Genomic DNA, 144,179 nt, shown 5'->3' with positions numbered 1-144,179 from the left:
CTTGGTGGCTGCATACATAGAGGATATTCAGGGAAATTGATTGATAATTAATATAAGCAGGAGAGAAAGTGCAATTAACAATGAAACAGAACAATCTATAAATAAATGTTTCACACTGGGCTACATTATTCTAAATGCTTTTAGGCAGTTAAATCAGTATAACCTGAATGGATAATTGAGCTACACATTCTGGTTTTAGCTGTTAAATTATATATGGATATACCTTTCAGGAACAGAAGTAGAACAACATGTTGCTAGTTAACATATCTTTGCATACAAGTGTCACATGCTATTCTTGAATTATATGTTTCCTTTCTTTTTCCTTTTAATGGTCCAATTATTCCTTTTAATAACCCATCATAAACAGACAGCAAAACAAATGATGAAGAATGCATTCGAATTGTGAAGAAAAGAAAGGAAACATTGTGAGATAAGGATTGGATAATGAAAAGCAGGACTAGTTTGCATGAATGGTGCATGTTGCTAAGCACGCCTGATCTTTACCTGTCCCACATGAATTACAACGTACATTGTTGTAGCTCACTTGAGGCCTCTGATTTCTGCCAGTTTAAACAGAATGATTGGAAAGTGAATCATTTCCTGAAATTTAATTCATAGCTGACTCCAACATACAGAAAGATAAGGTCATACAGACAACGATCTGTCTCCAGAACGCTATCAAAATCGTAATGCTGCTTTAGGGGAAAGCTTAATTGAAAGAAATAGGTTCTGTTATTGGGATGAGACGAGACTGCAGAGTCATTGAAGGCCAGCAAGCATTGTCCACTAAATGTAGTTGCTGACATTCTAATAATATAATGCGCATTCACATCATACAAGTAGCTGTATATATTGTGTTATGATAGATCAGTGGAACAGCTGCAGAACGGAAGCTCCTGTGCTAAGAAATTTCCATTATACGGTAACCTGAAGCACAAATTCAAACTCTCCTCTAAATGAGGACATTTGATATGCACTGATGTATAAAACATCTGCCCTACTACCTAGAACATTTATTTGCATGTCATTCATCTATTCATGTTTGATCTCTATTTGAGAAGGCAGAACTTTTCCATGCATTCAAAAATTCAAAATCACACATTATTTTCTTATTCAATTATAGTATATTATGGTGTCTTGGTCTTTACCTGTGTAGCATGAAATATCTATATATTTAGAACATTAAAAGAACATCATCAACTATTAGGAAATATAAACTTGTGATATATAAATCTTTGGTAGGAAAAAGTTGTGTAAATATAATATATATCTGCACTTAATAAACCATAATATTTTATAAACAATATTTATATATATGTATAGATAGATGGATGGATGGATGGATGGATAGATAGATAGATAGATAGATAGATAGATAGATAGATAGATAGATAGATAGATAGATAAATATTTAGACAGATATATATATATATATATATATATATATATATAATGGAAAATCGCAAACACTAGCATGGATCGGGGAAATCAAGCATACTGAAAACATGGCCTTTTATAGAGATGTGGCTCATGCATTACTTAAATATTAAACTACCAGTATAGAAATGATGAGCCACCCAAGCTACATATAGTTATGGCCGTCATGGCGGCAGGTGGAACCTTCAGTGACTTTGAGAGAAAGGTGACTGCTGGACCAGGACCAGAAAGGTGACTGCTGTTTGGCAGGAGTCAGTGAGAAAGATAGATGAGGTTGCTGATATTTCTTGAGCAATGGCGTCAAGATAACATCAGTATGGAACTCTAAAAGCAAAGCATCTTCTGCTAAGTGCAACAGTGGGCAGAAGCCCATACAAAGGATAATGGATGCATTCCTTAGTGCAAGGTTAAACAGGAAAACAATTGCAGATACATTGCAGGCAATTTAATAAAAAATGTTGAGAGAGCAATATTGAGCCAAAACTAGGATATCATTCTCAGATTACACTGCTCATCACAATGTATGCATGATATGTGCAAGAGCACAGGTAATAGACTACTGCGCCATTGATAAATGTGATACAATCAGATAATTCAACCTTCTTCAATCTTAATAAACTAAAGAATACAAATGTGGTGACAACACAAAGAACCAGGGCCATAGTAACAATGGGGCGGATAGAGCTGTAACTCCAGGCCTCTACATAAAAATGGGCCCACCATCATGACAGGCCCTACATACATTATAGCCCTAGATTCAAGATTTTTGGTGGTTCCATAATATTCAAGATGGGCAAAAAACTGGTGTCCTCCTCCGATACTCTTTCCTCTATTCTATATGCAGATCTCAAAATAAAAGAATAGCAAACAGGTATTTGATTAACCACCAACTCTCAGGTGTCAGTAGTTTTGGGGTATACATTCTTAACACTGACCTTTAGGGAAACCCTATGTTCAGGGTTTTTAGTCTCCCTTCTACCGCTTGACACTCTCAGTGAGAAAACTCTGTAGCCGAAATATCTCTTCTTTTGGACAGACACTCACCTTATTTAGAGGTCATATGTGCATATAAAGGTTTATTTCTAAGTAGTTTGCCCCTCACGTCACTTGACCTTTTCCAAATGGTAACCCGAGTCTTGACTCTATTAGACATACACCTCACTATAAGGCCCTATATGCATCAAACGGTTTCTTTTTCTCCTTCATGTGAGAGTATCAGAGGAGAAAACCAGTTCTTCACCCAACATAAAGACAGCGCTATAGAGTTGACTCATTGGGGTATTGGTATATTTGGTGTGGGGGTGGTAGCCCAGAATTGACACAGAGCTGCAAATTGATTAGCGCTGTTGGACTTTTAAATAATATTGTTTTTACATGGTTACATAATATTTTTCCTTGTATGCTGTGGATTCAGTTATTCCGTAGAAGGCAAAGTCATAGATAATTGCTACTTGGTGGTGCTGACCATTTATCTCCTGACAAATGGGGTCTCTTCTAGGATGACAATGCCTATATTCACAGAACATATATTGCTGTCCAATGATTTCATGAGCATAACACTGATGTTATCCATATATCATGCTGTTCTCAGTATCTATCAGATACTCTAGAATGATGCCTAAAGCAGAGTTTCCCATTACAATTTAATTAGGCAACAGGCAACTTTTGCATTGGGTGTTCACTTCTTACACAATCCCACATAATATAGTAGTAGACACTATTTGATTTCTTCTACAGGCTGTGCTCATACTATGTTGTATCCCAACTCCTTAGTAAGTGACTTAAGTGGTGTTTTCATTTGTTTGTCCCTTACCTGTGCATGTGTACTCTATAATGTCTAACAAACAATGGCCTTTGTAACACGAAACAAGCAAATTAATATACATTTTGAAGTGGTTAGATATATTATCAAAATACGTATTCCTATTAATGCCTATTAATGGCTATTATGCTGAAGAATTTGTATTTTGTGATGATATAACTTGTTTACTTATAAGTCTTAAGAAACCAATTGGAGGGCATTCTGCATCAACTAGATACAAGACTGTCTAAAATGGTGAAACATTCAAAGTTTCTAAAACTGTTAGGCTGATAGCAAAGAGAACTAGCTATTAAAGTCATATGTCATACACATTTGCTGTAAATTGTGGAATTTATACAATGCCAATCATATGTATCAGATGGCATTAGGCTGGCAGTATCTAACAAAGGTATAACTGTTGTCTTAAATAATTACCCAGCATCACGTCATCAACAAAATATAATATCATCTGAAATCAGCATGTTTTGTTATGATGAAATACATTACAGAGAACTTTAATCATTGGAATATCCCATAGTTCTTGCAGCTGTATATGTGTTGTTCTGATCCAGTAAATTAGGTCAGTGGAACAGGTGCACAATGAAAGCTCCTCTTCTGTTAAAAGATAACCTAACGCACAAATTCAAACTCACCTCTAAATAAGGACATTTAATATGGACCAATGTGTTAAACATCTGCCCTACTATCTAGCACTCCTTGTATATTGTATATCCATTAGCATGTTATACATATACTAGTAAGCCCACAGATGCCAGTGTTTCAGAGACACACATACACTAGACATATACTGTATATAGATAATATTCACATTCACGTATTAGAGAAGATATTAGAGAAGATATAACAATTATCATTCATTCAAAAATCAAATATTACAAAATGTCCTTTTAAAGTATACTATATTAAAATAGCTAATTCAATTATTTCATTTAAAATACATTGTGTTCAGATAAAGTTTATTTAGGACACCAAAAGACTGAACTTGTATCAATAAATAATTAACAAATAATTCCTTTTTTTTTTTCATTTCTTCACAAATGATATTTCTGATATGTTTCTGATGTGTAAATTAGCACTCCCCCACTGGGTTATTGACTCCTGCCTTACTACCATGTTTAAAATTCCACCCTATACAGCCAGTATGTCACCCTGATGTCACCATCAGTATGTGTGCCTGTGTCCTTTACCTTAATCTGGGATCATCTGTCATCGATGCACACATGAAGGAGGATTCTCCCTAAGCGCCATGTAAAGCACCTTCTAAGATTACTCAGCTATGATTAGTGCCCCAGTGAGATTTCATCCACAAAGGAATAAATCTGATTTAGAAAATGAACTTGTGAGCCATATGAAGACACCTGGCATTCTGAATATGGATTAACAGCTTTCCATGAATATAAAACCAATACATTACAGATAGTACAGTATAATGGAATTGCTATTGAACATATTTATATTCTCCAAGTTAATTCAGTACAATGAAGATGAGTAGCAGGCTATGGTAAGCAATGTGATTCCTGGGTAACTAAGGTCAGTGGCAGAGCATAGTAATCAATGCAGTTCCTAGGTAACTAACAATAGTGACAGACCATGCTAAGTAATGCAGTTCCTGGCAAAGGCCAGAGGCAAAACATGGTATGCAATGCAGTTCTTGGGTAACTAAAGGCCCATACACACTGGGCGACTTTGAGATGAAAGTCGCTCAAAACAGCAGGTTTGAGCAGCTTGCAGCTCAAAGCCACCCAGTGTGTATGGCCCAGCGATGAGAGGTGAGCGCTGCTGCGCACTCCCGCATCATCGCCGGGAAAGCCGCTTTTGAGCGGCTTTCAGGATGGCTTTGCAAAGCGCTCCGCTATGCGATGCCGTCCTTCCCCCCCCCTCCGTCGGCTTTCCCCGCAGCGATGACAGCGGTCATCGCTGTCCATACACGCTGGGCATAGTCGCCCAGTGGGTATGGACCTTTAGGTCAGTGGCAACACATGGTATGCAATGCAGTTTCTGAATATCTAAAGTCAGCTGCAGACCATAGTAAGCAGTGCAGTTCCTGAGTAACTAAGGTTAGTGGTAGAACATAGTAAGCAATGCAGTTACTGAATAACTTAGGTCAGTATGGTAAGCAATGCAGGTCCTGGGAAACTTAGGTCAGTATGGTAAGCAATACAGTTCCTGGGGAACTTAGGTCAGTGGCAACACATGGTTAGCAATGCAGTTTCTGAATATCTAAGGTCTAAGTTCAGCTGCAGACCATAGTAAGCAATGCAGTTCCTGAGTATCTAAGGTTAGTGGTAGAACATGGTAAGCAATGCAGTTCCTGGGTAACTTAAGTCAGTGGCTGACCATGGTAAGCAATGCAGTTCATCGGTTACTTAGGCCAGTGGCAGAACATGGTAAGCAATGCAGTTTCTGGGTAACTTAAGTCAGTGGTAGACCATGGTAAGCAATGCAGTTCATCGGTTACTTAGGTCAGTGGCAGAACATGGTAAGCAATGCAGTTTCTGGGTAACTTAGCTCATTGGCAGAACATGGTCTGTAATGTATTTCCTGGGTAACTAAGGTGCGTGGCAGACCATTGTAAGCAATGCAGTTCCTGGGTAACTAAAGTCAGTGACAGAACATGGTAATCAATGGAGTTCCTTGGTAACTTAGGCAAATGGCAGAACATGGTAAGTAAGGTATTTCTTGTTTTCGTAAAGTCAGTGGCTAAAAATGGTAAGCAATGCAGTTCCTGGGTAATTTTGGTCAGTGTCAAACCATAGTAAGCAATGTACAGTATTTCCTGAGTAGCTAATACCAGCAGCAGACCATGCTAAGCAATGCAGTTCCTGGATAAGGTCAGTAGCAGACCATCGTAAGCAGTACAGTTCCTGGGTATGGTCAGTGTCAGACCACAGTAACTAAGGCGAGTGGCAGACCATGGTAAGCAATGCAGTTTCTGGGTTACTATGGTCAGTAGTAGAACATAGTAAGCAATGCAGTTCCTCCGTTACTTAGGTCAGTGGTAGAACATAGTAAGCAATGCAGTTTCTGAGTACCTTAAGTCAGTGGCAGACCATGGTAAGCAATGCATTTCATCAGTTACTTAGGTCAGTGTCAGAACATGGTAAGCAATGCAGTTTCTGGGTAACTTAACTCAGTGGCAGAACATGGTTTGTAATGTATTTCCTGGGTAACTAAGGTGAGTGGCAGAACATGGTAATCAATGCAGTTCCTTGGTAACTTAGGCAAATGGCAGAACATGGTAAGTAATGTATTTCCTGTTTAACTAAGATCATCAGCAGACCATTCTAAGCAATGCAGTTCCTGGGTAAGGTCAGTAGCAGACCATGGTAGCCAGTGCAGTTACAGGGTATGGTCAGTATCAGACCTTGGTAACTAAGGTGAGTGACAGATCATGGTAAGCAATGCAGTTCCTGGGTAAGGTCAGTAGCAGACCATGGTAACCAGTGCAGTTACAGGGTATGGTCAGTATCAGACCTTGGTAACTAAGGTGAGTGACAGATCATGGTAAGCAATGCAGTTCTTGAGTAACTTAAGTCCAGTGGTAGACCATGGTAAGCAATGCAGTTCCTTGGTTACTTAGGTCAGTGGCAGAACATGGTAAGCAATGCAGTTTCTGGGTAACTTTGCTCAGTGGCAGAACATGTAAGTAATGTTTTTCCTGAGTAACTAAGATGAGTGTCAGACCATGGTAAGCAATGCAGTTCCTGGGATACTAAGGTCAGTGTCAAACCATGGTAAGTAATGTACAGAATTTCCGAGTAGCTAAGATCAGTAGAAGACATGCTAAGCAATGCAGTTCCTGGGTAAGGTCAGTTTCAGACCATGGTAACTAAGGTGAGTAGCAGACCATGGTAAGCAATACAGTTCCTGAGTAACCATGGTCAGTGGTAGAACTTGGTAAGCAATGCAGCTCCTGAGTAACTTAGATCAATAGTAGACCATGGTAAGAAGTTCAGTTCCTGGGTAACTAAGGTCAGTAGCAGAACATGTAAAGCAATGTCTTTCCTGTGTTACTAGGGTTAGTGGTAGACCACGGTAAGCAATGCAGTACCTGAGTAACTACAGTCAATAGCAGACCATGGTAAGCAATGCAGTTCCCGAGTAGCTAAGATCAGTAGCAGACCATGGTAAGAAAAACAATTTCTGGGTAGCTAAGGTTAGTGGCTGACCATGGTAAGCAATGCAGTTCCGGAGTAACTACAGTCAGTAGCAGACCACAGTAAGCAATGCATTTGAGGGGTAATATCAGAAACCGCATAAATGTACTAATACAGTGTATGTACTGTACTACAGAATAACACCTTACAATACATTCATTTTGCATCTCTTAAGTAGCCTAATGAGAATGAGTGTTGCTTTACTATTCTAGATGTCTAACTCTGCTCATGCTGTACAAAAGTTTAAAGGAACATTTTGTACTATGTATATGTATTAAGTAATATTTAGTACAAGTCCTTGAGAAGTGAATCTTCCATTTTCTTTAGATAAGAAACAGGACCTGAATAAATATATCCACATTACTTTTCCTTTTGTGTTACAGTGATATTATCCAGGTGTATACAGGGGGATTTGTATAGGGGGTCTGAGAATTAAGGAAACATGAGAATTGTTTTTCTTTACAATCCAGTCTTTAAAATCTAGTCTCTCGTGGGAAAACAGTGACACAATGGATTTCTACTAACAGGGAACAATTAACAGTGAATGTACATAACTAACAATTTGATTATTACAGAAGACTTAATGACCTGGCCATGTTTAAATTCCCAGTAGAGCTGCTCCTTATGGCAGTAGAATTGGTGGTTCTTATTGTACTATATTAGAGAAAGATTATTTGCATTACATCATGCTAACCATGCATTAAACATTTAGATTTTTTGTTTTAGTTTAAAAAAAATCTAGAGTAAAATTTCTTATGTTGTGTTTCAGTGACAATTTGCTAATTTGCTAATAAGTAAATTAATAGATAGGTAATTCTTCTATGGCTGTTAAATACCACAATCCCCACCTGTTTTTCTATGTCCTCCATTTTATAGACTTTGTATTCAATCTTCACTATGGTTCCTGTTATGCAGTATTCAACTCAAAAGCATTGGCAGCCTATGTACCACTTCTTAACATGCCATTTTTTCTTTGTTATTCTTTGAAGAGAAAGCTCCGTATGACGATCTATTGAGTTTACATCTCCAGTCAATACTATGTGTCTTTAACATGTTCTAGTTCTACAAAGCTTTATTGCAGGGCTAAGCCAGAGGTATGTACACAGTACAATCTTTGTCTCATTTAAGGGAGAATACAGGATCAAAGATACTGTGCCAGTAATCTTACTAGGATTAATGGTTTCTCTTTTATCTTCTGTATTTCTGCTTGGACGTTTCTGCTTTCAATGAGTCAGTGGAATGCAAATGATGACTACTACAGTCACTCTGGAAATATTTAAATGTCTCTGCGCTGCATTGCAGATTTCCTGAAAAAAAATCTATAAATATACATGCTCAATAAAAACAGGAAACACCGAAATGTGTCTTTGTAAATAATGAAGAAACAAAAATACTGATTTACTGTTTCGTTTGGACAACATTTTTTTTAAAATTCCAAACCAGTATTGCTCTGTTTGTTATATAAAGAGCTGTCTTTTTTTTGTAGTTTTTCTGAGGCTTATGATCTCAAAAAGAAAACATCAAACATCAAAGATGAGAAAGGATGTTTTTAAGCTGCTTGATATCATCATATTACCATAAATAAGACATCACATTTTGCCTTCCTTTGTGTTTTGGTTTTGGTTTTGATTAGGTTCCTGTTGTTACTTATTTATGGGTTGCCACTATAGAATATGGGAAATACCAAAATTATTGTAAATAGAAAAGATCAATGTTTACCATCAAAAACATATTAACACAGATTAAGGAACAGGAATAGGTAACGTTATAGTGACGATCGGGAAAAAAAGGTATTATATTGGTTCCTTGAATGCTGCTGAATTATATATAAATCACTACTTTCATACTTAATGTTTAAAAATGGAGGGCCGGCAAGAAAAACAGTGAAAGGAAGGATGATTTTTGTGCTCTGAGACCCCAGGGCTATAACCTTTCTCCAGCCATACTTTATTTATCCACACTTTTAAAAAAAGATTAAATCTTGAGGTAAACCTCGCACAGCACTGAAGACATGCTGCTTCTTGTCTCTAATCAAGACTCGATCTTGCTATCAAGAGGCTTTATAAGATGTTACAGCTATAAACTGCTCGAAAGTTACTGCCATGGCAACAAGCTACTATGACGTTCAGCAACCAGCAGATTGTCTCAAAATTAAAGGAGTGTTGACTGCTCTCCTAAGTACTCTATTGCATTTACAATGTCTTTGAGAAGAACATGTTTAATGTTTTCACTTGGGGAAAACAGAAGCCATAATGTGTTACGCAAATCATTTATTATATCCTACATCCTTCATCATATAAATGATAGCTCTAAAATTATCGAAAACAACATTACTTGGAGATTATTAAATTATTTATGCAATGGCTTTATGTGAACAGTAAGCTGTTTTCCATCATTTGAATAGAGCCTATCCAATCATAATGCAAAATACACCTTTCTGAAGGAAAAAGTCTTTTTCTTTAGACAGCAGCTGTGTTAGATAATCATCTGGCTGGATGTGGCCCTCTGAAGCTTCCGTTGTGGTCCCCAGTTTGATGACAAATTGCCTTATTTTATAGTCTATTACATGACATCATGTTTATGTGTAGAAGTTTCCAGAAATGTTTATGATATGAAGCCTATATATGGTCCTCCTCTAAAACAATATCCAAGCCATAACCAACCTATTGCACTTATAGGACCTATGCCCCATATAGGAGTTTGTATGCAATACATAAGCTACATCATCTTTATTAAAATATTTATGGTTATTCTATTTTGCATGGTCAAGGCTGGTAACAAACATTTTCTAATTTAACACAACAGTGTATGGAGACTAAAATCTAAAGGATTGGATAGATGCATTCATATATTAAATGTGAATATTGATTTGAAACAATAAGCAATAGCATTGTACATACAATGCATGCATTTGGTTATGACTGCAGACGTTCCAGTTCTATCCTGCTTCTGGTGTACAATCCTATTCAGTCACATTGCAGATGAAGCAACTGACTTAGTGCAGAGGTAGAACTGCATTGAAATTAACTGATCTTGCTATCTTAGAAAAAGAGACACACTGACAATTGCACCTCAATGTTAACTGACAGGCACAGGGACATGCTGCCAATTATCTGAGGTGTTTTCAAAAATCATTTTAGAGCCGTGTAGAAACTCTACATACTGTAGACACATTGTCTTATTGTCTAGCCAGCTTTCCAGACCTGCAACATTTTCTCTGGTCACAGACACACCTACATATTTCATAGTGAAGGAGTAATGCCCTCTGGTGATCAGTTTGTGTGTGACTCTGAAAACACTGATGTTACATACTTGCTCTTATAAAGTGTGTTTAATATTATGTCAGTTCCGAGCTTCTTCACCCTTCTACAATGTGGATTTATTTTTCAGTTTGAATATTGCTTTTAATAACAAGAAGAGTTATAATCTAACCTTGAGCTGTTTGCAAAATCATTTTTAAAACAGAGAATAGAAATGCATTATCATTTTTACATTTTAACATTTTGCTTTTACGTTATATGTGTGGAAATATATACAAAATGCTATTAGAATTTACAAAATAGGGCAGTGACCACATAGGCTACAAGACATCTGTTTGTTTGTTGTTTTTTTTTACAGGTTGCAGATACTAGGAGACTTGTTTTAAGTGCATTATATTTAAAGAATGCATTGCTTCATAGATTTAATAATAGTTATATTAAAGTTGTGTTTTTTATACTATGTGATCTACTGTATGATGATTTTTTTTTAACTAAGAAAAGGTATTTCTCTAAAACAGCTGTATTTTGTGACAGGATATATATATAATTTGTCACAGGCTCTTTAATGGAAAGGAGTCTGAGGTGAATTAGTGTGCAGTGATTGTAATGAATTGTTTAAACTACCCTTCAGTGAATTGTGGGCAATAAAACCTTTGGCAGAGCCAACTACGATGTACAAAGAAGAGAACAAATAAGGGAAACAAGGTATTATTTTAGTACAGTGTATATGTTCTGGAAAGACCAAAAGATAAGTGGAAAGACCTTTAGATCCACTTTACCTCTAGCTGGCCGGTCATGTCCTCGCTGCCCTGGGCCAGCACTGAAACTGTTGATTGGAGTTTCAGGGCTCGTGCATGCTCACTCCGGTACACATGCTTGTGCAGAACTGTGGAAATCAAAGAATAGCGACGTCTGAACTTCTGCTCATGGGCCTGAATCAGGCCCTCTGTCCAGTTTTAATACCGGTCAAAGTTTCAGTGAAAAACCCTATGTCAACCTTTTGACTGTCAACCTTACCCATGTTGATCTAATGCTTGTGTCAACCTAATAACCTGTTGACCTATCCCCATGTTGACCTTTCAGCCTGTCAACCTAATAGTGTCGACCCAATGCTTGTCGACCTAATGACCGTATCCCATCTGAGGAGTGGCTGGGGATTTGGAATAAATGCTGCCTCCAGCTAAGTTTGTGTCAAAATCAAGGACAATGTATACAAACTTTATCCATATCTGGTGGTCTTGTCCAAAGATAGCTGTAGCCTGGCGAGAAGCCATAGGGGAAAATTCACTAAGATGGGAGTTCTGTTTCAGATGGGATGTTTCTATGGCCAAGAAATCAGATACAATTTATTATCTTCTAGAAGGTCTAGGAAGTAGATTCTGATTGGTTGCCCATAGCAACATATAAGTGTGAAATAGAACTCTCATCTTAGTAAATTTCTAACAATACCTTTTATTTGCTAGTTCTTGATGTATGTTTCCCTAATGACCCAAATATTTTCTTCTCCACCTAGGGTTCCCTGAGCTGTCCAGATATAAAAATAAGTTAGCATGCCATATTATCTCTGCTACAACATGCCACATCAGAAGCTGCCCGCCCCTCCATTTTTTAAATCTGTTCCAAATTTGTTACATCTACAAGATGGAATATATGACTAGCATAATTAGTCATTCTAACAAGTTATATTATAAGGTATGGAGTCCCTGGTTAGCTTCCCAAAATGCATCATTCCTGTTTCTTGGGTAACTGATCATTTCAATCACCTTCTTTATTAGTTTTCAGCCCAAGTATTGTCATCTCCGCCAACCATAACAGCCCCCCCCCCCCCCATGTTTTTTTTCTGACTTTCTACCCTTTCTACTTTTTTCTGTCTCAATTTCTAATTGGATTGACACACTGGCATTTGAGGAAACTTTCCTCACCTTCCACTGTTCCCGTTGGATCACTTATCAGCTTGTATTCTGGAAGACCTACCACCTGCCATATGTTTTAATTTTTATATGTATAAGCTTTGGATGTTGTTGTTATTATATTATATTGTGATCTACCTAATAAAAAGTATTCTATAAAAAGAAATGATAACTGCACTGGAAGTCTTTATGCTGGAGTAACCACAAGATAACTCATGCTAGCATACAGCTGGGATGAATGCAACATTGCACTGGCTTCTTCTGAATGCTGGAATACTGGGACATGGCAAGCTGCTGGAATGGAGGCACAGGCAGGACCTTGGGACATGAAATACTGCATAGTACCCCCCTGATAGCAGCCCTGCCTTGACATATCTCTCTTACTGCCTCACCATATCACTTTACCTGGCCCTTCATATGTCTTTCACTGCCTCACCATATCTGTCACTGTGCCTTCATATCTTTATCACTAAGAAAAAATGTATGGACCAACTCTCAATGGTGAGGTTGGACCAGGGGCGCTCGGTGTGTTCAGTCTGCAGATGTTACCAGGAGTGGCCCAGGATAGCACAAATAACCAACTCCAAGTGCAGTAGTAGATGGTAAAGTCAAGTAATCCTCATACCTCCAATGGGGTACCCGTTTGATGACAAATGTCTTGTTTGAGAAATGGAAATGGATCCAATAGAGCTATATAGAGCTAGAGGACTTTTGATTAAGCTACCTGGCATAGTGAAACGCATAAGGAGGATATTGCCGCCACACATTCGACTATTTGTTCCTGGATTCCAGACCATTACATCTCTATTGGATCCATTGCCATTTCTCAAACAGGAAATTTGTCATAAAATGGGTACCCCATTGGAGCGATAAGGATTACTTGACTTCACCTTCTACTACTGCACTTGGAGTTGGTTATTCGTGCCATCCTGGGCCACTCCTGGCAACATCTGCAGACTGAACAATCCTTTCTCCAGTTGACCATTCAGGAATTGACCCCAATACTTATGGCTCCATAGAAATGGACTCTCCAGGACCGCTCTAACATTCTACGGTTGGTGAGGACAATGACATTGTGATTTTATCATATACATGCTACAGTCTCTTTAGATGGCTTTTTAATCCTCATTCAATTTTTCGTATTAATAAATGTGTTTGTAATAGACCAACCAGTCTGTAAATTGCTTTTCCATATCTGTATCACTGCCTTGCTATATCTCTCACTACCCCATCATATCTCTCTTACTGCTTCAACATACTGTATTTCTCTCACTTTGCCCTCCATATCTCTCACTGTTTTTTCCATATCTCTCTCACTGCCTTGTCCTGTATCTCTCACTGCCTCACCATATATGTTAATGTGCCTTCATATCTCTCTCACTGCCCCTTCATATCGACAGTACTATGTCACTGCTTTGCCATATCTTTTTCACTGACACCATATCTCTCACTGTCCCTTCATCTCTCTTTCACTGCCTCACCAAATCTCTCACTGTCCCTTCATATCTCTCTCACTGCCTCACCATATCTCTCACTGTCCCTTCATATCTCTCAAACTGCCTTGCCATATATCTCACTTGATATCATTCTTACTGCACCTTTATATCTCTCTCTCACTGCCTTGCCATATCTTTCTCAATGCCCCACCATATGTCTCTCACTTCACCCCTATATCTCTCACTACCCCAACCATACCTCTCTCACAGCCTGCCATATCTCTCACTGCACAAATGGGGCCCTATTCAGACCTGATCTAGTGAACAAGTCAATGCTGTCCTGGTATAGTGCTATCCCGCCTTGTGCTCACTGTGTGAATAGATGTGTGTTGCTAGCAAAGACTTAACAGCCAAGCGAATATGTCAAATTCCGGATGATTTTTCCACTGGTAACTCATCGCAAGTTCGGAGTAGCCATGGACTCAGCGGCTGCGGTGTATACAAGCTTATCAGACATCAAACACCTTCTCCTAAAATGCATTTTTCTTAGCACTCTAATTAAAGTGCTAGTTACCACCCCCAGACTCCAGCTTCCTGTCAATCACCTTGCAAACGTCTAGCAAAGAGTAGCAGGATTTCTTCGCTAGCTGGTGTCGCGCGCATGCATTAAAGCCCATAGACGTGTGCAGTATATCATTAATCAGCCACTGTGCAAATTCCCACAGCAGAAATCAGGACTGAATCAGCCCATTGTTTCTTGTTTTGCATGACGTATATGTGAGAACGCTGGGGAAGGCAACTGAAAACAAATTTCATTTGAAACAAAAGGTCTTTCTTGCCTATTATACTGTACATTAAGGATTGGTAATAAGTATTAGGAAAAGTAGTTATTGTATACTGATTCCTACTTTGCCTAACATACATTGGGTATTGTTGCTAGGCAAAGTAGGTAATGCAGATCATTTTGTACTTTGTGTAATACATTTCATTGTGTACAATGCCCAGCCATTCTCTCCAATGCCTCATTGCCCATGTTGCCTCTAACATAAATACTGAGTACAATCATTATGCCAGTGTTGATGCTGCACTAGACAAGAACATAAACAACACAGACCAAACTAGGAAAGTTAATCGGGCGCAATTAATTAATTAACTAAAACTTAAAATTAAACGTGACCATAGGCTGCTCCCAATTAGTAAACTGGAAATTTTACTAAATTAGACACAAAAAGAATAGATCTATATGTAGAGGAAACCTCTGCATATAGTACAGGAAGCGCCACACTATTGGAAATTAAATAATTATAAAAATTAATTTATTAAAATTACAATCACATATCACATCTTATCTTTAGATAAACTTTAAAAAAATTAAACATTTAAAAATAATGTGCAAAGATTCCCTCAATATTCGTATGCAATAGTCCAATTGACAAAAAGGTCAGCCAATAGTATTTAAGTTCCTGATGAGAGTCTTATAATGTTAATTATCAGCTGTATAATAGCTTTGAATATAAGCAGTTTAACTCCAAATGACTCACTTTAGGTCTTTTCCAAAAATGGATAGTATAAATGCAGATCCTCCTAATCGGAGTGAGTAACTGGTGCAGATGGAAAATAGTAGTTGCTTTTTACCGGGGACAGCTGTAGCCACCCCGCACGGCAGCCGTCGCCTGTTGATGCGCCGCCGCAGCTTGTAGTGAGCAGGGGGTGAGCCATCCGTGCAGATGCAGCACACTGAAATAACCCGAGGAAAGCTTTGTTGATAATCAGTGTTTGGACACTCACCCAGCCACACCGCTTGGGGTGAGAGCAGCAGATGGAAGAAAACACTCCAAAGGCACCGGATAGATTGAAGCAATATTGCCGGCAAATAAAGATCACAGCTGGGCACAGAAGCAATTAGGCAAAGCTCAGGTTTTCAAAAGGGAATAAAAGCAGGAACCTGGAACCTCAACGCGTTTCTCCGCTATAAATATCCAGCGGTTTAATCAGGAGGAGATCTTATTGGATCTAATTTCCAATGAATAAGAAATAAGCTGAACACAAACACCGCTTACAGTCTCTCTCCCCATCCTAGAACAGGCTGATGTTGCTGAGAAGCAGTTGCCTCCACTGCCTGTAGAAGGAATGGGGGGGGGGCATGTTCACTGATTTCCCTGATGTCACTGGCTGTGAACATTATGGGATGTGAACATTGCTCTGTGATTAGGCCATTATCCAGGTGTGTCACCGTTCTTTTTCATGGCCCTGGCCAAACTGGAAAGTCTGATTTTTCCCTCCTAGCCAGTAGCTAGAGAACAAAGTTACCTCATGTAATCTGCTTATTCTGTAAGAGAAAGGGGGGGTGGGGCGGGGGGTTGGTAAATAGTTTATGAAACATTGTATTATTACGTAAGCTTGTATTTTGGGGTCAATAATCTCCAATATAGTAAGTGATGTCCTCAGTGCTCCTTTATAGCCTGTTTAAAAAACCTTATAAAGTGTGGATGATGGAAAGACTGGCTAGCTCAGTGGTTCCCAAACTGTGTGCCGTGGCTCCCTGGGGTGCCTCGGGTCACATGTAGGGGTGCCGCGGGTTGGTGGTCCAGGACCAACTCAAATTATTAATGGTTAATTATTTATGAGCAAGACCAGTGCTGGTGGCTGGCAATCATAGAATGTGTACAAACAGAAGCAAATCCTGCCCTTTACCACATAACTGCCGCTAAGAATCGCATATAAACCCAATCTAATTCATTTTTTTTGGACCTAGGGGTGCCGTGAAAAAAATTCTGATTCTCTAGGGTGCCCTGAATCAAAAAAGATTGGGAACCTCTGGGCTAGCTAATTGCTGCAGAGTCGCACCATTGAGGTATCTGCACACAATGCCCACAACGGTGTATTATAATCTGAGAAGTTCACCAATTATTAATTCATTGGTAATTAATCCAATAACTGGAGTGGTCTGGCTACCCCAGCAGCAATTAAAAAGTTTCCTTGCCTAAATAAAGTCCAATTTAAACTTAAATGGTCATATTTTAAAATGAAAAAAATTATGACTATAAAACACCACTACTTTAGTCCTTTGATTTTGACACAGCAAACTATACATAAAAAACTATAATCTACATAAATACAGTATAGAAAAATGTAATATTCCAAAAAAGGTAGAAAAAGTTACAAACCCAAACAATGCAAGGTGAAATCAGACAATATATTTATCACTGAGTACAGCAAATTAATTCTAAGATCAATTTTCAAAGTACATGGATGCCCTCTAAAGGAGAATAACGATTTAAGAAGAATTGTATTAAGCACAATAAAATATATCTATTTAAAAAGGCATAACATTGAGTACATTATTAATAATTAATAATATTAATAATTAATCATATTTTTTTCAAAATAATATATTATATAACTGTAATAGTGACCCAGAAAATTATATATTTTTGAAATGTAATTGAAATCTTTAACTTATTTAGAATTTACAACACATATTATTAATTAAAATACCATCTGTGCCCCTTATCAGCTGATTGTCATTCAATGGTATCACTATATATTACCCTGTGATCATAATGTAATGTTACATTTCTTGTCAAATATTGGTGATTCGTTTATTCTGGATTGTTCTTTTTGGATGGATTTCCATAAAAAAAAATTCATAGATTTTGTGAAGACCTACCCCCTTCACCTACCAGGAGACACCAAACCACTACTCCAGTCTTATTTAAATTCAATTGGGATTCCCTTAAATACAGTATCTAGGTGTACAGATAACAAAATCTTACCACACTCCATTAGGTCTATCAACAAGAACCTCCAGCAATTTTGTGGATCGGTCATATTAACGCCATCAAAATGAATACTCTCCACAAATTATTATACCTATTTCAAACTCTCCCTATACCAGTTACTCCCAGTACCAACACTACTTTACAATCCACAACAGGCAAATTTATATGGAACCATAAAAATGAAATTTCAACAGAATTGCAAAGAGGTTGACAACTTTACTTACAGTGTGGTATAGGGGTCCCACAGTTGGGATCCTGACATTCATTAGCCCGACTTCGGGATCCCGACTGGCCAGACTCAGACAGCATGGTGAGTGCAAATAAGCCCCTTGCGGGCTCACTCCACTCACCACGCTGCGGGCACGGTGGCTCACTGTGCTAGCCACCTATTCTATTCTCCCTCTATGGGGGTCGTGAACCCCCACGAGGGAAGTTAGCAGATGGCCATCAGGAACCCAGCTGTTTGTGTTTTGACAGTCGGGATCCCGACGTCGGGTAAATGCCTGTCAGATTTGACTGTCGGGACCCCGTCCGGCACCCTTACTTACATGCCACAAGACTTAATCAGTTGTTTGCTTAGTATCCCCTGAGAAACACCTGTAGTAAATGTTGTGTACTGGTATTTGCCACTCTTTAAAGTTTTTATCATTGATAATATGAGTAGAAATTGTATACAAACAGATGTGTAATTTTTTATTATTTTTTATATAGAAATAAAATTGAACTGTTTTGGAACTACATAAGTACCAAGCATATGATTTATCATATAGACACAAATGTACATAAAATATACATTTAAATGATAAATGACAAAATACAATTATAAATACATTGTGGACACATAAAAATGTGCTAGGAAGGTCACCTTTTTATCCATACTCATTAGATTTCGTTCCCTTAAAAGGAAAAAAAATTCACGGTCAGGGAACTCTCTTCCTGGTGAGGTGGTGTCGGCAGACAAAATAAATACGTTTAAAATAAGGTTGGAAAACATTTATTGATTAAAAACATCCAGGGGTACAATTAAGAAAAACAATCTGTCTTTAAAAATAAAATATCCATATTCACTACATAAAAACAAGGGTTAAGCTAATAAACCAAGGTTGAACTAGGTGGACGCAAGTCATTCTTTAGCCTTAACTACTATGTAACTATGTAGCCGCAAATATTAAGTACCTCCAAAATGTAAGATGGAAGGACAACAGCACGAATCTCCGTTATCTGCTGTGAGCCCTCCTGCCCAGCACGCAGCCGCATACCCCATAGATTTCTATGGGGAATGCGATGCTGCCTAATGTATCAATTGGTATATCGGGCAGCATCCGAGTTGGTGGTAGCCCATTGTAGCCTATGGGCTAATTACCATGCATGTGCAGATCCCTCAGCACCAGGCTGAGCATTTCACAGGGATACGCTACTTTTGGAGGCTGTTTCCCTGCTGGTTACTGTATACCACCTATACGATCATAAGTTGCAATGTGATCCTGGGCAGTAAGATCAAAGATCGCATGTATATGCAATCCTTAGTAAATGGGCCCGTTAGAAGTGTAATAGCTGCAGTTCAACACATTTGTATACTAGATAAAATGGGTATTGTGACTTTTTAATGACAGGTAAACTGATAAGAGAGGGTTCACAGTGTTATTAGTACAACACACATCAGTTGAGATGTGTTGCCTAGGTAATTGAACAATAGAAATGGCGGTAATGGCAAAAACTTTTTTTTGGCGCCTTGAAAATACGGCCATGCTCAGAAGGAATCCGAGACCACTGGCAACTCCGACCCTATTACATTTACCCCTTACTGTTACTTAGTTTGAGATATCTGCTTTCTCTGTAGCATGCTGACCTCATCAGCTCTGTTACTTCTTCCCTACACCACAGAAGAGAGGTAAGGGTTCTCTCCTCTAGCCATAGACAATGCCAGACAAAATGGATATTTTTCTAGTAACCACAAATGAAAATTATAAAGGTTTACTTTATAAAAATTGAATATCATATATATATATATATATATATATATATATATATATATATATATATATATCGTGGGTAGGGTTGGCACTCACTTTATATCCAGCATCCGCCTGGGGTGGCACATCAGTGGGTCCTTGCAGAGAAGGGCCACAAATACAGTCCAATCTAAAAAGAAACAGCACTCACCTCATTTGGACCTGACCATTTGTTTGTGATGGATATGAGATAGCATGGAATAAAATCCTGCTGAAATTGCAAAACTATTTGAAGCCCTGGTGAGTGCTGTTTCTTTTTGGATTGGACTATATATATATATATATATATATATATATTTATATAGAGGGAAATAGTATACCCAGCACAATATAGTCCAAAAGTCCTTTGATTAGAACAATGTCCACAAAGTCCCACAATGTGTGCAGCTCCACTCTAGGATAAACCACGAGTCCTCAATAGTATGCTTGCAAAGAGAAAATGAGATGAAGCGCACCAATCAGTGATAAAATAAATTTCTGATATATAAATGTACTGACATACATGTATATATGTATGTATTATAATATACTTGACAAAGAATCATTGTCATGATGCAGGGGGCTACGCTAATAATGCGAGCGCTTCGCTGTATACTGAAGCTTTCATATTTCTCTGATGCACCCTGTGCTGGGCAGCCCCGTGCATTCTAGTAGAAGGCGTTGTAGTTTTGTGATTTCACAAAACCTACCACTCGTGCTGAATTAGGCCCATAGAGTGCTTTTTGGGGCTTGAATGAACTCGTAAAAACAATGAATAGGTAATTTTGCAAATGACGACACTCAGGGATTAGAGGACAGTTCCCAAATGTAACAATTTACAGGCTGGGCAGTAATGAATCAACTAATATTATTTAAAAAATATATTCAAACAATGACACTCGGGAATTGTGTAAAAGTTCCAAAAAGTAACTGTAAGCAGTCTCAGATATTAAAATAGATCCTCTGTAATTAGGTAAGTATGCAGTCTACTAGTGGCATCCTGATAGTTGCCCATACCGGTATGGAGACAATTAAGGGGTCTTTTTATGAAGCATTGAAGAGGCTGAGAAGTGAGCCAGTGGATAAGTTACCCATAGCAACCAATTGGCTGCTCCATATCATTTTATAGAATACACTTGATAAATATGTATTCAAAGCTGATTGGTTGCCATCGGCAACTTCTCCAATGGCACATGTCTCCATCATTTCCACTGCTTCATGAGTAAACACAAAATCATATAAGATCAATGTTAAGCAAACATCTCATGCTTACCTTGAATCAGGTCCCCCCAAACAATATTTCCCAGTCCTTAAATGAGTTGCCTTTTGGAATATTAATATTAAGGGAGCGGTCTGTTTTTTTCATACTACTAAACGTTGATTTTTTACATGTTTTAGAATAATGTATGAAATATACATTATTCTAAAACATGTAAAAAAGTCAATAGCAGAGTAAACTCATAAATGTTAAAGTATATGTGTTTATAAATGTTAAATACTGTTGAGTATAATACAAACAATGTTGAGTACATGTATGGGGTAAGTACTTTAAATAGGGTGAGTTGGTGGTAAGATGCCAGTGACTGTCATGTTCATGGTATATAGGCATGACAGAGGTAGTTAACATATCGGAAATCTTGGGTATTAGGGGTAATTCAGACTGCAAATTTGCACAGCCAGCTTTTAGTTAAGCAGCTGTCCCGCTGTGTGAATTAATGTGTATGGCTACATATTCATTCGCAGCTGTGCGAATATATCCAAAACCCTTTTAGCCAGAGACTTACACAGCACTGCGATGGAAAAAGGCACATTTGGCCTGGAGCTGATGTCGCACACCATCCCCTAAAACAGTCAGGCATGTCTAACATTTTCCCGGACACTCCCAGCATTTTCCTAGGTACGCCTGCTTTTTTCTTAGCACTCCCACTAAACAGACGATTTCCACCCGCCGATGCCTACTTCCTGCCAATCAACTTGCAAACGGCACGCACTTAGAAAAAGTAGCAGGTAGCAGATGATTCATATGATTATGCATCATTGTTTTATCTTATAGAAAAGCTTCACTTGTAAATGTATAACTTAGGGCCTTATTCTGGTTCACTTTCTGACAAAATCCTTCTTAGATGGACAAAACCATGTGCACTGCAGAGGGGGCAGATGTAAAATGTGCAGAGAGAATTAGATTTGGGTGAGTTATTTTGTTTCTGTGCAGAGAAAATACTGACTGCTTTATTTTTACACTGCAATATAGATCTCAATTTGAAGTGAAACCCCACCCAAATCTAATTCTCTCTGCACAAATAACATCTGCCCCACCTGCAGTGCACATGGTTTTGTCCATCTAAGAAGGATTTTGTCAGAAAGAGTGAAATAGAATAAGGCCCTTAGTGAAGTGTTTTTAGAGTTCGGCTTCTCTCCTGTTTTAGTTTTTAGTTTGCTGATTATTTTTATAATGTCCTTGAATCCTTCTCAGTTAAAGTACAAAACTTGGTTTAAACAGCAACAGCAAAGGTATCTGTGGTTATGTATTTATGCTATTATTATTTTCTCCATCCAAATTTTAATACAGAACATTAAGAAACAAACATCATAGACCTTTTGTGTTTGTGCTGTATACTGTTCACAGTGTGTATCTTTTGGGATTGTCAGTCTGTTGAATTTTTCGGAAGTTAATGACTCATAAACCTATTTCCACATGAGTTAAAAAAAAAAGTCAAGGTCATCTGAAAGTACTGTCTGTACTTGCATGAAAGCGCAAGTTATATGAGCTCAGCAGTAGAAGCTTAACTGCATACTTGCCTACTTTTTAAAACTAGTTTCAGGGAGATTATAGTTTGTAATAGAATTTTGGGTACTTGTTTCCTAGCACGGCGCCCATCTCATTGATTGTATGCCTTAAGTATAAGGCACTTAAGGCATACAATCAACGCGATGGACCCAATTTTGTGTCAATCACCAGCTAATTTGGCGGTGAAAGACAAAATCGGGTTGATCGCGTCGGTCGCATCGCGGCCCCTTATTAGGGGCCGCGATGCGACCGACGCGATCAACCCGATTTTCCCATAGGGAACAATGTTAAAATATTTTTAAAGTGAAAATCGGGTTGATAGCGTCGGTCGCGGGCCATTATAATGGCCCGCGATGTGATCAACGCGATCAACCGGATTTTACATAGGTGTCAATGTGAAATGGGCCAATATGGCCCACTTCACATTGAATATGGTTAAAAAGTATGTTTAATGCCCCCCCCCCCCCCCATTGTTATCGCCACCTTACTATTGACGCCAACCCGAAGCGTGGCGAGCGCAGCGAGCCCGCGAGGGGCGGCGGTACGCGTCCTCCGACCTTTTCCTACCCCTACTATCCACGTCGGCGTGGAGTTGATTTTATATAGTGTGCCACCGAGCCCGAAGCGTGGCGAGCGCAGCGAGCCCTGCGAGGGGACGTGGATACCTGTGAAGCCCGCGAGGGGACGCGGATACCTGTGAAGGTATCCGCGTCCCCTCGCGGGGCTCGCTGCGCTCGCTAATTTAAAATGTGTTGGATATGTAAAAGACCATCATAAATTTTTATTTAATCATCACCTATTACAATATATTTGTCCCTGATCCCTCTCAAAGTGTTATGTAGGACTTCAGTGAGATGTACTACTGAATTAGGATCCTGGACAGAAGACCGACAGAGAAATTGCATTGCATTGTTAACAATCCCTACACCTTTAAGGTAAGTATACTATTTGAAGCCTAACCCTTACCTACTCTTCTTAGTGCTTAATCCTAAACATCCGCCACAGCCTAATCCCCCCCCCCCCATTCACACCCCCCCCCCCCCCCCCTCCTGCAGCCTAACCAGCAAGACTCAAGACCCAATTATGTTGAGATCATGGTTTTGTGGAGGCCAGATCGTTACTTCAAAGACACCTTGTTCTTCCTTATGCTAAATATAGTTCTTAACCCTGGTGTGGTACCATGGGGTCTATCTGACCCCACTCATCTTTGAACCATTGTTTATTTAAAATTACAGTATCATGAACAGTGACCTTGCCTTTCATGTATATTCTCGCAAGGACTTCCTAAGTATGTGGCTCAGGTTTGCTAGTTTTGTGTCTTTCTGTTTATTTTCTATTTACTGTCAAATGGATCCCATATTGACTTCCATGTTTTATATGTATTTTTTCCTTATTTGAAGGTTCTGTGACATGCACAGCGGAACACAAAGTTGAAACGACAGAGATTGTCACCCAAAGCCGTTGTCATGTCTTTAGGGGACCTCAGTGATGTTGATACTGAAGATGAGGACAATATTGAAGATGATTTGAGCTGGGAGCAGTAAAAGTTAGGCCTACACTGATAATGATAATCAGATGATGTAAAATAATCAGAAACTCACATCAAGTGTGCAATATCATTTGGACAAAAACAAATCATTGTAATAAACAGTGTTTAAGCTTGTGATATATTTAGTAATTTTTTTACTATTGGGTCACATGGATCCCATGGTACTAACAATGTAACTATTTTCATGGTACCACACCAGGGTTAATGACATTGGATGTTTGGGGTCATAGTCCTGCTACAAAATAACTTTGAAGCCAATCAGGTGCCTCCATGATGGTACTGAATGATGGATTCGTACCTGCCTGTAATTCTCAGCATTGAGGACACTTTTAGTCCTGACAAAATCTCTAACTCTTATTCCCAAAATGCCACCCCAAACTAGCACAGAACCTCCACCATGCTTCACTGTTGCATGCAGACACACATTATTGTACCGTTCTCCAGTCATTCGGTGAACGAACTGCCTTTTGTTACAGCTAAATATTTCAAATTTTTACTGATCAGTCCAAAGCATCTTCTGCCAATTTTTTGCATCCCAGTTCGTATATGTATTCATGCATAGTTGAGTATCTTGGCCTTGTTTCCATGTCGCAGATATGGCTTTTTTTCCATGGAGCTCAGTTCTGAGCTAATGGCACTGCTGAACATCTTCCAATTTCTAAGGGAGGTAAGCATACAGTATGTTTCCTTGGCCAACCACTGCTTCCTCAACATTATATGTCATTTTGTTCTTCAAAAACTTGAAATCACAGTCTGCTTTGAAATCTTTGTCTGAGGAGAAAAGAGATGGAGAAGTGACCATAGGCCACACAAAAGCGCTGGTTTGATTGCACAATTAATTCAGGTGGGTGGGTATTGGGTAGGCTTTTCCTTTGGGTAAAGCTGCAGCCCCCTATCAAAGGTATTGTGAACCTTTGTAAAAATGAACAACCTGGGAAGTGATAGAAGACTACCACAAGGTGGCGCTGCTTTACCACAAAGCACAATTAAAACATAATTTTTGTGTTATGTATATTGTGTTTTTTATTAAATTTCATCAACACTCAAATGGACATACAAGACAAACAACATATAACATATAATGCATGCGTTAATTATGCAGAGCGATAGATTCTCAAATATTCTGAGGCATTTAGATGTGGCAATAGTTATGTGGCAATAGGATCCAGCTGAAGAAGCCGCCGAGTACGTGTAAGGCGGAGAAACAAGTCTTGGAAGCCCGCTACAGCCCGGTGCCAGTACCCCACCACGCTGCACTTATCAGCGCTCTCACCGCTGACACTGGTGAGTCCATTCTGTAAAACGCCCATAAAGGAGTTTCATTATTTGGACACTTGTACCTGGAGCTGGTCCCAAAACGACCAATACAAAGACTGCTCGGATATAGGGAAAAGTGGACTAATATCTCCATGATCCGCCAAAAAGGATCTTACAGGATAACCATCAAAAAGGGACTGGTAACTATTGCCACATCTAAATGCCTCAGAATATGCCTGAATATAATATAAGCCTCATTTGAGAATCTACCGCTCTGCATAATTAACGCATGCATTATATGTTATATGTTGTTTGTCTTGTATGTCCATTTGAGTGTTGATGAAATGTATATTGTGTTTTTTTATTAAATAAGTGATGATCACAAAAATTATGTTTTAGTTGTGCTTTGTGGTAAAGCAGCGCCACCTTGTGGTAGTCTTCTATCACTCCCCACTTTGTCTGAGGAAGTTATACTGCTGATGCAGTAGAATTACCTAGTGCTCACTCTTACCATGGTGTATGACCTGTGACATGAAATGGTCTTCCATAGCCTCTCATTAGTAGCAGAGTTTGGCTGTTCCTCACCCATTTTTAAGCCTCCTACACACAGGGCCGGACTAACAATGGGCCAGATAGAGCTACAAACTCCAGGCCCACTCACCAAATAGGCCCCTTTTATACCAGCAGGGACTAGGCTGGTATAAAAGGGGCAAGGCTGGGAATGTCCCTACATGATCCTGGGACTATATTCTGGTGTAAAAGGGGTATTATTTCAAATAGCCGGGACCTGCAGTGCTCTGACTACAGCCGGGAAGCCGCCTGCTCTCTGCCCGGTTGTCAATGGCTGTCAGTTCTGCCTGGCGGCGGCTGTTCCCCAGTTTTTCGCAAGCATGTATTCCCCCTTGGCAATGAGCATGTAATCCCACATGGCAACGAGTATGGAACTCCTGGCAATGAGCATGATGTAGTTAAGCAGCACTTATGTAGAATCATTTTTAATAGGCATCATGGTGTTTGGCATAATACGTAATGGACATAATGGTGTGTGGCTTGACATGTAATGGGCATTATGGTGTTAATTTTTATGCACGCCTTTGGCGCGTAATGCCCGTTTGTGAAGCATATTGTGAATTTTTGCTCAATCCGTTTGGTATAGTGTGTATTTTGGCACAATCCGTGTGCATTAGTGTGAATTTTGGCTGTCGGTGTGCATTTTGGCTCATTCCATGTGGCATAATGTGTAAGAATCAAGTACAGTATAAGGGGGTTACACCCTGAGGAAGGCTTGTGATCAAGCAGAAACGTGTTGGTGGAGGTTTTTAAAAGGACATGGAGGCCGTTGGACTGGACTTATTGCTATACCATCTGAGGCTATTGTGGGAGGACTATCTTCAGTGGAGGCCTGGGATCCCACTGAGAACCATTCCTCTGACTGTCCATTAAGCGACACAAATAGCCTTGATGATAAGGCCAGACTCGGTACTATGCCAATTGATTGTGTGTATTATTGTTTTTTTAATCAATTGTTACAGTTTTACGCTATGTGCAATATTGAATTTTAAAACAAGGTATACAAGTGAAGGAGAAAGGAATCTTAATTTGAACATCAGACAACACTATACGAGATATCTTGTGGCCTAAGGAAAGGCTCATTTGCGGTACGGAGAATTTTCTTTGACCAGAGAGATTTTTATCATATGTTTATTTTAATATCTACACTATGAAGGTGGCGTTTTGTCTGTTCTTTTTTTTTTGAGGTATCGCATTTCTACAAGACTTACCGTCATCGAAATCCTTCATATCTCAAGTGGGAGCGCCCTATCAGACCCTTCTGTTTTTGTATCTACTATTGTGTTGCAAAATTTGTATAAGGGGTACATGGTGTGGTAAACGTAGGTGACCACATAAAAGGTGCTGAAAAATTCTCTACCAAGTATTGGCTTTCGGCATTTTTTTTATGACTGGAGGGCTGCCTCACCCTGCAAGTATCTTAGGACATCGGTGTCCTGCGGATGAACCTTTTGGAGGGCACCCAGCAATATATCTCCCTGCATCCTGTGAGTGTTGGAATTTGTAATATATATATATATATATATATTTGCACTAAAATGCACCAGCACTTTTCTTAATAAGTTTGGAGTCTTATGTGTGCCGCCTACTTTTCTGCAATCGTATAGAATGGACTCGTCCCTAAGGAGGTAACCAGATTTGTGTGTATGTATGTATGTATGTCTATGTGTGTGTGTGTGTGTGTGTGTGTGTGTGTGTGTATACAGTAAGTGAGTTGAAAACAGTTATTGAAACGTCATCAGGTGGAGTAGTCATCTCCTTTATTCGACTTGTTTTGTAAGTCCGAGTGCCGTACCTCTACCATGGCTATATATATATATATATATATATATATATATATATATATATATATATATATAGACTGGGGTACAGCACTGCACTCACTCGGGTTTCCACAAATGAAGACGCCACACAAATTAGCGTCAGGTCGACGTTTCGGATGTGACTCCTTTATCTACACCAATATCCAACAATGAAAAACAATACAACACATACCTAAATACCGTGACTGCGTCCCAACCACACGATCCGGGACTCGGTGGTAGGCTCCCGCTGTGCAGCATGTTACTTCCGGGTTTCACCTGACCTCTCACCCAACAATGTGGCGTCATGACGTCAGTGTCTCCCCGGAGCCGGCCTGTGTTGCCTAGCGACCCAGACGCCGAGTGACCGGAGTGTGGGACAAACTGCAGGAAATGTTACACTGATAAAACATGTGAAAAAACAAGCATAAAGAAAAAGGCAGTTACATCACTACAACCACAGTAAATGTTACAGAAATGTGGGTTTCACTATACTTGACCGAAATTGAATTAGTGACTCCGTACAGATGAAAAAAAGTGTTTTATTGTCTTTTTTTTAAAAAAAATTGTATTAAAACTGTTGAACAGTGATTTGATTGCTACTATCTGATATTTTGGTGGTGGATAATTCTTATTAGGGGCGCGCTTTGTTTCTTGCTAGCCATATATATATATATATATATAATAATTATTATTATAGGCTTTTGCCAATAAGAATGGGCAGCTTTACCATCTAAGAAAGTAAAGAGCCTCATCCACAACTACCACAATAGACTTCAAGCTGTCATTGATGTTAAAGGGGCAATGCAAGATATTAAGAACTGGGGTATGTAAACTTTTGATCAGGGTCATTTGAGTAGTTTCTATTGTCATTATGTTTTAAAAATAGTAAACACAGTTGTTTGACAATAAATGGTTTCAGAAAACGGAGAGGGTCACGATGTGACCAAGGGAAAGGAAGAACAACAAGGCTTTTTCGGGCACACTTTGAAAATTATAATGAAGAAATTTAAAACATAACTTTTATTAAGTACAGTATGCTAACAATAGGTATGTATGAATAAATTGCTGGATAAATTTTGGACATCAAAATCGGTCAACAACAATTATTATGAGATGGTCACAATGTTATCAGCGAAATAAGCAACATGGTAACAAATAACCCCACTAATCAAATTAGATGGTAATAAGAATTGGGTGAGATATGCATATATATAAAGGTTTAAGTAACCGTTATCATGATATAGATTTATTTGAGTGGAGCCTGAGGATCAAAGAGGCTTAACACTTGACCCCTGCTGATGGAATAGGCTATCGTTCCCGGTAATGAATGGGTATTGAATGAAAAGAAAAGAGTGCTCCCTCTATCAGGCAGAGGTGTATCTGCTGTCCAAGCCTGTTTACAGCTACTGGTATTCCCAATTGGTCTACCAAATAAGTACTAACCAGACCATTCACTGCTTAGCTTCTGAGTGCGGGATGGAATTCAGGCGGACCAGTGATGTATGGCCGTACTGAACCACGGATGAGAGTACCACAATGTCTTTAGTGGAGAGCCAAAGAGTGCTTCTGCTTTTTGTCCAGCACAATCAGAATAACTCTGTTACAAATATGCATTGCAGGGAAATCGGAAGGTACTTGGACAAATGAGAGAGTCACGGAAAATCATTGATTAGAGAAAGATGGGTGGGTATCGCAGACCCTGCTTCTGCTATCTGCCATCAAACTTAGGTGTCAAATGGCAGGTGAGAGTGATAAGTGTCAAGGATAATTCCAGCCGGAAAAAGAAAGGAAAAATTAGCTCGAAGAATGTTTGGAATGTACCCTCGTCTCCACTGGGGAGTAGTAAGGCTGGTGTCAGGATTTGTATGTCTGAACACCTGTCCTTACTGCGGGGATAATTTGCTGAGGGAAATGTTTCGTCCACATACAGATGTTATCAAAATCTTACGTGAACATCTGCTGGAAGAGGTTATTGGCGGACGTTAATCTCAAAAAGATGGCAAAAAAACAGTAAATATAACATGCAAACATATCCTTGCAGATAGGGGGAAGGGTTGGTTATAAGGAGGTATATAAGAAGAGATTATCACAGCAGTAAGCAAACAAATTTCTCATAGATTGTACCAATCAAATTGTATGATGTGTAGGTATCTCCAAAATTGGCAGACAATATAATCAATATCAAAAGCAGAAATCCCCTTGCAGATAGGGGGAAAAAAAGGTTTGTTATAGTAAGGTGTACACAAAAATATTACTGTAGAGATAGTAACACAAATGTCTCCTGGATTGTACCAATCAAGTTTGTCTAGTGTGTAGGAAAAACAGACCAATATCTAAGCTACAAAGCGTAGACAAGTGGTGTCCTATATAAAATAAAGGGATCACCTTGAGAAACTGCTGCAAAAGACAGGATTTTATATCAATATATATGTCAATACGATATTAATGGAATCTTAGGTGGGTGTTGATAGGAGCAATGAGGGTAGATTTAAATCATCCGCACTTGGTTTAAGAAAACACAGCAAATTAAATCAGTTCCCTATGGATCATGAAGGTGCTGGTGGGAAATCCCGGTCTACATACAGCAGAGCTGACAGGTGCCGTTGCTGCAGCCAAGACTGAGAACACGCTGCCTGTGTCTGTATTCGTGTTGTGAATTACAGTTGCAGTCTGCGGTCTCCAAGTCCTGCTGCTCGGCGTTGTTACATTACCTGGGGTGAATGGTTGAGAAGGGAGGTCTGATGCCGTCAGTCTCTCTATTGCGGCTTGATGCCGCTGAGACGCGGTGGTGCGCTGTGTTGGTGTGGTGCTCTCGATGTGGACGGCTGATCCGGGAACGGCAAGGGGAGGTGTGTCAGGGGCGTACACTTTATACGTGTTTCGCCGGAGGCTTGCTCACAAGTGACGCGTGAATAAATGGCTTCACCCAACCACTAACCATGAGCGAAAGAAAAGTTTGTGAGTTATCATTCATTTTCTCTGACAAATGGCCAGAAAACTACAAATTCTGCTAGGGTATGTAAATTTATGAGCACAACTGTATAGATATATTCTATTCTAGATATTCTATTCTATTCTATTATACATATCTATATATATATATATATATATATATATATATATATATATATATATATATATATATATATATATATATATATATATATATATAGATAGATAGATAGATAGATATATATATATCTATATATATATATATATATATATATATATATATAGATAGATAGATAGATATATATATATGAGCAGACCACCTAAACAGAACACTGGCATGCACCCCACATTATTTAGTGCTGGCCACAACCCCTATTATTGCACATAATAGACCCTTGATCACTTAATCTGGCACTACCTACACATCTTTTTCTGTTTCAATTAATGATGGTGTTTTAACCTGCATAGGAAAATTCTGATCATTATCAGACTTTTGGTATGATTGGTTAATCACACCCCTGATTATAGTCCTACAAAATCCCTGACTTTGTGCAAGATAGAAGAATTGATACTGTTTTGAAGGCAAAGGGTGGTTACACCAAAAATTGTTTTGATATAAATTTCTCTTCTGTTAATTCGCTTTGTAATTTGTTAACACTTCTATTTTTAAAGCATTTTTTTCAACATCTACCTAAATCTTTTGCACAGTATTGTATATTGTTACCACGCTGCACCCTGCCACATCAAAAAGCTTCAGATTAATCGTCAGATTAAGCAGCATATAGGGTCAACCTGGAGATGCGATGGATAACACTGCAGGCGTATAATGCATACACACCGAACGATTTGTGATTCCAATTTGTTAGCAGGGAGACTCAACAATACATCACATTCAATAAGGATCATGTAGGTCACAATATGAAGAAAACTAGAACACATCCTCCTCAAAAAAAAGTTGTGTGTGGTGGGAAGTAGTCACACTGGAAAAATATATTAGTAAGAAGAATACAAACTAAACTGAAGAACATTATGGAATCAAAGGTACTCAATAAAGGAAAGGAAATAATATTCCCCAAGCAAAGGAAGTCTCGAAGAGCAAGAGAAAAAATATCAGAAAATCACAACATCAAAATGGATCGTACTAAAATCCATATGGGATCACCTAAGAAGAAATTAATGCCAAAAGGGAGTTAATTTCAGAAGGAAAATTTGTGAATATTTCGTTTTTTATTAACAGTTTCTTACATACAGTAGCACAACATATTCAGTTGCGATTTACAATAAGGAGTATCCACAAAGAACGCCAAGGAATAACATCTGTGGTGGGAAAAGAAGAAAACCAGAATGGAGATCCCGAGTCAACCTGACGACCAATACATGTAAATGTACATCTTCAAGGGGAGATACCTACTTTGTTAAATATGAATGGCTTATAAGCAATGAACGATGACATACAGAATGCATACCTTTATCTAACAAATATCGATTGCTAAATGATGATAATTTGTTAGACAGGAGCAACATAAGGAACAATTGGAACTGACCACAAAGACCAGAAGAACTATACAATGTAGGGGATGTAGGGGGGGATGACTATCATTGCAGATAAAAGAATTACTAAAACTAGGCACATCTACTGTAAATAAGGATACCAACATTTTTAAACTTGAACCTTTTCCTCAAGAAGAAAAATCCATCCTTAAAAGGGCTTACATTTGTCTCTAGCAATAAACTCAATATATTAAAAAAATCTTTAGATCTTTAAAAATTTCTCAGAAACATTTCCTTGAAAAACTATTTTCTTAAGCAAAAAGGTCTCAGCAGTGATGACAAATTTAGACCAAAATCCACATTTAATACTACATTCATTAGAAGATACTAATGAGGATATCACAATCAAACCGGCGGATATGGAAACAGGCATCATGATTATAGAAGGGATGTCAAACCAAAACTCGGTACTTGTTTCCTAGCAGGGCGCCCAGATTTTATACGTATGCTCAGTAGTTAATTTAGTTAATTTATTCACTGCACCCTGAGTGAAATCGCATCGCATAGCCCTTTTTTGTGGCGTGAGATGTGAGATGAGATCTCAGTAGTTCATATGGTAAAACACCTAAAACAGCACCACTCTCCATGTCACCCTGAAGCATGGCGAGCCCCGCAAGGGGATGTGGAATACATGTAAAGTAATCCGCGTACGCTCGCCACGCTTCGGGCTCGGTGGCTCGCTGCGCTCACCACACTATGTAAAATCAACTCCACGCCGACGTGAATAGTGGGGAAATGAAAAGGTCGGAAGATGAGTTCCGCTGCGCTCGCCACTCTTCGGGGTGACGTGGAGATTGGTGCTGTTTTAGGTGTTTTACCATATGAACTACTGACATCTCATCTCATCTGCGATGCAATTTCACTCAGGGTGCAGTGAATAAATTAACTACTGAGATCGCATCGCACACATCGCAAGGCACAAAAAGCCATGCAATGCGATGTGCATAGCGATTTCGATGTGCATAGCGATTTCACTACGCAGAATAGCCCACTAAGCAAATAGCTTAGTGGGCGCCCTGCTAGGAAACAAGTACCCAAAACTCATTCAACATCCAACTTACATGCAACTCAAGTAAAATAGAACTGAATTTTCTGAATCAAACCTTATGCACACTTGAGACCTACTATAAACATAAATATACTAAAGTCTGTGCATACAAAGCAACCATCATCCAATATGGCTAAAAAACATCCCAAAAGGTCAATTTAGACATATCCAAATAAATTGCTGAGACACTAAAACAAGCAACTATGTTTAAGATTAGGTTAATCTCCAAAGTAAAACCAAATATCTGACATACAGTAGATCCTCCGATAGAAGAAATGATCAAAGAAATAGCAAACGGTACAGACACCAATCAATGCACTCTACAGTTTATCACTTCCTTTAATGGACAACATTACTGTCATTGCTGTCCAACCAAAGCGAACAGAAAGAACTAAAACCAAAGGTTTGAACAGATTCTGAATATGCATCACTTGCAGAAACTTTACATGGCAACAATCAAAGACTGAAAAATACAAGTCTCACAGCACAGGTACCACATACAAAATCACAAATGTCCTCACCTGAAACAGCAGAAACTGTATTTATATGATTGAGTATGACTGTAGCATTCAATATGTTGAAAAAATTGCAGGATCCTTCAAAGAAAGATGGGCAGAATACCTAACAAACATAAAAAAAAGGCTTTGAAAATTACTCCTTATCAGCACATTTCAAAGTCCAGCACCACAGCTCCTGTAACACGATACAAAATATTATACGAATCAAAAAAGTGGAAAGCCACTGGAGAAAGATAGACCTTGAAAAAAACCAGGCACAAACAGAAATTAAATATATATAACATGGTAGTACACTTTAATTGTATTCAAACTGGAATAGCTAAATACAAGTTCATTGTGGTTACTGGAGTTTCCGGAAAACATATTCCTGAAAAAATGTATTTATAGAATTTTAAATAATTTTTGAATATGTAGGCATACCGATGTATAAAACAAATGTATTTATTGTTTTGTCGACAGATAATTTGGTGGTCTGAATGGTGTGAACTCCATCAATCTGTTTTGAAATTGTAGATGCTAAGGAGCAGAATACAGAGGAGCAGTAATACTTTATGGATAAATTAGTAGCGTATTAGAGTATTTTCAGAGGAGTGAACAGATTGACATGTCAGTTTACAGTGAGCAGAAGAAAAAATATAAGGATTAAACACAACTGGTTCAAATAGAACCCGTTTTGACAGATATTTAACATATTGAGAACTTCACGACACTGGATATAAATAATTTACTCAGTTGAAGTCTAATAGACTAGTTTAGCTGTTGTAATATATTCTTATTAAACCTAATATAGTCACCCAAAATCACAAAGAGAAATTCTATATTTAAATGGAAATATATACTCTGATAAGGATTTCATAGGTATACATTTTTGAGTGATAATACACACTATATTTATATTATATAATGTGCATATTTCTGTGAATATTTACTGGATAATACATATATTACCACCCTGTATTTCTGAAGCCTGGATATATTAGAAAATCTAATAGTGCCGTTACATAGTAGTTAAGGCTGAATAAAGACTTGCGTCCATCAAGTTAAACCTTGTATAACTAAAATATGATTTAATTATATACAGATTTTTAATTGTTACTTGTACCCCTGGATGTTTTTGCCCATTAGATGATTGTCCAACCTTATTTTAAAATAAATTATTGTCTATGCCGACACCACTTCTCCAGGAAGAGAGTTCCAAAACTTACTGCCCTGACTGTAAAAAAGGTTTTTCTTTTCTAATTACCCTACTCAGTTTTGTGTCATCAGCAAAGATTGAGACATTACTGAGTATACCCACCCAAATATCATTCATGAATATGTTAAATAAAAGAGGTCCTAGCACTGAACCCTGTGGCACTCCATAGGTATCATATTTGAAACTGCACCATTTACAACCACTCTCTGTTCTCTATCCCGTAACCAGTTTCCTACCCATCTACACTGTTGCATTTTTCCTTTCATATTGTCCTTCAAAGCCAGTCCCAGTCTCTTGTGAAACCTAGCCAATAGGAGTCTGAGGGCGGGCTTAGACAAGAGTTACGTTAAAGCCTCGGGTGCTCACGGCTCCTGTTATGGGCAACGTTCCCACGATAAAACAAGCAAACACATTCTGTATATCTTATGCATCTAGACATGTATGTCTATATATGCTAACCAGCTTTTCCCAGACACTATGCGGTGTAAGCTAAACTGCAGCACAGGGGCTACAGCCCTGGTGACTATACAAATGCACAGAGATGTATCATCTCATGGGCGTGGTATAGTCCAAAATTCAAATAGGGGAGACACATCAACTACCAGTGAATCCCAGCTGGTGATGTTTGGCAGTGTTAATGGGGGGGGGGGAGGTTAATGGAGTATAAATGGACCCCATAATAGCTTACACTGTAGGCTAAACTAAGACATAGGTTCTGTTTCTTTTCTTGGGTGCCAGATGACTCACTGACAGTCGGGATTCCGATGGTTGTTTCTCTGACATCGGAATCTCAACTGTCAGGAGCCCGAGAGTGGGAATCTCAACTTACATGGGTTATTTTCCCTAGTAAGGGTCCACGACCCCCATAGAGGGTCCGAACCCACAAGGAGCGGCTTACATACACTCGCCTCTCTGTCGGGCTTCCAATGTCGGAGAAACGGCTGTTGGAATCCCGACTGCCGGAGAGTTATACCATACCCCTTTTCTCCATCAAGTGTTGAAATGCAGAAATAAACAAATGATTTTTCACATTCCTGTCTGCTTGAATATATTTTAACCTTTAAACATAACACATACATATTGTCCCTATGCAAACCTTGTTTTTTTATGAAAATAATTATAGTAACCCTGAAAACATATGACAAAGGATTTGAGAAGGAAATATTACTGTCGGCTTGTCTGGCTCTAAAGAGGTTAGGAAAAAAAACATTAGAGACACAACAACAAAACAGACAGGAGAAATGTAATATTCTTCTATCATATCCATATTGAATATTTGTAAGTTTCTGAGTGTGGGACGTGAGGATGCAGAGATGGCTTGTCAGCTACATAGTAATCATTTTCTGTGAAATGTAGAACATTCAAAAATAACTATGTGACACTTTCTATTTTCATTTTACTTATTCAAAATAAAGCATGGATACATAGATCTAATAGCAGTGTATAATTTTCATTTTCTCACATCGTGGAAGTACTGTATTTTTATACAGAAAGTCATTTTAAACTGTAAATAGGACATTTAGAATAGAAACATACAGAAGTATAAACATTTTGTCCTTCAATTTTTCATGGGTAAATTTCCCAATGTCCTTTAATGTTACAAAGCAGTACAGGTATGTAAACATATGTCTTTGGTAAGCTAAAAAGCTTAGTATATATGGCACTGTACATCAGAACCGGCTCTCACTCTGTTTAGTTTAATGATGTGTAAAATTACATCTAATCAGGTAGTATTTCCATCTTGTTGAATTTCGAGGTCAATTTAGCAAAACACAAAGTACAGAACAGAGGAAATATAAAACACTCAGACACATGAAACACATTCATTATTGTTAAATATGATGTACACCATGACTCTGTATAAGCAAAAAGCCTACCTCCCATACCACCTGAGATCCCTCCAATGTATGGAACCACTCAACACAATGGCAGCAAGGGATTTGATTGGAGAAGCAGTTCTCGCACACAGGGGTTGCCCTCACGTTCACATACTGTATTTAAGAACCTTTTAAAATCCATGGATGGTAAAATCTTCTCTATGATGGATTTGAAAGCAAACATTTCTGCTTGTCCAAATAGCCTGAAAGTGAGCTACTGTACCACATCCAACATTATAATCATGTACAATATGCATGCATGACTCAAGTAGTTTGAATGAATTCACTTTATGTATTAATCAATCAAATAGGTTTACTAGAAAAGACACAGTAATGTAAGGACATTATTTAGGTCTTTATGCTCGCATGCAAAATCTCATGCGAGCGTGATTTTTTTGAAATGCGCATTTCTGCGCATGCGCTTGGTGCGGGAGCCCATGGTGCACGCACCCAACATTGCGGCCTGTCGTAGGGGGCAGTGGGCCGGGGAACTCACCCATGGGAATGTCTAGCATTTCATGGGCGTTCCCATGGAAATCGCCCAATGACGTGGGTGCCAGGGGCGGGTAGCTGACATCACTGGATGTAAGCTGCCCGCCCACTTCCTTTAGAATGTTCACACACATCTAAAGTTGCTCTGAGCAACCTTAGATGTGCGTGTGCCTTCCACATCATTCGATGGTCGGCTACCATCGAATGATGTGGGTGTTTCCTTGCAGGCTGTGAATGGATGTTTGTGTCAAACATCCAATCACAGCCAGTGTGTACAAACACATGCTGCGAATGGGTGGTGGCCAGGCCGCCATTCACAAGGCTGGGTTTGGCCATGTATGAGCCCAGAAAATGACACCTATAAACACTCTATAAGTAATCTGTCTAATCTAAGCCTATGTAGTTGAAATAAACACAATATAAAGTTCAGAAATTATAAGGCATTTGCTGTTTTCCCACAAAAACAAAAAAACAGAGGTCAATTTCAAACTACCACCCACTCCAATGTCATGGGCAGGGGAGAGTGGATTCATATCCTTGCAAATATGTGAACAAGAAATAGAACTTAAACAATCAGACTATAATTCTGCAATGCATCATATTGGGAAGCTCATGGGCTATCTGCCTTAGGCAAAGTGCAGTGGAAACTGAGCTTCTCGCTTTCTTGCTGTAAGCAGTTCTGTTTGAATTTCCACTTTGTGGCAGTCGGATTAAGGCTCCAGGGTTCCTGGGTACTTAAGGCAGAGGAGCCCCTAAGAACTAAACACACACATCAGTAATATCCATCCACACAGCATACATACATACATACATACATAACACACCCTAAAAACATATATACATACATAATACACACACATCATACAGTACATGCAAACACACACAGAAGTATGTTCTGTGTGTGTTTGCATGTATGATGTGTGTGTATTATGTATGTATATGTTTTTAGGGTGTGGTATGTATGATAAACATACTGCTTGCATACACAACATATAGACACATTATATATATATATATATCCACACCTGGACCGGCACTCCCTTCGATATCAGCAATGTCGCTGCGTGCCTTTGTTATAAATATACAAAGCAGGGTCCCGATATCCCTAAGGTAACCGGAACAGACACGTCACTGCAGCCTTCTCACAGAATCGAAAATTTCTTTATTGGACCAATAAAGAAATTTTCGATTCTGTGAGAAGGCTGCAGTGACGTGTCTGTTCCGGTTACCTTAGGGATATCGGGACCCTGCTTTGTATATATATATATATATATATATATATATATATATATATATATATATATATATATATATATATATATATATATATACATATACATATACATACACACAGAAAACATATATACAGTACACACACCATACATACATATACACATACTCAGACTACATACATAAATATGCATTACATGTACAGCATATATACATCATACACACACTGCATACATAAATATACACACAGCAAACATACCTATATATACATACATACATACATAGCATACATACACACTGCATATAATACATATAACATACATATACACAAAGTAAACATACACACATACAATACACAAAACATACATACTGTATACATTGAATTGAATACATAAATTGGGTGTGCGCACTAAAAGATTTCTACAGAAGGTATTTTGATGACCAGCTCTAAAATAAATGGGTGACATTTACTATGATGGGTCTATTTCACATGGGATGTTTCTATGGGCAACCAATCAGAATCTACTTCTTTATTTAGCACCTTTTAGAAGATAATAGATAGTACCCATTCATACAGAGCATACATGCTTACATACTGTAGCATACATACATACATACAATACACACACAACAAACATACGTACTGCATACATAAAACACACACCTAGCATATATACATACAAAACACACAACAAACATACATATTGCATACATAAAGCACACACAGCATACTGTACATACATTACACACACACACAACATACTTACACACAATACACACAAACATACATACATACATACATAGCACATGGGACAGGTGAGGACACGGGGAAAGTTCAGGCCACAGGAGGATTGTGAGGTTGAATTTCAGCCCAAGCACTTTCCTGTTCTTGGCTCTCACAGCAAACTTTTTATTTGGTGCTTGACAACAGGCACAGGGGGGCCCTAAAAAATGGGGGCCCATGGTAACGTACCCCCTGCCACCCCCTTTAATCCAACTTTGCATTGTATGCCAGATATACTAAGCTTGAAAAGTGATAAAATGGAGAGTGCTAAACCACCAACCAATAAAACTCCTATTTGCCAAGTTACAAGATGTGTTTGGAAAATGACAGTAGCTGATTGATTGGTGGTTTGTCACACTCCATTTTATCACTTTTCAAGGCTTAGAACATCTCGGCCTGTATGAGTCCCCAATTCCCCAATACTCTCAGGGAATAAGGAACAAGTAAGCAATTTAGCATTCCTCCAAAGCAGTATTCAGTTGGTCCATTATTTTGGGAATGCTCACCTTAGGGTAGCTACAGCTATTTTCAGAATTAGTTACCTTTAGAAGAGGGGGTCCTGGCAGGCCTAACCTTTATTTTGATTTAATTATTTATTTAGACCAATTAAATATCAGAATATATAATTACATGCATTACACAAGAGCAACGTAACCAGGGTGTTGTTGCCTGGACGAGTACTCTGTTGCTTGAAGACTGAATTGACCACAATATTCCAGATAAGGCCATACCAATGACTTATTGTATACAGTGGCATATTTAAAACAGTGCCTTGATGTGTGTGTGTGTGTGTGTGTGGTGGCCCACCAACACATTTCCTAAAAGGGATCTATTGTGCTCTTCTACAGCATTTTATAAATGACTGTAGGTCAAATGTGTTGTCTTTTTACATTATAACATTTTCCTAACCTTTAAAACAAAAGACCGAAAAGGGCATTTACTTGTATAAATAAAGTGGAACTTAACTCTCACATTCTGTCTTGTGTCTTGCAAAATAAAACATACGATAAAAAAAAAAAAAAAAAAAGACTAGCTTTTTTTTGTTTTTGCAACAAAGCAATATTGCTTCTACTCTAGGGTAAGGTTTTTCTTATATGGGATATGTACTTGAACAAAGTACTTACTGACCATCTCACCTGATAATTATCCTAATGTCGAAGAACACACAATACGGAAGATATACGCTAAGGAGTCATTACTCCTATCCAAAAGGTCTGTTCAAAGGTTCGTGAGTTATATACTGTATAGTGGATGTGGATTTTCAGATGTACAACTGTGGAATTCAAAGGCTTTGTTTAATGCCAGACTAACGCGGAGTACACGCTAGATGATATACTGAGGGAAATTTACTAAGATTGGCGTTTTATTTCACATGGGATGTTGCTATGGGCAACCATGTTTTCCAAGGTGCAGCATGTGGTTGTGGACAGTTAAAATCGGTGCATTTCATGGTCAAGTGCAGCTTTACTACCTTTGATAAAGCTGCACTTTGCAGCAAAACAAGTCAGGTTTTAACTGTGCACCACCACATGCTGCACCTTGGCTTGGACCACACTAGATTATTACTTTTTTGGCTACCTATTGGTGGTTGTAAACCGAAACAGCCTTATACCACTGCCTTTCCATCTAAGCCAACTGTGTGCATCATGAGGAAATTCCTGTTTTAAGAGGACTCTCACAGGGGGTGTGGATCAGTTGGTCACCAGCAAGTTGTTAGACAGTCATTAGGTCGACATGCATTTAGGTCGACATGCCGGAAGGGTTAGGTCTACAGGGTCATAAGGTCAACATGGGTTAGGGTGAGTCAAAAGGTCGACATGGGGTTTTTCACAGTTTTTTACCTATATGTCTACACAGTCGACATGGACACAGGTTAAAGTGCACCGCGTCCCCTCGCATGGCTTGTTGCGCTCGCCATGCTTCGGGCTCGGTGTCTCGTTGCGCTCGGCACACTATTTTATTCTCCCGCCACCCCAAGTGGATGGTGGGGCATGAAATACCACCTGTTGGCACATGTCGACTAAAAAAACAGTGAAAAACCCCATGTCGACCTTTTGACTGTCTACCTAACCCATGTTGACCTAATGACCCTGTCGGCCTAGACTCATGTCGACCTAGACATATGTCGACCTAATGGTGTCGACCTAATGACTGTCTAATAAATTGCTGGTGACCCAATGAATGGTTCCCCTCACAGGATCTCTATCATCTCCTTCATCAGTTAAAGTCATTGGTAATTATTCTGTGCCTCAAATGACTGTCTATGAGGACTCCTATTGCATATGGCTCTTGAAAGTCCTACCGAGTGACCCTATAGGAACAAGCCAGTATGCACCTTTATCTCAATGTGGTAATATGTGGATATTTTATTGTGCAATTTATGGTGTCATTTTACTTGCTTATTTTTGATAATTACATTTGTGGATATTTGTACAGATAATCCTATTCTGTGGGGTCAATTATATTCAATGCCCAGCACATAGAGCGAATACATTCTAAACTGCATGCCGCAAATGCTGACTAGTGGATTTCTGCTCACACCTGTACTGGGGTGTGTGCAGAAATACAAAAAACGAGGGTGACTATGCTGTTTTATGCCCTAGTGCGACACAAACAGCATCGATTGGGGTCACATTCGATGGAAAATGCCAGTAATCGCAACTAAAGACCTGCGCATACTGTGAAAACCGGCATTCTATTTAGCAGGGCACGGATTTGAATAGCGACGGGCGCTCCCTGCCAGCGCGGAGAATAGAATTGACCCCTTTATTTTCTACTGAGCGCAGCTAAATTTCTCCTTTTTAGGATGCAAAACCAAGTTGACTAAAGACAGCTAAGTTTTATTGTAAATGGAGAAGGCACTAAAAAAAGGCTGCAAGGATTGGCAAGAAAAACTCCCTAGGCCCACAAATGTAAATATTCCTGAAACATTTATGTATACATTTGTGATACACAACTCTTATCTAATAAATGTAGGATTTAATGGTCCTATACTAAAACAAAAAATGTATATGCTCCTGTCCCATATTTTTGGAACAGTGAATTGTGATGTCACACGCGTACTTTGAAAGAGATTAATGTTCAGGGTGCTTGATCACTCCCATGATGCCAAGTTGTAAAGCAGGGAGACACTATTGTTATAATAGGAAATATAGGTCTGAAGAAGCTGAAGGCAATGTCTACAACCAGATTAAACTTTAAAAAATGTTAATTCATACTGTTTGTAAGCTAATATTAATAATAATTACATTGCATATAGAGTGCTATTTTGCAATTTTATGCAACATTAAATAGTTAAGACAGGTATGGAGAGACCATAAAATATACAAAACTACCAAATCTGGTAAAATTATTGTTGTGTTCATTAAATTAATTCACCGTTTATGACTAAATGAAGTTTGCAGAACAAACAAAAGATACAGTATGTTTGGGCTGTAACTTTGGCGAGGGGGGGGGGGGGGGGGGAGGAGGAGGGGGGATGGATGGGACACAAACCTGTCCTTGTAAAAAAACATAAAACTGAAAGCATACTTCTATGTTTTCATAAATATTCATAATGTGAAGTTTGTTTGAATGAAATGCAAATTAAGCCACTGAGAAGGAAAACTAAACAAATAATACTGCTACACAAAGCCAAGAGCAAGTCAAACTGGGAATATTGTGAAATCTATATATTTTTTTATTTCAGATATTTCTTTTTGACAAATGAAGTGAGAATTTTAGAAAAAAAGTCACATTTTGAACATTAAAAGTAAAATTATCAAACACCTTACACAATAGTGAGAATATTAAGAACAATAACTTACAAAATTAAAATGCATTTGTTTTTTTTAGCAAATATAGAAAATCAAGTACATAAATACAATTAGAGATAAATATGTATCAAGTGTATCCAACTTTAAAAACAAACTATTTGGAAAAATATTCTATTGTGCGGAAATGTTCACCCTACTGCTTACAACCAGAATTATTGCTTGTGAGAAGAATCAAACTAGACTATGTATAAAAACCCCACTTCCTCAATAGAGACCCATTCAATACGAAATATCAACAGTGACACGAGAATGCAGAAGTTGTTTTCTTTCTTCCCCTAGGACAACAGTAATTAGCAGTAAACATTTGTTCACAGGCTGACCCAGACATGTGTTTAACTAGTACTTTGCTTTGTGTCCACCTAAAAGTGAAGGTTAGGACTATACATGACCATAAGAGAGTCATGTGTTCATTTTCAATATCTCCTCAAATGTAAAAACTCGGCACTTCTATAAATAATATTAACAAACCCATTTAATTCACATTAACTCAATCGTATACAGTAACTATGATTGGCAGCAAACAGCTGAAACACTTGTATAGTGTTATAGCATTGGTTCATTCACTCTTCTTAGTGGGCCTCTTCCTTGTTGTGTCTCCAGGCTCACTGCTTTCTCTAAGGTCTTGTTTGGAAGGTTTCCCTTTAATGGCTGGTGAGTCTTTTTCACCTGCCGGAACTTTTGCTTTATTTGCGGTTTGGGTTTGATTCAAGCCAAACAGCCAGTGACCAATTACCTCTTCGATCGGTTTAAATGGAGAGGTGGAGGACTTTGTCAGCATCATTGTAACCTAAACACAGAACCAAGAGGTAAGAATTGCAGAATGTAACTCAAAATAGCTCTAGAATGCTCATTATTATTTTAGCCATATAATTATAATTAACCAAAGCCTATTGCTAGAAAATATTCTTATGAATGAAAACTTGGAATGGGCAAGTAGACTTCCACGTAATTCAATTTATTTGTGTGTGCTATAGAGTTTTTCACATTTGTAACAAGGCCTCACTTAAATAGATGCTGTGCTGTGTTTTTACAAATCTTTCTGCTCAGCTCACCAAAACAATATGGCTAAGGCTACTGCAACAAACGCTAATCAGAACATTGCATCATACATTATGTAAATCAAACAATGGACCATATAAAACTATGAAATTAGCTTCTACAGATATGTCCTCTATACATCTGGCCGCAATATGCCACAGTAGGAGATTCCTGGCATGAGTGAGCTGACCGGTCATGTGCAACTCCAATAGCGCTGAGTGTCTGTTTTGCTGAAGATGTGCGACTAAGGGCAGTATTCAATGAGAAAGTTCTCCGTGCATGGAGAGCGTTTTATTTCGCTCTCCATGCACTCTCCGTGTTTTAGCAGAGATTCTCCCTGTTTCGGAGCCTCCTGCTCCCACTATTCAATGTATTTAAGACTCGCCGCCACTCGCGGCTAGTCTTAACCCCTGCAGCGGACGAGCATCTGCGGCAGGGAGCTTTCAGGGAGCCGGGGGACGGAAGCAGCTAGAGAGATTAAAGTCTCCCTGGCTGCTCCAGAGGAATGTGTAGGGGAGGTGGGCTCCCCTGGACCCAGGCAGCACAGGCTGCCCCCCCCCCCTATAGCCAGCGGGGGACCCAGTATTCACTGCACCCGATCGTGCATATTAACGATCGGGTGCAGTGAATATATGAATATCTAATGAGCGGCTCGAGCGCTCCGGCCCCCTGCTGGCTGCACTGTGTAAAAAAAAAAAAAAAAAAAATTAAAAAAAAATATTTTTTTTAAAATTAAATATATATTCATGTGCTATAAGCACATGAATAAAAATAACATGCCCCTTCACAGAAAAAAAAACCTGATTTTTTGACACCAAAATAAAAAAAAAAAACCCTTTTAGTTTAAAAGTTCACATTCCAGATCTCCATCAAAAGATGGAGAATTTCTACACGGAGAGAGACGGAGAAAATCACTTAGAAAGACGGAGAATATTTCACATTGAATAGGGTTGCTCGCTTTTGGAGAGCAAAATGCTCCGTCCAAGGCAAACAAAGCACAAATTCTCCATAAAACACAGAGAATTTTTCTCATTGAATACTGCCCTAAGATATGTCTTAATTAGTGAGTCCTTTTTAATCCTTAATTAAGAATGTAGTTGGATATGGACCTTAAAAACTACTTCTCCACCAATGCTGGCCCTGAGATTACCCCCATGTTGTTGCAGGATGCCCATAAAATGGTGATCCAAAATGTATTTGAGATCAGTAGATCAGATTAGACAGAGCCTCTGCCTTGATTAATCAGCTGGAGAGTACTTATACGATTCACGTTCTGATGTGGTTACTGCAAATGGGTGTGTCAAAAAAAGCTGAGCTTTCAGCTGACTGCTAGGGTTAAAACATTTTTTATACCATTATGAAAACAAAAATAAATTACACAAATTATTGGCAGTCAAACTGAGGGTTAAACTCTCACGACGAAATGTTCTAAATAGCAAAACTCACTCTAGAGCTCTCTTCCGTGATCTGCTCAAAAGGACAATAAAGATCATGCTAGACTATATAATAGAGCATTGCCCAAATATGGAACTGTTCTACTGTTTAATCAGTTCTGACTTATCTAAATGTCACCTTCCTGCTTATCTCCTAGAGTTCTCAAATCTTTCTCAAGTCATTGAGCGCAGGAATTTGGGGTTCAGGTGTGTTGGGACACCATACATAGTTACATAGTAGTTGAGGTTCAAAAAAACTTGCGCCCATCAAGTTCAACCTTATACAGGACCCATTAGATGGTAAAGACTACTGTAGATGTGATACCCCTATTTTAGTATTGCCATCTCATCCAACTATGGCTGAATAGCGATTAGTTGTACCCCTGAATCTTATGTTCCAGTAGATGTTTGTCCAACCTTATTTTATAAAAGGCTTGAAATTTTCTGGGACCTTATGGATTCATAACAGACTAATATAACATTTTTGCTTACTTAATTAATGGAGGTATTCAAAAAAAATGTTGAATCTTTTGCCACAGAAGCTCTTGAGGTAAGAAATAAAACTATACCTAAAGACCTTTATAAACTCATCTCTAGTTGGATGACTGATATTAAAATGTATGGAAAGATTCTTACCACATGCCTGAATATGAGCTGCCCTACCCAATCAATCAGGCTTTTACTTGGAAAACAAAATCATGAAAATACCTGGAAGGTTGAAACCTGGCCATAAAATTCTACCTTGACGTTTTGCAAGCCTTTAACCAGAGCAGTTGGCCTAGTTACAGAATTTTGTATTTGAGGTAATTTTTTTCAGTGGAATTCCGGCCCTCATCTCTGCCTTGTTTTCAGTAAATGGTCTCTTATCAGAGGTCTTTGAAATAAAAACATATGCCCAACCTATTCTCAACCCTTAACACTTATCACATATGATGCCCTCTAAGGCTACAAAATTAACCTGTCTAAGTCCATTGCACTACATAATAACAATCATCCTCTAACATAACAATTGTAACTATTCATAAATAACCTTCAAAACTAATCTCTTAATATCTGGAGTTGTATATTTTGCACCTTTTTTTATTTACAAAATTTAGAAAGATTATATATTTTTTAAATAGGACTAAGATAGTGACAACTTTGCTTTCTGATGGCTCAATGTACAAATTATTTGTTTAGACATTCTGTGTTTAGACTTGGGTCACATCTTAAAGATGAGACCAGCATGCAATGCTCAGCAATTAAAGCCGCATTAACAATCATCGGATCGACCATATCTCTGGACCAACCGGTCACCAGGCATTTTTCTGAAATGGATACATACAATAGGCGATCTACGACAGCAAGATCGTGGTGACAGATCCAGTAAATTACTGCAAATGGAGGCACGATGGATGTTTGAGTTAAAAACGATCCATCCCCTGGGTCTAAATGATAAAATAACATGGAGTGTATTCTAGAGGGACGAATAAATTGTTCTAAACCATACAAATGATCAAGATCGTATTAAGGCCACTTAAATTATTAATTGAACCTAGTAGTATACAGCAGGGAAGTCTCCCGTTGCAACTAATTTGCTTTAATGAAATCATAATTGTTAAGTAAAATAATGCCTTTTATAAACCACATTAGATTATTCGTAACAATCAGCTATGGTTTCAACAATGTATTTATGTTTATCAATGTATCCATCATCTTTCAGTGCTACTAGAAAGTCACACTGGGTGTAGAGTAGCATTATTAAATGTTTATTTCCTGCTATTGACTCCTCTCCCTTTGCAACAAATAATCTGACTCACCTTTCTGATTGCTTTGTTGTATTGTTTCTTTGCCTTTAAATTACTTATGCAATTTTGATTATAGTACCCTTAATACTTTATTTAGCCTTTAGCGTTTTTGAATGCATGATTTTTGCATTAAACTGTAGATCACACATTCTTTTCCATTTTCTTCATTCATTTGTTTTACACCTCCCGGCATGTCTATTCTGTTGCATATATACAGTAGAGTCACAGAAATATGACCACCAGTTGATAGCTGCTGTGTGGAGCACAGACAGCATCTAGATGGTCTGGGAGTGACTTCAGTAAGGTGCTGGTAGGTCTGTACACGTATCTGGAGCCATGCTGAAGGCAGTGCATCCCACATCTGCTGGAGGTATGTGGTAAAGATCCACAAAGCGAACATGATGATTGAGATGCTCCCACAGATGCTCAACTGGGTTCAAGAATGGGGGGATTAGGGGGCCAGGGAAGTACCTGGAAGTCTTGGTAGTGCTTGTCCAACCACTGTTGGGCATTTTTAGCCATGTGACATGTTGCACTGTCTTGCTAGATTCCCATCTGCCCCCATGAAAACAACCAGCAAGTATGGGTGTACCTGATTGGCAAGGATAAACATAACCAAATCGGTTTAGAGTGCCTTCGACATGGATGGGTAGGCCCAGTGAATGCCACAAAGACATTCCCAAGGCCATTACTTTGTCGCAACCAGCTTGTGTTCATCCAGCAATGGTTGCAGGGTGTTTTTTCTCTGATGTTTCTTATCTGACACTCCGTTGTCCATCCATTTGATGAAGCAGAAAAAAGTGACTCATCAGAGAAGGCAACCCTTCGAAAATCAGCAGAGGTCCAATTCCAATGTTGCCATGCAAATTTAAGCCTTTTCCACAAATGCATCATTATTAGCATAGGTGCAGTGATAACACATTTTTTTCAGCGCCCAGTAAACAGCAGGGTTTGCTAAACTGTCATTTAAGGCACGTCTGATTCATTCTGACAGTGAGCTACTTCAATGTAGCATGTTGGTCAGCTCTCACGGACCTTCCTAGCCGACATGTATCCGATCTAGCCGCAATGATTTATCCACTTTGCTTTCCCCCTTTATGCTGAAAGATTCTTTGAGGAAATCTTAAGCCTAATATCAGTATACCTTTCTTACCTTTGCAGTTATTAAGAAGATGGTGTAGATAAAAATTAGGTGGTATCTCGCAATTGGGAGTAGCTTCAGTTGTTGCAATGTGAACAAAACTGCTCCAACTAAACTAATTTTTACAGGGCTGCAAAGAAAGCAGAGTAATAGAGATTACATAAATTATGATTTTTGTAACTACAGCATATTATTTACACTATAATAATAACAATATTTATATCTTCTGAAACTGCATATACATAACCTAGTCTTCATTATATAAGATCCTATTATACTTTAGCTAGTTTAAATATATTTATACGAAAAAGTTTTTATATAAAGTTCTATGCACCGGTTTAAAATGCACCTGTTTAAAAAATGGAATTAGCAACAGTCCACAGATTTTAGAACACGGGATCAATGTTTTTTGCCAGATATGGTATTCTCCTTATTTACAAGGCCACTCAGCCAATACTTGCTATTGTCCTCACTCACTAGTAAAGGCTTGGGGAAGCCCATCTAAAAAGACAGTGGCTTTAATATAAGGCTCCGTGTTCTCCTGTCACTATCCTACTGGAAAAGAGGCTTTATTGCTAGACCTTTTTTTAGGAAAAATAAAGTATTTTTTCATTTTAAAAAGGACAAATATTATTGTTTATTTTCTCTGTAAGTCGAACTAAGTCAGGGCTTCCAATTCCCCACGAAGGTGTGAAACAACAAATTAGTAGTCCCATTTTTTAAAAGTATATTCCAATGTATAGATTGATCAACTCTACTGAGTAAATTAATTATGCCATGGAAGGGGTGGGCAAAATTTAAAAGTGGTAAATGTACTAGTGAAAAAGTTTCCCATAGCAACCAAATAAATAAGGCAATATATGGAGATAGGCTGGGGATGATGCAGAGGTAAATACAGAGAAAGGTGCATAGACAGATGATCAAGGATTAACAATGGAGAACAGAAATGATTACCATCTATATTTTTCTGGTGCTAAAATGACTGAAAAACAAGAAGGCAATGTTTATTTGGGTTGTTAAAATTAATCTTAGTAGTTTTCAAGAAAAAGCATTAGACTTAGAATAAATAATCACTTACTAGGACATCTTGAGAAGTTCGTTGTTCTCTGGTTTCCAGACTCCTCTCACAAGTTGCTCAAAGTTAGATATTAGGCCACCTCCAGCAGCTGAAGACAAACATTCATTACAGTCACACATTTATTTCCTAATGCACTGTAGCTTAGCCCATGGGAGCATATTCACATTTAAAATAAACAAGAAAAGGTACTCTACACCATAAAAACTTTTTCAATTAACAGCATATTTAATTGAAAAAAAAAAATGCTTGCCTGTAGTGGCTTGAAAATCTATGTATGTTTTACATCTTGTGTTAGATAAGCTTATCTTGGACACCTAAGGTGGCATAATGTGGTGTAATATCAGATAAACAGCTCAATGATTGTCACATGGGTAATGTAGAAAGCCATTTTTTCCCATCCTGAATGCCCTAGTAGTAATGCTTATGGTGAACAGCTGCTCCTAGCAACCACATAAAGAAGGACTGGATCAGAACCTACCCACTTTGGAATACTTAAATAGTCCTGACTGTTTGCAGCCAGATGAGTTTTGAAAAGTCCAATTACCCTTCTAAAGATAGAGGTGGATCTATGCAATGTTGGCAAACCGAGAATAGAAAGAGGAAATATAGTGTATACTGTATAAAATTACACTGACCTTACAAAGCCATGTCAACTACAGAATGCATTCATCATACCGGCAGTGGGGATACCGGCATTCACAATATCAATGCTGATATCCCAACTGCCACCAGGATGCCAAACATAAGTATGCAGGGCGAGTTAGGCCGGGGAAAGGCACTACAAGCGGACTTAGGGCCTTATTCTGATTTCCTTGCTCAGACTCGAATTTGTTCGCAGAGGGCATATTAGTTCACTGCGCATGCGTCCCATTCGCAAGGCGCATGTGCAGGTTTGAGCAACCATGCACACTCGCGACCTTACGAGTAGAAATGCGCTAGCGAGTGAACTCGTGCAGAGTAAGCGTAATGTGGGCGCGGCCACAAAACTGGATGGAAACCAGTGTGTATACGCTTGGACTGATTGAGCTCAAAATCATTTAGTAAGTATCACGCCTCGCAGGCCAGACACTACTTGGCCCCACATTCGCAAGGGCAATAAACATGCAGAATTGATCAAATACATGCACCAGCACACAATACACACCCATGCAACATACAAGTTTCTCCCATTAACCAATTCACTAACTACATGCCAGCCACACGGGAAGCACACTTTTGCAGTTTAAACATTTATACTTCTCTGCATTCATAGCTCTTAGCAATTTCATTGTTTTTACCCACAACTGCCCTTGTATTATTTGGTGCTTTTATGTGCCATTTTAAAATATCAAACCTTAACACACAATTGTGCCTGTCATGTTGCCCCAATAGTACACAAATTTACAACAAGTCGACATGTGTCTACTCTCATACAAACATGCAACATTCCAGGATCGGCATCAGGTTTTAGCCACAACCATATGCAAATGCAGGGGGGTTTCTGGTTACCTGGAAACCCCCTCCTCTTGGCAAGTGCCTTGAATGATGACAACAATAGCACTGGTGTATAATATGATTAGAACTGCCACCACATTACGCAGTGTAAGGGACAGAGTGGAGCTGCTGCACATGCCCAGTGTACCAGCTGCTTCTACCACATTTACTGTATATGTGGAATTGAGCCCTCAAACATTGCACTGGACGAGAGAGCAGCTACCAGGAGGTAGAGACAGGAGCGTTACCATGAATTGGGAGATTGTGAGCTTAGAAAGTGCAGTACTGTTTCCGTACTTCTAACTCAAAAACACAGAAATCCTTTAATCCACCTCAAGCCCGCAGAAATATTAATGGTATTAATTTTCAAGTACTCTCCTCCTCACTGCAACAACAGCTTGCTCCTATTTCTGCATTCACTACTCCTGAGATGGCGGTATCACACCGAAACCTAACCCTCAAAACAGCCCTGGATGAAGTGGCTCCAGTTACCCACCACACTCCACGTAGGCCTAGACGCCAACCGTGGCACTCTAAATTAACGAGACACCTACAAAATATCTCACGCAAAGCTGAGCGTAAATGGCGTAAATCTCACAGTCCAATGGATTTCTTTACATATAAGAATATCTACCAGTACTACAGTTATGCCCTGGAAACTGCCAAACAAACATATTTCCAAACTCTCATTTCTGCTCAAGCTTCTAACCCAAAACGTCTTTTTAATACATTTAAATCCCTTCTCAACCCTCCCTCACCCAAGCCACCAACCACTATCCATGCACAAGATCTTGCTTCCTACTTCAGGGATAAGATTGACAAGATCAGAGATGAATTGGTATGCTCCAACTCAGTTGGTGATATGCTCAATTCCATACCTGAGCCCTCTGAAGCATTTGCTTCATTTGATCCCACAAATGAAGATGAAGTATCTGCACTTTTCTCTGCCTCCCACTCTACTACCTCTCCTCTTGACCCTGTACCCTCGCAAATAAGTAAATCTCTGTCTCCTGTGCTCATCCCAATCTTAACTAAAATCTGTAACCTCTCTTTCTCTACTGGTGTCTTTCCTTCATTGTTTAAACAAGCAGTTATTACTCCGATTCTGAAAAAAACTGAATTCTGATCCAAGCTCTCTCTCAAACTACCGTCCCATTTCTCAACTTCCATGCACCTCCAAACTACTTGAAAGACTTGCCTATACTCGCCTCACACACTTTCTTAACTCGCACAACTTAATGGACCCGCATCAGTCAGGCTTTCGTGCCCAACACTCCACAGAGACAGCACTGACTAAAGTTGTGAATGATCTGGTCACTGCTAAGTCTAGAATTAATGTGTCACTCATGAATGCACTGCATGAAATAATGGCAGTGAAAGAGTTAAAAATGAATTAACTGGAGGAGTGGGAGGAGTAGCATGTCACGTCATACACAGGACGTGTAATGTTATATGCTGTAAATATGTACCAGAAACGAATATAAATAAAATATATGTATTTTTCTAAGTCATCGCAGGGATCTAATATGGTGAATGGAAGCAAGATTCCATCCGGTCATGTAGAGTCTTTGTTTAAATGTAAGAAAATAAAGGATAAATTATTTGCATCCAACCTTTTGCCCAGCCGATAGCAATCATGACCAGCCAGGCATCCTTAAAACGACTATTTGCTTGTGTAACTCCAGACAAAATCTTCGAGGTCCTGGTCATTTCCTTCATTGCGGCAGCAATGACTCGGAGAGGTAAGAAACAGAAGCATTTGTAGAACAGATCCGAAGGAAAGTAATAGACCATGTACCTGTATATAAAAATAATAAAGTCAATTATAATGTTCACAAGAAATCAAACACTACAAAAAATTCCCCACTACATCATGGAAATCACCCTAGAAACTTATTTTTTTAAATACAAGAAAATAAATAGTAAATTAAAGTTGTTTCCTCCTTTCTATATTTGCTGTACTTTATTTAAGCAGGAAGAAGGAGGTGGCAAGCTTGACAATTAAATAACTGATGTTACAGGCAGCAGAACGTTCTCTTTGGCATCTCCAGACTCTGGACCTTATTCTGGTTCAGGCGGCCAAATGTACGTACGTTCCGTATCAGCGTACGTTTCCCGTACGCGGACGGTGAGCGAAAGTCTACCCACAAAACATCCGCATATGGACGGCCACAAACACCGACAAAGGGGAGTGGCGTACAATTGAGCGTACGCCACCGTACACGGGCGGCTCGACTCCTAGACACCGACAGCTATCGTACAACAGAGCGTACGCCACCATATACGGACGGCTCCCGTCCGTTTTCACACCGACATCTTACGGCTATATGAGCGTCCGCCTCCTTGTACGGACGGGTCTCGGCTGTTTTCTATGGAAAACTCAGCGTATGTCACCGATCGTGAGAGTGAGCGTACGTCTGGCATACCCTTCACACATATGGCCCTCATAATCTAGCCTTTCAACTATTAAGACAATTAAATGATATTTTGCAATTGTTATTCAATTATCGTTTTTTATTACCTCAATTGTCTACCTTTATTAATACCCTAATAAAAATACATTTTACCCCTCCTTACATGTATATTTATTATGTTCTAATGTTGCATTTTAATCACTATCTATGTGTCCCCACATTGCTGTTACTTTTAAACAAAGTTATGTTCGTGTTTGTGTGTATGTACTAAATGATGGCCATAATTAGTTTGTTCTGATTTTTTAACATGTATACCTACCCTGATGTTATGTGTGATGTTTTAATCTAACAACATTTAACATTCATGCCTTTTCACTATGTGTTATTAAACCCAAAAACACACACATTCACACATCAATCGTTACCCCTCAGCTCAAATTACAAATATAAAAGTTACCTTACACATCTGTATGTACCTGCCCTTACAAACCCTCTAACATATTTCAGATTAAAAACACAGGCAAGTTCTAACAGAACATAACCTTTTATTTTTTGGAAACAGAATAATTCCAAATAAAAAAATAATTAAATTAGGGCCTCCAGTCGGCCAAACAGGAGATTTAAATAATAAAGAGTCAGGAAAATTTCCAGCATTATCTGGGCCACATCTTCCTGGTGCTGTTCAGTGTCTGTAGTGAAGGGAAAAAATACATTATAATTAGTATATAATATACCCAAATCTTTGTTGTATTTTCACATAATAAGAAGTTGTGAGTTAAGTGTGAAGCCCACATACATTTTTCTACTACATTTAAGATGGGTCTGCTGTAAACACGGTACAAAAGACTATTATGTTTTCACACACATACTGTACATATTACATAAAATGAAATGAATTCCTCCTTCTTGGATGAATGTATGCTGTATCCCAATTGGGAGGTTTGTGGTGGGGGAATCACCTCTAAACTCACAATTAACCTGTGCTATTTAAGTGTACTGACATTGTTGTGGCTTAACCACTCCTTACTTAGTAAAATGTTGGCCATTGCTGTACAAATTATAGGCCTACACCTAATTTTGAAAAGCATGCATCCGTATGGCCTCACACACTATTAACAAACCAATCTATAAATTATTGTTGCACATAATGCTGGGAAGCGTAGTTACACAACAGCTGGGCCCACATAACTTCAACACCACTACGGTCGGATATGTAATTGGATGTGCTGTTATGTCAATTACTCAAGGGGTGAGGCGTGCCCACACTCTGAAAATACACCAAGGGGACCTTTGTTCCTGTAGGAGGACAGGCCACAGCGATGGCTCTCACTGCATTGATATGTTGCTGCTAATTATGATGTTGTATACACATATGTGGGTGTTATGATTGTTTATGTGTAGAAATGTGTATGTAAACATTTGGCACATTGTTTACTTACGGCTACTTGTGGCATCCTGTTGTTCACTGGATGGGTGTCCAGTAGCTGATGCCTGGCTGGGGGTGGCAGATGCCTGGCTGGGGGTGACAGAAGCCTGGCTGGGTGAGTGGCTGGGGGTGGGTGAGTGGCTGCTGGAAGTGGAGGGGGAGATGGTGTGTGCACCAGCGGGCCCCAGGGTGCTCTCCTCAAAATCCTCCTCCTCTTGCTGGGTCTCCTCTCTGGCCCTCATGCGTACCCTTGCGCATGCTGAAATGTTCATGTTGATGGTATAGAAAATGAAGGTTTTGTTTCATGAAAAGGAGAGAATAACAAAAATAAATTAGTCATCGTCATATAAATATAAATGTTAAATTTTCATTGGTCTTTAAAATGTAACATCAAAATTTTTCGATCTGCTACACACAAAATCAGACCTTATCAATGCACACCCCTAAAACACCCCTATACACCCCTAAACACCCACATACTCATGCACATGTTAAAAGTAATTCCTGAACCCATTGCTAAAAAACGCGGACATATTTGTGTAAAAAAAAAAAAACTTACCTCGGTTAATATTCCGCCGAAGTCTGCAAAGTAGGCCTGGCTGGCGGTGGCACAGGTCCGACCAGCGCCGCTCCACCTGCCCCAGGCTCCTCTGGACGTTGGTCCCTGCGAAAATCAAGCGGCGGGCTGCGTTATATGCCCGCCGCTTCTCCATATTGGAGACATAAGTGCCCCTGGCCCCCAGGCGACGGTCCATGATGTAGACCAACGCCATAAGTTCCACGGTGGAGAATGGGGCAGCCCGTGTCAAAGACATATTGGCAAGGGCGCAGTTATTAATTGCAGGTACATATATAAGTTTTGGTGGTTGCTGATTGGACGAAAAGGTAGTTTTTTTATTGTTAACTTTATTAATCCATCTTACATTAACAATATGTATACGAATAAAAACTTTTGCGGACCGTTCCTATCTGCACACCATAACATACATTATACTTTCAATGTAGGGAGACACGTACTGTATATACACTGTGCAATAAATTATACACGCAACCATCTAGTAATACACACGCTTATAACAACGTACATACAACATGTTGGTGTATGACAAATTAATCCTCATAACAAATGTAAGGAAAGCATTGTAACGTTGGTATGTTTATAAATTTGTTTAAGAAAGCATACACGTACTTCAACTGAGACCACCTGAAAACACTCATCATTGGAATGACATGTGCACACATTTCAACATGTAGCACACAATGGTCAACAACCTGTGTATGTGCATGTACAGGTGAATGCTCAGGCGCGTGGACACCTGCGTAATTTAAGCAGTAATTATCTGCCAAGATCATCGGCGGGAAATATTGGCGGGAAATATCGGCGTAAATTAGCTAATACATTGCGGGGAAAAATATACGCCCCTTGTTCAAGGCGGGAATTTTGAATATAAATATCCAGTCAGATGCAGGCCATAATTGCTGCAAACATGTCTAGCTCAGATGATTCCGCAGCTTAGGACACCCTACAGAGAGCAACAGCAGAATCCCTGCTTGAAACTTTGAGGCAGAGGGAGCAGGAGCAGGAGCGGAGAAGGAGGGCCCAAGAGCAAGGGGGCCCCTCACTAACAGGCACTGCTGCAACACCAGCAGCTAAACAAGGGCCAAGCAACCAGCCAGAACAAGAGGTTGCATCTCTCCAAACATGTGTGACCCAGCAGCTGCATGGTGAGAGAACTGGGGCCACCAGAAAACGACCTGCACCATCTAGGCCGAGAACTGAGCAGGATACCACCACCAAAAAGAGAAACCCTGCATTTCTAGAGGCAGAATTGAGAATTTTAGTGCCCAGAGCACGAGAATGGATAGAATTACCTACCAGGAAGCCGGTTGCCAGTGCAAGGAGAAAGCTTTGGGAGAAGATCACAGAGGAAGTGAACCAGGTGTCAACAGTGGAAAAATATTGGGCATCATTGAAGAAAAGGCAAGTGTGTTTCTCCCCCTGATAGTGTCATATGTGTGTACATATGTTACATGTATGTTTTGAGAATAATAGAAAGGTGTGTTTGTAGATAGTGTTACACTTCAATGACACATGTGAAGACAACCATGTCTAATAACCCACATTTATATATGAAACATGCACCATTGGTGTGATGTGAGGTTATGGGCACAGTTCTGCTCCTGTGAAGTATGTGATGGGACAACAGAAAGTGTGTTGTTGAAAAAGAGTTGTAGTAACATGTTCCATATGATGCTACTGAAACAAGGATGTCCAAACTGTGCACATGTAGCTGTTGATAAACTACACATCCCAGCATGCCTTCCCATAGTTAAATTACTCCATAATATCAACACTGTCAAGCTATGGTGGGATGTGTATTTTCTCAACAGGTGGAGATGCATAATTTGGCCATGGCTGCTGTCATTTCTGCATAGTGAGATATCACCAACACTAGGAAGTGTAATGTAGTAATGATGTTTACTAGCACAGTGGTGCACATATCTCATGTTGATCTTTTTTTGAATAAATTTGTAGGTGGTCAGACTTCAAAACTACACTGAAGAGGAAGATGACTGACCGGTACAACCACAGCATGTCCACCGGGAGGGGGCCTATGCCATCCAGTTTGGAATACCCCCCTGGAGCAGGACTCGTTGGATTTGATTGATGTGAGCGAGGTTAGGGGGGGTATCTAATTTGGATAGTGAGCTCCCGGCAGAGGTCTTTGCTGCTGCTTTTGATGGTAAGTCACAGTAATGCATTGTTTGTGGTAAGAGAGATTGTTTGTGTATGTGATGGTGACATTGTTTTAAATTTTTATCCTAGAGGAAGCAGAAACACCTGATGAACCGGCAGCATCTTCCTCTTCAGAGCCACAAGTGGAGCAAGTGGTCCAGCCTCCACCAATACGCCACACCCATCCACTGGCCTCATATGATGGCAGGTTGCTGGAGATGCTGGACAGGATCGAGCAGCATGGGGTGCAGGCTGCAGACCGTCAGCAGCAGTTTGTGGAGTTCATGGGGATTTGGAAGGAGACAAACACGCAGCAGTTTGAGGCCTTCAAACGCCAGTATGACATTCTGGCGGCTGGCATGCAAAGCATGGCCCAACAACTCAGCCGCCAGAATGACATTCTGGCGGAGCTGCTCACCACCGCCAGGTCCCAAAGGGACAACCCCCCATCTGCTGCCCCACCCCAAGCTGCTCCACAAACTTTCACCTCTGCTGACCCTCCTCTGTCCACTGGCCCAAGACGGCGCAAGGCTTCAGTCCCAAAGGCCCCAGTCCCCAAGGCCCCATCAAAAAGGGGAAAAAAGGGCCAAAATAATGACACCTGGGTCACTTCCTCTGTGTTTGGACCCCAAATTTTTAATTTGCACTGGGGATCAACTTTCTGAGTTCTACATCTATCCATTTTCGTGCGAAGGGCAGTAAACTGCTTATTTTGACCTCTTGAAATGCAGGTTTTATTTTTGGTGGTGTGTATCGTGCTTAGTATTCTCCCTGGTTGGTGCAGGTCGTATTCTGGTGTCCACATTTCTTTCACCATTGCAGTTGCTGGGTAACACATGTTTGGAGATATGCAACCTCTTGTTCTGGCTGATTGTTATTTTTGTAAATATTTAATATTTTAATTTTATTTATGAAATTAAATTTTCAAATAAAATGTATTTGCTGTTCAGAATCACAGCTTATTTCACAATTACAAAACAATTGTATGTGTAATTTCTTGTGTCAAACAAATAATACATTTATGTGTACTTACTGACCAGGGTATTTTTGTGCATTTATTGAAGTGTTGTAGAAGTTTCCCATGTATAACCCTCTCCATGGCCATTCACATGTTCATTTCCAACTTTTCCCAGCTAATTTGTTTGTGTCAGCACATGTGCAGACCAACTTAATAGGTGAGAAAGCAGTTTCTGTGCAGGTGAGGTAACTCCTACATTAGTAGGTAAAACCAGGTCCAGAACAATGATTTCCTCATGGAGTGGGTGAGGTAGGCAAACAAGGGGCAAAATGGACATTTGTGTAGGAATGCATATGTGTCCTCCCTAAAAAAAACAGTCAGGTCTTGGTACAGGTATGTTAAAGATGTGTGAGTCGACCAAACATGATAAAATTGCTTGTGAACAAACATGTTTAAATATTTTAACATATATGAGTTTTCAGTGTCATAAGCAGATGTAGGAATCCTTTGTTACAGATATGTGATTGCAATAATGTGATTGGTGGCATCTTACATCCAGAGTGTAGTACATCCAATTCATAGCAGATCAGAAAGTGGTACAGTTATGTATTTTGGGTACTATACAAAGATTGTGTGCAAAATAGTGGCCATGGCCTTAGAACATTGCTGGCACATCCTTGTAGCTCTTAGATGTGGTTTATGTATTGTTATCATAATGACAAAAAATATGTATGTATTAGAGTGAAAACGTTGACACATGTCGACTTGTGTAGATTGAGTGTGCTGCTGTTTAAAGTATATGAAAACACTTAATGAATGTGTATAAATGGTTACAAAATAACTACCTTGGCATATATAAGCAGGTCTTAAAATGATTCTTACCTTAAATGAAACCAACCTTTACATGTAGAGAAGTGTAGAAAGATATGCTTCCAATGTGTTTGAGCGCTGTGTGTGGGTTGCAGGTAGTGAAATAATGGTTTTCACTTAATAGGCTGTAGCCTATTACTACTCAAACAACAGGTGTATGTGTTTGAGTAGTAATCAGCGTTAATTAGCAGACCCAGGCGTCCGCTCTCATGCGGTATCTGTAGATGTGGTCTGGAGGTGGCGGTGGCGGCCACCTGTTATGTGTCCGAAATGCACGGTGCTTTTGCCGATCGAGCGGTAGTAGCTCCTTACATTTTTTGTGCACACCCCCGTGTACGCCCATGTTTACGCCCAGTTTCCCTCATTATTTCGGCCGCTGCCCTCAACACGCCCCTATGCCGCCCACTATGACCGTACTCTTGCGGACAGGTTTTTTCGCACAGAAAGAACCATCCGCGAGCGTTGTGGAGTCCTCGCGCCTGCGTATTGCGGAAGGTACGCATGCGCAGATCAAAAAAAATCCTGGAACGTACGCTTACGGCCCAGCCGCCCGAACCAGAATAAACCCCTCTGTCACGTCTGTCATGTGCTCAGTGTGAACCTAGTTTCATCTGTAAAGAGCACAAGGCGAATTTGCCAATCTTGGTGTTCTCTGGCAAATGCCAAACATCCTGCACGGTGTTGGGCTGTAAGGACAACCCCCACCTGTGGACGTCAGGCCCTCATACCACCCTCATGGAGTCTGTTCCTGACCGTTTGAGTAGACAAATGCACATTCGTAGCCTGCTGGAGGTCATTTTGCAGGGCTCTGGCAGTGCTCCTCCTGTTCCTCCTTGCATAAAGGCAGAGGTAGCGGTCCTGCTGCTGGGTTGTTGCCCTCCTATGGCCTCCTCCACATCTCCGGATGTACTGGCCTGTCTCCTGGTAGCGCCTCCATGCTCTGGACACTACGCTGACAGACACAGCAAACCTTCTTGCCATAGCTCGCATTGATGTGCCATCCTGAATGAGCTGCACTACCTGAGCCACTTGTGTGGGTTGTAGACTCTGTCTCATGCTACCATTAGAGTGAAAGCACCACCAGCTTTCAAAATTAACCAAAATATCAGCCAGAAAGCATAGGAGCTGAGAAGTGGTCTGTGGTCACCACCTGCAGAACAACTCCTTTATTGGGGGTGTCTTGCTAATTGCCTATAATTTTCACCTGTTGTCTATTCCATTTGCACAACAGCATGTGAGATTGATTGTCAAACAGTGTTGCTTCCTAAGTGGACAGTTTGATTTCACAGAAGTGTGATTGACTTGGAGTTACGTTGTGTTGTTTAAGTGTGCGCTCTCTATTTCTCTCTCTCTATTTCTTTCTGTGTAATTCTACTATGTAATTGTGTATACTTTCTTTATTGCTTTCTACACTTTAACAATTAACCATTACATTTGTTTGAAGGGAGCAATAAAGTAATGTTTAAAAAAATATATATAATCAAGATAAAACAAATCAAAATGCTGATGCACGCTGCTGTTCAGCTGAAATCAAAAAGCCAATAGACAGTGCAACAATGACTATAGTGCAGATAGAATGCAAATAGTATGGATTGTATATAAATAGCACATGAGTTAGCAAATATTGCATAGCCATTGAATATTATGGTGTGTACACACAGTGAGATTCCTTTGCTATTTGACTTGCTATGCAATTTTTGCTAACATGTGCTATATACATCCAGTTCATGCTATCTGCACTAGATTTCTACTATATAGTCATTGCTGCCCTGTCTATCTGGGTTTCGATGTGTGCTGTCCCGGGATCGCAAGGTCAGAAACTTGTGTAATCTGCATGCGATCCCAATGCAATTTTGACTATATAGTCAAAATCTCATGCTGGATTGTACTGTGTGTACACACCATAAGTCTGCAGGTCTAATGGTGTGTACACACGGTGAGATTTTTTTGCTATTCGACTAATGGTGTGTACAATAGATGCAATTTAACCTTCAATTTTGACTATATAGTCCAAATCAAATCAGTATCGTATAGACATCGAATTGAGATAGAACATGTTCTAAGATTTCTATGCCAATTCGATGGTGATGCGCACTCCCGTTCAGCTGAAATTGATAAGCCAAATAGACAGTGCTCCAATGACTATATAGTGCAGCTTTAATGTAGATAGTATGAAATGTATGTCAAAATTGAACGTCAAATTGTACCGTGTGTACACAGAATTACTCTGCACAAAGGCACAGTACGGATTGTCAATTTTATAGACATAGGGGCAGACTTCCACTGTAGAATCTATTCAGGCTTGTACTCTATAGGTCTACTCTCATGGCCAAATACCTATATTTCACAAAGCCATTATCTTACATCACAATACCACTAGCTACTGTAAAGGCTACTGCTATAGCATTAACTGCTCAGTTTGTTGGATACACTATAAGCAATACATTCATGGTTCAGCAGATAAGTCCCAGGAACCTAAGCAGGAAGGAAGCTGCTAGTAACAGATAACATTTAAGAACTCTGTCTTTAAATTGTTATCTGAACTGCACAGATGTTTTGTACTGCAGACTTTATGGGGGCTATTCAATTAGCATCTGATTCTCTCTCCAAAACAGCATGCTGTGATATATTACTAATTTCCCCTCACGCTCCATATAGGTGCACTGCAAAATTAGCTGAGCCTGCAGTAAAAAAGGTGGATTATTTGCACATCACAGGCTGTTTGGTGGCACAACTCCACTAATTGTATAAGCCAGCTTTAATATAACAAACATATACTGTATATTATATAGAAGATATTCAACAGGGCAAGGTTGAACTACATTAAAAAAAGTCACCATAGCACTTAAAATTTGATTTGTTTCTTTAATCAATCAAGTTTTGCTGTATCACAAAGGAAAATTAGTGGGAGGGAAATAATGATACAAAAATAGGATTTTAATTAACTACCGTTAAATCCTTTTCTCGTAGTCCATATGGGATACTGAAGTCTCAATACAATGGGGAATAGAGAGTCATACGCAGGAGACAGGCACATATAAAACTTTCTTCAGAATGAGTGAACTTGCTCCTCCCCTCTACATCCCCACCTACAGCCAGTTAAGGAAAACTGTGCCCGAAGGAGGATGAACGTATGTGAGAAAAAGAATATGTGATACATTATATGTGGTGAGATTCATACCAGCACACCTCAAACAATAAGAACTGGTAACATAACTTGTTAACACTTATAACATATAGTCACAACAGTGACAACATTGGTAACAGGTTAACAACGTCACTCAAACAACTCAGTGACGACCAGATACAGTAAGAACTCCGTACGGAGGTGGGCGCCTAGTACCCCATATGGACTACAAGCAAAGGATTTACCAGTAGGTAATTAAAATCCATATGGGATACTGGGGTCTCAATACGATGAGGATGTCCCAAAGAGACTGCTACAGCACCGTCTGCCCAAACTGGGAATCCACTTTGGCTGCAGCGTCAAATTTGTAAAATTTTACAAAAGTATATTGACCAGACCAGTAGGTCTACATAGCTGCAATGCTGAAACACCCTGAGCAGCCACCCCGAATGCGCCCACTGCTCTTGTAGAGAGTGCCTTCAATGGAGTCAGTAATAATTGAACAAATCACATGGGCAATCGATTGCTTCGGAGCCGGGAAACCCTTTTTCTGTGCATTGTATAGCACGAAAAGACAATCTGTCTTGCGGACACAAGCAGTTCTTTTGACCTACACCCTAAGCATTCGAAAGACATCCAAGGATTCAGGAATCCCAGGATGAGCCACACTCGAAGGAACCACAATGGGCTGGTTCAGATGGAATGCCGAAACCGCCTTCGGCAGAAACTGCTAATTCGTCCTAAGCTCCGCCCTATCCTCATGAAACACGAAATAAGGGCTCCTGCATGAAAAGGCACCCAACTCTAACACACATCTAGCTAAGGCCAGGGCCAAACAGTACCACCGTCTTCCATGTGAGGTACTTTGAATATAGATTTGAACCTTTAAAGATCCCAGACTTAGGCCCAAGTCTAAACCAGCCTGCAGAAACTGCAGGAAACGGTCCAGTTTAAAATCTGTTAGTGGAAATTTTTCCTTTTCACACCAAGCCACGTATTTTCTCCAGATATGATGGTAGTAGGATGCAGTCACCGGTATTCTAGCATGGGTCATGGTAGAGATCACTGAGGTATGTAACCCCTTGTAGGCTAAAATTTGCCGCTAAACCTTCAGGCTGTCAAACTAAGGCCCTTATTCTGATCGGTGCGGATTTTTCCGCATGCGGTCGTATCGCCGATGGTTTCCGACTGCGCATGTGCAGAGGTCACTCTGCGCATGTGCAGGCGGTTTCGCCGTACCTATTCTTTACACGCCGCACAGGGGGCGGAGAGGGGCGTGAAGGGCTACTTAGCCTCATTACCCTATGCATACGCCCCGCGTTTCATGGGCGTTCCCATGCAAACGCAGGGCGTATGCATGGTAATGAAGCCGTGACGCATGTGTAGGGGGCGGGCATCTGACATCGCCGGATGTCAGCTGCCCGCCCCCATACATGATTTCATACGGACAAGTGTCCGTGTGGTCTAGGGTGGCGGGCGCTGGTGGAGCGTGCGGCCCTGCATTCGATGTTCGGCGACCATCGAATGCAGGGGCTGCTCCCAAGATGGAGGAGGCGTATCCCCGTCCACTTTCATGCGGACCGCCACATATCCGCGTACGGACGGAGGTGGCGATCCGTATGGAAGGCGGGGATTCGCCTGCACGGTCCTGGCCGCATATTCTGATCTGGCCGCACAGATCAGAATAAGGGCCTAAGTCACCCTAAGTCCTGGTAGACGAATGGACCTTGCAAGAGTAGGTCTTTTATGAGAAATAGACGTCAAGGGTCTTCCACTATAATGGCCTGAAGATCCGCATACTACGCCCTTCGAGGCCAGTCTGGTGCCACCAGAAACACCTCCGCTGTTTGGCTTCAAACCTTCTTTAACACCCTTACAAGCAAGGGAAAGGGAGGAAAAAGATATATCAGATCATACAACCAGGTTTTCGTCAGGGCATCTACGGCTTCAGCCTGGGGATCCCTGGTCCTTGAGCAATATCTGTCGACCTTTTTGTTGAGCCTGGACACCATAAGGTCTATCTGTGAAATTCCCCACAGATCCACAATGCTTGCAAACACCTGGGGATTCAAACCCCATTCCCCGGGGTGGAGGTCGTGGCAACTGAGGATGTCTGCCTCCCAGTTGTCTACTCCTGGAATAAAGATGGACGATATTGCCTTTGCATGAATCTCCGCCCATGAAAGGTTACTTCTCTCATGCAGGCCTTGTTCTTTGTTCTTCCCTGATGGTTGATGTAAACCATTGTTGCGTTGTCCGACTGGACCTGTATCGCATGGTCCTTCATCAGAGGATAAGCCTGCAGAAGAGCATAATACATTGCTCTCAATTCCAAATTGTTTATGTGCAATGTGGATTACCAGAGGGACCATTTGCCCTGGAAGTGTACCCCTTGCATCACTGTTCCCCAACCCATGAGGCTGGCGTCCCTTGTGAGGAGAATCCAGTCCCGGATCCTGAAACTCCGGCCCACCAACAGGTTTGGAGACTGAAGCCACTACTGTAGAGACATCCTGGCTTGAGATAACAGACGTATCTTCCTGTGCATTTGGAGGTGAGAACCTGACCACTTGCTCAGCAGGTCCAATTGGAAAACTCTGGAGTGGAACCTCCTGAATTAGATTGCCTCGAAGGAAGCCACCATCTTGTCCAGTAACCTGATGCACTGATACCTGGATTGGTGCAAGTACTTTCACTATCAGTAGTTGAAGTGCTATCACTTTGTCCTCCGAAAGGAACACCTTTTGTTCCACCGTATCCAGAGTAATCTCAAAGAACTGGAGACGTTGGGCCGGCACAAGTGTGGACTTTGGTAGATTCAAAATCCAGCCGTGGTTTGAAAGCACCTGCATGGTGATATTGATTGCATTTAGCAATCTTTCCTCCGACCGAGTCTTTTATCAGCAGGTCGTCCAGGTATGGGATGATGTTTATCCCATGTGTACTGAGTTTAAACATCATTTCCACCATTACCTTTGTGAAAATGCATGGAGCTGTAAACAGGCCAAAAGGTAGGGCCTGGAACTGAAAATGTTCATCTCTTAGAGCAAATCTTAGATACACCTGGTGCAGGGGCCAAACCGAATTGTGAAGGTAGGCATCTATCACGTAGAGGGAAGCGAGGAACTCTCCTTCCTCCAAGCTTGCGATTACTGCCTGCAATGACCCCATCCTGAATTTGAACACCCTCGGGAAAGGGTTCAAGGATTTCAGATTGAGGATTGGTGTCATCAAGCCTCCCGGTTTCGGTACCACAAACAGGTTGGAGTAATTATCCCTGACCTTGTTCCAGTACTGGGACAGGTATAATCACCTGAGATTGGACTAGCTTTTGAATTGCCTGCTTGAGAATCACCTGATTCTCCACAGCTGCTGGTAGTCCCGACCTGAAATATCTCTGGGGGAGCGTTCTGTCCAACTCCAGCTTGTAGCAATGTGAAATAAGATCCCTGACCCAGGAATCTAGGCAGGAGGCATCCCACCAGTGAGTGAAGTGTGTCAGCCAAGCTCCCACCTCTAGCGTCTCTCGTGGTGGGTGAAAACAGTCATGCAGAAGCCTTTGGCACAGCTGCACTAAAGCTATGGTCATGAGGTGCAGAGGCCTTAGCCTTTCTGAACTTGCCCCACATGCCTTTGTTTGCATTGGAGGCACCTCTGGCCTTAGGGCGGAATCTGGTGGCCCGAAAGGAATGTTGGCTCGGCTCTGAAAAGGTACTTCGGACATGTGTGAACGCTGTCGGGAGAAATGTAGATTTCCCAGCCTTAGCTTTTGAAATCAACTCATCTAACTCACTCCCAAGCAGTTTCTTCCCTGTAAAAGGAAGGCTCTCCACACTGTGCTTTGAGTCTGCATCTGCGAACTACTGACGCAACCACAGAGCCCTGCGGGCTGACACTACCATGGCTGAATTGCGTGCATTTATAGCGCCTGCTCCTTCAGTGCTTTACAAAGCACCCTAGCTGTATCTTGTATCCGGGGCAGTTTTTATACAACCTGTGCCACGGGCATGTCTCCAAGCAAACCTTCCTGCATCTGGGATGCCAAGTGTAAATGGACTTAGCCATCCAACTAGCTAGTACAGGGCGTTTTGACGCATGGGAGTGAGGATATCCACTCTGGCTGACAGGATGGATAAATCCTGTTGCACCTTCTTAGCCTGCTGTGTATTAGCAGCAAGCGGGGAGGACACATTCTCTAGCATACATTTTATGCTGCTCGCCCATGCAGGCTCTTGAGACTCCTCCTGTGACACCCCACTGAGTTGTGGGGACACACCACTGAGCTGTGGTGACATGCATTGCTTACAAGTGACCTGTGAGGTAGATGCAGGGGTGAATTTTGCACTGCAAATCATCATACAGGTTAACTTTCTCATTATATGGAGATTTTAACCACCACACTTACACAAACAATGTAGTAAAGTACAGTGTGAAAGTGTATAACTATGTGCAGTTATCTACAACTTGTAATGTGTGCACAAATGCTTAACAAGCATGTGGGGTTAGGACTCAGAGACACTAAGGGGACCAGCACACCCTTAACCTGAGCTCCCAGATTGAGAAGCTGGTTATCAAGTTTACAATATATATATATATATATATATATATATATATATATAAAACATTGTACATTATATATACTCCGCTGAGGAGTGTCTGTGCTGAGTAATGGCGATTGCAGCATGCAGGGAGAAGCCGGATTGCTCACAGTGTCCTATGGGTGTCAAAATGTGTGGTGCAATGCTGACCCCCTGTGAATAGATGATGTATGCATGCTCTCCTCCTCAGTTTAGTGCTTTCTGGTAAAACATGTCAGGATGGATCACACTAGAGCAATCTTAAATCGATATGTCGCTTCAGGACAAATCTAAAGGACAGATCAACCAGATTGTTTGGTATGTAAGGCTAGGCTTTATGCTCCCGTGGGCGCATGCAATATGTGCATGGCCAACCATACAATATTGCACGCTAAGCCGTGCAGTGTAATAAAGGATAGAACATGGGATCGTTCCTTACTTCCGTAAGATATGATATGTTGACCTGTCTGTTGGCATATTGTCTTGGTACATATCACTCTAGTGATGGCCTATGGCATTATTTAAACATTAGCGGTTTTGTGCTACAATGCCTATGACACAGTCTTATGGGTTTGTACAGAGCCAACATGTTGAAAGCTGGCAGACTTCCTGCATTTAGTGGAGGTCCCAAAGGTTCTCAGGAGTGCACACACCTTCATAGGATAACTCAAATGTTTAGAATATATAGAACTTCCTGAAAAATGACAACTTTACTAGCCAAGTACCATCATTAATCTAACTTGTTTAGTTATGTTGTCTGTTTTATGTGTAGTAATGCTTGGGTGACAGATACACTTATAAATATCCGTTTACATTAGACTTTGTGGTTTATTGTTTTGTTCCTTATTCTCAGCATACGGCAAGCAGTGTAGTATTTCTAGTACACACATTCTTCTTCATTACAATAAACATGTCTGCTATAACAGCCAAATACCAGCAGGTGGCACAGTAGTTGAAGAAAATGACACACTGAAAAAATCTTTTACTCATTAAAAAGTCAGATTCAGCTAACTTTACCAATGTTACATGAGTGTTTTGATTATATAACCAACCAATGAACTCTTTATATGTATGTAAGTTATAGTTGACCTGTGAGTGAGCAACAAGGGTTGGGTTTGGGAAAAAATGCTTTAGATGCACAGTCCCTAATCACAGTTTATATCCATACTTGAGGAAATATTTGAATTTACAGTCTGTGCAGTCTGGACATCACTAAAACACAAACTGTAGATCACTGTTTTCTTGTTTTTCTTATTTGTTTATTTGGTACTTGTGTATTATCATGGCGCCCAGTACTCCATTTGCGTAGAGGGCTATTCACTGTAGTGAAATCGCATCGCATGCCATATTAGCGATGCGATGCAATGCAATGAGATTTTCCTATCTAATGTATTCACTGCTCTGTTTCAGTGAATCCATTAAAAAGATAGGATGCGATAAAAAAATCGCATCGCATGTCATTATTGTATGGCATGGGATGCGATGAGATATCGGTTCTGATGGAACCTAGAATAATGCCATTTATTGGTAAAATGACATTTAATGTAATTTATTTTGCCCCCCAAAGCCCCCCCCCCAGAGGGGTGGCGGTATGCGACCTTTTCATACCCCCACTATCCACGTCGGCTTGCAGTTGATTTTATATAATGTGGCGAGCGCAGCGAGCCCGAAGCGTGGCGAGCGGACGTGTAATACATGTAACATAATACACGTCCGCTCGCCACGCTCGGGCTTGGTGCGCGCTCGTCACACTATATAAAGACAATTCCACGCCGACATGGATATTGAGGGTATGAAAAGGTCGGTCGGACGCGTACCGCCGACGCTCGCCACGCTTTGGGATCACGTCGATACTGGGGGGGGGGGGGGCTTAATAAATGACATTATATGTCATTTAATGCTACAGTACATTAAATGCCATTATAAGAGTCAAAATTGCATCGCATGCCATACCATAACGACATGCGATGCGATTTCACTATGTTTGCATACGTAGTAAAATCGGGTGCCGTGCTAATACACAAGTACCGTTTATGTACTCTGTAATGTAATAGGGCTCTGTGGATACCTTGTGGAGCCATATAAAGAAAAGGATAATAATAATAATAATAATAATAATAATAATAATAATAATGTGCCCATATATTTTTGTATAAAACGAAGCAGACTACTTAGTACAACTGTCAGCACAAATATGTTAACCTACTTTATAGACAGGTAAAGTAGTCTCTGGCTGCAGATGCAAACTGTCTCTGACACAGCATAATTGGTCTTATTTTAATATGCATTGATATATGATAAATGCAAGTCAGGTGCCGCACTTATGCACCAGCAGTTAAGATTCCTATCAATCATCTAGTTCTCATCAAGTCTTTTATTGTAGAATTTGAATTGTGTTTGACCCTGAACATATTTGTCCTATTGAAACCGTAGTATAAGTCCATGAAGTGCGTCAGTCTGAATGTGCTGATCTCAAATACAGCTGGACAGATTTTTGTGCAGTTTTCAATATTAATACCCCTTTCACACCACCGCCGGCGACTCGGGACAGGATTTAAGACCCGGGTTGACCCTTTCACACCGAAGAAAAACCCAGGTTATTCAGCAAATTACCTTGTTGAAAAGCTTTATCCCAGTAATTTGCTTCTAGTTGTGAATGGGGTATTAGTAGCGTAATTCTCGAGGAAAGTTTAGGTATATTAACCATCAGCCTATCCCATATGGGAGCCGAGCAATAACTATTTTAGAAAATAAGGTTATTCATTGACACATGCCGCTCGCACGTGAATTTGGCCAATAATTTTGAATATTTAATCAAAATCGTATAAAAAGTTATCTCACAATGTTTTACCTGCTTGCGATACCGATGTGCGGCCCTTCAAGGTATTGCATGGATAAAAAGACTGTGCAGGCAAGGCAATTTTGACTATGTCCCTTGTAATGTATTTGGCCATAGTCAAAATATCACATAGTCAAAATCGCAAGTGAAGATAGTCAAAATTGTATGGTTCTGGGCAAAAAAAAATAAAAAAATCGAACCATGTGCACATAATAAATCAATGTTTATAGTACCTATAACAGAAGGCAATTTAAGGATGTATCAACAAGCAATGATAAGATACAAGCCCTTTTGGAACTTCGCAATCCAAATACTTCTTACTGAAACAGGTAGAAATCCAAACTTTCATTAGTCCGGTTTCATTCAGATGCCATTTTGCAAACTGTGGGGTAAATTTACTGTTAGGAGTTCTATTGAAGTTCTATTGAAGATGGGATGTTGCCCATAGCAACCAATCAGATTATGGGGCAGATGTATTAAGCCTTAACAATAGAAAAATTTAAGGGTGATTAGGAGAGATAAACGTCCAGCCAATCAGCTCCTAACTGACTTCAAACACAGCCTGTAACATGGCAGTAAGGAGCTGATTGGGCGTTTATCTCTCCTTATCACCCTTGGATTTCTTGTTAAAGCTTAAAAATAAAAAATACATGACCACTACTCCAGAAGGTTTTGCTTTTTTTATAGATTCAATAGCACTGTGGGCCTTATTCTAGTTCACTCTTTCTGACAAAATCCTTCTTAGATTGACAAAACCATGTGCACTGCAGGGGGGCAGATGTAAAATGTGCAGAGAGAGTTAGATTTGGGTGAGTTATTTTGTTTCTGTGCAGGGTAAATACTGACTGCTTTATTTTTACACTGCAATATAGATCTCACTTTGAAGCAAAACCCCACCCAAATCGAATTCTCTCTGCACAAGTAACATCTGCCCCACCTGCAGTGCACATGGTTTTGTCCATCTAAAAAGGATTTTGTCAGAAAGAGTGAACTAGAATAAGGCCCTATGTGAGGATGAAATAATACAGTGCATCACCTGGCCTTAATTTCCTCCATTACTTAAATGTAATTCGTAAAAGGTTACTAACTTTTTGGTTATTCATGATGCATTATTTTTATTCATTTTTATTTATTAAAAATGACAATATATTCATATGAAGTTAGAGTTAAATTTAATTACGGTACTCTTTACCTAGCACGGCGCCCACGATTTTGATCGTGGGCATCGCAGGTAAAAAAATCACGGGCATTGAATGCACTAAAAATCGGGTGCGACGCGACCGACGCGATGCCCGCGATTTCCCATAGGGAACAATGGGCCTTATTTTGGTTCACTCTTTCTGACAAAATCCTTCTTAGATGGACAAAACCATGTGCACTGCGGGTGGGGCACATGTTACTTGTGCAGAGAGAGTTAGATTTGGGTGGGGTTTTACTTCAAAGTGAGATCTATATTGCAGTGTAAAAATAAAGCAGTCTGTATTTACCCTGCACAGAAACAAAATAACTCACCCAAATCTAATTCTCTCTGCACATTTTACATTTGCCCCCCTGCAGTGCACATAATTTTGTCCATCTAAGAAGAATTTTGTCAGAAAGAGTGAACCAAAATAAGGCCCAATGTTAAATGTCTCAATTGACCCGATTTTCATGTTCAATGCCTCAATTGACCCGATTTTTCCATAGGAAACAATGTTAAATGGCCCACAGAGGCCAAATAGCCACCCTAAAGTGTGAAATGGCCCCCACAATTGTTAACGCCACCCCACGATAAACGTGAACCCGAAGCGTGGCGAGCGCTGCGAGCCCGCGAGGGGCGGCGGTACGCGTCCTACGACCTTTATTATACCCCCACTATCCACGTCGGCGTGGAGTTGAGAATAGAATAGTGTGGCGAGCGCAGCGAGCCACCAAGCCCGAAGCGTGGCGAGCCCCGCGAGGGGACGCGGATACCTTCACAGGTAAACACGTCCCTTCGCGGGCTTCACAGGTATCCGCGTCCGCTCGCCACGCTTCGGGCTCGCCACACTATTCTATTCTCAACTCCACGCCGACGTGGATAGTGGGGGTATGAAAAGGTCGTAGGACGCGTAACGCTGCCCCTCGCGGGCTCGCTGCGCTCGCCACGCTTCGGGTTCACGTTGATCGTGGGGTGGCGTTAACAATTGTGGGGGCCATTTCACACTTTAGGGTGGCTATTTGGCCTCTGTGGGCCATTTAACATTGTTTCCTATGGAAAAATCGGGTCAATTGAGGCATTGAACAGGAAAATCAGGTCAATTGAGACATTTAACATTGTTCCCTATGGGAAATCGCGGGCATCGCGTCGCACCCGATTTTTTAGTGCATTCAATGCCCGCGATGGGCACCGTGCTAAGTAAAGAGTACCTTAATTACAGACAGTTATGGTAACGAACAATAATTCTGGTGGGGCTTTTAATTGGCAGGGTTTGTATCCCGGAGAGCTAATTAAAGCAACTATATACTGTAGGATGATTACATATACAGTAGGTGCTCTAGAGAGGAGTAAATATAATTATGTTCTAGTGAAAGCCACATATTTTGAGAAAGTCACATAAGCGTGACAAAGGGGTTAAGGACTTTGATTTTGGACTTTGCACGATCACCGGGACTAATCTCTATTTGGATTCATTGATCTCCGGTCAGCGCGGCTACCTTCTAGGCTCAGCGTGGCAATCTACTGCTTCACCTCTGCCCAGTGCAGTAATTAAGAGTGGAACGTGAGAAATCAATCTGCAGAGACATCCGCAAGAGCCCACAGCAAGTATAAAAGACACCAGCTTCAATTAAGCAGCTCCATTAACATTCAACAGAGATAAGGAACAGATGTGTATACCAGACCCACTACTTCCTAGTGAGTATTATATTGTAGTGGGTACTTCTGGTTGGACTATGATCTCTGTCACACACTACAAATCCCGGTAGAGACGGATACCCTGATTGTGCATGCTGACTACTCTGTCTCTATATTAGAAACACACCTTTGCAAGCATGCATTTAGGATCAAACGCAACTGGGTTTTTTTATCATATGCCACCAACATAAGGCTCTGATACATTGTTGTATTAATTGTAATCAGAATACTGCTACATAATATCTGAAGTATATTATTATATATACCAGCTAGTGTTCTATTTTACATTTTATAGATTACTACATTTTGAATAAGATGAACCATTGGTATTGCTCATTAATATCTGCAGGTTTTAGTTAAAACCTGGGCTGTTGGGGTGCCTTTAGGACCCAGTTTTGTAACCTCTGTTGTAACATATTCCCATCTGTCTTTTCTAAATCCTGCCTCCTAAAGGCCCCCATGCACTAGTCCGATTTGAGCTGATTTAACACAATTCCGACGGATGGGACCAAGAAATGGGCCCAAGTCGTATGTGTTTGACATCTGATCCAATGCATGATCCCGTGTGCATCGGTTGGGATCCAGAGGTCAAACCTGCAATTCAGACTCTGACCCACCCTCCACCCGGTGGTGGGGAACGAGGACACATGCAATACATTGCATGTGAAGGGACTGCTTGCAATGTATAGCATGCAATCCAGCTGCCAGGGAAGGTCCCGGGAGGCTCAAAGGGGTCGGTTTGCCTCATACTGCTGCAACACATCGAAGTAGTGTATGGCCAGCTTTACTCTCCCATATATATTTTTTTACTTCATTGCCACCCCTCCCTGTCAGTCACAACACTGGCTTACTCACATGTATATAACTTAGAATTAATTTTAAACTCCTTTTTCTCAATGACACAACCCCACTACGCCTTAATTTCCATCCTCTTTTCCTCAGATACACCCTCTTGCCCCGTTTGCATCAAACAACAAGTTGCACTCTTACATTCAGTGTTTCTCCTGATCTGCTACTAGATTTCTTATGGTCCGCGGGTGCGACTTCGGCGCACACAGAGCGTGCATGTGCTTGTGCCATTTATGTGCACCCACAACACAGCCACGATGAGTGTGGCTACATCTATAGGCCCCATTAAGTATGGATATAACACGTGGGCCTCAGGCTACTATTTTACTATACATCCCAGCATGGCCGACACAGTTTTAGCATTCCCTTATAGCAAAACTGTGGTAGGACATGCTGGAGTGTGTATTCCCACAGAAACATAGGTCACTTGTTGAATACCCCTGCCTTATATCTTCTAAGCTTGTTTGAGCAGGGTCCTCGCCCCTTTGCCCTACATTAATATTTCTATATGTTCTCTGTATTTTACTTAATTGTCTATATGAAAACACTTGCGGTGCCTAATAAATAAGCATAATAATAATTGTTAGCATTACTACAGGGAAAGGGGAGTGTTTAATTTTGTATGGAATTGTTTATGATTAAAGTTTTGTTTCTTTGTTCAATTGGCCGTGAAATCAGCAAGCATTACAAATACAATTTGAGTGCAAAATAACAGTACCTTTTTTAGAATCGACATACCTGTAAGTCAGCATACCAATAGAACTTACCAAATAACAGATGCAAAAATAATGTTAGTGCTGTTGGAAAGGACAGCCACGGGAGGCTCAGCGAGCATTACAGAAGATAAAATTCCTCCACCAAAGCAGCATAGCATGGCACTGAACCAGGAGGCCATAGGGCTTCGAGATGCCACAGCAACAGCTCCTACAATAATAAAAAGGTAATAGTAGTCTTAAGTAAGTCAAAACAAGCGTTTAATATTAGCTGTAGAAATATTACAAAGATTGACGATTAATGAACTGAACCACCTGTTCACATCACCTTCCTTCCTTTTTTCAAATCCTATTCACCATATTATTGGGTGTACTTCATACTTCTATGTTCTTTAGCCATGACATAGCTTCTTCAAAAACTTCCACAGGTCCTTATTGGAATCCTTTAAACTTTTTATACTTTGTTAAATTAAATATATTAATTGTAAATCTGTCGTCTTAGAGAAACCCCTAAAGAAGTATTTAAAATACGAAAAGCGTTAATGAACTGCTTTTTTATCCATTTGTGTAAAATTGAATCCTAACAAGATATCAATGAATCTTCTGTGGATTTCTCGTTGTGCTTCACCGATTATGGACTAACAACAAAATATTAGCTATCCTCCAAAGGAGGCATTGGGTTCCTGTGAATTTATCATTATGGGGACCTTATTAACAGAGTATGATCATCATCAACAATGGTCTTTGGTCCAGGGGTTGAGCACCCACAAGTGATCCACCTCCTTACAAAGATGTGCGCAGATGCATAAACCGGACACTGGGGCTAATTCAGGTTGAGGGGTCCTGCAATCACCACGCAGAACAGCAAACACTGACAGTCAGAGGCATCCCTTAGGAGGGCTAAGAGAAGGGGGTGGCCAATAGCAGGGGCATATTGTCCCCGTTTTGCAGGCGTGGCCTGGACCAAGGACAGCGCCACAAGACGCAGTTTCCTTGGCCACGCAAACTGGTCCACAATAGACAGCCTAAGTAGGGTTAGACTTACTCAGGCTGCATTAGCAGAGGGAGGGACACAGCAACCAATGGTCACAATGTTCCTCTTGTACTGCGATAGCAGTTTCATGCAATCACAAATGCAGGCAGTGGATGGTATGCACTGCCTCCTACATTTGCATTGCTTAACATATACAATCTAAGCTGAATCAGGCCCATTGTGTGCAATAAAATTACCAACATGATTCCTGTACTCTGCAATTAACAGTATTATTGTTAAAGTTGAAATGCATTAGAATATTATGGCCGCCATTTATGTTCGCATATTTACGTAAAGGGCGTACGAGGGAGAGCAGAATATGTGATTGTTAATTGCAGCCATAATGATACAAATAGTTTATACTCACATCTACAGATGATAAAATATAGTCATTTAGCTTAAAATAGCACTACACATTGTGTAATGTTAAAACACATTCTTCCCCTTCATGTTTGGTACTGTAACTGTATGATTAGCGTCTCACTCGCAGCATTCCGGTGTTTGATTGAAGACAGCAGCATATATCAGTTACAAATTATGGACCATATGAAACATATATGTATTGCCATGAGGAAAGAAGACATAGTGACCAGTTTGAACTGCCCAAGACATTATAACAAGCCTAGAACAAAGATCCAGCTGTGCATTCTTACTGTGCCAATCAGAAGAGGTGAAAGATGACCCCTTGACCAATGGAAGACCTTTAAGACCCTATTGTCTATTGCAGTGTTTTTCAACCACTGTGCCTTGGCACACTAGTGTGCCTTGAGCTGATCTCAAGTGTGCCCCCAGATATATAGATGCCCAAACCAGTTTACAGCCACCACCAGTTCAACTGTTATTTACTGGTCTTTTCTTTTCATGTAAAGAGCCAATGTATTTTATTTTTGTTACCTGTGGGGACCAGTGTGATTTATTTTATATGGGGGCCAATAGGTTTGTTTTTTTCCTGTGGGGGCCAATGTGTTTTGCCCTGTGGGGATCTCATGGTGTGCCTTGGCAATTTAAAATTGTATTTAGTGTGCCGCAAGGGAAAAAGGTTGAAAATCACTGGTCTATTGAAACCTTGAATACAGTTTCCTGGTCTGGGACGGTGCTGCTAGCTAAGATGGTAACTGTTATTCTTTGTATTGATGTGGTTGTATTATAGTAGATTGTATGTTTGTTTCCCTTGTTTAGTTAATATTACATAAGTTTATATCTATGGTGTGTATTTTGTAATACTGTACTATTTTGTTACCCCTGTGTGTCCGCTAGGGACTAAATACATATGGTTATTGGTTTGGACCCCTGATCTAAATATACCTAACAGTCTTGTCTAAATTATTACTGAGAGCTGACAGAGCGTTGGAGACACTCCTTGAGATATAGATATATATATTTATTTATTAAGGTTTGTGTAAGTACATTGTTATTGCGAAAGATACCGCCATAAGGGTATTACTATAGCGTCACTTACTTTACGTTTGTCCATTGGTTTATTAATTAATGGGATTTAACTATATAAATCCCATTAATTAATTAATTAAAACCAGAGAAGCCCACAATTAGCGAAAGATAAATGTACTTTACTAATGTAATACTGCTCACATACATTTGGGTTTAAAAGAACAAGTGTGAGCATAACAGTCAACCGGGCGGCCAAGGTATTAAGCCAAGCGGCATATACCTTTCAAGGGCACTCCTATTCTACGACTGAAAAAGTAATGTACAGTGGTTGCCAAGAATACTAGTAAATATGTCACCTAAAATATATTAGCATTAATGGTTGGTGGCTTATTTCATGTTTTGCCACAACTATTTAAGCAGTCATCTTAACTTTACTAAAATAAATGAAGGCGTACAAAAGAAAAATATAGATAGTGACCATATTCAAGTGATATTAATAATGGTATTTTGCAACATAATATATTGGGAGGAAATGAAAAGCATATAATTGGTGACCAGGAGTAATTTACAGAACTGTGTTGAGCAAATATATTTCTATGCCAAAGCCTCTGACCTATTTTAAGGCAGAGTACAGTACATGTCTATTAATCAATGTGAGGCTTAAAACCATAAGGAATGCAAACGAATGTCAGTTGAATCCTAGTAGTTATAAGACTAGGACCACCTGTTCTTCTCATAAGAGATTTATATTTAGCATAATTAACATTAGTCTTAAGCACAGAGTTAGCAGTCATGACATTTTTTCAGTCTAATAAAATGGTGAACCAAACTTTTATCAATAATAATTTAATAATTAGAAGAGTCAATTGTTGTTAATAAAACAGTAATCATACATAGTATTATAATGTTTTATTTGTCACCACAAGTGTTCATAAAGTACATAAAAAACAAAACAGACTTAAGGTGCGCATACAGGGGGCGATTTAAGCACCATTTCTTAGAAATGAAGCACGGATCGTTCTGTGTGTACACCCTATAGCACAGGTCTTCAACCTGTGGCCCTCCAGATGTTGTGGAACTACATGTCCCAGCATGCCCTGACAGTTTTAGCATGCTGTTATAGGAAAAAATGTGGCAATGCATGTTGGAACATGAAGTTTCACAACATCTGGAGGGCCATAAGTTGAAGACCCATGCCCTATAGCAATGTGAGGTTCCGCATGTAGCCATCGCCCGCAGAGATAGCCAGTGTCATATATTATATTATAATATGTGGGTGGGACGGTGGCACTCGTACTCAAAAATGACAGCAGGCAAATGTATCACCAACGTTTCAGAGCTCCATGGCTACGTTGGTGATACATTTGCCTGCTGTCATTTTTGAGTGCGAGTGCCGCCGTCCCACCCACAGTTGTACTTGGTGACAGCATCATTTAACTTTATGTTGAGTTATATATATCTGTCTATCCTGCTTAGATCACAGGGTCTGGCCTATACACATAGGTAAAATCCTGCTCATCACACATCGCAGGTGTTCGCATTTGTGCTGAGCGATCTGTGCTTAAGCACCTCGCTCAGCAAGGAGGCTTCTTCGGCCTGGACAGGCCATTGAGTCATCTCCCTGCCCCCTTGGACTGGCTATGTTATCCATCAAGAGAAATAGAGCAGGCAGCCCAATGGCATAGGAGGAGCAGAGAAGAGCTTCTGAAGACTCTGAAGTCCTGGATTGGCCGCAGCCATGTAAAATAGTTTAAAAAGGGATTTTTGTAAGAACTTACCGTTCGAATCCCTTTCTCTGATATGGTCCTGGTGACACAGCTTCACATTGGGATGTAGGAGGGTCCGCAGGAGCCAGGCACCTATCCTAAAGCTTTTGGAGGGTAGGCTCCTCCCCTACTGCATCCCAGACTCCTCAGTTCAATCTTTCAAAGCCACTGGAATACATTAACTCAGTACAACGCCTGCACATATTATATGCACATTTTTAAATTTAACTTTTTCAACCAATTATAACATGAAACATCATGAACACTGGCATACTTACTGAGCGTAAGGGAGGGATCGCTGTGTCACCAGGACCATATCAGAGAAAGGGATTCGAACGGTAAGTTCTTACAAAAATCCCTTTTTCTCTTTCAATGGTCCTGGTGACACAGCTTCACATTGGGACGTTCCAGAGCCGGTCCTTTTGGGTGGGTACGCTCAGGTCTGCAGTTCTCATCACTGCTCGCCCGAATGATGCGTCCACCGACGCGAACTCATGGAACCTATCGGATTTGGCAAAAGTATGAACAGAAGACCAAGTGGCAGCCCTGCAAACCTGCTCAGCTGTTGCCCCACGTCGAACCGCCCAAGAGGTGGTGACTGATCTGGTGGTATGCGCATTATTTCTGGCTGGCACAGGCCTACCAACTTTAGTATATACAAACGCTATAATAGAGCGCAACCACCTAGCAACGGTCTGCTTAGAAGCAGGCCAACCATTATTATGCACATCATACAAAACAAGCAAAGTATCAGTCTTTCTGACACTTTTAACTCTGTCCACATAAATGCGCAAGGCGCGCACAACATCCAATTCCTCAATTTGTCCCTTTTCCTTGAACCCTCTGGGGGTTGAAACAGGCAGAACTAACTCCTGATTTAGATGAAAAGCAGAGACTACTTTTGGTAAAAATTGGAGTACTGTCCGAAGGACCACCCTATCATCATGAAATATAAGGAAGGGAGCCTTGCAGGACAAGGCTCCCAACTCCGATACTCTTTTTGCAGACGCCACTGCCAACAAAAATACCAGTTTCCATGTAAGGAATCTAAGGTCAGCCGACCGTAATGTTCAAAAGGTGCCTTTTGAAGGCACTCCAGAACCAGAGATAAATCCCATGGTGCTACTGGTTGCTTGTAGGGAGGTTTCAATCGAGACACCCCCTGCAGGAAGTTCTGTACTCCCGTTAACAATGCAATCCTTCTTTGGAAGTAAATTGACAAGGCCGAGATCTGTACTTTGAGTGACTGAAAGCTTAACCTGGAGGAAAAGCCAACCTGCAAAACCTCCAACAATTTTGCCAATTTAAAGCGTGATGTGTATGACTTCTGTCTTTCACACCATCGAATATAGGTCTTCCAGACCCTATAGTAATTTGCAGAAGACACTGACTTTATGGCTTTAATTATTGTGTTAATCACTGCCTCTGAGAATCCTTTATTCCTCAAAATGGCGGTTTCAACAACCAGGCCGTCAAAATTAATCGAGCTGAATCCAGATGGTTGGACGGTCCTTGTTTTAGAAAGTCTGACCTCAGAGGTAGACGCCACGAGTCCACAGACAATCTCTGAAGCCTCGAGTACCAGGACCTCCTTTGCCAATCTGGGGCCACTAAAATCACTGGAATTGCCTGGGCCTGTATCCTTTTCAACACTCTCGCCAGCATTGGGACTAGCGGAAAAACATAAAGAAGATTCCCCTCCCAGGGGATAGTCATGGCATCCACTGCTTCTGCCAGTGGGTCCCTCGTCCTGGCATAAAACCTGGACACCTGATGGTTGAATCTGGATGCCATCAGGTCCACATCCGGGGTTCCCCACTTCAATGTAATTTGATGAAATATCTGAGGATTTAGGCTCCATTCCCCATCCTTCAGCTCCTCCCTGCTCAGGAAGTCTGCCTCTATATTCTCCACTCCTGGTATGAATATAGCTGATAAGGCTGGAACATACTGTTCCGCCCACAAGAGGATTCTGGACACCTCCCACATGGCCAGTTTGCTGCGTGTGCCTCCCTGGTGATTCAGATACGCCACAGCTGTGGCGTTGTCAGTCTGAATCCTTAAAGGGAGCCTCTGCAACCTGTCTCCCGCTAGAGAAATCACTTTCTACACAGCTCTCAGTTCCAAGATGTTGATCGGTAAGGCAGATTCCTCTGGAGTCCACAAGCCCTGCAGACGCAGGTCCAAGACTACTGCCCCCCCAGCCCCTGAGACTGGCGTCGGTAGTGACTACCAGCCAGCTCCAGGACTGCAGTGACCGACCCCACTGAAGGGAGTCCACGTCTGTCCACCATTTCAGGGAGGCTCGAGTTTCCGAAGACAGCACTATCTGTTCGGATTTCATGGTCTGTGTGTTTCCTGACCAAGCCGTCAAAATATTCCACTGGAACACCCGAGAGTGGAACCTGGCAAACTGCCGCGTCTCGAAAGACGCCACCATCTTCCCCAGCAGCTTGAGGCACCTCCATACTGATGTGCTCCGAGAGCTGAGAATCTCCTGGACTAAGGCAACCAGATCCCTGGCCTTTGCCTCCGGTAAAAATACCCGATGTAGATGGGTAACCAGAATGACCCCCAAGAATTGGAGTCTCTGTGACGGCACCAACTGAGACTTTTGTAAGTTTAAAAGCCAGCCGTGAGCCTGCCAAAAACCCGATGGCTTCTGCCAAGTGACTCTTCAACATGTCTGCTGACTCCGCTCTGAACAGCAGGTCGTCCAAATATGGGATCACCGTGATTCCCCTCAGTCGAAGCACAGCCGCCATTACAGACATTATCTTGGTGAATACCCTTGGTGCTGTGGCCAGGCCGAAGTGCAACGCCTGGAATTGCAAGTGCATGGTCTCCTATCTCAATAGAGCCTGATGTCCTGGGTGAACAGGAACATGAAGGTACGCGTCCTGGACATCCATGAACGCCAAAAATTCTCCCTGGTCCAGGCTTAACAGCACTGACCGTAGAGACTCCATTTTGTAATGGTCTACCCACAAATGGATAATTAACGACTTTAAATTGAGAATCGGTCTGAAAGACCCATCTGGCTTGGACACCAGACACAGAGTGGAATAAAAGCCTTTTTTCCACTCCGCTCTGGGGACCGGGATCACCACACCCTTCTCTAAAAGAGAATGAGCCGCTCCCAAGGGAGCTGTACGGAGCCGAGCCCCTTTTGGTATTGGCGTGGGAATGAATCTTCTTGGAAGAAGACCTTTGAAGGGAATTCTGTAACCCTGGGTTATAATTTCTAACACCCAAGAATCCCGGTCTAACAATGCCCATGCGTCTTTGAACAGTGTCAGAGGTCCCCCCATCTTGACCACCGCCGGGCAAAACCCTTGGCAGTCATGCAGAGGGTTTGTCCTCTCCTTTTGTGTTTGGTTTCTTATGAAAGGAACCAAATTTAGACTTTAGGACCTTTCCCCTGAAGGGCTGCCCTCGAAAAGACGCACCTCCTCTAAGGGAGGGCCGCAAGGCCGGCCTGAAAGCAGAAAACCTTGATGTCTGCTTGGCTGCAGGGACTGGCAGGAAAGTACTTTTGCCACCTGTGGCCTGCTTAATAATCTCTTCCAGTTCAGAAGCAAATAACAGCTTTCCTTTAAAAGCTAATGCCTCTAAGGCTTTCTTAGACACATTATCTGCCTCCCAAGCCTTAAGCCAGAGCACTCTCCTGGCATTTACAGACACTGTGGAAACTCTGGCAGCCATTTTGAGAGCTTCCTCTCAGACTCCAATACATGCTCTGCAGCCGTTTTTAAGCTTCTCTGCAAGCAATAACACACAAGGGTCAGCGTGTAAAATAGTGCACAAATTTCTGGCCCACACGATCATGGCCTTAGAGACCCAGGCTGAAGCAATCAGAGGGCGTAGGGTGTATCCCACCCCTTCAAATATTGCTTTGAGGTTACCCTCCAGCTTTTTGTCTACGGGGTCCTTAAACGCTGCTACCCCTTGTACTGGTAGCACAGTGGCTCCACCTGTGGCTTTGATACACGTGCCACAGAAGCATCTACCACTGGGACTTTTTTCCAGAGGTCAGCATGCGCCTCAGGCATGGGGTACAGGCTTAGAAATCTTTTAAGTATCTGAAGCCTTTTATCAGGGGTTTTCCAGGCCCCTTTGCAGGGAGATATCAGTTTCTTTACGCTGTCTCATAAAAAACAACCTTTGCAGGAGTTTATCCTTCACAGACAAATTTAATGCCTGTTTAACAGCAGTAATAAAATCCTCTACCCCTGAGGCTGAGGACTCTTCAGAAACATCACCCTGATTGGTATGTCTGTGTACTCTCCTTCCTCATCAGCAGCTAATAATGGCACTGAATAAGACCTTTTAGGGGTCCCCACAGAATAACCATAAAACTTGTCCAACAAGTAATTTAAACCTGCTGATTCCCATAGCAGTATCCTGCATGACCTGTAATAAATCAGGATCTGTCTGGGTCCGAGGCACAGAGCTAGGGGACTGCTGAGAGAATGGCAATGGTCTAGGGAAGTTACCAGCCATCACTCTGCCTGTCCAGTAATGCACCAAAGCATTTTCAGACCTGCCCAGGGCTTAGCCCACGCAAGTTCCGATGCACTACCCTCTGGGGTTCACTCCCCATGGGTTTCACAGCAGCGCAATAAATACATAAGCCCCCCTTATCTGCTCAGGGACAAATCTCAGTGTACAACCACTGCAAGCGCTCAATGCATTTAAGGCTCCCTCCCCCAAAACCACAGACTGTTGCTCAGACATGATGTTCTCAATTAACACAGTCACAGCATTAAATGTACAGTTATATACAGAACCAATATACTCAGTTCACTTAGCTTTCTGTAGTCTTCAGAATGGGGAAAGCGATGCCCAGGAAATCCAATCACTCTGTCAGGATCTGTAAGCCAGCTCAGCTCCGCTGCAAGCGTTCTGAATGGCGCCAAAACAGAGTGAGGGAAGGGACCAAGTCCCTGCTGCTGCGGGGTCTGTGACTTTTGCCGCCAACTACCCCCAGACAGCCGCTCCCATTGTAGGATCTCCTAGTTCCAGTATCTCCCCCTCAGCTAGGGACCACTCGGAACATGCCTGTCACAACACTGCTGTCCTCTCATATCAGGAGCTCAGTGTGTAAGCTCCGCATAAAATGGCCGCCGCCATCACGGAGCGCCTGTCCCCCATGATCCCCACCTAGCGTGAAGCCGGTTTCAGAGCGCTCCGGAGCCCAGGCAGCTTCTTAAAAGAAGCTGTAAGCGCTGCACAGGGAGGCCAGACAGCGTCTCCCATGTGCACAGTGAGCTGACAGGACGCACTTCTGTCAGCTCCTGCTGCGCTAGCAGTGTGAGGATTCACTAATGAGAATCCTCACACTGTGCCTACCTAGCTAGTGTAAAAGTTAATAAAATAATAAAAACCCTAACTAACTCTACTCCTTCGGCTGCTCCGGCAGCCCTTTAGAATAGCACCCACTCCAGTGGGCACCTTACACAAACTGAGGAGTCTGGGATGCAGTAGGGGAGGAGCCTACCCACCAAAAGCTTTAGGATAGGTGCCTGGCTCCTGCGGACCCTCCTACATCCCAATGTGAAGCTGTGTCACCAGGACCATTGAAAGAGAAAAGTCCCCACCCCCAGGTGAAGATGCAGAGAAATAATAGGATTTTAATATACCTACCGGTAAATCCTTTTCTCGTAGTCCATATGGAATACTGGGGTTCAATACTATGGATAGAGATCCTCCGCAGGAGAGACAGGCACATAAGATCTTTCAGTGTGGGTGCACTGGCTCCTCCCCTCTATCCTCCCTCCACTAGTCAGTTAATGAAAAACTGTGCCGAAGGAGAGCAAAAGTATATGAGGAGTAAGCGAGTAAATGTGGTGAGATTCATACCAGCACACCATCACAAAAATAACAAAATAGGTGAAGAAACCTATAATAATAACCTATGGTAAAAACCATAACTGAAATATTTAATAAATATATATCTGTATATATATACATATATGGCAACAAGCCAATATTAGAACGTCACTCGTTCAAAAAGGCAACCAGCCAATACAAGAACGTTAACCTTTAACAAGGCAACAAGCCCAAGAAAGCAAGGTATTACCTGCAGCAGAAAATTCCGCACTGAGGTGGGCGCCCAGTATTCCATATGGACTACGAGAAAAGGATTTACCGGTAGGTATATTAAAATCCTATTTTCTCTAACGTCCATTTTGGAATACTGGGGTTCAATACTATGGGAGGTCCCAAAGCCATCAGAACGGGCGGGAACGTGCGGAGACTGCTGTAACACCGCTTGCCCGAACTGGGAATCCTCCCTGGCCAGGGCATCAAATTTGTAGAACTTTACAAACGTATGCTGCCCCGACCAAGTAGCAGCTCTGCAAAGCTGTAAGGCCGAGACTCCTCGAGCAGCCGCCCAGGAAGTCCCTACAGACCTTGTCGAATGAGCCTTTAATGAGGATGGAATAGTCAATCCAGCCATCCCATAGGCTTGTTGGATCGTGGTATCCAACGGGCAATAGTCTGCTTTGATGCAGGAGCACCCTTCTTCTGTGCATCGTAAAGCACAAACAGACCATCCGTCTTCCTGAACCAAGAGGTTTGCCTCACATAGACCCTCAGGGCCTGAACAACATCCAGGGATGCCGGAATCCCTGGATGAGCCAAACTGGACGGGACCACAATCGGTTGCTTTAGATGGAAAGCCGACACAACCTTAGGCAAGAATTGCGGCCTAGTCCTCAGTTCCGCCCTGTCGCCGTGAAAAATCAAGCAAGGGCTCTTGCAAGAAAGGGCCCCAAGTTCGGACACCCTCCTGGCCGAAGCCAAGGCCAGCAGGACCACAGTCTTCCATGTCAGAAACCGCAAATCTGCCTGATCTAATGGATCGAACCAGGATGACTGCAAAAAAGATAAGACTACATCCAAGTCCCATGGCGCAGTGGGCGGCACAAAAGGGGGTTGAATTCTTAACACCCCCTGAAGAAAAGTCTGGACCTCAGGTAAGGATGCCAGTTTTCTCTGAAAAAACACCGACAGGGCCGATACCTGGACCTTTAAGGACCCCAGCCGGAGCCCCAAGTCCAAACCTGCTTGCAGGAACCGCAAGAAGTTACCCAGTTTAAAATCCGCAGGTGATAGGGCATTTCCCTCACACAAGGCCACATATCTCCTCCAAATGTGGTGATAATGGGAGGCCGTTACCAGTTTTCTGGCTTGGGTCATGGTTGTTATGACCGAGGAATCCAAACCCTTGCGCCTCAGGATCTGCCGCTCAACCTCCAGGCTGTTAAACGAAGCCGAGGCAAGTCCTGGTAACCGAACGTCCCTTGAAGAAGAAGGTCTTCTCTGAGGGGCAGACGCCAAGGGTCTTCCACCAGCATGGCCTGAAGATCCCCGAACCAGGCTCGCCGAGGCCAATCTGGTGCCACCCGGATTGCCTCTGCTCCTTGGTGTCTTATTCTTTTTAAACACTTTCGCCAGTAGTGGTAACGGAGGAATGAGATATACCAGCCGGTATTCCCAAGGCCAAGTTAGTGCATCCACTGCCTCCGCACAAGGATCCCTTGTCCGAGAGCAGTACCTGGTTACCTTGTGGTTTCTTTGAGAGGCCTTTGAGGTTCCCATTCCCCGGGATGGAGGTCGTGGTGGCTGAGAAACTCCGCCTCCCAGTTGCCCACTCCCGGTATGAATATGGCGGACAATGCCAGAACGTTTTGCTCCGTCCAAGAGATGATCCTGGCAGCTTCTCTCATGCACGGCATGCTCCTCGTTCCACCCTGCATGTTTATGTAGGCAACCGTGGTCGCATTGTCGGACTGCACCTGCACAGCCCTGCCCTGGAGCAGAGGAGCAGCCTTCAACAGGGAGTAGTAAACCGCCTTCAATTCCAGCCTGTTGATATGGAGCTTGGCTTCCAAGAGGGACCATCTGCCCTGAAGATGGACACCCTGAACCACGGCCCCACATCCTCTCAGGCTGGCATCCGTGGTCAACAGAAGCCAATCCTGGATTTGAAAGGAACGGCCGGCCAGTATATTTGTCGACTCCAACCACCATTGGAGCGACAGCCTTGTGGTTGCAGAGAGTGTTATCAGCCTGCGCATCTGGCTGGGGCACCCCGACCACTCCGTCAGGATATCCAGCTGGAATGTCCTTGAGTAAATTCTGGCATACTGTATGGCCTCGAAGGAGGCCACCATCTTGCCCATCAGCCTCAAGCAGAGGTGAACCGACACCTGTGGGCCCGCCAACACCTCTACCACCAGTTGCTGGATTGCAGCCACCTTCTCCGGTGGAAGGAGTACCTTCTGTTCTGCTGTGTCCAGGATCATGCCCAGGAACAGCATCCTTTGACTTGGGACCAGGTATGATTTCTTCAGGTGCAAAATCCACCCGTGGTCCGAGAGGATCCTCCTGGTCAGCTGAATAGCACTGCAACAGGCTCCTGCCGACCCTGCCTTGATCAGCAGGTCGTCGAGGTACGGGATGACATTCACCCGATGCTGCCGTAGAAGGGACATCATCTCCGCCATGATCTCCGTGAAGATGCGCGGAGCCGTGGACAGGCCGAAGGGCAACACCCAGAACTGATAATGTTCCCTTCCCAGCGCAAACCTCAGAAACATTTGGTGTGGGGGCCAAATGGGGACGTGTAGATAGGCGTCCTTGACGTCTATGGAAGCCAGGAACTCCCCTGGCTCGAGACTGGCGATGACCGAATGGAGGGACTCCATTCTGAATTTGAACACCCGCAGGTACGGGTTCAAATCCTTCAGGTTCAGAATGGGCCTCAATGACCCATCTGGCTTGGGCACCAGGAAGAGGTTCGAGTAGTAACCCTGCCCCTGCTCCTGCCCTGGAACTGGCAGGATTACCCTGGACTGGAGCAGTCCCTGGATTGCCCCTTGTAGGAGAATCCGGTCCTCCGCTGCTGCGGGGAAGGCCGACTTGAAGAACCTTCTGGGAGGCGCTCTGTCGAACTCCAGCCTGTAGCCCTGCGAAATAAGAGTCCTGGCCCAGGAATCTAGGCACGAGGCATCCCACACCTGGCTGAAGTACGACAGATGACCCCCCACCTCTAGAGGATCCCGTGGTGGGGAGATCCCGTCATGCTGACGGCTTGGAGGCAGCTGCAGTGGCAGCACGGTCCTGTGTGACAGAGGGGTTAGGTTTCCTGAACTTACCCCGTCCACCTCTGTTGGTATTGGACGCACCTCTAGCCCTGGAGCGGAACCGAGTCCCGCGAAAGGACTGCTGGGTAGGCAAGGTAAATGGACATTTTGGCGCAGGAGGGGCTGATGGAAGAAAAGTGGACTTACCAGCCGTAGCCTTGGAGATCCACTCATCCAGCTCACTCCCAAAAAGCATCTCCCCTGAGAAGGGGATACTTTCCACGCTGCATTTGGAGTCCACGTCCGCCACCCACAGGGCCCTCCGGGCTGAGACCGCCATTGCAGAGTTGCGGGCATTTATGTGTCCTGAATGTGACGCAGATTTTCACCTATCTGTGCCACCGACATGTCCCCCAGCAAACCTTCCTGGATCTGGGTGGACCACGTGTGAATGGCCTTAGCCATCCAACAACTGGCCAGTACGGGACGTTGAGAGGCCCCACTAGCCGTATACATGGACTTGAGAGTGGTCTCCTGTCAGCCCCGTCCTTAATGCTGGAAACACCCGTGACCGGTAGTAACACCTTTTTAGAAAGGCGTGAAACTGAGGAGTCCACAACGGGAGGCTCCTCCCACAATTTTCTACCTGTAGGTTCAAAAGGGTACGCATTTGCGAACCTCTTTGTGAGCTGGAACCTCTTCTCAGGGTTTTTCCGGGCGTTTTTGAAAACACCCTCTAGTTCCGCCTGCTCTGGGAAACACACAGACTGCTTTTTCTGTGTCATAAAGAAAGAGTCACCCTCCGTGACTTCCTCCAGAGGGAGCTCTAAGACCTCCCTAATAGCTCTGATAAGAGGCTCAAGGCCATGTACTGGTGCCTGTTCTTGTACAGGCTCCTGATCCTGCAACTCCTCCCCCTCATCAAGGATATCATCCTCTCTGTATCAGGGGCCACAGCCGACAAGGGCCTTTTCTGAGGCTGGCTAGACTGGCTGGGAAAAGGAGTGATGATATCCACCCTAGCTGACAGGATGGCTAAATCCTTTTGCACCCTCTGAGTCTGCTTCGTATTAGCAGCTAGCTGGGATGAGACTGAGTCTAACAGCGTTTTAATGCTGCTGGCCCATGCAGGCTCATTATCTCCCTGTGACACCCCACTATATTGTGGGGGCACACCACTAGCCAGAGGGGTAGTCCCACTAGGCTGTGGAGACATACAGGGTTCACAGGTAACCTGTGACTGTGAGGCAGGGATAAACTTGGTGCTGCACACCATGCAGGTCAGTTTCTTCACCATTGTGAAGCTGGACACAGCCACACCACACACACACTCACACTGATTTGTAAGTGTTCTTTGGCTATGTGTTACAGACTAATATCTGAAAGCCAGTGTGGGGTAAACAGAGCTACTTGGGAATCCAGGGCACCCTGTAACCTGAGCTCACAGATTGGAGAGAGCTGGTTCACAGTAAAACACACAGTAATTCTTCAGAAAAACAGTGCTATGCAATATTCATATGCTAGGCAAACACAATGTAAGTGTTAATTAGTGCTATAACTTGCTGTCGCTGCAGGCAGAAAGATCCCAGATCCACCCCACTGATAAGGAGCTGTAATGGCTACCTCGGCATGCAGGAAGTCTTGCCTAGCAGTGCCTGGTCCCACTCTGAGCTAAGCCCCGCCCCCAAAACGGAGCTGGTGCTTTTAGCATTAAAAAGCTGGCATTTTTAGGCTTATCTGTGCTTTATGCAAAAACCAGACATTGCCATAGCCCTGGTGGTCCAGTGGCTATCTGTACCTGCCAGCAAATATATAAAAGATGGGGTGTTCGCGCGGTACCTGCGGGAGGTCCGCCGCTACTGTCACCGCCATCTTGCCGCACATAAAGTCGGGGTACCCCCTGTGGGGGACCCCGACCAGTACTCACCACTTGTAGTCTTCAGACCCTGCCAGGGGTGTGCGGCAGCTGGGAGGTCTGCTCGCCCCAGCGCAATGCTGTGCGGTGACAGAAACCTCTCTCAGGACAAAGTCCTGCAGCAGGGCAGCTCTGCGCCTGAAGAGGCCGGTGACTGACCCTTCCCCTGGCACCCTCGAAGCAGGACTGCTGCCTAGGTCTAAAAGCAGCGCCCCAAAATAACAAACTAAAACAAAATGTTAAAAAATCTCGCTGGAGCTTCTAGAAGTGCAGCCTCTCCTGAGGCACATTTTTCTAAACTGACTAGAGGAGGGAGGATAGAGGGGAGGAGCCAGTGCACCCACACTGAAAGATCTTATGTGCCTGTCTCTCCTGCGGAGGATATCTATCCATAGTATTGAACCCCAGTATTCCATAATGGACGTTAGAGAAATATTGTTATATATATTGTTATATATTTCAACAGCGTGTCCTTTTTCATTGTGCTCAGCGTGAGATCATTATTCTTTTTTCCAAATGTATTACCTTGGTTATAGCGCGGTGTGTACCCCCAATACTCCTGCCCCCAGCAAACTTTCTTAGAGTCTAGCAAACTCTCCACACTAGCAGCAGGTACCCAAGTGTACATATTTATTTCTATATTTCATATTTTGTGCATATACATTTTTTTTTCTATTAGCGCCGGGACTCTTGAGAGAGGTTCCCCTTCTCTCAAGAGAAAAATTTCTTACCATTTACTGATTCATGTCAATCTACACTTTTACATCATTTGGATTCAAATTGATTGAATTGTACACAATACCAAAGTTCCTCATAACTAAATATGCAACACCTTGTAAATAAATGTACTCAGTATTCTAAAAGAAAAAAAAAACACTGTATGAATTAGAGCCTTATCTCATTCGTGTGCAAGTAAAGTAAAATGAAAACCATATTTATCAACTAAAGCAGTCACCTGGTGCAGATAGTGCAATCGGTTACTGGAGTTTGCTTACTGAAGAATACATTTCTGAAGCCAAACTTCAGATGGCTGCATTTTTGCAAGCGATTTATTAAACCACAATGTATGTGGGAGGACAGAAGCAGTTTAAAATGTCCAAACACAGAGCCTGTGGCTACAGTGGTAACAAGTAAGCCAATGCTGGGAAGATATCTCAAGTCCTATCAGAGAATTGAGTGCTATATAAAATTAGGGTACTTGTGTACTAGCACGGCGCCCATCGCAGACCATATCGCATGTGATGCGACGCGATATCGGCCGATGTTCTACAATGGCATACAATTTTAAAGTTGTATGCCATTGTATATAGCATAAAATGCCATACAATGCAATGGGATAGCGATTATAAATTGTATAAGCACCCTAATGGGTGCTTACAATGCTTAAATGCACCCCCACGGCACCCCCCAAGTATAAACGCGAACCCGAAGCGTGGCGAGCGCAGCGAGCCTGCGAGGGGCGGCGGTACGCGTCCTATGACCTTTTCATACCCCCACTATCCACGTCGGCGTGGAGATGATCTTACAAAGTGTGGCGAGCGCAGCGAGCCAGAAACATGGCGAGCGCAGCGAGCCCCGCAAAGGGAACCCGGATACCTTCACAGGTACACGCGTCCCCTCGCGGGCTTCACAGGTATCCGCGTCCGCTCACCACACTTTTTAAAATCAACTCCACGCAGACGTGGATAGTGGGGGTATGAAAAGGTCGTAGGACGTGTACCGCTGCGCTCGCCACGCTTCGGGTTCACGTTTATACTTGGGGGGTGGCATGGGGGTGCATTTAAGCATTGTAAGCACCCATTAGGGTGCTTATACAATTTAATATCGTATATTGCTTTCTAAGTGATTTTCACCTTGTGTTACCATGTAGCAATCGCCATCTTTTTATGGTGAACTGAACTGTGATCTTTTAAAATAAAGGTTTTTTTTTATTATTGTTATTTGGTGCAAAAAAAAAAAAATCAGTATTTTTTTTCTGACGGGGCACGCTATTTTTTTTTTATGTGCTTACTGCACATGAATATATATTTAATTTAAAAAAAAATTTTGTAGACATAACAGCCAGCAGGGGGCCGAGAGCCACTCATTAGGTATCCATATATTCATTTCACACTGCTCATTACATATGCACGAGCGGGAGCAGTGCAGCGGCTCCCTACCCGCATACCCCGCCAGCTCTCCTGGGGGGCAGCTGCTGCCTGTGTCCCCGGGAGCCCTCCTTCTCTCCCACAAAGTGTCCGGCTCAGGCAGGGAGGCTTCCATCTCCCTGCCTGCCGCTGTCCCCCTGCGGCATTCGACGCAGGGGTTAAGAATCGCCGTCAGGGGCAGCGAGCCCCTGCGGCATTGAAGACATGGAGGGCTGGCAGCGAATGCTCTGCCCTCCGGAACACGGCGACTGTCGTGACATCGCGATAATTCTCATTGAATACTGCCTTAAGAATGGTGCGGTTACTGTTATTCGGAGAAGTCTTATACACAACACGAAAACTTCTTATGCTTAGTGTGCAGTAATGACCCGCTGTCTGCAACATAACTATAAACTCAGATCAAAGGTGCAGCACTTAGATTCCTGTTCACTTATGCTGCTTTCAGACTGCATAACTGGCTTTGACCCTGTATTTGAAAACGGGTCTGCCAGGTAAAACCCCTTTCACACCGCATCTCTTAAATGGTATATTACTGTTTAAGTGGCGTTTTTTTGACACACTGGCAGACCCGTTTTTGGAAGCTTTCCAAATACAGGGTCAAAGCCAGTGCGGTGTCCAGCGCGCCCCCTCCGTGGGGTAACACACACACACACAACCCGCCCCCCCCAATGTGTTTAAGGAAACCTGTTTAAAAAAAAACTCTTTCGTATGGGGGCAGCCATTTTCCGAAAGTCACTTTTCTTATAAGGGGGGGGGATGTTAACCGGCGCACGGGGGGGCGATAATTCTCATTGAATACTGCCTTAAGAATGGTGCGGTTACTGTTATTCGGAGAAGTCTTATACACAACACGAAAACTTCTTATGCTTAGTGTGCAGTAATGACCCGCTGTCTGCAACATAACTATAAACTCAGATCAAAGGTGCAGCACTTAGATTCCTGTTCACTTATGCTGCTTTCAGACTGCATAACTGGCTTTGACCCTGTATTTGAAAACGGGTCTGCCAGGTAAAACCCCTTTCACACCGCATCTCTTAAATGGTATATTACTGTTTAAGTGGCGTTTTTTTGACACACTGGCAGACCCGTTTTTGGAAGCTTTCCAAATACAGGGTCAAAGCCAGTGCGGTGTCCAGCGCGCCCCCTCCGTGGGGTAACACACACACACAACCCGCCCCCCCCAATGTGTTTAAGGAAACCTGTTTAAAAAAAAACTCTTTCGTATGGGGGCAGCCATTTTCCGAAAGTCACTTTTCTTATAAGGGGGGGGGATGTTAACCGGCGCACGGGGGGGCGAAGTGCAGTGAATATTTAATGAGCACTCATTAAATATTCACTGCGCTGGGTCCGCTCATTGGCTGGGTCACGAATACCATTTCAGACCCGATTTTGATGCCAAAATACCGGGTCTGAAACGGGTAGGACCCTGCTTTTAACCGTTTTAAAAAAAAAACGCTTTTTTAAAACTGTAAAGTGGTTGTGCACCTTTCAGACCGCACAGATTACCGTTTTAAAATGGTTAAAAATAGGCTAAATACCGGTTTTTAAGTGCGGTCTGAAAGGGGCATACCAGTTGCAAGAAAAAGTATGTGAACCCTTTGAAATTACCTGGATTTCTGCATAAATTGGTCAAAAAATGTGTTCTGATCTTCATCCAAGTCACAACAATAGACAAACACAGTGTGCTCAAACTAATACCACACAAACAATGATATGTTCTCATATTTTTAATAAACAAACCATGTAAACATTCACAGAGCAGGGTGGACAAAGTATATCAGGGGTCAAACCTATCCTCAAGATCTACCAACAGTAGATGTTTTCCAGGCAACCCGTGGATCTATAGTAGGAATGAATGCAGCATGTTTGAAAATGTGACAGTTAATAATGACTACAGCTGTGCTGCAGCGAGGTGATATGGAAAATGTGGACCGTTGGTAGATCTTGAGGACTGGTTTGGCCAGTCCTGAAGTATATGAATCCCTAGGCCAAGGTCTTCTCCAATAACTAATTGGACTCTCCCTAGGAGTGGCTGTCCTGTAAAGATAACTGCAAGAGCACAATGCAGAATGCTCAATGAGGTGAAGAAGAATCATACAGTGTCAGCTAAAGACTTACAGAAATCTCCAGCCCATGCTAAAATCTACTGCACAATACGTAAAATACTAAACTAGAATGGAGTTCATGGGAGAAAGCCACTGCTGTCCACAAAAAAACATTGCTGCACATTTGAAGTTTGCAAAAGAGCACCTGGATGTTCCACAGCACTACTAGCAAAATATGTGTGGACAATCGGCCCTACCCACCGTATGGTTACGAGGGTATGCGTCACATGCCAACGCGCGGGGGAACAAATCATTCAGAATAACCCCCTGTGTGTGGAGAAAAAAAAGGCACAGCACACCAACATCAAAACCTCATCCCAACTGCGGAGTATGGTGTAAGTTTATCAAGACAATTTGCAGGAGATCTTAAGGCAGGGCTGGGCAATTGCGGCCCTCCAGATGTTGAGGAACTACACATCCCAGCATGCCTTGCATCAGTTTACAGCATGGCCACATAGCAAAACTAATGCAAAGCATCCTGGGATGTGTAGTTCCTCAACATCTGGAGGGCCGCAATTGCCCAGCCCTGTCTTAAGGCCATCTGTCCACCAACTGAAGCTCAGCAGAACATGGGTGATGCAACAGGACAACGATCCAAAACACAGAAGTAGATCAAACGCAGAATGGCTTCAACAGAAGAAAATACACATTCTGGAGTGGCCCAGTCAGATTCCTGACCTCAATCCGATTTAGATGCTGTGGCATGACCTCGAGAGAACGATTCACACCAGACATCCCAAGAAATTTCCTGAAATTAAACAGTTTTGTAAAGAAGAATGGTCCAAAATTAGTCCTGATGGTTGTGCAGGTCTGATTTGCAACTATAGGAAATATTGCGGGATTTTACTCTGGCTGTGCAGAGTAGGGCTCAGAACAGTGATCAGGTCTGAATAGCCCCCAAAGTGAGAATGGGAGAGCACATTCTCCTCAGTCAACTTCTCTCCTCATTGGCCAACCTGGGTTAGGGCAGTGACTGGACAGAGATTGTTAGGAGTCCCTCACACCTGTTTTATACTAAAAATACAATGAAACCAGCTGTTCCACTTTGCTCATCCTACAGACACTGCTCGGTAAAGCCTCCCTTTAAAATACTGACAACAGACCAGTAGGGAATAATCTTTCCTCTTGTAGGTTTATGCAACAACAAAAAAACATACTAATAAATATAAGGCTATTAAAAAATGATATTGGACACTTATGTATCTACCTACAGATTCTGCATTACAACTCACAGAACAAAAAAGTGATGATGCTATATCCAGAAATGGCATTTTATTCAGTGAATATGTAGGTCTTTGGCCTGTGTTTAAATGCATGGGTTTTTGACAAAAAAAAATGCATAAAGTAGCTTCAAATATTATGTAGATCTAAAAAAGGCTACAATTAAAATAACAAGGAATTGTCTGCTTACTTCATCCTTGCTGGTGTAATCTCTAATTGGCCCTTTCATTTAGTTCTGTTTGACTTGGCCATGAAATCTAGCTACAGCATCAAACAGGATTATTCTGCTACAGTGTGGATGGAAATAGCCATTATCTATTTTACGTGCATCTGTATAAATTTAGCCAGAAGTTGAAGCCTGCAATTTTGTAGGAGTAGTCATTTAAATATTTTAGGATTAAGGTGCACGGTGATCAGGTCTGGAACTAGAATTTTCGACACCTGAGGCAAGGCAGCAATTTGGCTCTGCCCCACCTGGGACACCCCCCACCCCACCTTTGCATGCACACATGGGTAGTGTTCATTCTAGCACCCGCTATCTTTGAAAACCCATGCAGATCCTCTTCCTTACCAGGGGTGTCGCTGTCTGCTGTTGTGCTTCAAGCACAGTGTGGTCTGTATATTAGCACTGATATGTAAACCAGACCTGTGCTAGAAACACTACAGCAGACAGCGACACCGCAGGCAGGGAGGAGGAACTGCATGGGTTTTCAAAGAAAGCTGGTGCTAGAATGAACACTACATTGGTGGTATCACACTCAGCACCAGGGACATGCAAGCCCCTAACCGCACTTCACCCTAGTTGAGGCCCTGCTGTGATGCTTCCAAATACCATTCCTATCACTTGGCACAAGCTCTCCACTTCTTAAAGGTGAGGACAGCCTCTTACTTTTGGAAGAGTAATATGGAAAGTTAAATTAGGCAGGACTAAATTACTATAAGTGGCATGGCACACTAAGGCCTTCATTAAGCAGTTGGGCCAGGAGTTTAAATTGTAACATTCTGAAATTGAATTGCTCAACATCACTGATAAAGGTGGAACCAATGAGGTCTGCTGCACTATCCTTTCCCTATTTCACCCCATGTATGCAAAAATCAAGACAGAAGATCAAATTTAGCACACAGCTATTAATATAGATAATCTGTAACAGTAGTGTCTGGGAAGGATGTACGCTTAAGCACAGAGTGAAACATGAAGCCTAACACTTTATATGGCTAAACAAGCAAAGTTTAGAGACTTTAAATGTACTGATGCAATTAAGCAACCTACAGGTATTACCATGACTGGTTTCTGAAAGTAAATGCCCCACTAAAATCACAGTGAAACCAAACTACATGGAATTACTAAAGCATTCAATGAAAGACATCGCTCCTCTAAAGTTACAGATTAACAATGTGCAGTCAGTAATTCATGACCTATACACCAAGCTGTAACAGATTACAATGTACCAACAGTGCCCATGAATTCAAACATTTCATGAACTGAGTGATTAATGATGAAAAGGATTTCGTAGTCAATTTCTATATTTTTAGATCAGGGAGTTTTGATTACAAATAAGGGTTACAGGATGTGTTTAGGGTCTCTAATAAAAACGTAAATAACTAAGGGCCTTATTTTGGTTAATTCTTTCTGACAAAATCCTTCTTAGATGGACAAAACCATGTGCACTGCAGGGGGGGCAGATGTAACATGTGCAGAGAGAATTAGATTTGGGTGAGTAATTTTGTTTCTGTGCAGGGAAAATACTGACTGCTTTATTTTTACACTGCAATATAGATCTCACTTTGAAGTAAAACCCCACCCAAATCTAATTCTCTCTGCACAAGTAACACCTGCCCCACCTGCAGTGCACATGGTTTTGCCCATCTAAGAAGGATTTTGTCAGAAAGAATGAACCAAAATAAGGCCCTAAGTATTCTATTCTAAAATGAATTACTCCAGTGTAAAGGTGTGATGATTCCCATTGTTATGCATCACAAGTATACATTCTTGTTGTGCACCATAAAGCATTGAACACAAAGATATTATTAAAAAATGTTTACATTAACATTCATTCTCGGTGCCCATTATAAATGCATTCTCACATGGGAAATTTAAGAAAACCCATTCACTTTGCATCAACCCCTATGAAGCCTGCAATATATTGCAATGTTCATTTATGTTCACAGGACACTATGTAAAGCTACACTACCACCTACATATGGTATGAACATGTATTTTATTTTTTTTTTGACTATGGCTCCTATTATCAAGTGCTGCAGATGATTCTGACATGCAGTCATTTTTGCCCTGGGCTCAGTCTGTTCTTTATTATACAACCTGCAAATTAGTTTTTTTTCACCTACCTTAAATGGCAACAGAAGAAGGAGTATGAGAAACATGGATGGCGTACTGTACCTTGGGTAAATAATAATTTGCAAAGTTCTACTGCATTTCATAAATTAGCTGCTAGAGTGAGGATAAAAGTTGTTGGCAACTTTTTAAACATCAATTTTCAATGTAAACATGTATCTACTAGTAGCAGTTCAGCAGATAATTATATAGCTGAATTACAAGGAAGATTGAATGAACCAAAATAATATGTTCTAGTATTTTTATGCTTTTGATTCTACAGTTAACACTATAATTTTGTTACTGTAACACATCTAGAGGACCCCAGATATAGAGGATATTTATAGAAATAAATGTAATATTTATGTTTAAAGACCCATCATTTGCATTTTGGTTCTACTAATAGATACAAAGGGCCTGATTCTGGCTCACTCGCAATAGCAAATTCTCTCTCTAATGCACAAAACCATGTGCACTGCAGGTGGGGCAGATGTAACATGTGCAGAGAGAGTTAGATTTGGGTATCTGTACTTTGGGTCAACAGCAAGTAGGTCGACATGCATTAAGGTTGACAGGGTCATTAGGTCAACATGGGGAAGGTTGGCAGTCAAAAGGTTGACATGGGGTTTTTCACATTTTTTGGAGCCGACAGGCGGTATTTCATGCCCTACCATCCACTAGGGCGTGGTGGGAGAATAAAATAGTGTGCCCAGCGTAGCGAGGCACCGTTCCCGAAGCACGGAGAGCGTAGCAAGCCATGCAAGGGGATACGGTGCTACGTTTTAGTGTCCATGTTTGTGTTGACATTGGGGTAAAAAAAATGTGAAAAACACCATGTCGACCTTTTGACTGTCGACCTAATGACCTTGTCCACCTAACCCATGTCAACCTAAATGCATGTCAACCTAAAGGTTGTCAACCTATTTGCTGTCCACTCAAAGTCCCATACCCGTTATTTTGTTTCTGTGCAGAGTAAATACTGGCTGCTTTATTTTTACACTGCAATATAGATATAAGTTTGAAGTACACCAGTCTCCAAACTTTCAAGCGTTCCCTGAAAACTCACCTCTTCAGGCAAGCCTATCATATTTAAGTTCTACATGCATAACCCTCCGAGGCACTTATGTATTATATAGCTTCCCTTCTGGACTTGTAACTGCTATGCTATTACTGGTGCCTGTCCTTATGTTTCCCCCCTATATCCCTATAGATTGTAAGCTTGCAGCAGGGCCCTCCTACCTCCAAGTCTGTCTGTTACCCAGTTTGTCTTATCACTGTCTACTATTGTAAAGCGCAACGGAATCTGCTGCGCTATATAAGAAACTGTAAGTAAATAAATAAATAAATAAATAAATAAGTACATACCCCACCCAAATATAATTCTCTCTGCACATGTTTCATCTGCCCCACCTGCAGTGCACTTGGTTTTGTCCATTAGAGAGAAAATTTGCTTTTGCGAGTGAACCAGAATCAGGCCCAAACTGAATTAGAGGCAGATTATAGCGAATACATAAAATCACAAGTTTGAGTACATTGTCATCTCTGTATTTACGGCCACTAGAAATATGCGAATTATACTCACCGATAATTCCTTTTCTTCCTAGAGATCCCATGGCAGCCATGACAGTGGGATATTCCCCTCCTCCTACCAGATTAGACAGGACTTTTTTCAGGGACCGCCCCCTTGGGTATAACAGCTCACACCTCCCTCTCCTCTGTGTCTTTCGAGTGTCTCCGCACCAACGTCCCTGAAAAACTTCTAACACAAAGGGTGGGAAATAAGTGGCTGCCATGGGATCTCTAGGAAGAAAAGGAATTATCGGTGAGTATAATTCGCATATTTCTTCTACGATCCCCATGGCAGCCATGACAGTGGGACATACCCAAGCTGCACAATAAACGGGAGGGAGCCAATATGAATGTAACAGAGATTTTATTCAAGAGACTTATCTTATGGACAAGGCCTCTTCAATTACAAGATTCCCAAAGTGGGCTGTAGACACGTTCAAGGCATAGTGGTTAGTAAAGGTATGGACGGATGACCATGTAGCGGCTTGACAGATCTCCGATACTGACGCCTTGGCCCTTCTAGCCCATGATGTGGCCACTGCCCTGGTTGAATGTGCCTTGATGATTGGAGGCGGTCTCTTATCTTCATTTTTGTAGGCGAATACGATAACTTCTCGTACCCATCTCGAAATGGTTTGCTTCGTAGCCCTAGAGCCCTTCTTCGGACCCTCAGGGATAATGAATAAGTGATCAGACTTTCTGATCTCCTTTGTACGGTCCAGATACACTGAAACTGCTCTCACCAGATCCAGCGTATGATAGGCCTTCTGTTCGTCATTAATCGGCTCAGGGAAAAACCTAGGCAAGGATATTTCCTGATTCAAGTGGAACGCTGATATGACTTTTGGCATGAAGTCTGGGTGAGTTCTCAGCACAACTCTGTCAGGGAAGATCACTAGGTACGGTTCCTTGATCCAGAGGGCCTGAATCTCGCTGACCCTCCTCGCCGATGTTATGGCTATCAAGAACAGTACCTTCCATGTTAGGTACTTTACCGAAGAGTCTTCCAGGGGTTCAAATGGCTGTAGCATTAGTGCTTTTAGCACCAAATTCAGATCCCACGGGGCCACTAAAGATTTTCTTGGTGGCCGTATTCCCTTGATTGCTCTGCAGAACTTCTTTACTAGCTTTTCCTCAGCTAATCTTCTGTCCAACAGTACACTGAGAGCAGAAATCTGTGACTTAATGGTGGCTACCGCCAGCCCCAACTCGAACCCTTCATACAGGAATTGCAAGACCTTGGCCGTAGAGATATCGGCAAACTGACCCTCAAAGTTCCCCCATGAGATGAACTTCTTCCAGGTTTTGTAATATATTAACGAGGAACCTTCTTTCCTTGCTTTCAACAACAATTCGGTCACTTGTTCGGATAAGTTATGGCGCTTCAGGGTCGCCCGCTCAATCGCCATGCCCTCAGCGAGAAGCTTTCTGGCTCTGGATGACATATTGGTCCCTGTTTCAACAGGTCTGGTATCACCGGCAACACCCACGGTGGTTGCACCGCCATCCTTAGTACTGCAGTAAACCAGGCTCTTCTCGGCCAAAATGGAAGCACTACCAGTACTTCCACTCGGTCCTCTCTGATTTTCTTGAGCACTCTGCTGATCATGGGGAATGGCGGGAAGATATATCCCAGAGTGAACTCCCATTTCACTGAAAACGTGTCCAGTGCCGCAGCTTGTGGGTGAAAGGATTTCGAGCAGAATCTGCTCACCTTCTTGTTGGAGAACGACGCCATCAGGTCTATCTCGGGTTCGCCAAACCTGGCGACTATTTGACTGAACACCTTCGAGTCCAACTCCCATTCTCCCGGCAGAATCCTCTTGCGACTTAGAAAGTCCGCTACAGTGTTCTCTGGACCCGGAATGTACACGGCCGAGATTGATTGCAGGTTGTTCACTGCCCACGACATGATCTTCTCCAACACTCTCAGTACAGGTAAACTCCTTGTACCGCCTTGGTGGTTTATATGTGCCACTACTGTCATATTGTCTGACATGATCCTTAGGTTGGTATTCCGAAGTTTGTCTTGTAGGCAACAGATTGCTTCCCAAACGGCGAGCAGTTCTCTGACATTGGATGACCTTGCACTCTCTTCTGTGGTCCAAGACCCTTGTACCGAGCTCCTCCCAAGGTGAGCGCCCCAACCTTGAAGACTCGCATCGGTCGTCATAACCACAAATTCTGGGTTTGAGAGACTGGAGCTTCTTCTCCTCAAGCCAGAGCTCCACCACCTTAACGAATTCTTCGTCTCGGCATTCAGGATTATCTGGAACCCCTCGTGGGTCTGATTCTTCATGAATGGGAGCAACTGCCACTGTAGCTTCCTCATGTACCACTGGGCCCATGGAATGATATTTATACATGATGTCATCATCCCTAGAAGTTGTAGCGCCACCTTCAGGGGGCATCTTCCTTTTGTTAATAACAGTTGCGTCAGATTTTGTATCTTCAGACAGCGGTCTACCGACAGGCTCACTGAAAACTTTACTGTGTCTATAAGGACACCCAGGAACTTGATTGTCTGGCATGGCTGCAGCTGACTTTTTTCTTGGTTGATCACCCAACCATGCTTCTGCAGAAATTCTATTGTAATTTTGACACTCATCTGGACCTCTCTCACTGATCTTCCTGCCAGCAATAGGTCGTCCAGGTACGGCCAGATTTGGATTCCCTGCTTCCTTAGTTCTGCCACAAGTGTCACCAAGACTTTTGTGAACACTCTCGGCGATGTCCTGAGCCCGAAGGGAAGGCAGGTAAATTGATCATGTTGGTCGAGAAGCGAGAACCTGAGAAACTTTCTGTCCTCTAGTGACACGGGGACGTGATAATAAGCGTCCTTCAGGTCTATGGACGCTAACCAATCTTCTTGTCTGAGACCCATAAGGATAGAGCTTATAGTTTCCATCTTGAACTTTAGCTTCTTGACAAAGAGATTCAATCCTCTCAGGTCCAAGATGGTCCTGAAACCACCTGTACTCTTCTCCACTAAGAAGAGGTTCGAATAATACCCCAGACGTACTTGGTCTTTCGGGACATGTTCTATTGCTCCTATTTGTAGAAGCTGTAGAATCTTCAAGGTGAGAGTCTCTCTTTCCAGTTTCTTCACTGGAACTCTTGACCTGACAAATTTGTTCTTCCAAGGTCTCCTTAGAAATTCTATTTGGTAGCCCCTTTCCACAATATTGTTGACCCATCTGTCTGATATCGATGTTTTCCAGACTTCCGAAAACTGAAACAACCGGGCTCCAACTCTCACCATTGAACCACCGTCATAACTTGGCACCTCTCCGATACTGTTGACGAAAGGACTGGCGAGTCATATTCGGATTCCCCCTGCGGGAGTACTGGCGACCGGGCCGATAACTTCTTGCCTCTCTATAAGTCTGCCTGCTAGAGGTAGGGATGGGAAACCTATTCCTCCTGTCTTGGGGTAGTCTCACGGACTTCCCCCCCGAAATTCTCTGGATCATCGAATCCAATTTTGAGCCGAACAAGAACCCGCCTTCAAAGGGTAGTGCCGTTAGACGATTCTTGGAATTGGCATCCGCACTCCAGGGTTTGAGCCAGAGCGCCCTCCTGGCCGTCACTCCTTGTGCCATCGCTTTAGCCGAGAACGACACCGCGTCCAAAGAGGCCTCACACAGGTATTCGATAGACTTCTGTATGGTCTGTAAACTTCTCAGCAGATATTGCTTGGAAATCTTCTCGGTTATGTCTGTATGGAGCTCCGACGACCATAGCCTCATTGCCCTTGCCACCGACGCAATAGCCACACTGGACTTAAGCGACAGCGCAGAGGTCTGGTGCAATTTCCTAAGCGAATTTTCGATCTTCCTTTCCATAGCGTCTTTAAACGCCGCCCCATCTTCCAGTGGTATGGTTGTTCTAGACGTCAGCTCTGCCACCGCTGCGTCGACCTTGGGCACTAGACACCACTTCAGGAAATCCTCATCTTTGAAAGGATACATTTTATCCACTCTAGCCCATCCAGCCATCCTCTTATCCGTGTTGACCCATTCCTTATTGATCATCTCACGGACTACTTTGTGAACCGGGAAGGTTCTTCCTTTCTTCGATCTATCTTCGAAAAGTGGATCTGCTGTGGTGTCTGAAGCTTCCGGGTAATTCATGGATTTGTAAATGCTTTTCAGCACACTTTCCACCAATTCGAGGTTGAAAGATCTCACATCTTCCTCTATTTCACCTTCCTCAATGTCTTCTGCCTCCACTGGTTCTATCTCCTCCGAGGAACCACCCCCTTCTGTCAGCATTCCAGCCTGCTCCCGAGACCTCTTGGGCTTCTGAGACTGCAAGAATTCTTCTTTGGAGACAAACGACTTTTGCATCCAATCCATCAGTTTTTTAAGGACATCCGATTGGTCCGACTTATCCACCTTAGGCTGTGGGATTTTGTCACATTCTTCACACAGAGTCCTCTTATCGGCACTAGCAAATGCCTTGTCACAACTCATGCAAGTACAGGTAAGGAATTTCTTCTTAGCTGTCCTTTTTTTATGAACAGGTGATTTAGGCACACTGGAAACAAAGCAGAAACCTAACTAGTATCATGCAAAAATAAAACCAACTAATGCCCAAAACCAAAGGGCTTACCTCAAAGGGGCAATGTCAGGCTGCTGGGAAGAAGGTGCTTGCTGCTGCTGGCTTTCTTCCATGGTTCTGCTGCTTGTACAACACCACAGGCTCTGCAAAGCATGTCCGTTTATATTTAGGACAGCTTAACTCCTTGTATGCCAGCAGCGTTTCTGTCTGGCGATTCCTGCGCACATTTCCGCAAAGCGGAACCAAAAATCCGGTCCCCGTTTCCGGGGACATTATTCAGGTGCACACTTGGTGCACCACGCCGGCGGAAGTGACGTTTTATGCGCACTTCCGCCGCACGCGTCTCAGCACCCGGCAGCTCTCAGCGTCGGCTCCCAGCCAGACGCTTACACGCGCTGACCATCCAGCGATCAGCCACGCGCCAGCCTCCCTGCCAGCTCTGTCTCCCAGCGTGACTACCCAGCTCCGCAGCCTACAGGTAACGCCGCTACACACCCACACAAAAACGGGGGTCTTGCAAAAAATGACATGCTGCCGGGATTTTAGGCAGGTAACTGGCGCTAAGCACAGTTCTTACCCTTAGTAGCTGCTGGAGGCAGGTATCTCAAAGGCCACACTCCTCCGCAGCTCTCCTTCTTCCCGGGAAGCCATCCCATATATGTAAGAGGTAGCCCTGTTTAAAAATAAAATAACGCCCTGCCTGTCCTATCTAGACGGAGACAGGAGAAAAAGACACAGAGGAGAGGGAGGTGTGAGCTGTTATACCCAAGGGGGCGGTCCCTGAAAAAAGTCCTGTCTAATCTGGTAGGAGGAGGGGAATATCCCACTGTCATGGCTGCCATGGGGATCGTAGAAGAAAATGTAAAGTATAATGAAAATGAAGCATGCTGTGTTTCTGGCAGTAGAGGTTCTACCAATTTCATATTCATACCATCTATTACATTTTTGTTGTCTGTTATTTGTCTTTTTGTTTGCCCGGTATGCATTCGGACACTGTTCGACCGTTTTGGACAAAATCAACACAAGGTGGCTTGATTGGGTCCAGATTAGGTTCATGGCCCAAAAAGGGGTCCGGCCACTACAAAAAGTGAGACTGGGAAGCAAGATATGGCAAATTGCATAACGTAGAGTTTAAAAAAAAAATGTTCTCAGATCGGGAAGCCGAGAACAAAGAGGTATATGCCGTGGACACCACGGGCATGGGGAGCATGTACAGGGGCTTCCACTGAACATATTTGGATGAGAACTTCAGATAGGGATGGCAAATGGTCTGGAATGCCAATTGGAGTGGCCAGGACCTCTGTGTCATGTCAGGTTGTATGCTGGTCATTCTTTTGACCTGGGGAGTGTGTTCTGGGCCTTAGATGGAAATGTCACAGATGGGTGACAAATGGTCTGGGATGCCTAACTAAGTACTTGGGTTGCTGGTGTGACTTCTACCAAAACAGAATACAAAATGATACAGAAAAAAGGCAACGGTGCCTTTCATACCAATCAAATATTATTTATTATCTTCTAGAACAGGCATTCCCAACCACGGTCCTCAAGGCACACCAACAGTACAGGTTTTGTAGATATCCAGGCTTCAGCACAGGTGACTTAATTAGTATCTGAGGGATTCTGATTAAACCATCTGTGCTGAAGCCTGGATATCACTAAAACCTGCACTGTTGGTGTGCCTTGAGGACCGTGGTTGGGAATGCCTGTTCTAGAAGGTGTTAAATAAATAAGTAGATTCTGACTGGTTGTCAATAGTAACATCCCATGTGAAATAAAACTCCAATCTTAATAAATATCCCCCTATGTATCTATGTTATTAGATGTTATATCCAACACTGCCTAGGTTTTGTTTTTTTTACTCCCTCTTGGATCCTCAACACTTTATTTTTTTATAAATTACCTTTTTTCTTTTCACATTCTGTTGCACTTTTTGGGACAGTCTCATCTTATCTTTTCTCCTCTCTCTATGAAATGCCTGTGCCAGCTAACGCTGCAATTTTACTTAGTTGTTTTTTATGATTGTCTTTGTTTTCATTAAGAGGTGGTATGTGGTAAGTTTCTAATAATTGAGAATAACATGCCCTACAGCAGGACAGGCCAACCTGTGGCTCTCCAGATGTTGTGAAATTACAAATCCCAGCATGCCTTGCCACAGTTTTAACACTCCCTTATAGCAAAACTGTGGCAAGGCATGATGGGATTTGTAGTTTGACAACATCTGGAGAGCCACAGGTTGGCCAGGCCTGCCCTACAGACTATCTGTCCTTAACTTTTACTGACAAGGGTACTTGTGTATTTTGGCGGCGCCCGATTTCCCCATCGTTCGATGAACGTATCGCATCGCATGCCATGTACCCGATGGCATGCGATGCAACGCGATTTTGATCCCCTATACGATGAAAAATCGTATAAGCACCCTAATGGGTGCTTACAATGTTAAATGCACCCCCACGTAACCCCCCAACTATAAACGTGAACCCGAAGCGTGGCGAGCGCAACGAGCCCGCGAGGGGCGGCGGTACGCGTCCTACGACCTTTTCATACCCCCACTATCCACGTCGGCGTGGAGTTGAGAATAGATTAGTGTGGCGAGCGCAGCGAGTCACCGAGCCCGAAGCGTGGCGAGCGCAGCGCGCCCCGCGAGGGGACGCGGATACCTTCACAGGTAAACGCGTCCCTTTGCGGGCTTCACAGGTATCCGCGTCCGCTCGCCACGCTTCGGGCTCGGTGGCTCGCCACACTAATCTATTCTCAACTCCACGCCGACGTGGATAGTGGGGGTATGAAAAGGTCGTAGGACGCGTACCGCCGCCCCTCGCCACGCTTCGGGTTCAGGTTTATAGTGGGGGGGTGGCGGGGGGGTGCATTTAACATTGTAAGCACCCATTAGGGTGCTTATACAATGTTTTATCGCATCGTATGGCATTGTATGCCATGTACAATGGCATACAATTTGAAAATTGTATGCCATCGTACACTAACCAACGAAATCGCATCGCATACCATCGCATGCGTAATGGTATGCGATGCGATGGGCGCCGCCAAAATACACAAGTACCCTGACAAGTATTAGATGGGCATTAACTAAAATTACATCAGTGACATTAATGATAGTGGGGATGTTTTTGTGAGAGTAAGACACACACACACACACACACACATCATATTCATGCTGCACATACTTTTTGTACTTCGCGATGTGATGTACGCGGGAGTGCGCATCGCAAGCCCAAAATGCACCATTTGTGAGCACCTTTAAGTCCTACTTCCCTCCAGACCACCATTTATTGCTTCAAGATAAAAATCTCCTTCTACCTTCATACAGAGCTAAGTTAAATGTTAACCGAACCTGATTATAAGATTTTTTGGTACTTGTGTATTATCACGGCGCCCACGATGTACATCTTAGTACATCGCATGCGATATAACTGCATGCGATGCGATCCGATTTTTCATTGTACAAGCACCCTGACTGGTGCTTTCAATGTTCCCGAAGCGCGGTGAGCGCAGCGAGCCCCGCGTGGGGACACGGATGACTTCACATGTATTCCGCATGCGCTCGCCACACCTCAGGCTCGGTGGCTTGATGCGCTCGCCACACTATCTAAATGCAACTCCACGCCGAGGTGGATAGTGGGGGTATGAAAAGGTCGGAGGACGCATACCGCTGCGCTCGCCACGCTTCGGGTTGGCGTTCATAGTGGGGGTCGCGTTGACAATGAGGGGGCATTTAACATTCTGGGGGCATTTAAGGTACTCTTTACTTAGAAGGGCGCCCATCTCGGGCATTGAATGCACTAAAAAATCAGGTGCGATGCGACAGACGAGATGCCCGAGATTTCCCATAGGGAACAATGTTAAATGTCTCAATTGACCCGATTTTCCTGTTCAATGCCTCAATTGACCCAATTTTTCCATAGGAAACAATGTTAAATGGGCCACAGAGGCCAAATAGGCACCCTGAAGTGAATAATGGCCACCCGAATTGTTAACGCCACCCCACGATCAACGTCAACCCGAAGCGTGGCGAGCGCAGCGAGCGCGCGAGGGGCGGCGGTACGCGTCCTACGACCTTTTCATACCCCCACTATCCACGTCGGCGTGGAGTTGAGAATAGAAAGTGTGGCGAGCGCAGCGAGCCCCGCGAGGGGACGCGGATACCTTCACAGGTATCCGCGTCCCCTCGCGGGCTTCACAGCTGTCCGCGTACGCTCGCCACGCTTCGGGCTCGGTGGCTCGCTGCGCTCGCCACACTTTCTATTCTCAACTCCACGCCGACGTGGATAGTGGGGGTATGAAAAGGTCGTAGGACGCGTACCGCCGCCCCTCGCGGGCTCGCTGCGCTCGCCACGCATCGGGTTGACGTTGATCGTGGGGTGGCATTAACAATTCGGGTGGCCATTATACACTTCAGGGTGCCTATTTGGCCTCTGTGGCCCATTTAACATTGTTTCCTATGGAAAAATCGGGTCAATTGAGGCACTGAACAGGAAAATTGGGTCAATTGAGACATTTAACATTGTTCCCTATGGGAAATCTCGGGCATCTCGTCGGTTGATCGCACCCGATTTTTTAGTGCATTCAATGCCCGAGATGCCCGAGATTTTTTACTAACGATGCCCACGATCAAAATCGAGGGGCGCCCTTCTAAGTAAAGAGTACCGCATTTAACATTCTGGGGGCATTTAACATTGTATGCACCCATCAGGGTGTTTGTACAATTAAAAATCCCATGCCGTTTTCACGTGAAAATCGAATGCAATCGCATACCTTATTTAGTGGTATACGATGTGATGGGCGCCGTGATAATACACAAGTACCGATTTTTTTTACATTTTAAATACTCATGTTTAAAGACTATTTAGTTAATATAGTCAAGAGAATAGGAACATATGTAGGAATAGAAGATTAGATCTGTGTCTGGACATTAGCGGCAGTTTTGATGTGATCGGAAGTTGGATAGGATGAATTGCAGCATCTTGCAGTTAAGAGATGAGACTTTTGGGCCCTACACACGTAGCTATATACAGGCATTTTCTGAGTGATGTTACTTAATTTAACTACATCCCTCAGAAAATGCCACTACATCGCTGTGTGTGTGTGTGTGTGTGTGTGTTTGTGTGTGTGTGTGATAACAATGTGTGGCCCCATGCGGCGCTATCTCCAAGCGATTATGAAACCAGCACAATGTTTATTAATTGGTCATGGCCAGTATTCTCAGTTACAGGTGCTGTTGCCACAGTGCATGGACCAGAGGTGACTGTCAGACAGCAGCTCTCCCGCACAAAAAAAAAAAAAAACTGTGAGCGGCAATCAATCCTACTGTATATTAAAAAACTGCTGCCGGTGATACAGAGAACCCGTTCTGAGTAAACTGTGGGGATTATTGGCGAGTGATTTGTTCGGGGTCTACGAGTGACACTGGAGTCTGCCCCTCCTCTGGCTATGGGCGAGATGTACTAAAGGGGAAATGCGGTAAAACCCCCGTTTTACCGCATTTTCCTATGTACTAAAACCCGTTCGCAGCGATATCGCAGGGCAGGGTATCGCCACCTTTGGGTGGCGATACCCTATAGAAGCCTATGGGCTTCTTTTCGCCGCCCACCGCGTCGCCGCCACCTCGCCGACCCCCCCTTTCCCCCCTCCCTTGGGCTTACCTTCTTGCAGGTCCTCCTGGACCCCGGAAGGTAAGCCCTTCCTCCCCCTAGCAACGCAGCCGGACGTCCTTCCGGCTGCAGGGGGGAGGAGGAAGGGCCGGGGACAGCTTGCTTAGCTGTCCCCGGCGTGAAAGCAGCAGAAGCCGGCTGGGAGGTGACGGAGACCCCCCCGCAGACCACAGTACAGGTATCGCGGGGGGGCCTCCGTCACCTCATCGCGATGCCAGCCGCATATGTTAGTACATATGCGGCGGCATCGCGGCGGGGGGGGGGGGGCGCGAAGGGCGGTGATGTATTTTAATACATCCCGCCCTATGTGTCTTTACTCAGGAATCCAAGTAAGTTTTATCTCAATGACATAGACACACATCTAGTCTCCGTACATAGACATTGCAATGTAGCATTTTGAAGGTACTTATGTATTATCTGGGCTCCCATGTTAAATGCACCCCATTTTTTCATACCCCTACTATCCAACTACGCATGGAGTTGATTTTATATAGTGTGGCGAGCGCAGCGAGCCACAGTGCCCGAAGCGTGGCGAGCGCAGCGAGGGGACGCGGTCTCATAAGATAAACGGGAGCCCAGATATTACATAAGTACCATTTTGAATTTAGATACAGCTGCTGTCGGGTGCCGGATGTCTCACCGCCAGTCGGGATTCTGACAGTCATTACACCGACGTCAGAATCCCGACTGCTCCCTCGTGGGGATCCACGACCCCCATAGAGGGAGAATAAAATAGGTGGCGAGCGTAGCTGGCCACCGTGCCCGCAAGAGGCTTCATTGCGCTCCCCCCACTGTGCAGTCGGGATTCCGACGTCACGCTAATGACTGTCGGAATTCCGACTGTCGGTGTTATAACACACGCTGCTGTCGCACAGAATACAGTCATGCTGCATACCTAATCAGCACAGACTGCTTGTGCATTTTATTCACAAAGCGGAGGAAAAAATGCCAAAAAATAAACACTCACAACTAGAAGGGCTGTTAAAGATGTATAAGTCCAAAATGCTGACGTAGACACTTTTACAAGTCCCCAGGATGCCACCTACTGTTTATGGAAAAATGTTGGTACACAGGGCCTAGTTCATATTCTTACACAAACACAATGTTTTGAGTACAACACTTCAAATACAATGTTTGAGGGCTGTGCATACGCAAGGCCCATTCTGCGCATCTGGCATTTGTTGCAGTGGCATCCAACACCCCACCATTTTCCAAAATGGGAAAGCTTTTCGACATACTTTTTCACATTAGATGTTTATTACCTTTTTTTTTTTTAATACGAACGTATATAAAACATTAAGAAATTACTTTACAGACATGTTTATGTGCCCCGCAATGACGAAAAGACTTCTTGTTGACACTTTTTCATCAATTTATAATAAAAAAGTGGGTAGGGGGAAATAATCTATTTGACACATTTTAGAACCTCTAGTACTTTCCTTATGTATGGTCACAGACAGCCTTCTACTGTATGTTATAATACTGTCTCAGGGCCTGATTCAGGCCAGATCGCTCATCTGCATAGTTGCAGGTAACTGCCCACACAGACTGACCCGCCCTGTGCAAATCGCTGTCTTCTCGCACATCCATACGCAATTTACACACCATCAAATAGATTTCCCAGTCTGCGCAAATGTAAGTCTGGCCCTTCCACAGCTCTGTGAGAGACAGGCTGATTGAGGCTGATGTTACACAACCTCCCTTAAAACACACGCCTGCATTTTTCTTGACACTCCGAGAAAATGACAGGTTGCCACGCACAAACCATGGCTTCCTGTCAGTCAAACTCGACACCATTATGTTTACCATCCAGATGCTTTTACTGCCGCCATTTCCATATGTGCAGTGTACAGTACGCATGCCCATGTGTAGTCATTCCATAATCGCTCAATCTGTGAATTTGCTGATCGGTCATCAATTCTGAATCAGGCCCTCAACACTTTTTGGGGTCCAGGATTGTTTCCCAACTTCTCCATGTACTTCTCCCAGGTGACATTTAGTACAAATTCCGCGAGATGACATTTCTAGTGGTAACTGGTGTTGGTCCGGTGCGCACATTCGTGCGGTCTAATCAAGTTTCATGAAACAAACTCGGTTTTGCAAACTGCCTCCTAATTGGACTGACCCCAAGCAGGGTAAGGGTAAATACAGTACAACAGGTGACATGTCAGCCATAGCGAATACTAATATGACAAGGTAAGTGCTAAGATTCTTATAACCCATTACACAGATGCTGCCCCGTGTAATAATAACTGGTAGCTCAGCACATCCACTGCGCCGCTCATATCAGTGATTGCACACACAGCCCAGCTCCATGCTACATACAGTATACACATATATGCATAAGGCCGGCGGTAGCCCCTGTGCTCACCTTCCTGCTCCCTAGCTGACAGTACAGACACCAAGTAGTGAGCGCCATCGAATACAGGGAACATAGACAGGCTGGCGAACTGCACGGAGACCTCAGTGATCAGCTCCATGCTGACAGTAGCCGGCTGCTCCCTCACTGACAGCCGCCTCTTACCACACACACCGCGCACTCAGCAGCTTCCCCGAACCGCCCCCTTCCCCGACGGACTCCCGTACCAACCAATCAAGGCACAGCTCTAATCAGTTTACACTGAGAGGTCAGCACGCTGTTGTGAGAGAAAGCGCAGACGTGATTGGCTGTGCTAAAATGTTGTAGGTCGGACGGTGACTGGCTGTGTAAACTAGTCGTGTCATACCCAGGGGCCAGATGTACTAAGCATGGAAAGTGATAAAATGGAGAGTGATAAAGTACCAGCCTATAAGCTCATGTCATGTCACCAACTGTGTTTGAAAAATGACAGGATCTGGTTGATTGGTGGTTTATCACTCTCTATTTGATCACTTTTCAAGGTTTAGCCATTTCACCTCATGTTATATATCGGTACTTCCTCATCATGGAACTTACATAGCGTACAGCGAGCCGCAAGAGTTAATTCTGGGGTCCACGCCACCCTCCTGTGTCCACGCTACCATCTATTACCTTTATTATTATTATTATTATAATTTTATTTATAAGGCGCCACAAGTGTTTCACAGCGCCGTACAAAGGAACAATACAGGGAGACAAAGCTTGGCATAACATTGAATTAATAACAAAAATACAGTACAAATAAAGAGCGCCACAGATCAATACACATTACAGCTTAAATGTAAGTAGTGAGGACTCAATCAACATACAACTAGAGGCTAGATGCCAATGATGGTAATGAGTATGCGGACAAAGATGGTCACTGAGTGTTGGAGTATAGGAGAGCTGTGAGTAAAATGTGAAGAGAAGTGGGCTTTGACAACAGGAGGGTAGAGGGCCCTGCTCAGAGGAGCTTACAATCTAGTAAAGTTTAGAAAAGTTGTGGCAAGCGGAGCGATCCACCGAGCCCAAAGCATGGAAAGGGGACAATCGCAATCCACGTAGGCGCTAACATAATTGGCGTAAGCAGTGGCTGCAAAGATGAAGTACCTATATATATATATGTGTATAGGAGAGGGCTCAGAGGTGTGTTTAAAGGTACTGCATACCCTCCAACTGTATCAAATTTGCTGGTACAGTACCGATTTTTAACCAGTAAATAATAACTGTACCGAATGTACCGTTTTTCCAAATACACGTTTTTTTTTTTTTTCTAAGGTGCGCATCCTCCTCCTGGCTCCAGAGGCTGTGGTGCGCATCCTCCTCCTGGTTCCAGGCTGACGCAGGTGGCAGGTGGCAGTGCTGAGATCAGAAAAATGCATTGCAATTAAAAACAAAACTTAAAGTAAAAGAACGGCGGTCCACCTTTTTGGGATCGGCGGCTCCCTAAGTCTTTTATGGGATCTGTTCAAAAGACCTGCTTTGTTTGCGAATGACCCATCTCTACCAAGGGTGCATTGCGGGTCCCAGGCCAGCGTGCGACGCGTCATGACATCACACGCCGGCACCGCGGACCGAGTGCACTCAGGGGACAGGGTGGTTGTTTTCCTCAGACTCTGTCTTGCATGTGCAGTAGAGAGAGCTGAGAGCAGCGCGTGGAGCGGCAGCCGTGGTATGGGGGTATGTCTCTGTGCAGTCAGGCTGGGGTGAGCACTCTTTCTATTCTTGTGACAGTGATGGCTGCTAGAATATTGTAAATAAGTAAAATGTATTTATTTTGGTACTTGTGTAGTTTGGCGGCGCCCATCGCATCGCATACCATAAGGCATGTGATGGTATGCGATGCGACGCGATATCGCGCGATATTGTACAATGCCATACAATTTTAAAATTGTATGACATTGTATATGGCATACAATGCGATGCGATGCGATTAAACATTGTATAAGCACCCTTATGGGTGCTTACAATGTTAAATGCACCCCCCCCCCCGCCACCCCCCCACTATAAACGTGAACCCGAAGCGTGACGAGCGCCGCGAGCCTGCGAGGGGCGGCGGTACGCGTCCTCCGACCTTTTCATACCCCCACTATCCACGTCGGCGTGTAGTTGAGAATAGAAAGTGTGGGCCGAGCGCAGCGAGCCACCGAGCCCGAAGCGTGGCGAGCAGACGTGGATACCTGTGAAGGCCGCGAGGGGACTCCGATACCTGTGAAGGTATCCGCGTCCCCTCGCGGGGCTCGCTGCGCTTGCCACGCTTTGGGCTCGGTGGCTCGCTGCGCTCGCCACACTTTCTATTCTCAACTCCACGCCGACGTGGATAGTGGGGGTATGAAAAGGTCGGAGGACGCGTACCGCCGCCCCTCGCGGGCTCGCTGCGCTCGCCACGCTTCGGGTTCACGTTTATAGTGGGGGGGGGGCGTGGGGGTGCATTTAACATTGTAAGCACCCATTAGGGTGCTTATAAAATCTTTCATCGCATAGGGGGCAAAAATCGCGTCGCATCGCATCACATGCCATCGGGTGCATGGCATGCGATGCGATTAAAACATCGCGCGAGGGAGATCGGGGGCGCCGCCAAAATACACAAGTACCTTTATTTTTCTGTCTGCAATAATTTTTCTACATTTTTAAAATGTTCAGTACACATTTGAAAAGGGGGTGTGGTCACGCCCACTTTACCTGTGACCACGCCCCCTTTTTGCATGTGTACTGATTTCTACCAATCAGATGATGGAGGGTATGGTACTGGCCGGGAACTGCCTGCAAACTCCAGAGACTAGGGGTAACATGTATTAGGGCGAGAGAATCAGAAATTGAGAGAATTGGAAAGAAATCTCCAGTTTTTTTTAAATCGACAAACATTTACACTTCAAAACCAGTTTGATTTTGCAGTGTAAATGATTGCCACTTTAAAAAAACTGGAGATTTCTTACCAAATCTCTCACTTTCTGATTCTCTCTCCCTATTACATTTAACCCTAGTAATGCTGTCTTGTGTGACCAGCTACGTTGTAGTTGTAAAATTACACTTGTGACCAAGGATATGACTAGTAGTTTGTGGGTCCCATAGCAAAATCTTAAAACTGCACCCTCCCACTCCAACCTATTGGCACAGAGGGCAGTATTCAATGAGGATAATTCGCCCTGTTTCACGGCGAATTTGTGCTATTTTCGCATTGGAAGGTGATTTTTTGGGGTCAGAAAGCGAATTACCCTATTCAACGTGCACTTCTCCTCGTCTTTCTAAGTGATTTTCGCCGTGTGTCGCCGTGTAGCAAATGGCCATCTTTTCATGGTGAAGTGGAAAGTGAACTTTTAAAATAAAGTTGTTGTTGTTTTACATTTGGTGTAAAAAAATCAGGAATTTTATTCTGTGAAGGGGCATGCTATTTTTATTCATGTGCTTATAGCACATGAATATATATATTTAATTTAAAAAAAAAAAAATTTTTACAAAGAGCAGCCAGCAGGGGGCCGGGAGCAGAGCCGCTCATTACATATTCATATATTCACTGCTCCCGATCATTACATATGCACGATCGGGTGCAGTGAATACCCGGTCCCCTGCTGGCTCTCCCGGGGGGGCAGCTTGTGCTGCCTGGCTCCTGGGGAGCCCACCTCGCCCCCACATACGTTCTGGGGCAGGCAGGGAGACTTCCATCTCCCTGCCTGCTGCCATGCTCAGGCTCCCTGCGGCATCCGCCGCAGGGGTTCTCATTCGTGGTGAGGGGCAGCGAGCCCCTGCCTCATTGAATACTGTGTCAGTGAGGGCTGGCAGCGAGGGCTCCAGCCCTCCGGAACACGGCGAATGTGCAGCGAATCCTAAACAGGATTCGCTGCACATCACGATTATGGACATTGAATACTGCCCAGAGAGGTAAAAAAAAAAAGCATATTGCATACCTACCAACTTTGGAATCTTTGTGATCGAGACTTGCTGTGCCAAAGACAAAAAAATGTGGACCGGCAGCTAGAGGAGGTTGTCGCAAGCCTCCGGAAGAGGCCCACCTGTGCAGACAGACATCTGGGTCCAGGAGAACTTATAGTGCGCAGTTTGCAAGTAGGTGCCACACGTGCTGCACTACAGCACATCGGTTTCCTTTTGACATTTGTTCTTTTATTAACCCTAGGAATACATTTATCAGTGCCCTGCAGTATTTTTTTTTAAGTGTGCCACCTATTAGTAGTATCCATACCTCTAAATAATTTCTTCCAGTTTATATCCTTTAAGGCAGGGGTGTCCAAACTTTTTGCGACGAGGGCCAGATATGGTGACGTGAAAATGTGTGGGGGCCGACCATTCAGCCTGACATTCTTTGAATCATTAATCACATCAGAATGGTCCCCCACTCACTGTATGTCCCCCAGCCTGCCCCTTCACTGTATTTCCCCCAGCCTGCCCCCATTCACTGTATGTCCCCCATTCACTGTATGTCCCCCACTCTGCACCCATTCTCTCTGTCCCTCCAGCCTGCCCCCTTCTCTTAATGTCCATCAGTGCCTCCATTCATTGTATGTTCCCCAGCCTGCCCCTGCTCCCCCTTCTCTGAATGGCCATCATTGCCTCCATTCACCGTATGTCCCCCAGCCTGACCCTCCTTCACTGTATGTCCCCCACTCTGCCCCCTCCCTTCTCTGTATGTTTCCCAGCCACTTGTGTGAGCCAGAGGAAGGAGAGGCAAAGCAGGCACTGCAAGGACAGGAGATGCTTGGGCTCCTGCTGTTCCTCTGCTCTGCATGTTTTGGGAGCAAGCTTCCCCCTTGCTGCCCCCCTCCCCAAACACTGCTGTCACGGTGATTGTGTAGTAGGGTGATATATGATTGCAGCAGCAGGGGTAGGACGCCAAACACATCTGACTCCTCACTGCAGCAGACAGCAAGGTAAAGGCGCGACGCTGGGGCCCCACCTTTAGTGTCCTGTGGTGTGCATCCTGCATCTGATGCTCTGCCTGCTTCCAGCTGGAGGCTGCGGGCCGCTTGAAATGACAGCACAGGCCGCATTTGGCCTCCGGGCCTGACTTTGGACATGCCTGCTTTAAGGACTCCTCAAACTTGCCAAAGTTTGCTTTTTTTTTAAATCTAAGAACTTAGTTGCTCCAATATAATTATCTTTGTAAAAAAATGTAATCAAACATGATCATATTGTGATCACTTTTCCCCAATGTCTCCCTTATTGTTATATTAGTAAAAATGTCCCCACTGTTGCTTATCAAGAGATCCAGGGTATTGTTATTTCTGGTTGGACTTTCAATAAATTGATACAAATAGTGGTCATTCAGGGCATCCAATAAAACATTTCCCTTAGCGGTACTAGTTGACCTATCTTTACAATTTATTTCTGGGTAGTTAAAGTCACCCATAATAATAATGTCCCCAAAGCTGGCCACTTTTCCCACCTGTAGCAAGAGGTCTTTTTTTTCACCTTATGTATGTTGGGTAGCTTATAACATGTTCTTACTATAATTTTTTTAGCCCCTTTAATATTACCTGTGCTTTCTACCCATACCGATTCTACTGACTCCATTATGTTCTCATATATGTCTTCCCTTATGTATGGTTTAAGGATAGTTTGACATATAAACATACCCCCCCTCCCCCTCCCATTCTACCTAATCTATTTTATCTAAACAGACTATAACCTTCTATGTTAGCCCCCACTCATGTGATTCGTCCCACCAAGTTTCGTAATACCTATGAGATCAATATCTTCCTCCAAAACTAGGGTCTCTAGTGCCCCCATTTTACCAGTTAAACTCCTAGCATTCAGATAAAGGCATTTTAGATCTCGTTTTTTCTTTGCCCTTGTCGTGTTACCTGTTACAGTTGCAGAATGTTCCTGAAACGATAAATCAGTATCATGGACAATATTTGTATTTGGTTGTCTGTCTCTCATACACCTTTATTATAACCTGTTCCCTTTTTCCTCCCTTCCCCTTGCTTCCTCCACAATGTAGCTCTTTGCCCTCTATTCTACACTCATCTATTGGTTTAAGGTTTTTTCCTATACACTCCCCCCACCTGTCAAGCCTTCCCACCATTCTACCCCCGAGCACCCCTGCCACCTCCTCATTCAGGTGCAATCCGTTGCGGCAAAAGAGATGGCGCCTGACCGAGAAGTCTGCCCAGTTTTCTAGGAACTCAAATCGGTACTTGTTGCGTCTGAGTCCCCTTGCGGGGCTCGCTTCGCTCGCCCATGCTGCGGGCTAGGTGGCTCGCTACGCTCGCCACGCTATTTAAAATCAACTCCATGCCAACATGGATAGTGGGGGTATGAACTATCCATGTTGGCATGGAGTTAAGATACTTTTTTTTAACATAGTTTGTGGCGAGCGTAGAACCCGGAAGTAGCATGCTGGCGCCGTGAAACTACACAAGTCCCCTCAAATCCCTCCCTCCTGCACCAGTCTTTGAGCCATACATTAACCTCCCTAATCTCCCTCTGTCTCCCTGCACAGGCAAAAGCAATATTTCTGAGATTATTACCTTAGATGTACTCACCCTAAACTTATTGCCTATATCCCTAAAGTCTTTTTTGAGGACATCCCATCTACCACTGACTTTGTCATTAGTGCCAACATGCATCAAGACCACTAGGTCTTTCCCAGCCCCTCCCAATACTCTGTCCACCCGGTCCACAATATGACATACCCCGAGCACCCGGGAGACAACAGACTGTACGCCTATCGCGGTCCCAATAACAGATTGCCCTATCAACTTTCCTAATAATTGAACCACTTACCACTACTATCTGCCTCTATGAAATACCCTCCTGGGATATTCCTCTGGTTGCTACAGGAACCCTTCCCTGCCAGCTGCCCAAGCTCTTCACTCCCAACCATAGTTTCATTGTCCATTTGGGCATATCTACTAGGGTTTGGTAGCTTAGAGCTTGCCTGCTGCTTCATGTGTTGTCTATTTCCCCTAGACCCCCTAACTGTTACCCAGCTACCGATCCTCTTGTCCTCGCTTGACTCAACCTCCAACCCATGGGCCCCATGTTCCTCTAAAGCAGCAATGGTAAGCTGCAAACTCTGCGCAAGGTTAGATATACAGACAAACTCGCCTTTGAACGCAATGTCCATCGGCGAATACATCTGACAAGGTAAACACTGGTGGAGATTCTAAACCTTGTTCCCACTCATTTTACCTAGTTGGATAAACTGCTACTCAATCACACCACTCAGAATTAAATACCAATACAATAGTATTACAGAACAGTAATTAACAGTAATAGTTAATTACAGTATAAATATATGTGTTTATTTATATTTTGCATACTTCCTAAACGGATTTTTACACAAACATCAATACTGTAACTGTCCAGTTACAGACATATAATACCATATCAAAAGGGAACAAATTATTCCACCCTTATACATATTAAATGACCTCCCTATTACATCCTTTACCCAAAGACATTACCTTTAACTACTAATATTATTGTCCATAGGTACTTCTCCTCTAGGTACAACACACTGTGCCGTGTAATAATTATATAATAATTTAATAATTAATATTTAGCCCAACCATATATGTATTCCATTTGTTGGTAGGACTTCAAAGAACTGTTTTAAAACCCATTTTACTTTATGAACAGATGTCAATATTTATCATACATTTATTTGCAATAAAGAATATTCTAGGAAAGTTTTTGTTAGCATGTATCAGTAGCTGCAGCAGATAGTGTTAGTTAAAAATAATTCACCATGGCCATAGTTAAATCAAATATATTAATAATCACGAAAACTTCTCTGAATTTCCAATGTCACTGCTTGAAAGGCTCCCAGTTAATATCACTCTGCGTCACATATAGCTGTATCTGGAGGTCCCACTGGTATTATTAAATGATACCTTAATATACCAAAGGGTCAGTTTATAAGATTGAACCAAAATTGTACAATGGAAGAGGCATGTCTAAAGGGTTGTACACCAGGGCGGGATTATAATGGAGGCACAAGGGGTCAGTACCCCTTTTTTTTTTTTTTCACCTATCTGCCAATGTGACAATGATTAATGGTGCTGAGCATTGGGATCCAAGGCACACTGACTGCACAAGGGTGCTGTGCATTACTGGGAGTTGACTAAGTCCCATGACACGTTGCACCAGAGGGCAGAGGCTGAGACGTTTGTGCTGAGCTCTGATTGGTGGAGCTCATTACATGCTTCTCAGGCCCATGGAGAACAGCAGCAGCAGCCTAGTCATGGGAGGGTTTTTAATCAGAGGCAGCACTGGGACTGTGAGGTATCCTACAGAGTAATATACAGGCTTTTCATGTGGTATGTAAGTGTGTGTGTGTGTGTGTGTGTGTGTGTGTGTGTGTGTGTGTGTGTGTGTGTGTGTATATATATATATATACATAGATGTGTGGTTACCGGCACTCCAAGATACATATGACAATTGCCCGGGCTGCACTTAAAGAAATGGTTATAAACAAAGATTATACTGCCTTTACTCTGTGTTTTGACAGTGTAATATTCTCCCATGCAGTTTGCGGCCAGTAATGACAAGTGCAAGGGGGCCCCCTGTCTAAAGTGCCCAGGGCCCCCCGAAGGCTTAATCTGGCACTGGTGTACACACAGAGCAATTTTGGCTAGTGAGTGACTTCGACTAAGCGATTTGACTAAATGCACCAGCGATTTTGACTAAGTGATTTTGTCTATACTAGAATTAGCATACTGGGTTGATATTTAATTGCAGATTGCCTAGTGAATATCTCCCTCAGCAGTGAATACCAGCGATTTTGACCAGACAGCCAGCGATCTAGTCACAATATTCTTGCCTAGCAACTCTTTTTTTACTAAGTGATATTATAGGGAGATTTGTCTAACCTTGACAGAGGTTTTTATTAACCTTCTAAGCAATTTTTACTATATAGTTCTAGTCAAAATCGCTTAGAAGAATCGCTCCATGTGTACACCCCTTTAGACATACAGAAGGGTTAACTCATGCATTAGAACAGGGATATCCAAAGCATACTATACAGAAGGCTCTCAATGAAGTTACAGATAAAAGTGCGATTAAAATCACAGATGGGAGATTAGAAAAAGGAGAAAAATAATAATATTTTTACCAAACTATAGCAATTGTGCACACAAGATTAGATCTGTTATAAAAATATACAAACAATTCTTCATTATTATGGCTAGATACAACATTGAGCCATGTAGGGGATATAGAAGGAAAGGTCAGTTTTAGAAAGTCTGACAGTATTAAATCTAATATCAAGCCACTTCAGAAGGAGAATAAATACTCAAAAGATTGAAAGTACATGCACATATCATCAATTAGAGTATTTTATTTAATACTCTAATTGGGAGAGATTTAAAATTAAAGAGTTTATAGGTCCAATTACAGAGGGCCTGTGAACAGTTTTTCAGCACCTTAGGCAAAACTTCAATCTACTATCCCCGCCAATTCCACACTGCCACCAATGACCTACTGTCATTTTCAAGTGAAAATGTGGAGGTGGTGTATTCAGGGCCAGATTTACAATGGGGCAAATGGAGCTGCAGCTCCAGGCATCCAAAAATTGACCCATCGTCATGACAACTTGTTGATCCCCAGACAACACCCGCTGGCCACAGATGTTATATAGATAAAATAATTAAAACATAACCGTTCTCAAATCATATTGCCCACGGTAAGACATGCCAAATAAAGGTTTTTCAACCAAAGGCATAGATTCTATCATGGCTACCCAAAGAAGTGGATATAGATGTAGTTTATCATGTCTGAGAGGCCTTTTTTGGTATACCGTTTAGGTACGCTATTTCCAAATAGCCTAAATCAGGGGTGGCCAACCCACAGCTCTTGAGCCGCATGTGGCTCTCCCCCTGTTAAAGTGCGGCTCCTGCTCCCACTGGAACGGAAGCTGCAGCGCTGCCCGGCGATGCGGCTATTTCTGGAAGGCAACTCCCTCAGAGCTGCGCCGCCGCTGTCCTTAGCTTGAGGTGTAGCTGAGTAGCAAGGCAGCACTACCCTTGCAGCTTCCGCTCCAGTTCTTCTCCCCGCTTCCACCTCTCCTGCAGGAGCAGGAGTAGCAGCCCGCCCCCCTTTAACCATGTGATGCTCTCCCGACGTCGCGGACCGTCATTCATGGCGCAAGAACAGTGCACACAATATTTGAAATGTCCACTGAAAGGGAAACCAGGAGGGGAGCAGGCGCATGCTCTGCACTGCGCTCTGCTCCTCTCCCCATAGAAGCAGCTGCACCGCTCTCTGTCTCTACCTGCAGCAGCAGCGAAGGCTGGGCTGGCCCTCATATAAAAATTTACAGTAAGTGGCACTTTTGGGGGCAATTGCCAGCGATATATGCTGAAACCCTGTGTGTACACAGCTTAAGATTGTTTGAGTTAACCCTTCTGTCTGTCTTAAGCCCTGTACACACAGGCATTTTAAGCCATTATCGCTGGCTAAATGGTCGCTGAACGACCATATCACCAGTGTTTTTTTTGTGTTGTGGGAGATAAATCACTAGGAGCGCGCTCCCGCAGGCGGCCCATAATGGTCACTGGTCACACGAGCAGGCTCCTACAATATATTGTGCACCAGTGATCAGAGATTTGTAGTCAAAATGAGGCAGAGACAGAATGAGAATTTTTCAGTCAAAATCGCTGGTCGCTGATGAAAATGGTACACTGAGCAATATATTGCTGAGAGATATGAAGCCAAAATTGCTCAGCGGCCAATCGTCTGTTGTACAATTTTGCTTCAATCTAATAAACTGACCCTTTGTTATAGTAAGATATCTATAATAACAGACGGATCTCCTGATATGGCTATATGAAACGCATGACTGATATTAACTTTCAAGCAATGACACTAAAAGTACAGAGGAGGCTTGGTGCTGATTAATATATTTGGTTGTACTATGGCAATGGTGAATTATTTTTAACTAACACTGCACCTGCTGATATATGTTAACAAAGAGATTTGCCTAGAATATTCTCTTCTGCAAATGCTATATGATAACGATTGACAACTATTCATAGAGTGAAGTGCATGTGCTATCAATGTGTTTTTAAATAGTCCTTTGAAGCCAAACTAACAAATGAAATAAAGGTTTGGTTGGGATAAACACTGATTATTAGAAAGCACTCTGTATTAAAAAAAATATTTACTTACACAGGGCAGTATGTTTGTACCATGAGGAGAAGTACCTATGGATATCAATATTAGTAGTTTAAAGTAATGCATATTAGCTAACTCTCCTGGAAATTGCATGAGATTTCGGATTTTTGGGGTGAACGCCGGAAAGAGCAGTCATATCTCCCGATTCCTGCATGCAACTCATTGAAATAGGCAGGATTGTGAGATAATAATGGACATTCGCATGCCAGTGGTGAAAGGCGTTGGTAAAATGACATGATTTTCATCATTTTAGCTTTGGTTACTTTTGAAGACCTGCAAATCGTGGCATTTTTTTCCCAAAGTGGGGGCGGGGCTTGATGGTGTCAGAGGTTCAACCCGACCACCAAAGTTCCCTGTAGGTCACTACCCCAGTCTTCTCCCAGAGAGAAAAACTCAAAACTAGGTAGGTATAAGGTATTTGGGTAGAGAATGTCATAAGGAGGTAATTTAATTTTTATAGTGGGTGAAAAAAATCTGATATTCATAGTATTAAAAGGGTTTTTATACCATGGTCTTAATTGATAAGCATATCTTACATATGAAGCAGTGGGTGAGATTTCATAGGATGAGAGATTCAGAAAGTGAGAGATTTGGTAAGAAATCGCCATTTTTTTTTTTAAAGCGGCAATCATTTACACTGCAAAACCAGTTTGATTTTGCCGTGTAAATGATTGCCGCTTTAAAAAAAACTGGAGATTTCTTCCCAAATCTCTCACTTTCTGAATCTCTCATCCTATTAAATCTCACCCATTGTGTCTTTGTGTTGGAGTGAATAAGAGGGTTTACATACTCTGTAGTAGTATTTTTGTAGCAAAGTAATTGGTAAAAAGTCACAGATTAAGCATAATGGGGCAAATGTATTAAGCCTTAACAAAAGATAAATGAAAGGGTGATAAGGAGAGATAAACGCCCAGCCAATCACCTGCTAACTGCCATGTTACAGGCTGTGTTTGAAAAAAGTCAGTTAGCAGGTGATTGGCTGGACGTTTATCTCTCCTTATCACCCTTGCATTTATCTCTTGTTAAGGCTTAATGCATTTGCCCCAATGTGAGTGATACATGTCACGTATAGGCATAGGCGTGCGCACATTGAGTGTTAGAGGTGCACATGCACCCCCTAATGCTGTGCACACCCAACCTTATAAACACCTTCCTGCTGCTAGCAATACCAGCAATACCTTTTACCAAAGACTTTTGCTTTTTAGAACTGCATTCCATTAAAAGATGCGCCCATCAATCAATTATGTGTGTTTTGCATTGCTAATTGTACTAGTCACTGACGGTGACCATCGAATGATGTGGTTCTTGCCCACAAGGCTGTGAATGGATGTTTATACAAAGCATCCATTTGCAGCCATGTGGGCGAATTTAGTGAGTGGGGGGGGGGGGCAGAAGGATGACGAGTGGCAGGCGGTGTTTAAATCACACTCAGCGCTACGTATGAACCAGGATTACCTCCTGTGTGTCGCCTGGGGGACACTTGGAGGGCTGCCTTGGTTTTGAGTTCAAATTATTTTTGGACAGTGTGATAAGCATAACCAGTGCTGGAGGTTGCTAATCATGAAGTATGTAGACAAATAGGAGAGATCCTATGCCTCACCACCACATAATTGACCCTAAGGATGACATATAAACACAGTTTACTTATTTTAATATCTTTTTCAAAATTTCTCAATATGACTGTCACGCTAGGGGTACCTTGTGGATCTGTCTGAGGCCTGGAGGTTGGGTGTTTGCGACTTGAGGGAGACTGGAGAACAGCAGGTTTGATATAACTTTTTATTGTAGCACCAACATGAGAAGGCAAAACCATAAATGAAACTGCAGGCCGAAAAACCCAGTGGAATACCTGGGTAACAACTGAAAGTCCAGAATGATGGGATTGATCCCAGAGTCTCTGTTAGCTTACTGTAGAAACTAATGACTGACTGTGGGTGCAGACAGCAGGGAGCAGCAGGAGACGGAAGTCAGCGAACTCCGATGACTGGCAGTAGATGCGGGTGCCGACAGCAGGGTGGAGAAGCGTCAGCGGGCTGAAGGACTGACAGCAGGTGCAGATGCAGACAGCGGGATGGAGAAGCGTCAGCAGGCACGGAGGGCTGGCAGTAGGTGCAGATGCAGACAGCAGGATGGTGAGGTGTCAGCAGGCACGGAAGACTGGCAGTAGGTGCGGATGCAGACAGCAGGATGGTGAGGCGTCAGCAGGCACGGAGGGCTGGCAACAGGTGCAGCTGGACCACAGCAGACGTGAAGATGTGTCAACAGACACGCAGGGCTGGCAACAGGTGCAGCTTTTCGACAGCAGGAGTGGAGATGTGTCAACAGACACGCAGGGCTGGCAGCAGGTGCAGCTGGTCGACAGCAGGAGTGGAGATGTGTCAACAGACAAGCAGGGCTGGCAGCAGGTGCAGCTGGTCGACAGCAGGAGTGGAGATGTGTCAACAGGCACGCAGGGCTGGCAGCAGGTACAGCTGGTCGACAGCAGGAGTGGAGATGTGTCAACAGACACGCAGGGCTGGCAGCAGGTGCAGCTGGTCGACAGCAGGAGTGGAGATGTGTCAACAGGCACGCAGGGCTGGCAGCAGGTGCAGCTGGTCGACAGCAGGAGTGGAGATGTGTCAACAGACACGCAGGGCTGGCGGCAGGTGCAGAGATTCGAGAGACTGTAGCAAACCTGAAAGGGCTGGAGGCAGAATGCAATTTGCAAAGTCCAGGAAACAGGTGTAAAGCTGTAAGGGCTGGGAGCAGAATGCAAATGCAGGTATCCAGGTATCAGGTGTTGAACTGCAGGTAACGAAGACAGGGATCAGGGATTTCACAGAGCAAGGACAGGAGCACAGGCTGAAGCTTCCTCCCCGGGGATTGACAACAAAGCACTGGCGCTTGTATGCCCCAGAGGGCTCTGCTTTATCCCCCAGGGCAGATCTTGATTGGAGGAGTTGAACTGGGGCTCTGAACCATTGGCTGGCTACAACAACATGGCGGCGCCCGGACTGGAGACAAACAACCTTGGCTGGCTCTCATGCTGGATGCGCGTGCCGCAGGCCCCAGGAAGATGGTCGCGGCCGGAAGACCTAGACGCCGCGCTCCCCGTCGTGCACCCAGACGGATGGCCCGCAGGCCCCGCCGCCGGAGATGAACAGGTGAGCGGCGCGTCCTAACAGCGGCCGTGACAGCACCCCCCCCTTTTGAAGTGGACTCTGGACACTTCCATGGTTTTCTTGGATATTGTTGATGAAACTTACGGACCAAAGTGGGAGCATCGACGCGAGCAGCATCCACCCAGGATCGTTCCTCTGGACCGAAGCCTTTCCAGTCTACCAGATATTGGACTTGCCCTGAACGAACTCTTGAGTCCACAACTTTTTTAATTTCAAAAGCAAAATCATGATGAGCCTGAGGCTGAGGAGACTTGGGTACTTTATTCTGGAATCGATTTAATATCAATGGTCTTAATAACGAGATGTGGAATGTATTTGAAATTTTCAAAGAATGAGGCAACTGTAACTTATAAGCCAAAGGAGAGATCACAGTAGTTACTGTATATGGCCCAATGAATCGAGGTGCAAACTTCATAGACGGGACTCTGAGTCTAATATTTTTGGTGGAGAGCCAAACTCTGTCTCCTACCTTGAGTTTCGGAGCTGCCCGTCTGTGCCGATCAGAGAATTTCTTGTAACGTTGGGAGGCTTTCTCTAATGAAGCATGAACATTCCTCCAGATGTTTGAGAAAAACCGGACAGACGAGTTAACTGCTGGTATGTCAAAAACAGGAAGATTTTGGAATTCTGGAACACGTGGGTTACGACCATACACAATGAAGAAGAGAGTCTTTTCGGTGGAGGAATGATAAGAGTTGTTATGTGCAAATTCGGCCCAAGGCAGAAGCTCCTTCCAATTGTCTTGCGAGGAGGACAGATACAGGCGTAAAAAGGCCTCCAAATCTTGATTTACTCTTTCTGTTTGGCCATTGGATTGCGGATGATAGGATGAGGAAAAGTTCAGCTTTACCTGTAAAGCACTACACAACGCTCTCCAAAACTTTGATACAAATTGTACCCCTCTGTCAGATACAATTTCTCTCGGAAGACCATGTAGACGGAATATTTCAGCTATGAATATTTGAGCCAATTTAGGAGCAGACGGAAGGCCTTTTAGTGGACGAAATGAGCCATCTTGGAGAAACGGTCAATGACGACCCAGATCGTGTTGAACCCTTGTGAAAGAGGCAGATCGGTGACAAAGTCCATCGATATGTGTGACCAGGGTGACTCAGGTATGGATAATGGTTGGAGAAGGCCAGCTGGTGCTTGACGAGAAGACTTGTGACGAGAACACTGGGTACAGGATGCTATGAAGTCAGTGACATCTTTCCTCATGGACGGCCACCAGTACACTCTTTTAATGAATTCTAAAGTTTTCTTTATACCACAGTGACCAGAAAAACGAGAGGAGTGTGCCCACTGTAGCAAAGATGATCTGAGTCCAGTATCAACAAAAGTCTTTCCTCTAGGAATGGATACTACAGCAGTCTTAGCAAACACTGTAGGGCTTAGAACTGGGCTTATGGTACGATCTTCTGTAGAGGACGTGAAAGATCTGGAGAGTGCGTCCGCTTTGCCATTTTGAGACCCAGGACGGAAAGATAAAACAAACTCGAATCTCGTAAAGAATAAGGCCCATCGGGCTAGTCTGGGGTTCAGACACTGGGCGTTCTGCAAATATAACAAGTTCTTATGATCCGTAATGACGGATATAGGAAACTTAGCCCCTTCCAACAGGTACCGCCATTCTTCAAAGGCCAATTTAATGGCTAGTAATTCTTGTTCACCAATGGGGTAGTTCATCTCGGCTGGCAGAAACTTCCTGGAGAAGAACCCACATGGGTGTAGGTGACCGTCCTCAGACTTCTGTGAAAGTACAGCTCCAACCCCAACAGAAGAGGCATCTACCTCCAGAATAAACGGGCGAGAACAATCGGGCTGCAGAAGAATTGGAGCTGAAGTGAATACGCTTTTTAGTTGCTGAAATGCTGCCACCGCTTCGGGAGACCACTTGGCAGGATTGGCTCCTTTGTGAGTCAAAGCCGTGATGGGACAAATGATGGAAGAAAAGTTTTTGATGAATTTCCTATAATAATTGGAAAAGCCAATGAAGCGTTGAACAGCCTTTAGGGTATGAGGTTGTGGACAATCAAGGACTGCTTGCACTTTAGAAGGATCCATGCTTAATCCGGTACCTGAAATGATGTAACCAAGGAAGGGAACTGAAGATTTCTCAAACTCACATTTCTCCAATTTGCAGTATAGCTGGTTGGATCGCAATCGCTGTAACACTTCTTTCACATGCTGACGGTGTTCCGGAATATTCTGAGAAAAAATAAGAATGTCATCGAGATAAACAACTACGGAATAATACAGTAAATCACGGAATAATTCATTCATGAATTCTTGGAATACTGCTGGAGCATTGCTGAGACCAAACGGCATAACAAGGTACTCGTAGTGACCGTCTCTAGTATTAAAAGCTGTTTTCCACTCATCGCCTGCTCGGATACGGATAAGGTTATAAGCTCCTCTGAGATCCAATTTGGTGAAGACCTTAGCCCCTTTGATTCGGTCAAACAACTCAGTCACCAAGGGTAACGGGTACTTGTTTTTGACTGTTATGTTATTCAGTCCCCTATAATCAATACAGGGCCTCAGACCTCCATCTTTCTTTTTAACGAAAAAGAATCCGGCTCCTGCTGGAGACGTAGAAGGCCGAATGAAGCCTTTTAATAGGTTCTCTTTAATATACTGGGACATGGCTTCTGTCTCCGGAAGAGAGAGTGGATAGGTTCGGCCCTTTGGAGGCATTTTACCTGGAATAAGATCGATGGGACAGTCCCAGCGCCGATGCGGAGGTAATTTGTCGGCTGAACCTTTACAGAAGACGTCGGAGAAGGCTTGATAGGCTTGAGGAAGAAGATCAGGAGACGTAGGCGAGGTGGACTGGATGCGCACTAATCCGGGAAGACAGGTATGACGGCAGTTCGTACCCCAGGACAGAACCTCCATAGTACCCCAATTAATTTTCGGAGAATGTTGCTGGAGCCAAGGAAACCCCAACACTACAGGGTGGTTCGCTTTAGGAATAATGAAAAAAGATAATTCTTCCTGATGCAACGCCCCAACTTGAATCTTGATGGGCAGAGTCCGATGAGTGATGGAGGCTTGAGGAATAAGACTCCCATCTACGGCAGATAACTGGAGTGGCTGCGAAAGTTCCTGAGAGTCCAGGCCATGATAGGACACAAACTGGGCTGAAATAAAGTTGGCGGCTGCTCCAGAGTCCAGTAAAGCAGATACTGCGAGTGAACCGTTGGGTAACGCAATCTGTATGGACAGCAAAGAGTCGGACTTGATTGGAGAAGTTTCTACTCGTCCTAGATTGGCCTCTCCGCAACCAACTAGGACCGGGAGTTTAACGGACGACGGGTACATTTGGCTAACAGATGACCTGATTCCCCACAATACAAGCATAGATTCTGTCGCCGTCTTCTCTGGCGCTCTTCGGGAGTTAGACAAGTATGGTTGATCTGCATAGGCTCATCAGAAGAATTTGGAGGAAGAGGAGGCCCTGGGCGAGGAGAAACGGGGATAGACTTGCCTCGCTCTTGCCGGGATCTCTCTAGCTGACGCTCCCGAAAACGAAGGTCCAACCTATTGCAGAGCGATATGACCTCACCCAGCGAGGTGGGAAGATCTCGGGTGGCTAATTCGTCCTTCATGCGTTCAGATAACCCTGCCAAGAAAGTGGAAATTAGAGCTTCCTCATTCCACTTCAGTTCAGATGCCACAGTTTGAAAGTGGATAACATATTGAGAAACGGAGCGGGAGCCTTGACGAATCCACAGGATTTATGAAGCGGCAGAGGATACTCGTCCAGGTTCGTCAAAAATTTTTCTGAATTGAGAAATAAAGTCAGAGTACTTGGAGAGCAGAGGATCATTTATTTCCCAGAGTGGGGAGACCCAGTCCAATGCAGAATCCGACAATAAGGAGACAATAAAAGCCACTTTAACACGATCAGAAGGAAAGTTCATTGGTTGCAGGGAAAAATGCACTTCACATTGATTGATAAACCCCCGGCAGGTACGAGGGGTACCATTATATTTAGAAGGGGTAGACAATCGTAGAGACGGGGAGACAGTCTGTGGAGGAGGATTTGAGGCTTGCCTTTGAGAAATGCCTTGGAGTGCTTGAGTAACTTGCTGCTGGGATTCCTCCAGTGCTCGCAGCCGAGCGACCACATTTTGAAAGAACTCCTGGCTGGCGGACGGATCCATTGGGCCAGTGCTTACTGTCACGCTAGGGGTACCTTGTGGATCTGTCTGAGGCCTGGAGGTTGGGTGTTTGCGACTTGAGGGAGACTGGAGAACAGCAGGTTTGATATAACTTTTTATTGTAGCACCAACATGAGAAGGCAAAACCATAAATGAAACTGCAGGCCGAAAAACCCAGTGGAATACCTGGGTAACAACTGAAAGTCCAGAATGATGGGATTGATCCCAGAGTCTCTGTTAGCTTACTGGGGAAACTAATGACTGACTGTGGGTGCAGACAGCAGGGAGCAGCAGGAGACGAAAGTCAGCGAACTCCGATGACTGGCAGTAGATGCGGGTGCCGACAGCAGGGTGGAGAAGCGTCAGCGGGCTGAAGGACTGACAGCAGGTGCAGATGCAGACAGCGGGATGGAGAAGCGTCAGCAGGCACGGAGGGCTGGCAGTAGGTGCAGATGCAGACAGCAGGATGGTGAGGCGTCAGCAGGCACGGAAGACTGGCAGTAGGTGCGGATGCAGACAGCAGGATGGTGAGGCGTCAGCAGGCACGGAAGACTGGCAGTAGGTGCGGATGCAGACAGCAGGATGGTGAGGCGTCAGCAGGCACGGAGGGCTGGCAACAGGTGCAGCTGGACCACAGCAGACGTGAAGATGTGTCAACAGACACGCAGGGCTGGCAACAGGTGCAGCTGGTCGACAGCAGGAGTGGAGATGTGTCAACAGACACGCAGGGCTGGCAGCAGGTGCAGCTGGTCGACAGCAGGAGTGGAGATGTGTCAACAGACACGCAGGGCTGGCAGCAGGTGCAGCTGGTCGACAGCAGGAGTGGAGATGTGTCAACAGGCACGCAGGGCTGGCAGCAGGTACAGCTGGTCGACAGCAGGAGTGGAGATGTGTCAACAGACACGCAGGGCTGGCAGCAGGTGCAGCTGGTCGACAGCAGGAGTGGAGATGTGTCAACAGGCACGCAGGGCTGGCAGCAGGTGCAGCTGGTCGACAGCAGGAGTGGAGATGTGTCAACAGACACGCAGGGCTGGCGGCAGGTGCAGAGATTCGAGAGACTGTAGCAAACCTGAAAGGGCTGGAGGCAGAATGCAATTTGCAAAGTCCAGGAAACAGGTGTAAAGCTGTAAGGGCTGGGAGCAGAATGCAAATGCAGGTATCCAGGTATCAGGTGTTGAACTGCAGGTAACGAAGACAGGGATCAGGGATTTCACAGAGCAAGGACAGGAGCACAGGCTGAAGCTTCCTCCCCGGGGATTGACAACAAAGCACTGGCGCTTGTATGCCCCAGAGGGCTCTGCTTTATCCCCCAGGGCAGATCTTGATTGGAGGAGTTGAACTGGGGCTCTGAACCATTGGCTGGCTACAACAACATGGCGGCGCCCGGACTGGAGACAAACAACCTTGGCTGGCTCTCATGCTGGATGCGCGTGCCGCAGGCCCCAGGAAGATGGTCGCGGCCGGAAGACCTAGACGCCACGCTCCCCGTCCTGCACCCAGACGGATGGCCCGCAGGCCCCGCCGCCGGAGATGAACAGGTGAGCGGCGCGTCCTAACAGCGGCCGTGACAATGACATTGTTGGCCTAGGGCCAAAAAAACAATTCTGTCACTCTAGGGCACCGTGATTCCAAAACTTTGGGAACCACTGTATTATGCTATATTCTTTGCAGGATTAGCCACACCCACCCATTGGATAGTCACATAAAAGACACATTTTCTCTAAAACACACTGTCAGGTCTGTCAGGACTGGGTGATCTTGTGTACCCAGCTGTGACCATAATGGGCCAGTGTTGGACGTAGAGAACTGGAATTTGGAAGGTTTTATGTAACATTTATTATTTATTTATTTACAGTTTCTTATATAGCGCAGCATATTCCGTTGCACGTTACAATTGTAAACAACAGTGATTAAACAAACTGGGTAGAAACAATCCGACATAGAGGTAGGAGGGCCCTGCTCACAAGCTTACAATCTATAGGGATAATATAAAGGATACATAAGGATACAATTCCATAGCATGGCAGTCCCTCCTGATTAAAAGACAGTCCTGATGGGATGCAATTAGATGGATACATATACTGGGAAGATGAATTATGATTGAGAGAGGGTGGACACGGAGGGCACAGATGGTACAGTAGAGTTGGCAAATACATATAACAGAGGTGCAGAGTCCTCTCCAGGGATCTCCCCAAGGAGAATAGAAAAGGGGTGGTGTACCAGCGCAGGCTGAGAAGTAATATTAAAAAATAAAAAGAACGGTATCCTTTACAATATAATTTATTTTGTTAGTAGGATTAATTCCTTATAGCTGTAATTTAATAGTTTAGGTAAGAATCATAAAAAAGGGGGGGTACAATAAAATAAATGGACATTCAATACACATCACAATTGCAATTATGTAAGGGCATACAAGTATGCATATTACCACACGGACATCTCTGAGATGGGTCCCATGATAGCAGATAACCAGGTGGCCAATTGAGTCCCAGAACAGAGTCCAGTTGTTGAATTAGGTTCCTCTGACGGGAAGAGATGGTATAACCTTGATGACTTGGTCGAAATTCCAATGGCTGCCTCGGATGGCTGATCCGGATGGGATGGTGCAAGTGCACGTTGTAGTGTCCTGGGTGCGTGGATTTGGTGCAAATTGCTGTGATGTGCTTGAGATAAATGTCCAAATTGAGAGGGCTCAACGCGTTTCTCTGGGACAACCTCCCAGCTTCTTCAGGAGCAGAGTATAAATGGATCCCCAAACATGGGCTGTATAAATACCTCAATGGTAATTACCCGATCAGGTATGTCTGTACAATTGTAAAATGGCAAATAGGATACCGTTCGTCATAATATATAAATAAACAATTCTCTAGAAGGCAGAGCTATATATCTTTTTATTCAATAATTCAAACATACGAAAATATATGCAGAAAACAGGTTAAAACCGATTATCAGTATATCTCGGTTAATGTCACATGACCGGTCGTGGTCACGCGATGTATACGTCATACCCGGAAGTAAAGCAAATGGGCATATGCGTAACCTATATATTGTGCATATCAGACCTTATGGTGTTGTTAAGTGACATTCAGCATTTTGTTATAATCAGACAAAATCAACAATAATACTAGGAGAGATGCAGATCAGAAGGAGGGTGTTTTAGGTGGATACGTAAAGTTCTATTTATTGTCCGGTCACATGTGTATCTCCATCCAATCAGATTTGGTCATGTAATTGGTGACGCGCCCGATCACGTGGGGACTGTCAGTATTTGGTAATGTTAAGACTCGTTCTAAAGCCGGTCACGTGTGCAGCTCTATCCAGTCAAATTCGGTCATGTGCTTGGTGACGCGCCCGATCACGTGGGGGCTGTCACTATGTAATAATGTTAAGACTCGTCTTCAGACCAGTCACATGTGAGCTGGCATCCAGTTAGATGTTAGTCACATGACTCATTGGGGCAGATGTATTAAGCCTTAACAAGAGATAAATGCAAGAGTGATAAGGGGAGATAAATGTCCAGCCAATCAGCTCCTTACTGACTTTTTTCAAACACAGCCTGTAACATGGCAGTTAGGATGTGATTGGCTGGACGTTTATCTCTCCTTATCACCCTTATATTTATCTCTTGTTAAGGCTTAATACATCTGCCCCACTGTTCCGATCACATGGGGAGCTTTCAACAAACAATAATTATGTCAGTGGGAATGTTGTATGGTTACCATAAAATCAGTCATAGTATTATATATGAAAGAAACTGAGATTAATGAATGAAGGTGAGGCACAGAGCATTTCTCTATATACTATCTGGTTTATAAGAGAGAGATTAATATAATATTTGGTATAGATCATGTTTCACTCTAAGATTATATTTTATATGGACATATTATGTCGACATTCTAACAGTACTGGTATTGGTGTTATACACAATATTAACCCCTTCACGACATTGCCTTTTAAGGTAATTTTTTTTTTTTTTTTCCTCCTTGCGTTCAAATAAGCGTAACTTTTTTAATTTTCCGGCTATATAGACACATGAGGGCTTTTTTTTTGCGGGACAAGTTGTACTTTGTAATGGTACCATTTACTATACCGTATAATATTCTGGGGAATCAGGAAATAATTCAATGTGGGGTAAAAAAAAAAAAAAACGCCATTGCACAATTTTGCGCTGGTTACGGTTTTTTTGGAGTTCATAGTTCGTTTAAAATGATGGGTTATCTTTATTCTATGGGTCGTTACGATTCTGGTGATACCAAACTTATATAGTTTTCGTTATGTTTTACCACTAAAAAAAAAATCGCAACTTTTACGGTTTTTCTAATTTGCGTTGCGTCGCCATGTTCTGCGGCTTATAACTTTTTTATTTTTCCACCTACGGACCTGGGTGAGGGCTCATTTTTTGCGGGCTGAAGTGTACTTTTTAATTAATACCATTATGGGATATGGGCGACTTTCTGATCTCTTTTAGTTATTTTTTTTTGGGTACGCGATGCGACCAAAAAACGTAGTTTTGGCGTTGGGGATTATTTTCCGTTTACGCCTTTAACCGTGCGGGATAACTAATGTTATATTTTAATAGATCGGACTTTTAGGAACGCGGCGATACCAAATATGTTTATTTTTTTATTTTTTATTTATTTTTATTTGGGAAATGGGGAAAGGGGGGTGATTTGAACTTTTAATATTTTTTTATTTTTTTTTTATTTTTAAACTTTATTTTTTTTTTTTTTTTACTTTTACTACAAGGCCCCCTAGTGTACTTGACCACTAGGGGGCGCGATCGCCTGTACTAGGTTCAGCCATAGAGCTCTATGGCTGAACGTAGTGATTTTATGCACTTCCTATTACATCCTGCCTGAGGCAGGATGTAATAGGTATGCATACACGGCCAGCACAGGGGTCTACATTAGACCCCTGGCTACCATGGCAACCGATCGGCACCCTCCGATCTCGCTGCGGGGGGCCCCGATCGGCGCCGGAGGGGGGCGCCCCCCCTCCGATCAGCTATTTAAGCACTGCGGGCGCTTTGCCCGCGGTGCTTAAAGGGTTAAACGGCCACGATCGGCGAACTCGCCGCTCGTGGCCGTGAGAGCAGGGACCTGGCTGTAATATACAGCCATTACCTGCTCTCTTTCAAGCCAGCTCACTCCGTGAGCTGGCTTGATTCCCCCGCAACCGACATATGACATATATATATATACGTCATATGTCGTGAAGGGGTTAATGATTTGGGATTTGGGTCTAAAGGTTAGATGCGGATACTGTGGCCGCGGCCCGTCATGGCTCCAGTCCGATCGTCACAGTGCGCAAAGACCGGGGTCATGTGTCGTGTCGCAACCTCAGAGCCGCATCATCCTATAGATCAGGGCTGGGCAACACCGGCCCTCCAGATGTTAATGAACTACACATCCCAGCATACCTTGCATCAGTTTCAGCATGGCCACATAGCAAAACTAATGCAAAGCATCCTGGGATGTGTAGTTCATTAACATCTGGAGGGCCGGTGTTGCCCAGCCCTGCTATAGATATTAAAGATTCATCTGATACAATAACATAGACTGAAAGTTCGATAATTATGTACAAAGAAAAAGATTAGATTAATGGTTTCTCGGTGATAGTGAGGGAGAGAGAAGCTGGAACAAGTAAAGAATATTAATAAGATAATAAAAAATATAAAGATGGTAATAGTCATAATTATAATAATTAAGTGATGGAGTTTTTGGTGGAGAGTGAGGAATCAATAATATTTTAGGTACTTGTTTCCTAGCACGGCCACAATCTTATGGATCGTGTACCTTTAAGTTAAGGTACACGATCCATACGATGGACCCGATTTCCTTTGAAATCAGGTCCATTTTGCCGGCTAGGACACAATATCGGGGGCATCGCGTCGGTCGGGACCATTAACATTGGTCCCGACGCGACCGACGCGATGCCCCCGATATTTCCATAGGCTTCAATGTTAAAAAATATTTTAACATTGAAATCGTGTCGGGAAAGGTAAAATATCGGGGGCATCGCGTCGGTCGGGACCATTAACATTGGTCCCGACGCGATGCCCCCGATTTTTCCATAGGCTTCAATGTTAAAATATTTTTTAACATTGAAATAGTGAGAAAATGTGAAAAATGTGAAATGGGCCAATATGACCCATTTCACATTATAGATGTCCCTGTCGTCACCCCACGATAGACGCCAACCCGAAGCGTGGCGAGCGCAGCGAGCCCGCGAGGGGCGGCGGTGCGCGTCCTCCGACCTTTTCATTCCCCTACTATCCACGTCGGCGTGGAGTTGAGAATAGAATAGTGTGGCGAGCGCAGCGAGCCACCGAGCCCGAAGCGTGGCGAGCGCAGCGCGCCCCGCGAGGGGACGCGTATAACTTCACAGGTATACGCGTCCCCTCGCGGGGCTCGCTGCGCTCGCCACGCTTCGGGCTCGGTGGCTCGCTGCGCTCGCCACACTATTCTATTCTCAACTCCACGCCGACGTGGATAGTAGGGGAATGAAAAGGTCGGAGGACGCGCACCGCCGCCCCTCGCGGGCTCGCTACGCTTCGGGTTGGCGTCTATCGTGGGGTGGGGTGTACGCCGTTAAATTTGGGGGGGTTGGGAATATTTTACATTGAATCCAATGTAAAATCAGGTCCCAGGGACCCGATTTACATTTCATTCCCAAAAAAAATCGGGTCGAAAATCGGTCGGTCGCGTCGATCGCATCGCATGCGACCAAATCACATGAGATGCGATCGACCCGATTTTTCCGACACGACCACCCCGATGTAAATCGGTGTGGCCGTGCTAGGAAACAAGTACCATATTTTATATTCGTAGGTCATTTTATTATCGAGTTTAGTTCCATACTTTCGTTCAGACCATCTGGATGCATTGAATTGAATTTTAGCATCCAGTATACTTCGCGTTTACATAGTTTGTTGAATCTATCACCCCCTCTCTGTGTGTGTTCAATTTGTTCAAGGCCCACTATCGTCAAAGTGGAGGGATCATGATTATGGATTTTGGTGAAATGTCTAGATACACTATGTAAATTGTGGTTTAGTATGTTTCTTCTATGCTCCATAAATCGGACGTGAAGAGGTCTAATCGTACATCCCCAAGGAGATATGATGTCTGCTGCTACCGATGTGCAGGTCTACTTGTACCTAACTGGATACACAAATTGACTGACTGACAAATCACTGACTGAGTCTAGAAAAGTCAGCAACATGGAGTCGCGACCCCATGCTGAGAAAGTTGGGACCCACTTTGGGGTCAGGACCCACAGTTTGAGAACCGCTGGTCTAAAGCATTCTATTTGAAAGTTTTCAAATGTCAAGTACTGTTCACTATATTTGTAGTTAGTGCTGTTCTCCACTGAGTGGCAGCAGACACATTTCTATAAATGTGTTCTACTCATGCATAATGTATATTTATGCTTTAAAACCAACCTTGTTGTTCACTTGTACAGAAAATGTTATTTGAATTTCTAAGTATTTTGATGCAACTATTACTGAGACTCATAGTTTAACTCTTAAAAGAATATCAGATATTTTTATTTTTGTAATGTTTGCTTTAATGAATGTCATGTTTGTCACACGTCATAGAGTTTGGGCTACATTTAAGATTTGGTACTTGTTTCCTAGCACGGCCACACCGATTTGCATCGGGGTGATCGTGACGGAAAAATCACGTCGGTCGCATCGCATGCGACCAAATCGCATGCGATTCGACCGACGCGATCGACCCGATTTTTACATTGAATCAGATGTGAATAGGGTCCCTGGGACCCTATTTTACATTGGATTCAATGTAAACTATTCCCCAGACCCCCAATTTTAGCCCCTGAACGCCACCCCACGATTGACGCCAACTCGCTGCGCTCGCCACGCTTCGGGCTCGCCACGCTTCGGGCTCGCCACGCTTCGGGCTCGGTGGCTCGCTGCGCTCGCCACACTTTATATACTCAACTTCACACCGACGTGGATAGTAGGGGTATGAAAAGGTCGGAGGACGCGCACCGCCGCCCCTCGCGGGCTCGCTGCGTTTGCCATGCTTCGGGTTGGCGGCAATCGTGGGGTGGCGATGGGGCCATATACAATGTGAAATGGGTCATATTGGCCCATTTCACATTGTTTCCTATGAGTCCATCTCATCTTGTGCCATTATAATGGCACAAGACAGACGCGATGCTCCCGATTTTAATGTTAAAAATATTTTAACATTGAAGCCTATGGTTAAATCGCGGGCATCGCGTCGGTCGCGTCAGGGGCCATGTTAATGCACGCGACCAACGCGATGCCCCCGATTTTGCCTTTGCCTTTCAAAGGAAATCGGGTCCATCGCGGGCATCGCGTACCTTAACTTTAAGGTACACGCAGGGCCGGCAACAGAAATCCTGGGGCCCTGTACTCTGATTTTATTGCCCCCCCCCAACCCCCCCCCCCCCCCCCCCCCCCCCCCGATTTTCGCAGTGCTGCGGATCGGAAATAGATATCTGCAGTGGGTGGGGGCATAATGGCTGGCCTGGGCCCCTAGGACTTTGGGGCCCTTGAGCAACTGCCTACTAAGCTCATGCAAAAATACTGCCCTCACTACACTACACACTGGCACTGCCGTGCCTGGCTCTCTCTGCAGAGAGATGAGCTCCAGCCCCCAGGCAGCTCCTTAGTTCCTTGCCACCTTTTCTCATTACCTATACCATTAAGGATCATGGGGGGCTTCATAATTCAGTTGGGGACTCTTCTCCAACTTTACAGCAAGATCAGCAGCCAGCAGGGCAAGACTCGGGGCAGCCACAGCCTCCAGGCAGCACACAGTGCGGAACACAGATCGTGTTGCCGCGTATGCGCAGAAAAGGTCCATGTGCAGTGCAGCCAGGACACAGCCGACTCAACCTCTGAGCGATGAGTGGCTACAACTTGGCACTGACTGTATGCGCCGAAAACTGTGAGTGACAGCGCTGCGGCAGGAGAGAGTGGAGACCCGGGGGCGGCGCGCACAAGTGGTCGGACGGACAGCACACAAACACAGAGTGCAGACTGCGACAGACGGGCCCTGGCCGGGCTCTGGGGCCCTTTAGATCGCCAGTGCCCGTCACATATGTCCCCCTTGACCCCCCCTGTCACCAGCCCTGGGTACGCGATGCCCGCGATTGTGGCCGTTCTAGGAAACAAGTACCTAAGATTCTTTCTGGCTGGAAACAAAATCATATGCACTTGCTTTTATGTAGGTACACAGACACTTATGTCCCACTTGCATCCCTATTGTAAATAATTAATTTTATGTGCAAAAACAGACATTTGTTATTGCCCATCATGTCAATTGTTAAAACACTCCTCACATATGCTTTTATATAATGTAATGATGTAAATCACATGCGTAGAACTGCAAGTGAGCAATCTTCTCTCCTGTATATGGATGTAGTAAACTATCCCCTTTCTCCAGGTAACTGCATGTTGTACAAGTTATACACCTAGAGCATCCTGGTTTCCTATGTAGAAAATTCTTATTGGGGTGACCAGATTGGATATGTCGTTATGGACCAGATAGTCCTTAAGATGTTGTTGTCTCTTGTAGCTAAGCAACAGATCACAATGAGCAAATGTTTTTAAATCTGAGTCTGAGCTTACCATGGGCCATAATTTTTTGGCTATTGTGGTGACAGCCTGGGATGCGGGATTGAAAGATTTCTCTTTGATTTTAAGAGTATCTTCCCTCAAGATGGCTAATGCTTTAGTTTTGGCTTTCACTAGGTCTTGTAATTTGTACCCCCTACACAGGTATTTATTAATCATGGTTTCCATTTCCTGTTCTGCTTCACTACTGTCCTCGCAAATGCGGCGAACTCTAAAGAACTGTTAGAACGGTAGTCCTCTCTTTATCGCCCCAGGATGTGCACTTGCACAATTTTAACAATGTATTTCTGTCTGTGGCTTTTTTGAATAAGCGGTAGTAATTTGATTTTCAATTAGCGAAATTCGTACATCCAAGTAAAGTACTGACACATTACTGATTTCGCATGTAAATATGATGGTGGACTCACGTGAATTAATTTCATCAATGATTCCTAAGCATTTCTTTTCTGCCCGACCAGACGATCAACAGGTCGTCTATGTAGCGTAGGAACAGTTGTATCTGACTACCGACTTCTTCATTCCTAAATAAAAATCATTTTTCTACCTGGAACATAAAACAATTTGCGAACGCAGGGGCTACGCAAGATCCCATTGCACAGCCCCTGCGCTGCAGATACAATTTTTTGTCAACAAGGAAATAATTCCTTTTCAAAGTCATAGATAGCAATTTAATGAAAAATGTGACATCTGGATTCTCATACACATCACTGTTGCTCAGCAGAAGTCTGGAAGCCTCTATACCCTCAACATGTGGGATATTTGTATAGAGGCTTACTATATCAAGGGTGCAGAGCATACTGTTAGGGGGTAGTTCAGTCAGATCTTTTAGTCTGTTAATTAAAGTTGTATCCTTCAGATATGTCGGATGACTTTGAATAGATGACTGTAAGTAATAGTCCAGGTACTTGGCCACCTTATAATACACTGAATTGTGTGCCGCAATAATGGGACGTCCTGGGGATTGCAATTGTCCTTGTGTAGTCTAGGTAACGAGTACAGCACCAGAGCTATCAGATGCTCTTCTATCAGTGCCTTAGCAGTAGTAGGCGTAATAGTTCCACCTAGGGTAGCTTGCTCAAGTAGTAGTTTCAACTCATCATTGTATTCAGCAGTCAGGTTGCCCGGTAAGAGGGTTATACTTCAGCATCTGATAGTTGACGTAACAACTACTTTATGTATTGCTCGATATCCTGTATCACAATCCCCCCGCCTTTGTCAGTGTGGCAGATTGTGATGCTAGGATCCTTACCCAAATTGAGCAAGCAATCATATTCACGTTTGGATAAATTCAGTGCTCTTTTTTTATTTTTTTTTATTGAGTTTTCGGTACTTGTTTCCTAGCACGGCCACACCGATTTACATCGGGGTGGTCGTGACGGAAAAATCGGGTCGATCGCATCGCATGCGATTTGGTCGCATGCGATGCGATCGACGCGACCGACCGATTTTCGACCCGATTTTTTTTTTTAATGAAATGTAAATCGGGTCCCTGGGACCCGATTTTACATTGGATTCAATGTTAAATATTCACAACCCCCCCAAATTTAACGGCGTACACCCCACCCCACGATAGACGCCAACCCGAAGCGTGGCGAGCGGCGGCGGTGCGCGTCCTCCGACCTTTTCATTCCCCTACTATCCACGTCGGCGTGGAGTTGAGAATAGAATAGTGTGGCGAGCGCAGCGAGCCACCGAGCCCGAAGCGTGGCGAGGGGACGCGTATACCTGTGACGTTATACGCGTCCCCTCGCGGGGCTCGCTGCACTCGCCACGCTTCGGGCTCGGTGGCTCGCTGCGCTCGCCACACTATTCTATTCTCAACTCCACGCCGACGTGGATAGTAGGGGAATGAAAAGGTCGGAGGACGCCCACCGCCGCCCCTCGCGGGCTCGCTGCGCTCACCACGCTTCGGGTTGGCGTCTATCGTGGGGTGACGACGGGGACATCTATAATGTGAAATGGGTCATATTGGCCCATTTCACATTTTTCACATTTTCTCACTATTTCAATGTTAAAAAATATTTTAACATTGAAGCCTATGGAAAAATCGGGGGCATCGCGTCGGGACCAATGTTAATGGTCCCGACCGACGCGATGCCCCCGATATTTTACCTTTCCCGACACGATTTCAATGTTAAAATATTTTTTAACATTGATGCCTATGGAAATATCGGGGGCATCGCGTCGGTCGCGTCGGGACCAATGTTAATGGTCCCGACCGACGCGATGCCCCCGATATTGTGTCCTAGCCGGCAAAATGGACCTGATTTCAAAGGAAATCGGGTCCATCGTATGGATCGTGTACCTTAACTTAAAGGTACGCGATCCATAAGATTGTGGCCGTGCTAGGAAACAAGTACCGAGTTTTCAATAAAGTATAAACACATTAATAGCATCAAACAGTATGCATGTTAATAGAACACAACAAAAACTGAAACTGAAAGAAAGAAAGGGAAAAATAAAAAGACATACAAAATATGGAAGGAGAGGGGGTGGGGGGATACTCCAGACATTTGTAATCATTGGTTATATGGGTATAGAGAGGCGACTCTTATCAGTTACATGCTTCATAGGAGATAGGTTCTGTAAGGGGGTTCACTGATCAATAGGAGTCACAGGGTTGGGATAGTAAAAATAGAGGGCCTGAGCTAATCAGCTTCCAATGTAATTGGACATGTCTAGAGGTTGTGTTGATGAAGGTTGGATTCTAGGGTTTGGTGTCGGCTTCCGGGAAAGCCAATACTCAGTCCATTTATACCATTTTATCAGAGGGTTCGAGGCTGATGAAGAATAGGTAATCCCAGCTATTTCGAATTCGCAGTGCATTTGTTCATCCGATTCAATCATATCTAAAGTTGGTACAAAGGGGGTGCGCCAATGTCGTGCTATCATGAGTTTCGTGGCCACCAAGATGTTGCCCATCACATAACGGTCATTGGTGGACATGTCGCCACGGTAAACATGGAGCATAGCTAATAATGGGTTTGGGGTAAATTCAGTGCTCTTAATGGAGGACGTTACCTTCTGCAATCACCAGGTGAGATAACGTTTTCAGTGTCTGGATCAAAGGAGGACTGGGGTCGAAAGGGGGTTTCACTGTTGGCATCAGGCAAAGTGGAATCTGTCTTTTTGGAGAAATGTTCTTTTAGGTGTAGTTTGCGGTTGAATTTATAGGATTTGATCCTCCCTTGAAACTCATCACATTTTGGCCAGGGGACAAAGGAGAGGCCCTTACTTAATACTGCCATCTCCTCAGTAGAAAGATTTCTCTGTGACAGGTTGAAGATTATTTGTTCTTCCTGTAATCTCTTTCTTACGGATCCTGATGCACTGATTTTTCTTCTCGTTCACTTTAAGAAGATGCACAGTGATTCACTGTGCTGAACTCCAGCTGCATGCTACTACTCCTGAGCATATTATTGTGAAAAAGTCTTCCAGCAAAACCCTCTAAATAACTCCATTGAGTTTGAGGGAAAAAAACAGTTTTTTTCTCTGTCCCGTGATTGGGATCTTTCCGGACTGTTTGTTGAAATATTCATCTGTGGATACCACTGTATAGGGCATTCATAGTTATTTTCGTTTGCACTCTTGCCCCTGATGAAGTCATGACCATGACGCGTTGGGCCCCCCATCATCGATCAAACTGAACGACTAATCATAGTTGTATATTTTTTGTTGAGATTGTTCACCACATGTTTATGTATGATACCTGATTACGGGTTTTTATATGTTTGTATATTTTATTAAATATTAACTTAAAATTGGTTTACTATCTGAAGCGCCCTCTGAAACTTTATTTCTCTTCATTTCTATCTTTCGGGTCCTGTCTAACAGAGGACCCCTCAGAGGAGCTGCTTGCACATTATAGAGCGCAGGAAGGGGATCCCCCCATTGTTGATATATATATATATATATATATATATATCTCAAGTAAACTATAAAGCATATTCTATGCATGAGCAATGCCGCCAAAAAGTGCTGGTGTAGCATCTACTAATTTCCTGATCCCTAGGCCTTTGGTGGTGCAGGGAGGATTGTGGTTAGAACCACTTCTGTCTTTTGACTTTTCCCATCAGCCACTGGGTCCACGTATACTTTGATGGGGGGGAAGGGTATAAAAGTGTGGCGAGCTACCGTGACTGAAGCACGGTGTGCAAAGCGAGCCCACAAGGGTGCAATCCAGCTGCTATAGAAAAAATTAAAAGAACCAAGACAGTGCTAGAAACATTTTTAAACAAGCCAAATTATAATGAATATAATTTAAAACATATAATACTTTTTAATTAATAATAATTGTAATAAAAAAACACACACATACAGATGGAGCGCCTCTTAGCCAGTGCTGGGGC

At 43.0% G+C, this 144,179-nt stretch overlaps 1 protein-coding gene across 1 annotated transcript; it reads right to left on the bottom strand.

The window, feature by feature from the left end:
* Positions 1–43,141: 43,141 nt before the first annotated feature.
* TMEM38B (transmembrane protein 38B) lies at positions 43,142–111,918 on the bottom strand. Its single transcript, XM_083185014.1, has 6 exons — positions 111,734–111,918; positions 74,616–74,772; positions 52,790–52,974; positions 49,704–49,791; positions 48,638–48,755; positions 43,142–44,013 (listed from the first exon to the last, which is right to left on the bottom strand). The coding sequence occupies exons 1-6, from the start codon at positions 111,840–111,842 to the stop codon at positions 43,783–43,785; spliced, it is 888 nt and encodes a 295-aa protein (XP_083041140.1). The 5' UTR covers positions 111,843–111,918; the 3' UTR covers positions 43,142–43,782.
* Positions 111,919–144,179: the final 32,261 nt, after the last annotated feature.

Source organism: Crinia signifera, chromosome 1 (assembly GCF_055691185.1).
Source record: "Crinia signifera chromosome 1, ASM5569118v1, whole genome shotgun sequence".
In the NCBI taxonomy this organism is placed as follows: Eukaryota; Metazoa; Chordata; class Amphibia; order Anura; family Myobatrachidae; genus Crinia; species Crinia signifera.
Note: the sequence above shows the minus strand (reverse complement) of the source record. Positions and strands in the feature narration are given on the sequence as shown.

What these genes read in the sequence shown, in the direction of transcription:
- TMEM38B (XM_083185014.1), bottom strand. Translation starts at nt 111,842, where the DNA reads ATGGAGCTGATCACTGAGGTCTCCGTGCAGTTCGCCAGCCTGTCTATG. An exon ending in TGCTATCGGCTGGGCAAAAG is followed by an intron (nt 49,792 to 52,789) that starts GTTGGATGCAAA and finishes GTTTGTCTTCAG; the next exon opens with CTGCTGGAGGTGGCCTAATA. An exon ending in GAACTTCTCAAGATGTCCTA is followed by an intron (nt 48,756 to 49,703) that starts GTAAGTGATTAT and finishes CTTTCTTTGCAG; the next exon opens with CCCTGTAAAAATTAGTTTAG.